The sequence below is a fragment of the Quercus robur genome, chromosome 4, assembly GCF_932294415.1.
Source record: "Quercus robur chromosome 4, dhQueRobu3.1, whole genome shotgun sequence".
Lineage (NCBI taxonomy): Eukaryota > Viridiplantae > Streptophyta > Magnoliopsida > Fagales > Fagaceae > Quercus > Quercus robur.
Genome location: NC_065537.1, coordinates 34923179 through 35067357, shown reverse-complemented (window position 1 = coordinate 35067357; position 144179 = coordinate 34923179). Strand labels below are relative to the sequence as shown.

At 35.6% G+C, this 144179-nt stretch overlaps 7 protein-coding genes across 13 annotated transcripts in view; 1 reads left to right on the top strand and 6 right to left on the bottom strand.

Annotated features, from left to right (window-relative positions):
- LOC126721198 (ubiquitin-conjugating enzyme E2-17 kDa) overlaps positions 1–1610 on the bottom strand; it is a 9054-nt gene extending 7444 nt beyond the window's left edge. The window contains exon 1 of the mRNA XM_050424233.1: positions 1425–1610. Coding sequence (XP_050280190.1) covers positions 1425–1494 — 70 coding nt within the window. The 5' untranslated portion in view covers positions 1495–1610. The remainder of the gene's footprint in view (positions 1–1424) is intronic.
- Positions 1611–32182: 30572 nt separating this feature from the next.
- LOC126721796 (uncharacterized) lies at positions 32183–32731 on the bottom strand. The gene has a single exon (XM_050424855.1). The coding sequence runs from the start codon at positions 32729–32731 to the stop codon at positions 32183–32185; it is 549 nt and encodes a 182-aa protein (XP_050280812.1).
- Positions 32732–59142: 26411 nt separating this feature from the next.
- LOC126721197 (NDR1/HIN1-like protein 6) lies at positions 59143–61538 on the bottom strand. The gene is made up of 2 exons (XM_050424232.1): positions 60580–61538; positions 59143–59567 (listed from the first exon to the last, which is right to left on the bottom strand). Exons 1-2 carry the CDS (start codon positions 61326–61328, stop codon positions 59552–59554), a joined length of 765 nt encoding a protein of 254 aa, XP_050280189.1. The 5' UTR covers positions 61329–61538; the 3' UTR covers positions 59143–59551.
- Positions 61539–67358: 5820 nt separating this feature from the next.
- Positions 67359–70683, top strand: LOC126721795 (uncharacterized). The gene is made up of 3 exons (XM_050424853.1): positions 67359–67385; positions 67443–68264; positions 70630–70683. Exons 1-3 carry the CDS (start codon positions 67359–67361, stop codon positions 70681–70683), a joined length of 903 nt encoding a protein of 300 aa, XP_050280810.1.
- A 2718-nt stretch (positions 70684–73401) lies between these two features.
- On the bottom strand, positions 73402–74619 carry LOC126721794 (uncharacterized). The gene is made up of 2 exons (XM_050424852.1): positions 74222–74619; positions 73402–74104 (listed from the first exon to the last, which is right to left on the bottom strand). Exons 1-2 carry the CDS (start codon positions 74617–74619, stop codon positions 73402–73404), a joined length of 1101 nt encoding a protein of 366 aa, XP_050280809.1.
- Positions 74620–105290: 30671 nt separating this feature from the next.
- LOC126721196 (putative glucose-6-phosphate 1-epimerase) lies at positions 105291–110591 on the bottom strand. The gene is made up of 8 exons (XM_050424231.1): positions 109172–110591; positions 108923–108997; positions 107933–107989; positions 107690–107853; positions 106990–107124; positions 106599–106701; positions 105898–105997; positions 105291–105661 (listed from the first exon to the last, which is right to left on the bottom strand). Exons 1-8 carry the CDS (start codon positions 109280–109282, stop codon positions 105468–105470), a joined length of 939 nt encoding a protein of 312 aa, XP_050280188.1. The 5' UTR covers positions 109283–110591; the 3' UTR covers positions 105291–105467.
- A 19231-nt stretch (positions 110592–129822) lies between these two features.
- LOC126721195 (common plant regulatory factor 1-like) lies at positions 129823–137187 on the bottom strand. Of its 7 annotated transcripts, none has more exons than XM_050424226.1 (13): positions 136893–137187; positions 134907–135047; positions 134632–134685; positions 134405–134500; positions 134193–134273; positions 133709–133750; positions 133309–133469; positions 133118–133166; positions 132926–132974; positions 131091–131332; positions 130830–130907; positions 130587–130712; positions 129823–130473 (listed from the first exon to the last, which is right to left on the bottom strand). In XM_050424226.1, exons 2-13 carry the CDS (start codon positions 134967–134969, stop codon positions 130234–130236), a joined length of 1281 nt encoding a protein of 426 aa, XP_050280183.1. In that variant the 5' UTR covers positions 134970–135047; positions 136893–137187; the 3' UTR covers positions 129823–130233. The 7 variants fall into 7 exon arrangements, with proteins under 7 accessions (XP_050280183.1, XP_050280181.1, XP_050280182.1 ...); XM_050424224.1 differs by having other exon boundaries at positions 136898–137187; XM_050424225.1 differs by having other exon boundaries at positions 134907–135042; positions 136898–137187.
- Between the last annotated feature and the right edge of the window lie 6992 nt (positions 137188–144179).

The window sequence follows — 144179 nt, the reverse complement described above, 5'->3', positions numbered from 1 at the left end:
AGCTTGAACTTACCAGATTTGCATTCATCATACCACAATATGTTTAACCATACCAAATTATCACAATGACATCCACATGGCATGTGGCATGCTAAGACATGACTAGATGAAACACAGTTCACTCAATGGTACTAGACAAAGAGCTCTCAAAACCCATCAGACAATTAACAATAAATACTCTTCCTGTTGTTTATGTAATACCATACGTCTACTCTCTCTCTCTCTTTTTGCTGGCTGGGATAAGAAAATTTTTACAGATGCATAATGCACAACTTCTATCAACAGCTACAGCTTCAAGACAATGGAAAAGCCCCTAGAACCTTTTCTAAACATTTTTATATATCAGCATGCACGTAGGTAGATCATGTCATGGGCCAATCATGATTATGTAGCTTGTTGATTTTTTGGAATTTTCTACATCAAATCCACTTTTAAGAGTATTGAACATGACCAGTCTAGTAAAATAAAGAATAATTATTATCAAAGAAGCCAAAGAGCTACTCCAATGAATAAGGAGAATATTGAGAAACTATATATCAAGCACTAAGAAGCATATTTGATAACAAAGGTGACAATTTTGTTCCAAGTTTGCACAAGGAGTAACAAATTATTCATGCATTTCATTACTTGGCGTAAATGTTACTCAACAAAGTATCATTTCTTCTTAACAACATGCAGTGCAAAGACCACTAAAAATTCGGAAAGGTACTTCAGTTCAATAATCAAACAACAAGTTATAACATCAGATTTTCCAAAAATGCACATCACAGAGATAATTAAGCTGTAAAATCTTTAATAATAGTCTTATAATCAAAGCAAATTATATCTTAATGAAAAATTTCCAATCTAAGAGACAATCTCATATTTGCTATTATATCTGCTGCATTTATTAATCAAAGCCGTTAAATACGCTTAGCCAAACTTGCACAAGTATTCCGCATCCCTTTAATCCTGTAAAATTAATGATTCCCACAACTTGCAACACAAACTCCCAACTTTAAATGTACTTAAAACAATCACAAAGCTCCATCCAATACCAATAGTTTTAACAAAGAAATTATCTATTCACATAGCTCACAGATCAAACGGAATTATGGAAAATCTAAAACATCAACCAATTAAAATTTTTTTTTTATTCTTTTCATCCGTAGCTAAAGCTCAAGTAACTTCACAACCAAGCTCATTCAATCAGATCACGCTTTCATTTTATGTATAAGCTTCCAAAGTACACATAAGACCCACATGCATATCCCTCAAAATTTTCCACCCAAAAAAAAAAAAAAGCATATTTGACTCAAAAAAATGACAACCCAGATCCCAAAAAACTAGAAAGATTGTGGATCGAGCCTCGAAACATGTTTATGACATTAAAAAAAACAAACAAAGAAAGTGAAGAAAAGGGAGTTTGGTGAAGAATATGGTACCAGCACTGCAAGAAGTAGGGGGGTCTTTCTGGAGGTCCTTGAGCTCCTTCAAGATCCGCTTCGAAGCCATTGATGAAGCTCGAAGATAGCCTCCGATCTAAACGAGAGCGAGAGAGCTTTTTTAGAGAGAGAGAGAGAGAGAGCGAGAGAGAAATGAACAAACTTGACGAAACGTATAAAAGATACTAGTAAGAAAAAGATTCAAAGTCCATTTCCTTTTTCACGAGAATCTGGTTCTCGTTTGTTGTGATTGATTTTCGACCGTTGGTTATGATGACTACTTTTTTCTAAATAGATGAACGGTTACGGTTGGATAATCTCTGCCACTGTGGGCGAAAACAAAAGAGGGGAAATAAATAAAGAGTTGTGTCACAGCGTTAGAGTTTTTGTCTTTTATGTTATAGGTTTTGTGGTCAATTTTATACCATTTCTCATATTTATTCAATTTTTTTATTAAGTGCAACCCATATTATTATTAATATTTACCATAAATAAAAACTAGGATAATCTTCGTATAATTAAAAACAATTATAATTATACGCTTACATCATATATGAGTTCACCACTTCAAATAACAATTGTCACAAGACTTACACCATTTTTAGAAATTTATGACTTACAAATGGTGTAACTCTTATATCAATTGTAATTTGAAGCTTGAACTTATATATGTGTGTAAAAGATCTAATGATTTAAAAAAAAAACACACACACACACACACACAAACACACACAATTATCCATATCATCATTAAACACTTACCAAATTAATAGTATCCTCATTTTTTTCTCACATTGATAATTACATTTACAAGTTACAACTATCCTAACTATTACTGGGAGAGAGACAATGTTGAAGGATGATTTTTTGTCATTTGTCATGCTCATGCTCTAGTTGTAAGACTTGGACTCCTTAAGGCCACAATAGAATTATGGGTGAGCAGGATTTGGTTGTACCGTGGAAGATAGATCTGTTTCTCATAACCAACATGTACGCAAATACCAATCCAAAAAGCAAGAAGAAAAAATAAATATATGCATATGAAGGAACTAAGAGACTTAGAGAGAAAATGAGTAATTCAATGGATTTTATTATTTTATTTGTGAAACCTAAAATACAGGTTCCTAGAGCCACAAGGCCTTCAAATCCCAAGTTCCACAAACTTTAATAAACCCTTTAGGGTCCACAAGACTTGAAAGGCTTGGAATCATAGATCAATGTAGTTTTCCAAAATACAAGTTCTAAAAGTACGGATTTTGCCTTCTACAATGCTTCTTTTTCTTAGAGAGACTTTATGAACCATATTAGCTAGCGATGGAACTCAAACATATTCTACTCTAGGAGAAAAAGCCACAAAGCCTATAAATTCCGAACTTCACAGACTTAAGTAAGCCACTGAGACTCTACAAGAATTATGAGATCTGGGACTTTGAGTGGAGCCCTAAGTATTTCTACAAGTTGAGATTTCTATTCATACAATATTTTCTTCCCAAGGTCCTCAACCTAGTCTGGTGTTGCTTGCTTCTTTTTTTCTAATATCATGCAAATCTTAGATGCTAAGTATTTCTCCTCCTCCTCTATTTTGCTTTGATGTTCTTTTTATAGTGGGTATGGTCCGATTCCTCGAGACGAGGATGCCTTTAGTTTGCTAAGTATGGCTTGGTTCATTGGGATGGAGCTGCCTTTAGTTTGTTGGATTAACCATGGCTTTCTGCCACGAATCTGATGGAGTTTTATAGGTCTTCTTTCCTCTTTCTAATCTTATTTTATTTTCCAGGGAACCCACATTTGAAAGTATTTTAATTGCTTTCCCTTTATGGATGATGATTTTCTCAAGTAACCCAAATGTTAGCTGAGGTCCTCTTCTCAAGGCTAGGAAAGGGATACTTTAAAGGCTCTTTCGGCTTGATAATGACTCCACATATTGAAATCCCTTTTTTTTTTTGGAAAATGGCATAGTTGCTCCTTTGAATTAGTCAACTACATGGCATCCCACCATGCTATATGACAATGGAGGTAGCTTTGAAGTTTAGTGAAGTGATTGGATAAGTGTCTTGCCCGAGGGAGTTTAAGGAGATTGATGGTGGAAACTTCCTTCGACTAAAGGTAAGATTAGACTTAACTCTTCCATTGTGCCATGGTTGACTTATTTCTCTTGAGAATGGGAAACAAATTTGTATAAGCTTCAAGTACGAACGATTGCCAAACTTATGCTATTGGTGTGGCTGCCTCATTCATGATGACAAGGATTATGAAATATGGATTGACGGCGAGGGAACTCTAAAACCAAAGGATAGATAGTTTAGCCCTGGTTTATGAGCTCCAGCATTTGTCTCGACAAGAAAGACAGGGTTGACAATGCCGGGCAATTACACTACGACAAGGAAATTTAAAGTTACCACTCCTCCTTCCCCAATGAACCTTGATAATCCAGATAATTCGGGTCAAATGCCAATGAAACTCAAGGAAAAAGTGCAGGACGGTGGTTAGAATAGAGAGACCAGACATGAGGCAGGCCAATCGTCCAATCTCGATATGGTTTGTAACACACAACAATGCGTTACCCACGTGACAGAAGTGCAAACGAAATCAATGCAAGGTAATAATTTTGGAGATTATTCTACCTTCAAGCCAGTCTTCAATACCAATTCCATTACTGACACACTTCAAAAGGAGTTTGAATTGCATTCAACCACAATAAATACTCAATCCGTTGTTTTCACAGATCATCAGGGATTCAATGCACAATTAAAGGAGATTGATATGGAATTGGCTAAATATGACAATTGTAAGGAGGCAGACATTAATCCCAATAATCACAAACCACATGCCACTAAATTAGTTGCAAGCTAAGGCAATTCAAGTGAAGCATGTGACTATCAAAAGACGGCTAGGGTTCCAAAATCCTCTGCCATGCTTCAAGTCTTACCAACTTGAATGTGAAAAGCATGTGCAACAATATCCAATCAACCTCTGGGTCGTGAGCACCTCTCTGGCAGAAAACGTGAAGCCTTAGAGTCAGATATCCCCTTAGAATTTCCTGTCAAACGTCACCAATTTATTCAAGGCAACTGTGATGACTATCTCGAAGTGGTGGAGGTTGTTAAATAGCCCTGCCAATCACAATGAATTGCCTTAGTTGGAACTGCTGTGGATTGGGGTAATTATGGGCAGTTCTTGAACTCATCGACTTGGTGAAAAAACATTCGCCCTCCATTCTCTTCCTTATGGAAACAAAATCAAAGGATCACAATCTAAAAAAACTTTGTTCAAAGCTTCACTTGAGAATGTTTTTATTGAGCCTCAGGTTAACACAGGTGGAGGATTGGCACTTTACTAGAAGGAGGGGATCGATCTCAAAGTACTGGACTCAACACCAACTTACATTGATGCAGTAGTTAACCCAGGAATGGATGATGCTTGGCGATTGACGGGTTTCTACAAAAATCCAACAACGGCCAACTGGGAACATTCTTAGGCGCTACTAAAACACCTCTACCTAAAATTGGATTTGCCATAGCTATGTGTGGGGGATTTCAATGAAATAACAAAAGCAGAAGAGAAAAAGGGGGGGGGGGGGTGCTCTTAGACTGAAATGTTAGATGAGAGAATTCAGAGATGCTTTGGATTTTTGTGGATTCCGAGATTTGGGATTTATTGGCTCACCTTTCACTTGGTGCAACAACCAATTTGATGGAGAGGTGACATGGATTCGACTGGATAGAGGAATGGCAACGCCATCATGGTCACAATTGTTTCCCACGGTCCGTATACATCACCTTCAAGGTACATTATTTGATCATTGTCTATTATGGTTATGTTCTGATGAAAATGTTAGATTTTATAAGAAATCTAGGCCTTTTCATTTTGAGGCGGTGTTACTGAAAGATGAAAGATGTGAGGGGATTATCAAAAGAGCATGGAGTGGCCGAAATTTTGGGGAGCCGGTTGATAGGTTAATTGGCAAGATAGATGTTTGCAGGTCGAGTTTGCAAAAATGGAGCAGGCAATCATTCGGTAATATATGTCATTTGTTAGCCCAAAAAAAGAAGCAACTATCTCAAGCAGAGGCCATGTCAATGGCCAGAGTGAACCATGATCAAATTCGGGCTCTTAAAGGGGAGGTGTATGAACTCATGGTAAGGGAAGATTGCTTGTGGCATCAAAGATCAAAGGTGGATTGGTTGAAGAGTGGGGACATGAATACGAGCTATTTTCACAATCAAGCAACCCAATGCAACAAAAGGAATTTTATTTCAAAATTGATCTTGGATAACAGATCAGTGGTGACGGATGACAAACACATTTGGGGAGGCCTTAGTTGATTACTTCAAAAAAGTCTTCACCTCCACCATGCCTTCAAGAGCATTGACACAAAGATCACTCCAGCCATGAATGCAGATCTGATTCATTGATGCTTCTTTAGCTATACTAAATTTGGGTAATATGCCAGCTAGTCTTAATCACACTTACATCTCACTCATACCAAAAACAAAAACACCAGAAAAAGCCAATGATTTTCGACCAATAAGCCTTTGCAATGTCTTGTACAAAATTGAGTCTAAAACTATAGCCAATTGCCTAAAAAAACTTCTCCCCAAATTGGTGTCAGAATCCCAACGTGCATTCATGTCAGATAGATTAATTTTAGATAACATCCTTGTAGCTTTTGAAACTCTCCCTCACCTAAAAAAAAAAAAAAAAAAAAAAAAAAAGAGAGAGGAAAAGTAGGATACATGGCCATTAAGCTCGATATGAGTAAAGTTTATGATAGAGTGGAATGGATTTTTCTAGAAAAAATTAATGGAAAAATTGGGTTTTGATAGTAGGTGGACTTCACTTATTAGTTCTTGCATTTGATCTGTTTCTTTCTCTATTTTGGTTAATGGTGAACCTCACGATAACTTCACTCCCAACAGGGGTCTCTACCAAGGGGACTTGATATCATCTTATTTGTTTCTATTGTGTGCAGAGGGGTTATATTCACTCATACAACAAGCTGAAATTTAGGGCTCGACCAAAGGAGTCTCTCTTTGTAGTGTAGGCCCAAAAGTTTCACACTTGTTCTTTGTCGATGACAGCTTGTTGTTTTGTCGGGTTAATTCACAAGAGTGTAGCAATATTATGGAGATTTTGAAACAATATGAAGAAGCATCAGAGCAATAAGTAAATCGAGACAAAACCCAACTTTTCTTCTGCCTTAATACTGAGCCATACATGCAGGAGGAAATAAAAAATTTGCTAGGAGTTTCGGCCACTACCAATTTTGAAAAATATCTTGGTCTACCCTCTTTTGTTGGTAGAGGAAAAAAGCAAAGTTTTAGTTACATTAGGGAACGGATTTGGCATAAAATGCAAGGTTGGAAAAAAAGACTATTGTTGCAAGGCGGTAGAGAAGTGTTGATAAAAGTGGTTCTCCAAGCTATGCCCACTTATACCATGGGATGCTTCAAACTCCCAATAAGTTTATGCAAGGACATTGAATCATTAATTCAGAAATTTTGGTGGGGTTATAAGGGGGAAGCACGAAAAATCCATTGGGTGGGATGGAAAGAATTGTGCAAGCCAAAGTGTCAAGGAGGTTTAGGATTCAAGGAGATTGAAAATTTTAATATAGCTATGTTGGGAAAGCAGGGGTGGCGGTTGCTCCACAACAAAGACTCTTTTCTTCAAGGTCTTTAAATCAAAATACTTCCCCAATTGCACTATTTTAGAGGAGGGGGTGAATGTGAAGGGTTCATATGCTTGGCAAAGTATTCTAAAAGCACGTAGGGTGGTGCAGTTGGGTTTGAAATGGAGGATTAGGGATGGAAAATCAGTCATGATCCATGGTGACAAATGGCTACCTGACTTGCATTCAAGTCGTGTGGTGTCGCCTCAGAAAAATTTCCCTAACAATACTTGGGTTTGCACCCTTGTTGATGAGGAAAACAAATTCTGGATGGAAGGCTAGGTGCGAGAGGAATTTTTTCAACAAGAAGTAGAGGCAATCATCAACCTTCCTTTGAGTTTTAATGGCACTGAGGACAAGTTGATCTAGGCTGAAACGAAGAATGGGTATTACACCACCAAGTCAGCATATCGACTCCTCTCAAAGGAGGCAGAGGCTTTAACTCCTGGCACTTCAAACCTAGCAGCACATAAACATTTCTGGGTAGACCTCTGGTCCATGAATGTGCCAAACAAAATTTGCCACTTCATATGGTGAGCTGCCCTTGATTCCCTTCTAACTAAAAAGAATTTGCAGAAACGGAGAACAACGCAAGATTCTACTTGCGATCGTTGTGGTGATGGAATTGAAGACAGTATCCATGCAATTTGGGGGGGCCAAATGATTAAACAAATCTGGTGGGAGCTGGAAAATTACAAACATTTCTTGACAGAAAAATCTGCAAATTTCCGTATTTGTTCCAAGGAATTCTTGCTAAAAAGAAAAGCCAAATTTGGCCGAGTTATTTGCATATATTGGGTGGAGCATTTGGTATAATCTAAATGCAAAGAGGGTAGGGTCATCATCTCTGCCAATGGAGAAAATATACAGTGATGCCATCGAACGCTTGCAAAGGTTTCAATTGGTTCAGGAAGGATCACTGAAGCAAGCTACGATGCCCCATCAAACTCACTGGCTGCCACCATCGCCATCAGTTTACAAAGTTAATTTCAACGGAGCAACCTTCCAGGATACGGTCTTGGCAGGATTGGGAGTGGTAGTTCATGACTCAGACGGTATGGCTATAGCCTATGTTGCACGGACACGGATACGGACACGGACACGACACGGACACGGACACGGACACGAGGATACGGCAATTTTTGAAAAATAAGGACACGACACGGCGGGGACACGGCGGTTAAATAATTAATTAAATTTTATATTTAGGATATTTTTTAATATTTTTAGACATAAAATATGTTTATGTCTAGAATTTAAATTATATAAGAATTATAAATAAGTAAACTAACACCAAAAATAGTACTATAATACACATAAAATATTTAGAGTACAAATCAAAAATTTAAATATGTTACGTTCAAATCCTAATACTAATACTAAAAGTAATAGACAAAATAATAATATAAATTATTTTCTTTTGGACCAATGGCATATCAAAGAAATCATGACTGACATATGGTACTCAATAGTTAAAATTTGAAATTGAATGTTTGAAACTGGCTTTCACGTGGGTTTGGCAGAAGACCCACAAAACAAAGAGGAAATATAAAAAAATATTAGAAAAGTTAAAATGAACGAAAAAGAAAAAGAAAACGTAAATGAAGCAGAAGAAGAAGAAGAAGGCATCTAGGTGAGAGAGCAAAGAAAAAGAAAAAGAAAAAGAAGCAGAAGAAGAAGAAGAAGAAGAAGAAGGAGAGAGGAGGAGCTCGCTGATCGGCCCGATCTAGCTCCGGCAAGCGACGGAGGGCAGCGGCAGCAGCAGCGGGCAGAGGTCAGAGGTCAGACATCTGTGATTTTTCTTTTTTTTTTTTCACTGCTAGCGTGTCGGAGCCGCGTCGGAGCCGTGTCGGCAACCGCGTCGGCGGCGTGTCGGAGAAGTGAGAAAAAAAAAAGAGACACTCGCTGGACACCGGAATCCGGCGAGTCGTACCCGTTCCGGTGTCCGACACGTGTCCGACACCGACACGACGCCAAAAATGGCGTGTCCGTGCAACCTAGGCTATAGCATCTCTATCAGAACGAATTCACCTACCACCCACTGTGGAAGACTTGGAAGCATTGGCGTGTAGGAGGGCCATCTCATTTGCAATTGAAAATGGGCTGTAGGATGTTGTGTTCGAAGGCAATTCAGAGGTTATCTTCAAACGCCTCACTACTAATCAGCCTTGCATGGCAACATTTGGGCACATAATCGAGGAATCTCGCTCCTTATCAGCAAGGTTGAGACAGGCTTCGTTCTCACACACCAAGCGTAAAGGAAACAATGTTGTAGACAAACTCGCTAAGCTAGCGAAACATTTGTATGAACCACAAGTATGGTTAGAGGACATTCACAGCAACGTAATGAACCTCGTAATCCTTGACAGAGATTTTCTGCCTTCTTAATGAAAGTTCTTTACAGATTTCTCCAAAAAAAAAAAAATTGCATTGATGCATAAAGCTTGAAATAAAGTTGCCTCATATTTTTAACTCCTATCAAACAAAGATTAACAAATCATTTAGAAGATATAACAATTGGCTTCGGGAAAATAAATAAATAAAGATAAGATGACCTTGTTCTTTAGTAAATTAATGACTAAGGAAACAAAAAACTTAACCTCGGACTTACTTAAGGTGCCAGAAATTAAGGAGTACGAAAGATATCTTGACTTGCTAGTAGTTGTGGGGAGGAACAAAATATTCAGCTTGAACTATATTAAAGAGAGGGTTTGGAATAAACTATTGGGTGGAAGGAAAAATTACTATCCCAAGGGGGCAAGGAAATCTTATTGAAAGATGTAGTACAAGCAATTCCTACCTTTGCAATGAGTTGTTTCAAGCTACCAATTGGTTTGTGTAATGATATTGAAAAATTAATCCGAAAATTTGGTGATTACAAAGAGGAGATCGACAAAAAATCCATTTGAAAAATTGGGAGACTCTATGTAAACCAAAGGCTCAAGGTGGTTTGGGGTTTCAAGATCTATGCAAATTCAATGATGCAATGTTGGCTAAGCAATTTTGGCAATTGGTGACCAATACGAACTCCCTCTTGTACAAGGTAATATTTTTGATGCCAAGCCAAACTCGGGTTCCTTTGCATGGAGAAGTATCCTTCAAGCAAGAAAAGTCATTTCAATAGGTGCCCGATAGAGGATTGGTGATAGGACTTAAATTTGGATTTTTGATGATAATTGGTTACCTCATGAATGTGATGGTAAGATTAGACCCCCTCCTTCAATTATCCCTAGAGATGCAACTATTTTTGCTCTTATTGATAGTGGCTCGGGCTATTGGAATAGCCAATTAATTGATGAGTCGTTCCTACCTTTTGAAACTCAAAAGATTAAAGTTATACCATTGTGTGCTATTGCCTAGGAAGATCATTTGTTTTGATTGTGGGGTAGAAATGGAACTTATGTTGTCAAGTTGGGCAAACAAAGCTTTAGCTATTGTCTCAAATTTGGATGCTGCAAGATCTTTTTAGACAGGTTTATGGAAGCTGCAAATCCTACTGTCTCATCGACCCTTTCAGTCTGGGCACTCTCCTCAACAAGATCAGGCTTGGGTGAAGGAATTGGAGCCTCAGTAGGAGCTCCCTGTGTAGCAGCAGAAGTAGAGGCCGTGGCCTTAGCCACTATATCCGCCCCATCAAAGAAACCCTTCATAGGTGTGCCCATGGCAGCAAAGACCTCCTCACTCGTGGGGTGATAAACATAAAGGGGCTCGAGGTCAACCTAAAAATAGAAAAGAGGGAAGAAAAGAAAGAAAGAAAACGAATGCTAAGGCAGGAAGAAGAAATAAATAAACATGCAAAAAGAATGAAGTGATGAAAAAAGAAGAGAGAAAGCACATGACAACATGTGGCAATAAGAATGCATGTGGAGAAAAGGAATGTACCTCCAACTTGGGCTTGTCAAGTAAGATGGGGTGGATCGCAGAAGGGTTTTCCTTATGCTTAGATTGCCAAGAAATAAATATTAAAAAAAAAAAAGGAGGGTTAGATGCATAAGTATACATATGGAGTTGGACGTAGGAAGGCCCCATGAATAAGAAAAAAATAAAGAAAAAGTAAGGTTAGAGATAACATACTCTCCTTTCAGTAGTTGCAAATAAAGGTGGTGGAGATATCTTCCTCTTACTATCTCGGGACCTGCTAGAAGAAGGAGCATCTGTGGATGGCCATAGAGTGGAAGGCTTGGGCTTACTTGCAGTAGGGCGCCTGTTGGAAAGAGTACGAGCAGAAGAAGGAGGAGAACCCTCAAGAACTATGTTACCAATGGGAGGAAGACCGCCCTCATAGGGAACGATGTCAGAGCAAGTCTCAAAAGAATCATCCCTTATTCGCAGTTGCAGGAAGGTTCACCACCCTTACCTTTTTCTCCCAACCCATAGGATACTTACTAGCTTCCCTTCTCCTTTGCTTGCCACTCAAATATAGCAAACCGACCCTGCTTTCTAGCATATACCACCACAGACTTGGTGGGAAGCAACAACCGCAGGTTAGCAAAAATGATGGCATGAAAATCATTAGGAGGAATGAGAGAAAACCCATGACTACTTAACAACTCCTGCTCAAATGCAGTCATCACAGTCTGCTAATACCTATGCATCACAGTTGTGTAAAGACCCTCTCTCTGTGAACCTGGAATAGCAACTGTTGTGAAACACCTACTCCAAAACTTAAAAGCACTAGGTCAGAGGAATGGTTGGACATAAGTAGCAGTGTGATGCCCCAATTTGATTGATCTGCTAATACCCATGCATCACAGTTGTGTAAAGACCCTCTCTCTGTGAACCTGGAATAGTGACTGCTATGAAACACCTACTCCAAAACTTAAAAGCACTAGGTCGCAGGAATGGTCGGACAAAAGTAGCAGTGTGTTCCCCCAATTTGATTGATTGTGTGATGTGTGTGGGTGTGTGATAAGTCCCACATCGGGTATTTACTGGGTTGAACTGGGCTTTATTAACAACTACAAGGAACCTTAATTGTGACTAGTCCTTTTGAGGTATAGCGCAGATATGGCTAGCGCTTTTCCTTAGGTCGTTACATATGGTATCAAAGCTGGCCCGGTAACTCCATGTGGGCTTAGAGACACTACCCCACAAAGTGGGCCCTAACGAGGACGTCAGGGATTTAAGTGGGGGGAGATTGTGATGCCCCAATTTGATTGATTGTGTGATGTGTGTGGGTGTGTGATAAGTCCCACATCGGGTATTTACTGGGTTGAACTGGGCTTTATTAACAACTACAAGGAGCCTCAATTGCAACTAGTCCTTTTGAGGTATAGCGCAGATGTGGTTAGCGCTTTTCCTTGGGCCGTTACAAGCAGACTCTAGAATGGCAGAGAAATCATCAAGTATGTCCTGATCCAACCCAAACTACCTCCTCACTCTATTGGTAGAATAGTGCACAAAGCAGATACTCTCATCAGCAAGGTAAGGCAGCCACCTAGCATTAGTGGCTGTCAAGTACGTAATCCCCCTCTCATCAAAGGTAGTCAATGGGGTGGTAGTCCAAGCAGTGTTAGTAAAGGGGACCATAATTAAATCAACGCATGTAAAGTCATTGCCCAAATTCATGTATGCTTTCCAACAAAAGTCAACTCTTTTATCAAAAAACTCTACAGCAGGATGCCCAAGCAGCTTTAACCCAACCTAGCGGTAAGCAGATGGAAAATTAGATAAAAATGATCACAAAAATTAGTAATAACCTTCGGACATGAACAATACTTCTCTTTGGCAAAACAGACAAACTTGCACTTATTAGCCAAGTGCCTAGCACAATGCTCCCATAGCAGATGCTGTAAAATGGTACTGTGGGCAAAAGTAGTAACTATGTGGCAGGAGCCTACCTACTTCTCATCACTTTGCAAAATGTTCAACTGCACATACAAATGACCCAAAAACATAGGGGCCAATGGCAGACTCACCCCAGTGGAAATATTTATGGCTAATCGAAAATAAAGAGGTTTTATAGCATAATGAGGGTGAGAGCCAAAGATGAACTTACAGAGCCAGAATGTAACAAAGGCTGCAAAGCGAACTACATCAGAAGCCTTGGAGAAAGCCCCAACCCAATGCGACAATTTCGCGTTGTCATATATCCCTTTCTTTAAATTGGCCTCCACGGCCTTCTCCTCAAGAGAAATCTCAGTATTATTCGGGTCTACATCGCTGAGAATGGGCAACAGTAGTTGATTCGTCATATCCTCCAAGGTCACGGTGATCTTGTCGCAAGAGAAAGAAGGTATGGGTGGCGCTACACCATTGGTGGACCAAATGACTAAGGTTGAACAAGTCCTTGTAGTTGAACAGGCAACGTGATGAAACAATAGCCTTTAACACCTCGATCTGCTGGAATGCCGCCTTGAAACCCGTATAAGACAACTTTTCATCTACCCACTCCTTCCAACCCAAAGAGGTACCCGACCCAAATTTGAAGAGAATTGGCATGGGGAGCAAAGTTCCTTGGCATATATCAAGATTGGAGATCAAGGAAGCCAAAGGGGCCCAAGACACCTCCATCTTATGGCAGTAAATGGAGAGCCACATGCGGCCCAGCGGTAGAGGCAAGTAGTCACCGGGTACCACTAGGAAATATGAGTGTCCTACCACGAATCGATAAGGGGAGAGCACTCGTTGTTAAGATCGCGACTCCCTTCCTCCTCCTCAGAGAGTTATGATTCGGAGGGGGGAGCCTTTTCCCCCACGGCTTTGGTAGGAGGATCGTCGGCGACAATCTCTTTTCCCTTAAGGCGGGAAGAACCCTCACCTTTCACTGGTGTCATAACAGGTTATTTGATCGAAATAGATTGGTGAGGATGTTTTGAGAAAGAATACACCATAAAGGAAAAGGGAATGAAAAGATGTTCTAAGCGAATGATGGGAAGGGAATAAGTTTAAGTACTAATGACAATAAAGATGACGTGAAAAGATGCAATGGGTCAGCCGTCAAAAGAAGCACCGTATTAATGAAGCAGAAGCTGTGTTTCAGAATAACTGCTAAACTGGGAAATTCGAAGAGACAACATTGTTCACAGTGTGAGAGACCTCGACAAAAGCATCTCTAAAAAAAGAGATTCAGGTATCTTTTAGGGCACCTCTCTTTTTGAGTAAGTGATATGAAGTCACTACTTATTTTTCTTTATACAAAAAAAAGAAAAAAATACTAATTACAAAATACATGACTGAATAGATCCATTCATTGATTGAATAAAATTACATATCTAGAAGAAAATTAAAAAGTTACATAGCTTTGGGTCCTAGTTACAATCTACCAAATATTTACATGGCTTGTTGTCCTAGTTACATTCTACCCAAAATAAAAAAATAAAGACAAGGCTAGATCTACTAAACCAAAAACCTAAATCCGGAGGCTAAGTTACGGAATGGAAATGTGTTAGACACTCATTCTGCCTAGATAGAGTCTGGTCTTTTAGACTTTTGTGACCAATGTACTTTTTATGCATGTCATGAATGATATGTTGAACATGTGAAATAAAAATTAAATCATACAAATTTATTTATGAATGAAGTCTCTTTTTTTGTTTTTGTTTTGTTTTGTTTTTTTTTTTTAATTCAAATCTATTTTGATTGGTAAAAAAAATTGATTTTTTATTTGTCAAAATACTAGATTTGTTTTGTAGTATTTAGAAAAAGTGGTTTTTGGAGATAAAAATTCAGATATATTTTTATTACATAAAATAAAGTCTTTTGGTTTGAAAAAAAGTATTAGATCTGTTTTTTAAGAACTAAAAAAAAAAAAAAAAGGTTTTTGGATTTATAAAAGATCAGACTTGTTTTGAGATAATAAAAAGAATGTTTCTTTGATAACAGAAAAATCAGATCTGGTTTGTATATGTTAAAAAAAAAGATTTTTTAAGAAGAGAGTTTCACTCATAATCTAAATTTATGCAACATGAATTAAAGAAAACAAACACAAAAACAATCATGTTTAATCTTTTTCTTTATTTCAAATCTACTTATATTAAAGAAAAACAATCAGATCTGTATCTAAGAAAGATACAAATCAGTTTTTTAATTGAGAAAAATTCAGATCTGCATCTAATAAAGATGTAGATCCATTTTTATTTTGAGAAAAAGTTAGATCTACATCTTATAAAGATGCATATTTGTTTTTGTATTGAGAAAAAGTCAGATCTACATTTTGTAAAGATGCAAATCTGTTTTGCATTGAGAAAAAAATCAGATCTACATCTTATAAAGATGCAGATCTGTTTTGTATTGAGAAAAAGTCAAATCTACATCTTATAAAGATGCATATCTATTTTTGTATTGAGAAAAAGTCAGATCTACATCTTATAAAGATGCAGAACTGTTTTTATTTTGAGAAAAAGAATTATTCACATGTAGATTATTGACATTTAAGAAAGAGATTATAACAATCACATAAAAAAAAAAAAGCATTCTGTAAACAAAACAATAATTAACAATTCATGTTATGGACATTTGAAAAAGAAAAGAAGATAACATACATCACCACATCATAAGAAAAAGGCTTAAGGAAACAACCTCTTGCATGAGCACTCTTTATTCTTGAGAGGATGTTTTAGAGTTCAAAGAAATTTATGCAATTCTCTTTGAAACCTAAAAACCCTGATTTAAGTAGCAACACTTAGAGAGGGGATAAGAAAATATGGGTGGTTTGAGAGTAAAAAACATATGCCTCTCAGAGCGTAAAAAAAAAGTGCTGAATTATGAGGTTCAGTCTTTATTTATAGAGGCTAGAAGACTCTTAAAAATAGGTACGGACGATTAGGGTTTTAATCTAGACACATCCTTTTGTGAAAAGATTGAAAAGGGCATGCATAATCGTCACCCGAAGGCTGTTGGGCCAAAGCCCACCTTAGGGAATTTCAGCCCTTTTAGAGTGTCGTTCGGCACTCCAAAAGTGTCGAATTGGCCTTATGACTCTGAATGCACTTTCGTATTCGGGTGCTGTTTGGACTCCTCTTCTAGGGTTTATTGGCCAGTCCTTGTACCTAGACACGTTTTCATTCTCCTCCTATCATTTTTCATCTCTTTTTAGGATAATTCAGGGTATTTAAGGACAATTATCTTGTAGATAAATACAAATAAATAAATCTTGATAAAGTTAAGATTATCCAGAGTTTTATTATTATCCAATCATTCCTTTTATTCCCGTGCATACATCCCTATTTTAAACACTTATTATCAACTAATCACAAAATTATTTAATTAATTTTAATTGTTAACCAATCAGAATTAATTTAAATTGATCATGTGCGGTTGATTCTATCTAGATACAATGCATGTTGACCGTGCAAACTTGATTATGCGATATCTTTCGATCCGATAATCCGATTTGATAACCAGAAACATCATTGCAACCGTTAGAATCTCAAGATCATTTTTATGATATGCAATGAATGATTTAATGCATGTAATGCAAAGACAAAATGATGCATATAATGCAAGAACAAATTGATGCATGTAATGCAATTATGATTTTTAGGGTACATGGATTGGTCATTCAAGTCTTTCTCCTTTATCAAATCATGGGTACAAAATTGAGTGTCTACACACAGTAAGAGAAAAAATAAGGCAGGGCCCACAGTTTAAAAAACTCGTTGAAAAAAAAAAAAAGACTTTTTTGTTCACATATGAACCGCAGGAGCAGTTAATATGCTCAGGGGGCTGAATTTTGATGCCCATTTTAGCAAAAGAGCCCAATGACAGAAGAAACCTAACAATATGAAAAAGGGGTGACGAAAGAAAAAGTAGTAAAGTAAAAACCATTGAAACTCGAATGGCAGGAATTGGTCCACAAGCCCATAAAATAACAAAGTGGTTCCAAAGCATGCAAGTGGACCAAGGAAGCCCCAAAGAATGAAGTATTAAGCCCATGGGAATCATAAGAAGTAGAAAGAAAGTAAACACAGGCCGGATGAGCCCCAAGAAAATTATTATCAACTAATCACAAAATTATTTAATTAATTTTTATTGTTAACCAATCAGAATTAATTTAAATTGATCATGTGCGGTTGATTCTATCTAGATACAATGCATGTTGACCGTGCAAACTTGATTATGCGATATCTTTCGATCCGATAATCCGATTTGATAACCAGAAACATCATTGCAACCGTTAGAATCTCAAGATCATTTTTATGATATGCAATGAATGATTTAATGCATGTAATGCAAAGACAAAATGATGCATATAATGCAAGAACAAATTGATGCATGTAATGCAATTATGATTTTTAGGGTACATGGATTGGTCATTCAAGTCTTTCTCCTTTATCAAATCATGGGTACAAAATTGAGTGTCTACACACAGCAAGAGAGAAAATGAGGCAGGGCCCACAGTTTAAAAAACTCGTTGAAAAAAAAAAGACTTTTTTGTTCACATATGAACCGCAGGAGCAGTTAATATGCTCAGGGGGCTGAATTTTGATGCCCATTTTAGCAAAAGAGCCCAATGACAGAAGAAACCTAACAATATGAAAAAGGGGTGACGAAAGAAAAAGTAGTAAAGTAAAAACCATTGAAACTCGAATGGCAGGAATTGGTCCACAAGCCCATAAAATAACAAAGTGGTTCCAAAGCATGCAAGCGGACCAAGGAAGCCCCAAAGAATGAAGTATTAAGCCCATGGGAATCATAAGAAGTAGAAAGAAAGTAAACACAGGCCGGATGAGCCCCAAGAAAGGAATTAGTAAATGGGATTGGTTCAAAGGCCAATAAACCCAAAAGTAAAGGATATTGTAATTGGGTCTGGGAGGCCTGGGAGGCCTAAAAAGATTTAGTAAAAGCCCATGGGAATGTAAGAAGTAGGAAAGAATGAAATGGGCTGAGGATGCCCTAAGGAATGAAATGGGCCGAGGATGCCCAAGGAATAAAATGGGCCAAGGATGCCCCATGGAATGAAACAGGTTGAGATGCCCAAGGAATAAAATGGGCCAAGGAAGCCCAAGATGTTATATGGACTGACCCAATAGGAATATTGGGCAATATGGACTAAAGGAAGGAGTAACACATGAACTGGCATGGCAGGCCAAAGGGGAGCCCAACAAACACAAGTTAAACAATATCATGACAAAAACAATGCAGTGGCATGGCAAGAGTACCAGTTAGCCCACAAACCAGAAGTGAAAGGAGATAGGGGCTGAATTAAAGAAGAAAAAGCCTATACCCAAGCAATACCTAGCCCAAAGAAGAAATGAGATGCAAAGAATGAAGACCCAATGACTCAGCCACGCTACAAAGAGTTAAATGAGCAACAAAACATGCAGTAGGACCAGACAAACCCGCAAGCAACGGCAAACGCGTGAACACTAGACAAGCAATAGACTCATATGGGAGTGGAGCATGCACAAGGCTCAGGCACCACCCACTTGTACCCAGCCAATACAGGGGCGGTGGGCCATGGGTTAGAGCATGCACAAGGCTCAGGCACCACCCACTTGTACCTTAGCCGTGCATAGTAAACAAAAAAAACAAGGAGAAACAAGAGAAAACATAGAAAAACAGAGAAGTATGAAACAAAGAAAACAGAGAAGATAAACAAAGAAAATAAGATAATCGAGAGGAAGCAAAACAGGAGTGTGAGGAATGGAAAGCATGCACCTATAGGCTATCCATTTCTCTCCCTCTCAATAGCCTACTCTCTAGTAAGTTAAGAATATGAGATTAAGCCATTAAGGTCTATTTTTCAAAGTAGGTAATTTCTATGGTAGGATTCACCTGTGAGATTACCCACATTGGAGATTAGTTCCCTTCTTGGACTTAAATCTGTCAAGGAGCCAAGTTTAGCAGACTAACCCCCTTCCTTCTTTTATTACAATTGTTAAAGTGCTAATGATATTTTTTTTCCTTATTACTGATTCATTCCTACAATACTTATATTATCGTATTTTCCTTTTGCAAAAATGTTTAAATATTTTCTTTAGTCGGTAGCAAGTGCTTTAGTTAAAAATATTTTAGCTATCCTGTTGCATTATGTTTCTCCTGCTATAACATTTTTGTGACAATGTTTCCTGCCATGGGCTTGTGACTCCATCAAGATTCCTACTAGGGGTTCTAACTTGCACACAAACTGGCCTAAGGTGAGTTTCAATTAAGCTAGTCCTAACTCTCGTACCCCAGAATCATTTGGCCGTAGTGCGGCAGGAGCAACCCAGCCCAGTACATAAAAAGACCCACCATAATAAGCAAAAAACTGTCTTTCCAAGCTAAGAGGGAAGGGGAAGTGGTTCAAATGTGCTACTGGTTGCAAACTATAGTGAAGAGAGGATAAGGTTGGCATCGGCAATGATGATCATTATTGATGAATTACGTTTTAAATTTTTGGAGTGTCAAGGCTTTCAAAAAGTTATGGAAATAGTTAAGCATAGGTTTCCTATTCCCCATCGCACTACTATTGCAAGAGCTTGTATGAAAATTTATTCTAGTGAGGTGGATATTTTGAGAATGGTTTTTGTTGGGCAATGGGTTTGTGTGATAACAAATACTTGGACATCCATACAAAACTTGAACTACATGGTACTCAACGCACACTTCATTGATATTAATTGGACTTGCCAAAAGAAAATCTTAAACTTTTGCCCTATACTAATCACAAAGGGGACACCATAGGTTGGGCAATTGAGTCATGTTTGTTAAAGTGGGGTATAGACTGGTTGTTTACAATTACCGTGGACAATGCTAGTTCTTATGATTTGGCTATTGATTATGTGAAGAAGAGAAAAAAAAGATAGTATCATATTGGATGGTGAGTTCATGCATATGCATTATTGTGCGCATATCTTGAATTTGATAGTGCAAAATGGGTTGAAGTCCATTCATGAATCAATTGCCAAGATTCATGCGATGCAATATGTGAGAGCCTCCCTCGCAAGGTTTGAGAAGTTTCAAGAATGTGTTGATAAGGAGAAAATTTAAGCAAAATGTTTGTTGTTCTTTGATGTGACAACAAGGGGAATTCGACTTATCTCATGTTAGATTATGCTTTGAAATTTGTGGAAGCATTTGATGGGTTGGAAGAGGAGGAAAAAGCCCATTGGTCCTCCTAACTATCTTGATTAGGAAAATATCAAGACCTTTGTGAAATTTCTTGGTATATTTTATGAGGCTACACTTAGATTTTCTGTGTCATTGTTTGTCACTTCAAATACATACTTCCATGAGCTAATTAGTTGAAAATCAATTGCAGTAGTTGTGTAATGTTGATGGGGATCCTCTTTTGAGGAGTATGGTGGGAGAGATGAAAAAAAAAAAAGAGTATTGAGAAAGTATAGGTAACATCAATTTGGTGCTTTTTGTTGCTTTTGTTCTTGACCCAAGGTATAAATTGAAGTATGTTAAGTTTTGGTTTAGGGAATTGTGAGAGACCTCGAAAAAAAGTGTCCCTCAAAAAAGAGATTTGGGTACCTTTTAGGGCACCTCTCTTTTTGGGTAAGTGGTATGGAGTCGCCACTTTTTTTTTTATACAAAAAATAAGAAAAACTAAATATATACAAATACATGACTGAATTGTTCTCTTCATTGATTGAATAAAAGAAATTGCATATCTTGAAAAACTTTAAAATTACATAGCTTTGGGTCCTAATCAATCTACCAAAATACATGGCTTTTGTCCTAGTTACATTCTACCCCAAAAAAATAAAGACAAGGCTAGATCTACTTAACCAATAACCTAAATCCAAAGACTAGGTTACAAAATAGGAAGGTGTTAAGCACCCATTCCGCCCAGACAGAGTCTGGTCTTCTAGAGTCTGGTCTTCTAGACTCTTGTGACCAATGTACCATCTCATGCATGTCATGAATGATATGTTGAACATGTGACACCAAAAATTAAAATCACGCAAATTTATTTATGAATGAAGCCTTTTGTTTTGTTTTTTGTTTTTGTTTTTTTAATTCAGATCTATTTTTATTGTTAAAAAAAAAATTGATCTTGATTTGTCAAAATACCATATCTATTTTGTATTATGTAGAAAAAGTGGTTTTTGGTGATAAAAATTCAGATATGTTTTTATTACATAAAATAAAGTCTTGTGATTTTACTAAATATCAGATCTATTTTTAAGAACTAAAAAATGTCTTTTTTTTATTTATAAAAGATTAGATTTGTTTTCATGAACTAAAAAAAATGTCTTTTTTTTTTTTTTTTTTTGGGACAGAAAAACCAGATCTGTTTTTTATGTTTTAAAAAGAATGAAAAAGTTTTTTTAAGAAGAGAGGTTCAGTCATAATCTAAATTTATGCAACATGAATTAAAGAAAACAAACACAACCACAATCATGTTTAATCTTTTTCTTTATTCCAAATTTGCATGTATTAAAGAAAAATTCGATCTGTATCTAAGAAAGATACAAATAAGTTTTTAATTGAGAAAGATTCAGATCTGCATCTCATAAAGATGCAGATTCGTTTTTATTTGAGAAAAATTCAGATCTACATCTAAGAAAGATGCAGATCTATGGGAAAAATAAGATCTACACCTAAAAAAGATGTTGATCTATTTTATTTCAAGAAAAATCTAGATCTACACCTAAAAAAGATGTAGACTTGTTTTATTTTAAGAAAAAGAATTGTTCACATGCAAATTATTGACATTCAAGAAAGAGATTATAACAATCACATAAAAAACAATCATGCTTTAAACAAAACAACAATTAACAATTCATGCTATGGATAAAACATTCATCACCATAAAAAGATAGCATAAAAAAGAGAGGGCGATTCAAAGCAACCTCTTGTATGAGCACTCCTTGTTCTTGAGAGGATGTCTTAGGGTTCAAAGAAACTTATTCAGTTATCTTTGAAACCTAAAAACCCTAATTTAAGTAGCAAATTTCAGAGAGGATCAACAAATATTTGCAATTTGAGAGCCTCAAAACATGTGCCTTTTTGAGCATAAAAAAAAAGGTGTTGAATTATGAGATTTAGTGGTCAGAGGGCTCTAAAAAATAGGTATGAAAAATTAGGGTTTGAATCCAGACACATCCTTTTGCGATAAGATTGAAAAGGGTGTGCCTTATCGTCACACGAAGGCCGTTGGGCCAAAGCCCACAAGGATAAAATTTGGCCTTTTTAGAGTGCCATTCGGCACTCCAAAAGTGCCGAATTTCCCTTTGGACTTCAAACACTTTTTCATGTTCGGGTGCCATTTGGACTCCTCTTTTAGGGTTTTTTGGTTGGTCCTTGTACCTAGACGTGTTTTCATCCTCCGTTTATGATTTTTCATCTCTTTTCTGGATAATTTAGACTATTAAAGAACAATTATCTTGTAAATAAATACCCTAAAATAAATCTTGATAAAGTTCAGATTATTCACAATTTTATTGTTATCCAATCATTCCTTTTATTCTTATGCATGCAATCCTATTTTAAACACTAATTATCGACCAATCACAAAATTATTTAATTAATTTTAATGGTTTCACCAATCAAAATTAATTTAAACTAATCATGTGTGGTTGACCTTACCTAGACACAATGCATGTTGATCGTGCAAACTTGATCATGCAATATCTTTCGATCCGATGGTCCGATTTGGAAACCGAAAATATCATTGCGATCGTTAGAATCTCAAGATCATTTTTATGATATGTAATGAATGAACGAATGCATGTAATGCAAAGACAAGTTGATAGATGTAATGCAAGAACCAATTGATGCATGTAATGCAATTTGTGGTACATGAATGGTCATTCAAGTCATTCTCCTTGATTAAATTATGGGTGCAAAATTGAGTGTCTACAGAATGCCCTTCATTAACAGAGCTTGAAAAGTGAATGTCAATGTAAAACAAAGACACTGATTTTAGCGACCATAATTTAATTGAGGTTGAATTTTCAAAAATTACCTAGCCCTCGAACCTAAAATCTTGGAACATAGAACTAGCCTTATCTTTTGACAAAAAACAATGAAAATACTAGACTTAGCTAGTAGTTGATGATTCTAAAAATAATTCTTGACAAGTGGGGTGACTAAAAGACTTTTCTATCATGATCTTGAAAATGAAGTTGTCTAGGATGACGATCAGAGGTTCTCTTCTACTTTGATCTGGAATGGAATGATGATTAAAGGTCCTCTTCTACTTCGATCTGGAATAAGATGGAGATCAAAGGTCCTCTTCTACTTTGATCTGGAATCGGATGACAATCAAATGTTCTTTTCTACTTTAATCTGGAATGGGATGGCGATCAAAGGTCCTGTTCTACTTATATTTGAAATTTAGTGTTGATCAAAGGTCCTCTTCTACTTTGATAATCTGGAATTATTGAAATGTCGATCGAAGGTCCTCCACTACTTTGATCTGGAATTGTAATGTTGATCAAAGATCGTCCTCTACTTCGATCTGGAATAGGATGACGATCAAAGGTCCTCTTCTCCTTTGATAATCTGGAATGGGAATGGCGATCAAAGGTCCTTTTCTACTTCGATCTGAATTGTTGAAATGATGATCAAAGGTCCTTTTCTACTTTGATTTGGAATTGTTGGAATAACGATCAAAGGTCTTCTTCTACTTTGATCTAGAATGGAAATAACGATCAAAGGTCTTCTTCTACTTTGATGTCGATTAAAGGTCCTCTTCTACTTTGATCTGGAATGGGATAGCGATCAAAGGTCCTCTTCTACTTCGATCTAAAATTTAATGACAATTAGAAGTCCTCTTCTACTTTAATAATCTGGAATTATTGAAATGTCGATCGAAGGTCCTCCTCTATTTCGATCTGTAATTGTAATGTTAATCAAAGGTCCTCCTCTACTTCGATTTGGAATAGGATGACGATCAAAGGTCCTCTTTTACTTTGATAATCTGGAATGGCAATGACGATTAAAGGTCCTCCTCTACTTCGATCTAGAATTGTTGGAATGATGATCAAAGGTCCTCTTCTACTTTGATTTAGAATTGCTGAAATGACAATCAAAGGTCTTCTTCTACTTTGATCTGGAATGTGAATAACGATAAAAGGTCTTCTTTTACTCTGATTTGGAATTATTGAAATGTCGATCAAAGGTCCTCCTCTACTTTGATTTGGATAGTTGGAATATTGATCAAAGGTCTTCTTCTACTTCAATTTGGAGTTGTAATGTCGATCAAAGGTCTTCTTCTATTTCGATCTAGAATTGAAATGTCAATCAAAGGTCTTCTTCTACAAAAATCTAGAGTTGTAATGTCGATCAAAAGTCTTCTTTTACTTCGATATGGAATTGCTGCCTGCAAAAAGTCAAGATTCAGAATTAGACTTTAATTGATAGGTGCTTAGTGGTCCCACTGTTTTTGAGATGTGTGATTTTTATATGCTCACTCTTGATTTAAATTTTATCAAGAAAAGTTTAATTGACAAAAGTTTTTTCTTTTGAAAAACATTTAATTTTTGAAACTTGGAAGTTTTGAAATCCTTATTTCAAATTCTAAGACTTTGGAACCAAGAAATTTTCATTTGAAATCTGTAATTTAAAATCTGAAATTTTGATTCTTAGAATTTTGAACATTAAGGCTCGGAATTTTGATCCTAAAATTTGAAATTTGATTTTTTGAAAACTGAAGATTTGAGTTTAAAATTTAGGCATTGAGAATGTGAAATTGAAAGCTTGGGAATGAAAATTTTTGAATTGAAAATTTGGATTTTGAAAGATACTTGCAAACTTTGAAAAATGATTTTTTTTTGGGTTGACTAAGTCAACTCAATCAAACTCAGCTTTTGTTGAGTTTAAGTGTGTGGGGGTTGAAATTTTGGCCCCCCACTTCTTTGTCTCTTCTCTTTTTCTTTTTTTTTTGCTTCATCTTCCATCAACTTCTCTTCCTACATTGGCACTATTCACCTTCTTCTTCCCCTTAATTTTTCTTCTTCATTTCACCATTTCTTCTCACAAAAAACACTTTTCTAAACTTCTTAACTCTCCCTCATCTATCTCCATCAATATTTCTTTAGATTTTTGTGTTTTAAGCATTTTCATCCCACACCCATTTTGGTGAAACCATTTTCTTTGCATCAAAATGGCTTCTTCCTCCAAGGGATCTTCTTTTCTAGCATCTCATGGTAAGAAACATGATCCAACATTTGAGTGGCATGATGATGATGGACTTCTTCAAGACCCTAGGACCCATGCTCCATATTGTCATGTAGATACCAAGGTGAGTTTTTCTTTGGTTTCTTTGCTTGGAAAAATATTGTTACATGTTTCATTGAAAGTTTTATGGTGAGATATTGTCATTTGGTTATCTTGAAATTTTGGGGGCATTGTGTAATTAATCATGTTTTGGAAATAGTCGCTTTAGGGCATTCTTGAAGTGTTTTTTTTATTTATTTTTTATTTTTTTAATTTTTATTTATTTATGGTAATGTGGAAATTTGGACAATGTTGGTGGCTCTTGGAATTTTGACGATGTAGGTAGATTGTGATGTTGTTGGATAAATTTTGGTTTGGATTTTGGGAGTATTGGCTTTGTGAAAAATTTGGGTTAGGCTTATATGACTATGTTCATGGTGTATGTGGGAAAAGTTTATAGGTGTATGTTAACTTTGTTTTATGGACATGGAAAAACTTTGTGGGTATGGGCAAATTTTGTGGGTATGAAATTTTGGCTTACGGAAAAATTTTGTTGGGTATGTGATGTTGGTTCTTGGAAAATTTGTATGGTTATGATTTTGGCTATGTGAAAATTTCTTTGTGCATGAACTTATGGGAGTTTTTTTGATGGCATGGTTATGGGAAAATTTTGGCAGTTGTGTATGGACATGCCAAAAATTTTGGTTGTGGTAAAATTTTGGTAGTGGTGACATTTTGATGGGGCATTGATTTTTTGTTGTTGGACATTGACTTTTTTAGGTGCATGGGAATTTTTGGACATGTGGGTCTTGGTTATGGGAATTGAAAAGCTGACCTTTTATGTTGCAAAGTCTCAAGAGTCGAGGCAGTCTCCAAATGTTGAAAAGTGCCTAGGCACCATTGTCTCCTAGCATCAAAAATATCATCAATGAAGCAAGTTTCAATACCTTCTTCGAAACTTTGTTAAACCATGAGACACATGAGTACAAAGAGCTTCAGTTACTTCTTGCCTTGGCAGAGCGCTTCTAGGACACTACCCATACCTTCCATTTTCCAGGCATTAGGGAGGTAATGTTGACACCTTATGACTTTTCTGTTATCATTGGTCTAAGGTTGGGTGGTAAGATAATTCTTGTCAATGATTCCTTTACTTCCACTAAGCTCAAGAAACTTTTAGGTGTAGTTCCTTCTAAAATGAGGAGTAACAATATTCCTTTGTCTTGGCTATATGAGAGTATTCCCTAATGTGAGATTGTGGCAAAGGGTGCTCGCATGTTCATGGTTCTTTTTATTGGGACCTTTCTGTGTTTGGATTTAGGTAGTATTGTGAATTTGCGCTACTTGGGGAGCTTAAGAAAAATTGAACGAATTCGAAATTATGACTGGGGCGGCATGGCCTATGCTACTCTAATACATTTCATGACCCAACTCTCTAGGCGAAGCCTTTCAAGCTTGGGTGGGGCTTCATTTGTTTAGCAGGTGATGTTTGATATTTATTTTGGCTATGTGTTGGTGATGAAAATTATTTTGGTTATGTATGGGTCACTTTGGCTATGTGGTAATAGTATTGTGATTTTTTCAGGTCTGGATGTATGAGTATTTTGGAGTTGGTCTTGAAATTCGAGAGGAAGTTGCTGAAATTTTTCCTAGATTTCTTCGTTGGTTGCCCAAACATCGTTTGTCTATACCCTCCAGGCGTTCTTTGGAGATTTGGCGCTTGGTGATTGACAATCTGACAATTGATGATGTGAGTTCTTTCTTCCTTCTCCTTTTTAAATCCTTGGCACTTGGTTATGATTTAGTCACTTCTTTTTCTGAGTTCCTTTTTATGATTTTTCTGATGAACTTAAATCCTTGGTTTGGATGTAAGGGGTATGTTGAGTGTGAGCGGGCTCTAGAACTGAATGGCTGTTAAGTATTGTTTGAATGTGGGCATGGAAAGTACTGGTATCTTAGTGATCGGGTGTTGTGCCATGTGTATCCTCTTGCCACAATTCCAACTCCTCCTTGTTGCATTGTTTGGTTGGCTGACCTTCTGGCTGATGAAGAGATTGCTTAGGCCCGTGATGGCTATATTGTTGCAGGAGCAGAAGGAAATTATTTTGAATTTGTCTAGGATCATCTGCAGGGTTGCTTGGTTGGCAAAACGGTATTTTCCTTCCCTTCTAAAGTCAAACTTTTGTTTTGCAAATTCCTTTTCCATGTTTCTGCTTGGTAATAACACTTACATGTTGGATTTTCAGCCTCTATCTTCTGAAGGAGACGAAGAGGAAGAGGAAGAGGAAAAAATTCCTTCTTCTCACCATGCTGGTAGCTCTTTTAGATCTTTCACAAAGACATATCCTTATTTTCCAGCATGGCAGTATGATGTGATAAAAACTGATGGAATGTATAGTTCCATGCCTTTAACTAGGCCAAAGCACGTACCAAATGTTCCTTAGCCTGATCCGGTATGTTCTTGAATGTTCAGTTCTTTGTCCTTACTTCTTCTTAACTGGATGGGTGGCTCTTTTGTGCTTTAGGTTGATGTAGATCTAGTGGAAGAAAGCATGTGGATGATTGGAGGCTTGTAGTCATTGGCTCTCACTCAGTCCTCCCAATATGTGCTCAATGATTCGAACTAGGTATGCCACATTGCTTTCTGAGTATCTCTTGCTTTGAATTACACTTGATGGTGAGATTAACACCTGATTTTGCTGACTTTTCAGGCACATCAAATGGAAATTGCTGATGCTGCCAGAGGAACTTTAGAGGAAAGGATTAGAAGCCTTGAACTTGAAAATCGTCAGTACGATCCTTGCTTTTTCGCAAGTCATGAAGAAAATACTAAAGGTGGCTCCTTTAGAGGTGGATCAAGGAGATTCTCATGCAGGCCAACTTGCAGTCCTACTGATGCATGATTTGTATTTTTATTTTTCCCGCAAAACAAAAGGAAGTGTTCCTTAGACAATCTTGTAGATTGTCTATTATTTCCCATGTTTAGTTCTTTGTCCTTGGCATCACCTTGGATCATGTAGAAACTTTAACTAAGACAAGTTTAGAATTCACCTGGTGAGATCTTGTAGTACTAATTTAAACTTATCTTGCTTAGCTCTATTGGAGTCTGCACTTACTTGAATGAGGTGGAGCTGAATGTCCCTAGTTTACAATGAATGCATGATTTTTTTGGAAATCTTGGTTATGATGATTTTTTTTTTTTTTTGAAAAGATGATGATGATCTTTTTTTTCTTTTTTTTTGAAAATGAATGAGGTGTGGGCAAATGCCCCTAGTTTGGAACATAAATCCATGAGTCTTGAAAAATACTTGATTTCATAAATTTTGAAAGTAATGATGTTGGTGATGATTTTTGAAAAAAAGTGAGTTAGACACGTCAGATTGTCCTAGTTTGATTAAAAAAAAAATCGTTTTGAGTGTCAAACAGTCTTAAAAAATTACATGAGAACGTAAAATTGCATGGAATTGCGTGAGTGTAGGACTAAGGGGCTACGTGCCACTTGGCAAATAAAGAGTGCCATTCAGCACTTTTGGATTGCCGTTTGGCACTTTTGGAGTGTCGAATAGCTCTTCGCCACACCGTGATGCTTACGCCATGGTGGGCTGACTCCTCACGCTTTTTCAATGTGCGTTTCGCATTTTTGTGTTTTTTGAAAATTTTTTACTTCATTTGTGATCATGAAACACTCTCCTAGTCAGCTACAAACTCTATGAAACCTATTTCAAACCTGATTAGGACTTGATGTAGCTTATATAAATGAATTCTCCTACGACAAATATTTGCATAGAGGTTAGTAAAACACAATAATCACAAGCAAACATCATCCATGGCTAGCAATCATAACTTTTCTCATTCAACAATTCATGATATTAACAGATGGGTTCATAGCTTTGATTTCAATACTAAAACCAATTTTACAGCCTACAAATTATAAGGAATCAAGGCTCTGAGGAATGTAAAGATCAAGTGGGACTTCCTCCGTGCTATTGTGAAATTCTGGGATCCCGAAGATCATGTGTTTCGGTTTAACATTGCTGAACTCTATCCAATAATTGAAGAATTTTCCGCTATTCTGGGCTATGATCCAAGCAAAAAATCTGTAGTGGTTTCCTATGATCCCAGGCATAAGGAATCTTTGTCTGATGCTCTCGGTCTTCCTACTTCCATTACTAATAGTATGATGGAAGGTCATATGGTGAATCTTTGTGCCATTATCTTTCGGCTGATTGACAAATGCACCTATGGAGTGATTGACAACATGCAGAAAAATTTCAATTTGGCTTTATGCTTTGTGGGAGAACTTTTGCTTTGCTTTGGAAGACACGACTTTGTGGATGCTTGAGTTATAAGTGTTGTGAATCAAATTAAGGATGGTGATAACCCTGTTTCTTTTATCTTGGCATAAACTCTTCTAGGACTGGATGCTGTATTTCATGGTGGAGAAACTCAAAACTTCTTAGGGAGTCCTTTAACTTTGTAGATATGGCTGATGGAGCGACTGGACATGATTGCCAAGCCTACAACAAGTAATTATGGGCCTAACAGTTTTCTTAGCAGGACTGTAATCAAGATTGAATGCCAAACTGAGAGTGATTGGGTGAAATTCTCAGACAAGAAATTCAGTATCTGAATTCAATGGGACTGTTATTAGTGGAAGTGCCCACCCCCTTTATTGAGGCCTCCAAGATCGGACCACATCTTCCTTGTTGGGTTACAGAGGGTAACTTTCTACAAGGGAGACAGACTCTTGAGACAATTCAAATATGAGCAAGGAATGCTTGGTGGCAAAAGAAGAAGACCTTTCTCTCCTGTGGACACAAATCCTACTTCTGTACAGAACATGCTATTGGGTTTAGAGATGGTTGGTCGAGTGGACCAATCTTTTGTTAAGGTTCACTTTCACAAGATGACTACATAATACTTTAACTGGTTGATAGACAAGATTGTTGACAAGGAAGTTGAAAGGATTGCTATGAGAGAACAATTTCTCAGAGACAATCGGGAAAGACCTGATGAAGACAACTATGAATTCAAAAGAAGGGACAGGAACGATGAAGTACCTATCATAAAAGAAATTAATGACCAACAGAAAAAGAAAAGATTGAAGTCAAAGTGACCTTATTTTTTTGGCTTTGAACATGTTTATTTAAAAGTTGATGTAAAAATTCTTATGTTTAGGAATTATTTAGGATTTGCAAGTTAAGGATCCTATTTAAAGTGTAGGCTTTTGGGGTTCTGGAATTTTTATGGTGTGGTTTAGGGTTTGGGCTTTTGGATTTTGTGTAATAACATGGTTTAATGGGATGGTTGAATTTTTGGTAATTTGGTTAATGGGCAAATGGTGGATTTAGGGAAATTGTGACCGAACCAATGCATGGTTGCCTATGTACCCCCTTGATAGAAGGATCAGGTCATCATGCAGTTCATTTATGATGATGGGTTTTTTTCTTTTTGCCTAGGTCGCCCTTTCACTCTTTTTTTTTTAGTCAAACCTAGGAAGGGAAATAACATAATTTACAACCACCTCAAATGTGGTGCTTTCAGACTACCATCTCAGATGTGGTATTTCTTCAATTGATCCATGTTGGTTGGTTCAGTGAAAGGGTTTGCATCTAAGTCCATCAGCCTTACTACTCCCCCAAAGTATATCTATTTGAAAATGTATTGGCCTGTCCAATTTCACTTGAACTTCCTATTTGCATCTTAAACTGGGGCTCAGATTTCCTTCAACACTAAATCCCCCAACTTTAAATCTCTGGTTCTCACCTTTTTGTCAAAAGCTTTCCTAAGCGTCCTCTGATAACCTTGAATATGATACAAGGCCTTGAGTCTTTTCTCATTTAGCATGCACAATTGATCATATCTGCTTTTTAACCAATCTTCTTTAGAGATTTCACTCTTCAGTACTGTCCTTAGTGAATAAACACCTATCTCAATAGGAAGGACTGCTTCCATCCCATACACCAATGAATAAGGCGTGGCTTCTCTAGAAGATCGAATTGATGTTCTATACCCCCAGAGTGCATAGGGCAACTGTAGGTGCCAGTCCTTATAGTTCTTTGTGCTCTTTTTTGAGATTCGCCCTATGTTTTTATTAGTAGCCTCAACTGCTCCTTTGGTTTAAGGGTGGTAAGGTGAAGATTTGTGGAGTCGAATATTGAACTGTCGTAGTAGCTTCTCTGTTTCTCCTTTAAAGTGCAACCCATTGTTTGAGATAATTTCATGCGGTACCCCATATCCGTAGATGATATTGGTCTGAATGAATTGAGCAACTTTCTTTGAATTTAGGACTTTGTATGAAGCAACTTCTACCCATTTAGTAAAGTAGTTAATGGCTACAAGTATGAATTCATGGCCGTTGGATGCTGTTGGGTGAATCTTCCCACTAATGTCTATTCCTCATGTAGAGAATGGCTAGGGTGATGTCATGTTTTGTAATGGCATGGGCGGTATATGTTTTAGATCTCCATGGACTTGGCATTGATGGCATTTTCGAACATGAGCCACACAGTCAGCTTCCATAGTAGTCCAGTAGTAACCCTATCTCATTATCTTCCTTGACAACATGTTGCATTCATATGTAGCCCATAACTTAACTGATGAACCTCTTTGATTATTTGCTATGCTTCCTTAGCGGTTACGCAAAGGAGATGAATTTCATCATATGATCTTCTGTAAAGCTTTTCTTCACAAATGATGTAATTAGTGGACAACCTTCGGATGGTTAACTAATCATTCTTGTCTGCAGACTTCGGGTAGGTCCCATCCTTGAGATATTATAGGATGTTTGAATACCATTCACCTTCCTTGTTATTTTATCTTCTTCTATTGTCATGTAGTAGGCTGGTTCTTTATTTCGTTCCAACACTATCGATCTAGCTTCATCTTCTTTTGGCCCATCCATCATGGATGCCATGGTTACTAAAGCATCTACGATTTGATTCTGCATCCTTGGCACACACTGATATTGGATCTTGCTGAATTTTGATGCCCACTTCTGAAGACATTCATGATAAGGCATTAGCTTTTCTTCTTTGATCTTTCATTTATTCTATACCTGAGAGATTATTAATGTTGAGTCGCTGTACACCTCCAACTCTTTTACTCCAAGGCCTAGGGCTGCTTGTAGACCTATGATGCAAGCTTCATATTCTGTGGCATTGTTGGTGGCAGGAAAGTTAAGTCTGCCAGAAAATGGAATGTGTGTCCCTTTTGGAGAAATTAAGAGAACTCCAATTCCACTTCTGTTTTGATTTATTGCTCCATCAAAATACATCTTCCATGATTCTACTTCAGCTTTTTCTGGTGAACAATGGGCTAAGTGACCGGCAATTGCTTTCCCCTTCACAAATTTTTGAGTCACATACTTAATATCAAATTCTGACAGAAGCAAAACCCATTTAGTAGTCTTTCCATCTTGCACAAGTTTTTCCATTAGGTACTTCAAAGGATCCATTCTTGCAATCAACCAAACCTTGTAAGCAAGCATGTTTTGTTTGAATTTATGGGTTGCCCATATGAGTGCTATACATGTCTTTTCTAATGGTGAATAATTCTCTTCATAAGGAAACATCTTCTTGCTGATGTAGTAAAATCGCATTCTCTTTTCTAGTCTCCTCTAAGTATTGAGCAAGTAAAGCCCCCATTGCTGTATCTATAGTGGTGAGATACAACAACAATGGTTTTTCAGGAATTGGTGGGACAAGGATAAGTGGTTTCATTAGATAACTCTTGATCTTCTCGAAGGCTTCTTGGCATTGTTCATTCCACATTGTACGGACTTCTTTCTTAAGTAGTCGAAAGATTGGTTCACACGTCATAGTGAGTTGGGCTATGAACCTGCTAATGTATTGTATCCTCCCTAGAAATCCTCAAATCTCCTTTTCAGTCCTTAGAGGCTTCATCTCTACAATTGCCTTGATTTTGTTAGGTTCAACTTCTATTCCCCTTTGGCTTACCATAAACCCTAACATTTTTTCAGATGTGACTTTGAAAGTACACTTCTTTCGATTCAACCGCAACTTGTAGAATCAGATTCTTTCAAAGAACTTCCTCAAAGCTCGTATGTGCCCTTCACGGTCTTTGGACTTCACTATCATGTCATCAACATAAACCTCTACTTCTTTGTGGATCAAATCATGCAACAAAGTGGTGGCTGCTGGTTAGTAAGTAGCACCAACATTTTTAACGCCAAAGGACATGATCCTGTAGCAATATGTCCCCCATGGAGTGATAAAAGAGGTTTTTTTCCATATCTTCTGGAGCCATTTTAATTTGATTGTATCCTGAAAATCCATCCATAAATGAGAGCAGCGTATGCCCTATTGTGTGGTCAACTAGGACTTCAAAGTGAGGCAATGGAAAGTCATCTTTCAAGCTGGCCTTATTCAAATCTCGAAAATCTACACACATTCGGACCTTCCCATCTTTCTTTGGTACCGAAACCACATTAGCTAACCACTCTGGATAGTTGACCACTCTTAGGAATCCTGCATTGTACTGTTTCTCTACTTCTTCCTTGATCTTGAGAGTCCACTCTAGCTTCATTCTTCTTAACTTCTACTTGACTGGCTTCATGGTTGGATCCATTGGAATGCAATATTGTACTATAGCTGTATCAATCCCAAGCATGTCTTCATATGACCAAGCAAAGACCTCCTTGAACTTGGTCAACAGTGCCACTAATGCATCTTTCTCTGAGGTGGTTAGGGTATTGCCCACTTGGATCATTTTGGGCTCATCATCAGTTCCCAGGTTAATGGGTTGGGTTTCTTCTTTTATAAGTTCTAGGTATCCACATTTTAAGTCCTTATTATTAAGAGTTTCTTTACCAATTTTAAAAATAAAAACATTCAAAGCCAATAAATAAGTAGAATCAAAAATCATATTAAAAGGGAAAGAGTTTTTAATAGACTCAACTGGAAAACTATCACAAACAGACTCAACAGGAATAGAAACATTAGCAAAAATAGACTTAATAGGATCATAAACAATGTTCTTGGCAGGAGTGACTAGCTCGGCGGTCTTGATCTTCTTGGCAAAAGTGATTGACTTAACAGTCTTGATCTTCCTCACAAAGTCCTCCATGGGGTGGGTGGCTCCCTCCCATGCCCAGTTCTTTAACTCGGTCACACAATGGTAGATGGCTCCTAGTAAGCTCCTTCTCCACATAACATTAGTATTGTGGGATCTACATCCACATCATCTGTAATTTCTTCTTCAACCTCTATGTCTGTGGGCTTGTCGGTCATAAAAGCATCCAGGCGCTCTATGCTATCCATCCATTCATCAAATAAATTGTGTTTGTCTTTGTTACCCAAGTTAGTGGACTGAGGGAGATGTTCTGACTTACTGTCTTCTATTTTCTCCTTATTATGTTTAGCATTCTCAAGCATCATGATTCTAAGACTGTGGACCATTAGTTTTTGGTTTAGAGCAGCCAACCTGGCTTCTATGTCATCCTCCTTTTCAGTATGTAGGGTTTGTGTATTTGGTTCTGAATCATAATATGACCCCAATTCTGAAACTTCTCTTCCATGCTTATCATACATAGGGCCAGACCTTGAATTGACATTAGTGATATCACTCCAATTTGAAAGATGCCAATAAGGATATTCATCATGATACAATTGATTGGCTTGTGCATTCTCCTCTCTTGCATCCTCTATCACATTTATTAGCCTGTACTGGTTACTATCAGTGTCGCTCCACCTGTTGGCTTTGACATCATCTTTTATGTCTTCATCATAATAGTCCACATCACTGTCATATTCCTCATAGAATAGGTCCACATCTTCATCTTCTTTATCACTAGGGAGTTCACCCCAATCATCTCCACTGTATGGGCTATCATAACTTCTACTACTGTTGTCATCACTATTGGTGCTGTTGTCGTCATCATCATATCCACCATCACTGCTACTGTTGTCACTGCTACTGTTGTCACTACTACTATCACTCTTGTCTTCACTTCATCTTCATCATCACTAAGGGCTGTTCCTCCTTCCTCATCTCCATCACTGGCTCTTAGTTCATATAAGCTCTTCAATGTATGCTGGCAGGCCTCCCAATATTCTTCTTCTTCTATATTGCAAATAGGATCTCTAAGGAGTGTAGCAATGGCATCAGGATCCATGTGATCAACCCAATCAGAAGGAACCCAGGTTGTATCTTCCTTCTTCAATTCTGGAACCTCATTGTTGCAATCAAGTAGTATCTCAAAACCGGTCACCATTGTCTTTGTCACAGGATCAAATCTCGGTTCCGGGAATCCCCAATATCATTGACTTTCTCCAGCTTTTACAAACTTCCCATTCAATGTAGAAGTGTAGGGCTTTAGAGGTTCTAGAGGACAAGGGAGTCCTTTTGCGTTGGCTTTGGCTCGAGCCATCCTTTTTATTTCCATCTCTAGCAAATCATCATCAGTGGGCTTATAGCCTAGCCCAAAAGGTGGTGTGGCAGTAGAAATCGCCAAGTCTTGAACAATTGGTTTCTTAATAGCTCTCCCCAAATTCATCCCAAGAAGGTAGTTCATTCTCCTCATCATTGCTACCACATTGTTGTTACCATAAGGAGCAAAGTCCATTGGGATCTTCTCAACTTCTTCTTCTCTCTTTTTAAAACCAGGTTTCTCAATCTTAAAACCATCCAAAGTCAATGGCTCTTTCTCAGCATCAATACCATAAACAGGTTTAGGCATAGTCAAAGTATCCCCATAGATGATCATAATAACCCCTTCATGTGGAAACCGAACCTTTTAATTTAGGGTCGTACGGCCTCTGTGCCATGGATCCATGGTTGCCCAAGGAGCATATTGAAGCATTGGTCCTATGGTAAGCTCTAATGTTATGGTTCCCAAGATTTCTCTTCTATTGTTGTCATATGCCCTCACATGTTGATCAATAGGCACAAAGTCTTCAACGTTCAGGCCAAGGTAGCTTGCAGTCTTCAAAGGACACACGTTCAAGGCACTTCTATCATCTACCAAAACCATCGGTATTCTCTTCCCCATGTCATCTACAGTGATACGCAACGGATCATTATGGTGCTTCCCTTTCTTGGTTAGATCCTTGTCAGAATATGAAGTAATGAGTTCTCTATTGATAGACCCAATTGCAGCATTCAGATCTTGGGAGGTTATGGTTATAGGGACTTGGATTTGGTTGAGCAGGTCTACTAGGTTTTGTCGGTGTTTGTATGAGGCCATGAGTAAACCCCATAAGGATATGTTGGCTTATGTCTTCTGTAGTTGCTTAAGGACTTCATCTTCTTCGGTAGGTGTTTGTTGGGTGGATCTCTTTAGAGCTTCCATTAGGTTGTCGGTCTCTAAATTTGGGGGTTTGAAGTGTCTCCCCCCTTATGATGTGGGCAATTTTGGTTGGATCATTGGGACCAGTGTTTTCGGGTTTTAAGTGTCTCCTCCCATTAATTCTTCCCATGTAATCATGAAGCACTCAGGTAGGTCATAGATCAAGTTGGATTGGTCTTCCTTATTCTCTTCTTCGGTCATCAAGCAATTAATCCTTGAACCTTTCCCAAAATTGTGATTGGGCAAGGGATTGTTAAAGATGCTAGGCCTTGTAGGTGGCACAATCACTTTGTTGTCTATTAAGTCTTGAATTGCATGACAAAGGGTAAAAAAAACAGTTAGTCTCATGACAAAGAACTTGGTGGTAGGCACATCTTTTATTCACATCAAACCTTGAAGGTAAGGGGTACGGAATTGGTCTTGGGTCTAAGGGCTTCAGTAAACCTTTTACTTTTAGCTTATCAAACACTTGGCTCATGGGCATATACAACTCATGAAATTCTCTCTTGGGTCTAGGTCCTTGTGGTACTTGCATAGGTGCAATGGGCGCAATCAATTGATAAGGATTATTTTATGAATGTTGAAAATTTTTGCAACTTTAGAATTAGACCCTAAATTCTTTCTAAACCTTGTAAGATCATCAATTTTTATGGTGCCATTGTTTATAGCATCCTCAATTTGGGTTCTAGCAGCAATTAAAGCTTTAAAATTGGGAAAATATTGTGCAAACAAGTATTTATGGTATACAGGCAATAAATTCTTTACAACCATGGCTAACTATTCTTCCTTACTCGGCCTACTCATCATCTGTGCGGCCTTGGCTCTCCACTTGGTAATGAAAGTAGAGAAGGATTCTTTTAGCTCTTGCTTGGCAGTCTCAAGGTCTCTCTTTGTGATATCTACTTCCATATTGTACTTGTATTGCTTGTGGAACTCTCGGCATATATCCTCCCAACTTCTTGCTCTTGCATCATCCAAGTTGAGGAACCACCTAAGAGCAGCTCCGGTTAGTGTGTTTTGAAACATCTGAGCAAGTACTTCCTCGGTCGCACCTAAGGGCTGCATAGCCCTCATATACATCTTTGGATGGGACTTTGGCAACCGGTCCCATCAAACTTGTCTAGGGTTGTCTTGAACTTGGGTGGCAACCTCACATTAGGGAATAGGGAGAAAGAATCGTAGTCCATAAGTTCCTCCATCTTATGGGCTCTTCTAATCATCTCCTCCATTTTATTCATCCTCTCATTGATCTTCTTCTCATTCTCTAGGGCTGGTGGATCATGATCAGTCTTGTCCTCCTCTTGATTACCCTTCGAATTCTAAAATTGTTGCATCATACGGTTCATGTCTTCCCTTAGCTGAATCTGACTAGCTACCATGGTGTTGAGTAGCTCTTGGGTGTTCATGGTTTCCTCTGTGTTTGAGTGTTCTCCCTCTTCTGCCATATTGCTAGGAGCTTTAAACTTCTTGTGGCTTGAACTGTCTTGGAGGTCAAAGATGGGGTTGTGATGTTGCAGCAGTGGAGTCTCTTCTATACTTGAAGGCTTTAGTATTGTGATGGGAGTGACAGGCTTGGAGCTGGAGCTACTATCTTAAGTGTTGGGCTTAGGTTCTCTTTACAGCCTTCCTTCAGATCTCGGCCAGATTCTCCCCTAATGATAGGCTTGGTCGGGTTAATCAAAACTAAGATCCCATCTACATCCATCAATCAATCAAAACAAACACACACAACATGCAATGCAATTTTAATCGGGACCGACGTAAGGGTAGGTTCTAAGTCATTATGTTGTAGGGTGGGTTTGTTGTTTCATTGTTTCCCATAGCTAGGACGTTACACCTCCCAACTTGTAATGTAATGAACACTGCGTTAGTTCAAACAACATGGTTTGTCCATTACAGTCAACAGGAAATGATCTAGACTTTAGGCTATGAGTTGGTGAGTTCGCCACTGGGTACCCGAATCTAATGAAGACCGGTGATCCATGGTTACTACCACCACAAAATTGTTGAAAAGGGGTGCATACATTGTTGTTTGAATGGCACACACACTGACAGTTAGGGAAAGCTTTTAACAAATAAGACAAACAACAAATTCCATGCACCAAAATATCATTCAACATCCCATCAAACATAAATAAACAAACAACAACTATATCATTCAAGACCATGCAAAACAAAGGTACATATTTGGTCACTTAAGTCTAATACGAAACTTATGTATTTATTTTTTTATTTTTTTATACAAAAAATAAGAAAAACTAAATATATACAAATATATGACTGAATTGTTCTCTTCATTGATTGAATAAAAGAAATTACATATCTTGAAAGACTTTAAAATTACATAGCCTTAGGTCCTAGTTACAATCTACCAAAATACATGGCTTTTGTCCTAGTTACATTCTACCAAAATAAATAAATAAATAAATAAAGACAAGGCTAGATCTACTTAACCAATGACCTAAATTTGGAGACTAGGTTACAGAATAGAAAGGTGTTAGACACTTATTCTGCCCAGACAGAGTCTGGTCTTCTAGACTATTGTGACCAATGTACCATCTCATGCATGTCATGAATGATATGTTGAACATGTGACACCAAAAATTAAATCACACAAATTTATTTATGAATGAAGTCTCTTCTTTTGTTTTTAATTCAGATCTGTTTTTATTGTTAAAAAAAATGATTTTGATTTGTGAAAATGCCAGATTTGTTTTGTAATATGTAGAAAAAGTGGTTTTTGGAGATAAAAATTCAGATATGTTTTTATTACATAAAATAAAGTCTTTTGATTTTAATAAACATCCGATCTGTTTTTAAGAACTTAAATGTCTTTTTTTGATTTATAAAAGATCAGATCTGTTTTTATGAACTAAAAAAAAAATTTGACAGAAAAACCAGATCTGTTTTTTATGTTTTAAAAAGAATGAAAAAGATTTTTTAAGAAGAGCATTTCACTCATAATCTAAATTTATGCAACATGAATTAAAGCAAACAAACACAAACACAATCATGTTTAATCTTTTTCTTTATTTTAAATTTGCATGTATTAAAGAAAAATCTGATTTGTATCTAAGAAAGATACAAATAAGTTTTTAATTGAGAAAGATTCAAATCTGCATCTCATAAAGACGTAGATCCGTTTTTATTTGAGAAAAATTTAGATCTACATCTAATAAAGATGTAGATTTGTTTTATTTCAAGAAAAATCCAGATCTACACCTAATAAAGATGTAGATCTGTTTTATTTTAAGAAAAAGAATTGTTCACATGTAGATTAATGATATTCAAGAAAGAGATTATAACAATCACAAAAAAAAAAAAAAAAACAATCATGCTTTAAACAAAACAACAATTAACAATTCATGCTATGGATAAAACATTCATCACCATAAAAAGATAGCATAAAAAAGATAGGGCGATTGAAAACAACTTCTTGCATGAGCACTCCTTGTTCTTGAGAGGATGTTTTAGAGTTCAAAGAAACTTATTTAGTTATCTTTGAGACCTAAAAACCCTAATTTAAGCAGTAAATCTCAGAGAGGATTAACAAATATCAGCAATTTGAGAGCCTCAAAACGTGTGCCTCTCTAAGTGTAAAAAAAAAAAGTGTTGAATTATGAGATTCAGTCTCTTTTTATAGTGGTCAGAGGGCTCTAAAAATAGGTATGAACGATTAGGGTTTGAATCTAGACGCATCCTTTTGCGATAAGATCAAAAAGGGTGTGCCTTATTGTCACCCGAAGGCCATTGGGCCAAAGCCCACTAGGATAAAATTTGGCCCTTTTAGATTGCCATTCGACACTCCAAAAGTGCCGAATTGCCCTTTGGACTCCAAACACTCTTTTATGTTCGGGTGCTGTTTAAACTAATCATGTGTGGTTGACCTTACCTAGACACAATGCATGTTGACCACGCAAATTTGATCATGCGATATCTTTTGATCCAATGGTTCGATTTGGAAACCAGAAAACACCGTTGCAACCGTTAGAATCTCAAGATCATTTTTATGATATATAATTAATGAACTAATGCAAAGACAAGTTGATGCATGTAATGCAAGAACTAATTGATGCATGTGATGCAATTTGTGGTACATGTATGGTCATTCAAGTCATTCTCCTTGATTAAACTATGGGTGCAAAATTAAGTGTCTACAAGAATAGTATGGAAAGGACAAGGGGGATGCGATGAGCTCTAGAGTTTGGGATGTGTTGAAGAGGTTGTATATGGAGAAAGTGGGTTAAAATGGAGACTCGAGTTCTAGTGGTAGTGGTAGTAGTGCTTCATTATCTAAAGACTCCGGGCAAAGTGTTGGTAATGCTTCTAATCGCTATAAAAGCTATAATACTAGGTTTAACCAACACTTGACAGATGAGAATAGTGTGGAATGCAAATCTGAGTTGGATATGTATTCGTTGGAATCAATGTTATGAATACTGTTTCGGACCCTGTTTCGATTTGCTTAGTGGTACGGAATATTTCGGTGCTAGCCTATTTCGACGTATCGTGTTAGGGTGTTTCGGGTCCTCCTAACTATCTTGATTGGGAAAATGTCAAGACCTTTGTGAAATATCTTGGCATATTTTATGAGGCTACACTTAGATTTTTTGGGTCCTTGTTTGTCACTTTCAATACATACTTCCATAAGGTAATTAACATGGAAAATCAATTGCAGCAATTGGGTAGTGTTGATGGGGATCCTCTTTTGAGGAGTACGGCAGGAGATATGAAAAAAAAATGATAAGTATTGAGAAAGTATAGATAATATCAATTTGGTGCTTTTTGTTGTTGTTCTTCTTCTTAACCCAATGTATAAATTGAAGTATATTAGGTTTTGGTTCAGGGAATGGTATGGAAAGGACAAGGGGGATGCAATGAGCTCTAGAGTTTGTGATGTGTTGAAGAGGTTGTATATGGAGAGAGTGGGTCAAAATGGAGCCTCAAGTTCTAGTGGTAGTGGTAGTAGTGCTTCATTGTCTAGGGACTTCAGGCCAAGTGTTGGTAATGCTTTTGATTGCTTTAAAGGCTATAATACTAGGTTTAAGCAACACTTGGCAGATGAGGACAGTGTGGAATGCAAATCTAAGTTGGATATGTATTTGTTGGAATCAATGTTATGAATACCGTTTCAAACCCCGTTTCGGTTTGCCTAGTGGAACAGAATATTTTGGTACTAGCCTATTTCGGCGTATCATTTTAGGGTGTTTTATGTTTCTAAAAAAATTTGAAATAATATATATATACACACACACAGAGGGAGAGACCAAGGATTTTAAGCTAGCGGGGGCCAGAGTATTAAAAAAAAAAAAAAAAAAAAACTCCAAATAGGTGTCCATATAGTATTAAAAAATTATAAATACACAAAATTGTTGTTTCTAAATACATTAAGATGCAATCGTTTATCAACAAAGACAAAAACAAAATAGTGGGCTTTTAGCATTCATAGTAGTTTTGTTAGAGCATTCATAGTGGTTTTGTTAACAATTTTAGCTTTTAGCACCTCAAAAAGCTACTTTATCTATTTTATCACTTCACTTTACAATACAACTAATATCAAATGTTTTATTTTTTTTATTACTATATTTAAAATAATATAAACAACTCATTAAAATAATAAAGGAAGAGAGAGAATTTGAGTTTTTTAATTGAAGGAAGAGACAATAAAATATTTTATTTTATTTTTAACAACTTGCTACAGTCAACTGGTATTTATACCAATTTACCGTAGTTACAAAGATTTTAGCTTTAACTTCTTCAATAACACATGATCTTTTGATTCTTTGATGGTAAATTTTTTTTTTTTTTTTTGGCTAAAATACAATCACCATTGTGAATGTCTTTATTGTTTTTGTTAAGTTTTTGGGTTGGATAGTTGCTATTTGGGTGAGGCTAGCTAAGCTTATTGAGGAGAAATGTAGTCTAAGGTTTTTGTAAGAGGGCCTAACTACAAAATAAAATATATAATAACTATTAAAAAAAAACAATGGACCCAAGGGGCCCGGGCCCCTTTGGGCCCCCACCTGGGTCCGTCCCTATATATATATATATTCTTATACAATATAAAATTATCAATCCAAAGCGTTAAATCTCAAATAATACAAATTATATATTTTTTTTATCCATCAAATTATTCTACAAAAGTGATTGTACTGTAATGAATAAATAATTTGATGGATAAAAAAAATATATAATTTGTATTATTTGAGATTTACCTCTTTAGATTGACCAGAATTGGCTGGAATTAGACCCAAGGTGGAACAGGTTGTATTACCGTTCTAGATTGCGCCCTGGTATGAGATATTTCGGCCGTTTTGGCCAGAATTGAACATATTTAATAACATTGGTTGGAATCTTCTAAGGATCCTGATGTGGAAGATTTTGACATTTTGATGTGGTGGAAAATGAATTCTTCTAGATATCGAGTCCTTTCCCAAATTGCCCGTGATGTGTTGGCTATTCCTATTTCTATAGTTGCATCCAAGCTTGCTTTTAGTATTGGGGGGCGTATTTGGATTTGTTTCGTAGTTCACTATGTCCTAATATAGTTGAAGCCCTTATTTGAACCCAGAATTGGTTGAAGGATGAGAAGAAAAAAAGACTAATAAAGCTTTGGGAGTGCATGGATAATGTGGAAGATATGGAGGGTTTTGAGATTGACACCGGTAAAAAAATATATATGTTCATTTTGTTTATTGTATGAATCAATTGTTTATTTATTTGCTTGATGCTTAAGAATTATTTTGTTTTGAATGAGATTGTAAAAATTGCATCAGTTTGCCCAGTGCCTATAGAGGAGGGTCCAAGCACCGTTGTGTTGGATGATAATGTGTGATGTGTTGCTTTTTGCTTCAAGTTAGTTAGTAGTTAGTATTATGTAAGTGTACTTGCTATTATCATTCGTTTGTGCTAATTATAAATATTTTATTGTTTATAAATGTTTTATTGTTATTAACTCGTGTTTATTTTGTTTAATATTTTGTAAGAGTACTAGAATGATGCATAGTGTATAGACTTACTAGACAAATGGACTTACTGAAATTAGCATTCTTTTGCCTATTTGCTAATTATATTTGTACATGTTATTGGTAGTAGACTTTTCACTAATGGTAGTTACTAGTTAGTCATGGGTGGGATGATATTGGAATACAAGCAATTAGCATTCTTTTGCTTAAATGCTAATTTAATTTGTATATTTTATTTTGGCATTTGTGGACAACGAAAAATAGTTCTGTAATACGTTATTAATGGTGCGTTTGGGTACCACTTATTTTGCTGAAAACAATTAAAAAATATTTTTCGACTACTGTTCATTAATGAAATCACTATGTGATTGCCTAATTGCAGTGTTCATGTCCCATGAACAATGCAAGAGACGCTGGATTTAAAAAAAAAAAACCGCAAGAAAAAAAATGCAATCCAAACGCCTTCTAAGTGGATACATTAACGCTTATTGTTATTGACACTGGCACACACAGTGACACTAATGATATTATATGCTACATGATAGTGTTTTGGGAGTTGAACTCTTGTTGAGGCAATTTCAAAACTTTTTTACATGGTGAATGAAATGATGAAATTTGGACAAATTGTTTATGTGTGAACAAGTTTGACAATTTTATGATGAAATTTGGATAGATTTTTAATGTGTGAACATATTTTTTATGAAGGATATGTGTGAATAGATTTTTAAGGATGATATTTGGAAAGATTTTTTTGGACAAGTTTTAAAATAATAATAATAATAATAATAATAATAATATACTATTATTATTTTTATTATTTTTTTGGTGGGAGGGTAGAAACTACACCTGGACAGTTTTATTTTTTTATGTGTGAATAGGTTGATGTATTGAATAGGTTGATGTGTGCACTGTGAATAGGTATTTGTGAAAAATCTAAGTGGAAATTTTTCTTGATGTGTGAACAAGTTTGTGTGAATAGTTTGTCAAGTGAACATTTTGATTGAAATCTTAAAAGTGTTGTGTATTGGGCTTGAAAGCCCCATTATTTATTTATTTTTCTTTTTTTTTTTTAATGAAAAAAACAAACAGATTTTTTTTAATGTTTCTGTAGGGTCACGTTTTTCAGCCCAAACCCAAAATGTATGGGATCTTGGACTAGTGAGTCCGGTACAATAAATTTATAGAGAGTGGGTCAAAGAGCTAGGCTTTAGTGCATGGATAATAGTTAATATGATGTTCATCACAATCAAGCAGAGATGAGCTGAATTTATCGAAGAAGGTTGGTCCTCGGCACAATCCGAGGAGCTTTTTTCTAGTACCTCTGGAGAGGTAGTCATCCCCCCATCCAGATTGCCTCCTTCCCCCCATTTTATACTAGCTTCCCTCCTCCCCCCAACGTCCACATGTAGATTTAGATTCATAATGCTGATACTTGTCCTATTAGCCCCTCTCCAAAGTCATTGAGAGTGGTTGTAAAAGCTGAAAAGCATAGCTCTATTAGGTACAGAGCACTTAATGCAATAATGGCAGCTTTCCCTTAGATATTTCCATTTCTTCCGTTGTCCTTTTCTATCTTAGTACTTGTCCTATTCCATGGAATGACTTGGAGTGTCACTCTCAGTAGTAGGCCGTTCCCTCTGTCCTTGGCCACACCTGGCCGAGGAGGGGTTCTTCCCATGGCCGAGGAGAGGTTCTACCTTGGACTGGGCTCTTGACCCAATGTATATATTGGTATGGGCTCCCTGGTCTGTTACCCCCACAGTTTCAAACTAACCAAAACGATTAAATGATTGCAAAAAACCGCATCGCTATAGGTTAGAAAACCAACTCTAAGCTGTATGTATGGGTTCTAATTATGAGAAAACCGATCTCTATTGATTCGGTGATTAATTTGGGAAAAAACCAAGCTGACCAAATCGCGCACACCCCTAGCCTGTCGACGCCTCCACCCTCCACACCGCCAACCTCCCTTCTTCCTTTTCCCATCCGCGTCCTCCCTCTTCCCCTGTGCCCATCTCCACCCCTCCCTTTTGGGTACCCCTTTCCCCACCACCATGGCCGTGGCCACTTGCCCATCTGCGTCCTACCTCTTCCCTTGTGCCCCTCTCTAGCTCTCATTTCTATTTTGTAGTTATTTTTGTGTATATATTTGTAGTTAGATTTCTGGTTTCTTAGTTTTGATTTTGGTTAAAGTTTGATTTTGGTTGAAGTGCATAAGACCCAAGGTAAAAATCTAACTTTTCTCTCAATATCTTCTATTAAATGCTTTGGGTTTGTTATTTTATGATATTTATGGTATATACTTAGTGGGCTTGGTGAGTAACGGAAGGTTAGAGGGTTATGAGGTTTTGGGTAGCAAGTGTTTTGTTTAAATCCGAAAATTTCAGTTCCTTTTTTTAGGGGGGGGGGGGGGTTGCTTTGATGGGATGATTTTTTTTTTATTTATTTACTAATGGGTATTTGAGGGTTGCTTTCCTAGAGCAACCATATGGATTTTGTTGTTGCATGAGTTGATTTTAAAGTGTTCCCTTTGCATTTGATGGACTTTGAAATATGTGAATGTGGGCATGTGCCTGTTGCATGCCAAGTGTTTGGTGAATTGTCTATATGAGTTATCGGATTGATTTTCTTGACTTGTGTTGTGATGTTTGTTATATGAGGTTATGAGTTGCAATCCTAGTTGTTAATATGTGCCAACGCATGTACCTTTAAGTTTAACCAAGTATTAAATCTTTTGGCATATTATTAAAATTATAGTAATTTTCTTTTGGGACTCTAAATCTACCCTTAACAGATTTGAGTTAGCTACACTATGTGATTTTTAATAAATTATAGAAAAATATTTTGAGCTGAATTTTCAGTGGTATATATTAGACATATAAGGGCCTCTCGCTATTTAATTTCAAGCTATTTGGGTAAATTTAAGTGGACCAAACGAATTTTATAAAAAGGGCTGACCTGCTGCAAATTTAATTTGGGGTTTTCTCTATTTTGTTGATTATGTGCGTATTTGTTTCACATTGAGTTAAAAAATGGAATAGGTTGCTGTGTGGGGTTTTATTGGTTGTTGTGGTTTTATGAAACCATTTCCTTTAAAATTGGATTGTTTGAAAGTATATAAAACGAATGACATTAGAGAGGTAAGCCAAGTATTCCTTTATGTGGTTTATATAAACACGTCCAATGAAATACATAATCTCAAGTCTAGCTAATTGTTCATGTACATGTCCTATGACAACATATCTTATACAATTAATGGGCTCAAAAATGCTTAACCAAATGTTCATATACTTGTTCTTATGGAGACATTTTCTTAAATGCATAGGCTTAAAGAGACTCGGATCAATTCCCCTTCATCCATTGCTATAATCACAGGGGATCTAGTTCTAAACTTCTCAACACAATTGATTCTTGAGTTCAAAGGTATATTCTCAGTCCGGAAATTTGTTTACACAAATGTTCTTGATGTTTTCTTTATCTTAATTTTCAGGTTTTTTTACTAAGTAACTTAATAAGAAGAGAGGATTACATAAAAAATGTTTCATACTTCATCAGCGAAGTATCCGTTATTTCTTCTAAAATTACATTCCAAAGTTTTAATTATTACTATACTGATATATGGGCTTAAAGTGCTTGAATCTATCAAAATAAATGAAATCCTTAGAAATTCCTTCTATTTGAATAAAGAATGCCTACTATGAGGCATACAAATTTTATGCCACAATGGTAAAGATGTTTAAATTTTGATTCTTAAAAGACATGAATGTCCTTTTATGTGGATTAACTTGCATGCAGTACAAGTTCTATGTTGATGGACAATGGGGATATGATGAGTCTGAACATCATGTGACTAGTGATTATGGAATTGTGAGCACGCTACATCTGTCTACGAATGACATGGATGTTGATAATGATGCATTTTCGGCATGTGGTGAGTTAGATATACCATATGTTTGAAATCATGATTACCATGATACTTTGGCTCTTCTTATTGTCTTTTGTTTTATTGTGATTTTGATGTAAGTCAAAAGTCTTAGCGATATCTATATGACTCTGTGGGCTTGACTTAAGGAGTTTTTTGAACTTTCGTGTTCTTAACACCCAGCCAAGCTTTGCTCATTTGAAACCTATGAGTCTATGCAAGTTTTTATTTGGTATCTACTTCTTTTTTATTAAATTACATTAGAATTTCATGTGTTGTATATATTTTCTAAGTGTATTAATAAATTCCATATAAATTAAAATCATCTTTTCCAGGCTAAGCATTCTTTGCTTGTGGTGAGTTTGGATTTCTTTTGAAGAGCTGTGTGTTTGGCTTGAGCATAGTAAGTACTTTCTACTTTAATACTTGTAGAATTCTATAATGAGATGTTCCTAACTGTTTTATGGTGGGTTGTTGAATTTGAGCAACTGGGTGGCTTGCATGGTGATATAAGGTGTTTTACATTGATATTGGAAGTGTTGATTGTTTTGTGTATTTTTGGATAATTATTGTTAATGATGTGATCATAATTATTTCCTCCTAGGGACTTCTATTTCTTGATTCATGGAAATTATTGAATGAAATATATTAGTGTTTTGGTAAATTTAAATTCCTCTATGAAATCCTTTGGATTTTGTTGTTTTATGATGATTATGTGGTAAATTCTTGATGGGTTTTGGTGAATAATGGAAGATTAGATGGTTAGGAAGATTCAAGTAGTAATGGTTTGTTAAAATTTGAAAATTTCAATTTATTGGGGGATTTTTCCTTTGATAAAAGGATTTGATTGTCTAATTTACTAACGAGTATTTGAGGGTTGGTTTCCTAGAGCAACTATATCAGTCTTGCTGTCTCATGTATTGAGATAAATTTATTTTAAGGTTTTCATTTGCATTTGAGATAGTTTTGACTTATGTGAAAGTGATTATGCTTGTTGCATGCCAAGTGTTTGGTAAATTACCTCTATGAATTATGAGATTAGATTAATTGACTTTTGGCTGTGATAATTGTTATATAAGGTTATGGGTTGCATTACTAGTTGTTAATATATACTAACACATGTAGCTTTAAGGTTTATCTATACACTATCTTATATTGAGTATTCTTTTGTTTCTAAAGCACTTAAACAACTATAGCTAGAGGTATGTTTATTTTCTTTTGTAACTCTAAATTTATTCTTACATTTGGTATCAGAGTCATCTTTCATGTGATGTTGTTATTAGAATATGTATTTAACATATTCAATTGGTAATGGATTAGTCTTATTGTGTTATTTAGTAAGGTTGTTATTAAATATTTAGGATGGTGATGATGCGAGTGATCATTCTCCTTCTGTGCAAAATCAATCATCAGAGGAATCTCATTAGGAAATAGCCGCTTGTGGTAGTTTTTTTCCCCCCTCAATTTGAGGACTGTTTAATTCATCTTGTTGCACTATCTATATTAAATAGTTTGCAACTTTGATATGACATTCTACACATTTGGAATTTCTTGTATTTGGCATAACAATTAATATAGCTAGAAATTTTATTATTGTATTATATTAATTTGATAGTTTGAAAATGTTTGATTATTGTAAGGTCTATATTGCATGTGTAAACTAGATCTAGTCTAGCAATTAATATTGACTTTTGTTTAGCTAGCAATAGATCATTAAAGCAAAATAAGGGGAAATATATGTGCTTGGAAAAAAAAGACCTATAGTGGCAGTTTAGAAACCACTAGTAGAGGTTGTATTGGAAAATTATAAAAATTCCTATAGTTGCGGTTTTGAAACCACAGGCATAGGCCACTCCTATTACAGTGGTTTAAGTTTCGAAAAAAGCGCAAGTATAGGGTTCCAAAATCGTCGTTGAATGTTATATGAGAAAAATGTAAAAAGTCCTATAGTGGCAGTTTAAAACTGCTGTTATAGGTTCACCTACTACAGCAATTTTCACTTTCATCGATATAGGGTTCCAAACTACTAATATCGGATATCCCAACAATTCTAAAAAAGCACCGATATAGGGTTACAAAACCACTGGGTCCTATTCTAAAACCATCGGTGTAGGTCACCTGGGCTATTGTCACACTTATTGCGCAGCATCGGGAAAAAAAGCACCAGATAGTCCCATAAGACCTATACTCGTGGTTTTTAGGCCTATAGCCGTGTTTTAAAAACGCGGCTATGGCCCAAGTTCTTTGTAGTGACTTCCTCAAGAATTATTTTGGTGGGTGCGACAACTTGCAATCTGGTTATGGTCATTTGATCAAAGATATTTTTTCTTATGTGAACTTTTTATAGAGTTATTATTTGTCTTATGATTATCGGTAAGGTAATGCAGTAATACATGTCTTAGTGAACAAAACTTTCTTCACCTTTATTTCCTTCCAACTTGTTTCCACTTATTACGATTGATTTACCATGCAGTTGAATAAAATCCATGCTAATCATTTTTTCAAAAAAAAAAAAAAAAAAAAAGAGAAGAAGGAGAAGAAAAGTTAAGATAAACATGACCTTGTGGGTTCTAGTTAGCTCAATTGGTAGAGTTTTTGATGGTTGAATAAGAGACCTGGGGTTCAATCCCTGCTTATACCAAAAATCGATTGGTGACTTGGTCTAATAATAAAGACCTATCAATAGAAGCGGACGCCATAGGTTGAAACTCTTTCTCTCTCTCTCTCTCTCAAAAAAAAAAAGAAAAAAAAAAGAAAGAAAGATAAACATGACTTTTGTTTCCTAAATCATATTCTATATAATAAAAGTTAGGCTTAGAAGTCGTGGTTATGCCAAGTGGCTTTACCAAATTACAGATTTTTTTTTTTTTTTTTTTACATTTTTAGATTTTAATATTTTTCTTCTTCTATTATTTCTAAGTTGATAAAAATCTTAATTTGATTACAATCCAAATTCTTCATCTAATTCTTATTTTTTACGTGTAGTGTATTATAATCCAAATTCTTCATCTAATCCATCTAATCTTTTTTTTTTTTTTTAGTGTAGTGTATTGTAAAAAATAAAAAAAATAATAAAAAAATCATTGGGAGGATATACATACAGGAAGAATTGATAATAAATTTATTATCTACTTTTTTTTTTCAAAATATTTTTCTTTAATTCATTTTTTTGGATAAATATAAAATTTTTGGATAACAAAAAAAAAACAAAAAAAAAAAAAAAAAAAACTAATAATGTTAACAACTTGATTTTTATATCAAGTTTTTCATAACTTAAATTTATTGTTTTAAATAGAAACAACTTCTTATCAATTTTTTTTTTTTTTGAAGCTTACCGTGGTTGAAATTTTGTTTGTTGGATAAATATAGGAATGATTATGGATAATAGTTTTATTATACCATGGCTCTCATCTTTAGATTTTCAGGTCACTATAAATAATAAGGACAGATTCATGATTTTTCTTATTAATATTTTGAACGTCCAAGTATCTATCATCGCTTCAAAAAGTGTTAGGACATAAGTCAACATTTTATGTAATTGGCTAATTTTTTGACAAAACACACTTTACTTGTAATTAGGTAGATCTAGGATGTGTTTAATGCTTCAAGAAACAAGGTTTCAAGTTCAAGTGTTAAAGCCATACAAGTTTGTCCAAGAATCAAGTAATGAAGTGCAGGATTTTAAAACTCGACAGCTAGTATCTATCGAGGTTTAAAAGCTGCTGAAACCCGAGGCTGGACAGTTAGCTTGATAGATGACTATTTATCGAGATTTATGAAGTTTAGATTTTCAGTTCTGATTTTCATCCAATCCGTCAATGTATATTTGGGTTTTCTTTTCTCACAACCCTAAACATATATAAGGATTATTTTAAGAGCCGTAAAAGGTGACACAAGTTGCACAAGAGCACAATTCCGTAGTGTGAAGAAGAGTGTGACCGGAAACCTAGTTTGCCCTAGTTCTTAAAGAAGCTGCTATGTTTGCACACCATAGGGGTTTGTGACCAAGCAACTTCATAATCTTCATCATGTGATAAACTGAAGAACTTTGCACCCAATATCTTTCTCAAGTTGGTGATCAAGCCGTGTACTTGAATCTGTGCAATTGGTTAGTCATGTACTTGGAGCCGTGCATTGAAAAGGAGAGATTGTCACTACAGAACAAGTCCAATTGGGTATTGGGGTAAGGGTTCAACTGTAGGTTGGTATAAAGTATTGAGATTCCTTTACTTGTAACCGCTTGTTTTGGTAATAGTGGATTCTCGAGAGTGGTGACCTTAAAATCACCCAAGGGGGTTTTTGCTGTGTAGGTTTTCCCCATTCCTAAACAAATCGCCGTGTCAATTTATTTTCCGCTGCATGCTTTAGTTAATTGGTGATTTTTTTGTGCTACCACATACAATTGCATGTTAATTTGATTAATTAATCAATTAATTCATCACAAGGGGTTAATACATTTTTGGCCTGTCAAGTGGTATCAAAGTAAACACTCTGATTAGGGTTAATCTTTGCTGTGTGATCTATTAACCCCTGTTTGTTATGGATAGAGGACAGTCTCTTATTATACCTCCTTTATTTGATGACATTAACTATGCATACTGGAAAGTATGCATGAGAGCTTTCTTGCAATCTTTAAATGAGAAAGTGTGGCAAGCTAGGGAGATAGGCTGGACCAAGCTTATGGAAGCACTGGCTGATTGGGATGATGCTAAGATCAAGGCGGCAAACTTCAACAGTAGGGCATTGAATGCTCTATTTAGTGCAGTCATAAATGAGGAATTCAAGAAAATATCCTCTATTGAAACTGCTAAGGAAGTATGGACCATTCTACAGACAACCTGTGAGGGAACCAAGGCTGTCAAGAATTCATAGCTTTAAAGGCTCACTACAAGCTTTAAAGAGATCAAGATGAAGGAGGATGAGTCGTTTGATGAGTTCTATGCCAAGCTAAAGGACATAGTAAACTCAGCATTTAATCTTGGGGAAACTATTCCTGAACCTAAGATTGTGAGAAAGTTGTTCAGATCTCTGTCTAAAAAATTCCATACCAAGATCACCGCAATTGAGGAATCAAAGGACATTAACAAAATACCTTTGACTGAGTTGGTTGGAAATCTGCAAACTTATGAGTTGGGTTTGATGAGGATAGGGAAATCAAGCAAGAGCAAGAGCATGTGATATTGATGAGTCTTCTAATGATGAAGATTCTAAGATAAAGTCCTACATCACCAAGTAATTCAAGAGGTTCATGAAGAATGCCAATGCAAAGGGCTTCGATAAGGATCGAAGATAGTCGAATTCTTCTCAGTCTAAAAGCCAAGACAAAGGGAAGAAAGATGCTAGGGATGGCGGTCAGTACACTGTTCCCTCAGGACCAAAGTGCTTTGGGTGTTAAGGTTTCGGTCATATGAAACAAGAGTGCCCTACATCTCTCAAGACCATTAGGAAGAGTAAGGCACTTGCTGCTACGTTGAGTGACACTGAGCCTGAGGATGATTCTGATAATAAGGATGATGGAATCCTAAATGCCTTCATTGCTACCGTAAATTCTACTGAGCGGATTGTTGAAGATGTGGATGAAAAAGAGGAATTGGTGGAGTTTAAGTTTAAAAAGATGGATGAACAAGATGACATCCATACAGCCTATGCAAAGTTATACAAGGTCTCAAAAAAGCATGAGAAGCTGTATAGGTTGGCCACCAAGAAGCTTAGTGATGTGGAGCTTGAGCGGGAAGAAATATCTACAAAGTTTGATGAAGCAAATCAAACTATTGGAGCACTGAGATTTTAGAACAATTTATTGGCTGAGAAGACCAAGAAGCTTGAGGCAGAACTGTTCCAAGTCAGAGCTCAGCTGGAAAGGACTTGAAGCGATAAGCTCAATGAGATGCTTAGTCTTCAGAAATCTGCTTCCAATCAAACCGATTTAGGGTATGATTTATTTTCTCCTAGTATTGCTTCTACTAGTGCTACTGTTTTTTATTCTCTTGCTAATAATATTGAAACTGAGAACAATGATGTTAAAAATGAATTAGCTATGAGAACATAGATAAGGGTAAATCTATCTTAGGAACACCTCCTAAACTTGATAAGAAAAATATTAAAAACCCTAGGGCTAAGAAGGGAAACTCTCAAAAGCCTAAGCAGAAATTTTTGTCATCATTGTGGAGCAACTGGACATACTCAACCTAATTGCTACAAGTGGCTAGCCACTTAAAAGAGCAATAGCATGATCGCGTCGGGAGATTAGAATCAGTTTCCATCCTCTTTTGCTCCTCTTGGAGATCTTCTCAAAACCCTTATGTTCCTTCTTGAATGTTTTTAACTCTTCCCCCTTATCGCCGGATCAAGGGTTCGCTAAATGGAAAGGTTCTTCTAAAATGTGGAAGGAAAAGGGCTTTAAGTGATTTCATCGCTTATTCTCTCTCTCCCCTTTGTATTTTTGTTTTTCATTACTTATGTGTTTTGCTTTATTATTTTGAGTCAATCTAGTTTTATGCATTGCCTTATTTAACTTGTTTTTGTTTGTTTTCTTTTCAGTTTTGGTTTTTTTTTTTTTTTTTTTTTTTTTTTTTTTTTTTTCATATAAAAATAAAAAAAATCATAAAAATACAAAAACAATGTGTTTGTGTACATTGATACTTGTGTACCTTGGATGGCCATTGAAACAAAATTTTCTAAACTTTGTATCTCTTGTAATTTAGATGAGCATTTTTATGCACAACTAAGCAAGTGAGCTTAGTGGTTCGTGTTTGTGATGAGTAAGATTAAGTGATATCTTGTACTTAACACTCATATTTCTCTTTTTTATGGGAAGGATTAGAAAATCCTAAGAAAAAAGCATAAATAACCATCTCACCACTTTTGCCCGCCAATCATGAAATGACATCTATATGCTTTGGCATAGTAAAAGTGCAATGTCAAAAGCTTAACATTATTGGGTATTTCTTTTCTCTCTCTTATATGCCCATGTATGATATGCTTATTAAAAGAAAAATATGCAAAGAAAATAAAAGCAAAAAGAATAAATATGTTTTATATATGATTGCAAGCGTGTATTCTAGGAGATGTGGGAGTTATAAGATGTACCTCGAAGGTGATAGTCCCCATCAAACAGTTATGATTGTGTGTGAGTTAAAGTGATTTTCTCATATCTCAAATCGTCATAACATGTAGATACTTATACAATCTTACGATATTTTTCATACACAACACGCGATATTCTTTGCTACTCTTGATACATGTGCATGTACAATGTAATTTGGCCATCACAAGGAATACATATGTTAATGTATGTTTACTAAACTGTCTTAACTTGTTTTTGAAATATAAAATTGGTTAGACTTGTTTAGTGTGTGTGTGTGTGTGTATGTTTTGGGATCTAAATGCTTATCAATTTGATTGTTGAGAGGTGATTTTGAGAGCTTAAAATGTTGTTTGGATCCTTGATTGAGTTGCATATTTGATTGCATTCATGTCTTTGTTTTTCTCTTCTTGAAAAACTGTTTTTCAAGAAATCTCGACAGCTTCTTGACACCTCTCAACACCTGACTTATCTATCGAGCTCTTTAACTTCTTTTTATCGCAATCTCGACAGCTTCTCTATAGCTCGTCGATCCATCAAGAAAGTTTCTGTCTCCTCAATAGCTCCTTGATCCATCGAGCTTCTTTTTGCTGTGGACCTTTGGACACCTGCTCGATAGTTGAATCTGTCGACCCTTTAAAGCTTGACACCTCTCTATCTGTCAAGATTTACTGAGCTTCTATATATAGGGTCAACGCGATTCAAATCTTATTTCTCTTGATATCTCTTGACTGCTATTGCCTCTTCGCCTCCTAAAACCTCTCTCTCTCTCTCACTCCAAACTTCATCCTCAAGGATTTTTTGGCCTAGATCAAGTTTTTCTTCACTTAGTAAGGGTCCTAATCCTTCTTTTTCATGCATTTCATGCATTTGACCTAACTTTTTGGGATTTTTTTTGAAAATTTTAGGGGTTTTCAAAATTGATGAAGTTATTGTGAAATTTTTGGAATGGGTTTTGTATTTTTGATCTTAAAACATCATGCATTGCATCTCATTTGCATTATAACAATGTTTCATGCATTCTTAGATGTGTGTTTACTTTGTTGCAAACATGTGTGCTAGTAGGATTGGATTAGGCTGAGCCCATGATGTTTTTACTATTACATATCACATGCTCATGCATTTTTTATGCATACGTACTTTACATTATTTATATTCTTATATATTGAATTGTATTGGGACTTTTCTGATTGTCTCTTTCTCCCTCTCTCTCTCTCTAGTTTAAGTTAGTTGCATCATGGCACCTAAACATAAATCTACTCTGTCCCAGAACCCTCTTTGTTTCGAGGCATCCACTTCTTCTGTGTCCAAAGACAAGCTCATATCCTCTTTTTGTAAGTGTCCCTCTGATTAGGGTGATCATCAGTTCACTTCTTGTACGGCCTTTGCTAAAGGCCCTAGGTTTCTTAACATGGTTATGACTTTTGTTTTGCATCCTCTTTCTCACTATAACTCTATTATCGAGCCCTGTGCTCGATTTTTGCTTTTTTCTTTTAGAGCATCTTACTATAGATTTTCCCTCTCATTTCATTCTTTCAATCATAGATGTATATAGGGATACGGCAACCCGTGATAAGCTCATTTTCCCTTCGACTATCACGAGGATTCTACGCCATTTTTCTGTTCCCTTTCTCGTTTCTCACCACTTCCATGTTATGTGTGCCATTGATGCCACTTCCGTTAAACGGAACGAGGCGTAGATACGTTCGAGGCAGTCCAGGTCAGTAGCTCCTCCCACTCTTTCAGCTCCATCCACCTCTGCAGGGAAAAAGCTGCCAACATCATAATACAAAACCCTGTATCTGACAAGCCCATACTCTAAACCATGCCCTTTAACTTTCCCAACGACCCCAAATCACTCTAGGTATGGGTTGACAGGACAAGTCTGCACCCTAAAAGGTAAAACTTACACGTGGACTCTAAAGGAGGAAACGAACACGAGTATAAAAGGGAAAACCCCCCAGAAGAAAAAGGGGCCCTGCTGAAAGGGAGAAAAGGACGGATACAAGGCTCCTCGGACGCCGTCCAAGGACTTGAGTCCTACAACCCGTACTAATGGAGGGCTTAGCTAGTCAAGCCAAGCCCACCCATATAAGAGCTTCCATAGAAGCCACGATAAAACCGTCCACCTGTGCCCAAGGTCATGCCTTTCAAGCCCACTCTCTCTACAAATCATATTGTTGGGGCCCTTTGCATACGAACCCAACGTCATTCATGGGTCATTACAAATTGTGTCCCCACAATTATATTTTCAATTAATATCTTATTCACAGTAAAGAAAATAAATTTGTAAATATTAAAGTGAAGTGTAAGTATGTACTGTGTAGTCCAAAATTTATAGAAGAAAGAGAGGAAAAAAAAAACTTATTATATGTTATTTTATTAGGTTAAATTAAGTAAAATAATAATTTTGTGTTTAAAATAAGTCTAATAACTTGTTAGATTCAAATAAAAGTACAAATTTTAACAAAAAAATCTTATTTTAAAGCATTTGTCTATGTATCATATGATACATATGATTTTACAGTACAATACGATTTATACGATACACACATTGTATCATATGATTTATAAGCACTTACGATACGCCAATACAATACAGAACTTCTTATATACGATACGATACTAACAACTATGGTCCTCTGTCTTCTTGTTTGTATTCCTTTTTAGTCTTCACATTCCTCCACGTGTCGCATATAGAAGTTATGTTGACCTGACTTTTAAATCTTTTTTTTTTTTTAAATACTAAGTATTTTTAACACACACATGAGGAGAGATGAAAAGGTTTTAAAGAAACTAATAGTAGTTTAAACAATACCAACCTAATTAATATTAGGGTTTAAACGTTTAGTAATGCTAAAAAAATTACAAATTTAATGTAACTCTTACAAATTGATGTGTCAAATTTTAAATACTATACAAAAAAAAAAATTAAAATTTTATTTAATCTTGTTGATGTAATACCATCACATTTATTGTTATGTTAATTTATAATTTTTTTATAGTAAAATTAGTAACAGTTTTACCATTGTTCAATAAGGTTTAGAGCCTTGGTTAAGAAACAAAAATTGGTGGGTCCTGTTGTTTTGTTTTGTAGCCTATTTTCATAACAATAATGTTTTTAGAGATTTAGGGTTCTAGTTAACTCAATTAGTAAAATTTTTAATGATTGAATAAAATATATAAGATTTAATCCACACTTATACCAAAAATCGATTGATGTATTGATTTGATAATAAAGAGTTATCATTAAGAGCAGATGTCATAAGTTGAAATTCTGTTTAAAAAACAATTTTTAGAAAAAAATTCTTGTGCAAAACAGTTTTAAGAATGGTGTTTTTTTTTTTTTTTTTTTGGTTTTCTAGCTATTGTTCATATTATAATAATATATATTTTTATTAAATCTCTCTCTCTCTCTCTCTCTCTCTCTCTCTCTATGAGGGTGAGATTGGATTTGGGTGTTCAATTGACGTGGGATTAGGACGTTAGGTTGCAACAAGGTTGTGTGGGTTTTGAACTGAATCTAATTGTGGGATTGGCATGGTTGCAATTTGTTATTATTATTATTTTTTAAAGAGAAAAAAAAAAAAAAAAAGTACCAAACAGTCTTTTACGATGAGAAAACAATTTAGATACCGTTTTAGAATAATTTCTTAGAAAACAAGTTTTGAAAGCACAATCCAAATAGACCTTTAGAACTTCCTACCCAAAATTGTGTTGAGTATTTATTTATTTTTTTTTAAGAAATAAAAGTTGTGTTTATGCCTATTTCCTAATTCAATTCATTGTAGTGGATTCCAATTAACTCAACTTGTAAAGGTTTTTATGGTTGAATAAGAAATATGAAGTTTAATCCCCGCCTACATAAAAAACCAATTAATACCTTAGTCTGATGATAAAAATATCATCAATTATAGGTTAAAACTCTCTCAAAAAAAGTATTTAAAAAAAAAAGTCCATGAATTAGTAGATTTTATTTTTACACACCACTAGTACTTTCTACAAAATTAGGTGATAAGCTATGGAGCTGTCATGAGTCATAAAGTGAAGATTTTTCCTAATGACACTATTTTATTCCTCCGATACTTTGTTTATTGGTAAGATTTAGATCTCAAAGATCTACCCAACCTCACAGCCCCATTCTTTTATCACCTCAGAGCCCAAAAGGATGATCCGATTCATAAAACGACAATAATAACATGGACAATCTCATACCATCCAATTAAGTCAAGTTAGAGATACTTACACTAGTGTAGGAGTTGAGCACTCGAATCTTTCATTGAAATCAAAACCCTTGCACAATAACAACACCAACCCCCCCCCCCCCACCCCCCCCAACCAAAAAAAAAAAAAAAAAAAAAAAAAAAAAAAAAAAACCTGTGAGGAGAGCATTGTTTTCATAAAAATTCTTCCACCTATATTCATGTCGAACAAAACAGATTATTATATTATATCCCTCTCTGGCTATCCTTCCTTTGCGAGGCAGCCACTCTATTCGTGTAACCCACAAGTTGTCTTTTTCCCATTTTAGCTTTTCCAAAAGGGATTATACGTTACACCTTAATTATTCTCCAAAAAAAGAAAGAAGATTATGAAAAAATAATAATAATAACAAATTAAAACGATATTACAGCTTATTAATTTCACTTTCATATATAATTTTGATTTATTTGTTTTCTTAAAAAGAAATGGCAGCCTGGCAATCCATCAAGAATCCAAGACACCAACTTCCTACCTCACAACTGGCCACACCGAATCTCAATTTATTTATCAAAAAACAAAATGAAGAACAAGATCTATGTAGATGATGTGCCAATCTACCATCCAAAATTAAACAAACAAATAAATACAATTCCATAAATAATTCAACTGATGTGCATCCCATTATACATAAGAAGAATCCAAAGCATAGACATGGACACTAGTCAGACTGTTATAGATGCCCTCCAATCCTTTTTTTTTTTTTTTTTTTTTTAATTATTTACCAAGTAAAGAATATTGCATGTGATTATTTTAGTATATAAACGATAAAACTAGTAAGAATCCTGAGTATAGGTACAAATGTATGCCAGAAAAAAATTGCCTCGTAAAAATGACAATCACTCTTCCACCATTACTCATCTTCAAGCATGGCAACCCCATTAATGTATGTTTATCCTGCATCAAAACAAAAATCTCAATCATAATCTTCAAATATCAACCAATCAATACTCAAGATATATACAAATCACCCACCATAACAGTGACTCATAATCAAAATTCATTAATGTAAATAAAACGCTGTCATAGACAGAATACCATGTTGCTATCAACAGGAGGTGGTTTTTACTATAAGGAGGGTCCCCCTTCCTTATGGAAAGTAATTCAAAGACCCAAATGAGAAATAAATCCAGTTGAGCTCCAGTCCACAACTTATATTTTATATGGAGCATCATAAGCATTATTTTATGATGTAGTGTTGACAGGTATTATAAATTAACATATTAGTTTTGAGAAACTCCAAATACAATTAAACTAATAAGACATTTTTGTGTGTTATAGATAATTCAATGTGTAAATTTTCTTATATATTGTTGAATAGATACCTAGATTTGAATATTATTTACACTAAAAGGAACTAATTGATCTTTTGGCCTATAAAAAAAAGAAAAAAAGCAATCATCATTGAATGAAATGCCAGTTGTATGTCTATGCGCATTCAATAGAGAACAAATTTGGCACAACTATAAACTACATACATTTTCATTTCACTCTAATTAGACAACATATTCATCTCCAAATTTTCCAGATCTTTGTAATTCAGTTGATACATCTTAATGTCTCAAACAAAGATATTCAAAACTTAAATCTGCCCTCATTGAATAATCAAATTATCAAAAAAAATCTCCTAATTGAAAAACCTATAATCCCTTAATAGCATTTTACTCATTATAATTCAAAGTATAATAAATTCAGATAATCAAACTACATTAGGAAGTAAAACAATTAAAAAAAAAAAAAAAACCAGTAAATCACATAAGATTATATGAAAATGATATATATCATAAATCCCAAGTGCATGATTACTAAGCTTGAGGAGAAATTTCAGAATTATAATTGTCAAGTACTTGTACCATTGCCATATAGATTTGAAAGAAAATTAAAAACGAAAAAAGAAAAAGAAACATACCATTTGAGCGTATTGATGGTACACTTGGGAATTTTACCATCTTCAAGACCCTTCAAGCTCACACCACCACACAACACCTTCACACCAAGTGGCCCTATTTTCAGACCACGCACAATGTATCCCAACCCAGTCCGAGCCTCCACGCTCACCACCAACCCTTTGCTTTTAAAGCTTGCCTTAAGCTTAGCTCCCTCCCCATCATCCACCAGCTGGTTCTTCACATTAGTCTCCACCTTCAGGCTCGTCGTATTTCTCTTCCTCTGAGTGAACCCGGCCACCTTCCCCGATCCCAATTCAGTTGGGTCCGCCTTGGCCCCGACCTTCACGTTTACGTTAACATGAATATCTTTATAAAACAGTGACAGCTTGCCGTTCGGGTTTTTGGCTTCAACCCTAATCAACGTTTGTGCGTCTAAATAAGTGCCGTCCGGTTTGACAGTCACGTTGAAACGTGGGATCCGAAAGGATTGGAGGCGGAAAACGGGGGTTTTCGGCAAGAACCAAAGGTAGAAAATGGCGGAGGCGACGCCGACGATGACGATCAGGATTAGGATTAGGCAACAGAAAAAGCAACAGCATGATCGACAACAGCCCCTGCTACGCCTGCTGCTGCGTCGTTTCTTGGGGTGGTAGGACTGTGGAAGGAGCGGTGTTCGCATAACTGGCTTCGGAGCCGATTGAGTCGGGAAGTTCTGGTCTCGGAATCCCGGAGGTTTTTGCAGCACTGGCTTCAATGGTGGTTCGGCCATTTCCGAAAGGAATGTGATTTTTTTGTATTTGAAGGAAATGGAGGAGGAATGAATGAATGAATATTATTGAAGCTTCACATAAAGAAATAATTAAAAAAATATAAAAGCAGATCTAGAGAGAGAGAGAGAGGAAATGAGATGAAGAGGAAGTTTTCTTATATACAATGAGAGAGAGTTTTGGAGAGGAGAAAGGAAAGGAAGGGAAAGAGAAGGGTAAGTTGTTGCGAAAGGCCTTTTTGAAGGGTAGGAATTTTGATGAGAGAGAGAGAGAAAGAGAGTTTTGCTGACATGGCGGGAATGGATTTGTTTCACTTTCCACAGTGAGGAGGATAGGAGTAGGACAAGGTGTTTTTTTGTTGCTAATAGGCGGTTCTCGTTACTTCTCTTGTTTCTTTTTCTGCTCTTTTTTCGTTTCTTTGTTACATCTTTGGAATTTTATCCTTGTCTCATTGTTTAGTTTTACGCAACTCATCATTTTTTTAACTTTTTAACTAAAATTGTAACTTAAAGTATTGCCAAATATCCTATTTTAGTTTGTTTTTGGTAATGTATTATGAAATTATAACGTATCATAACTATATGATTAAATTCAAATATTCAGAGACAAAAACCTTATAGCTCAATTGGCATATCTTGGTGTTTCTAATGAAGAAACATCTATGATTCAAATTTTCTCACCCTCAACTATCAATGTATTAAAAAAAAAAAAAATCAAATATTCAATTTATTGTTACCTAGAGTTACTCATAAATGACATGAATGTTGTGCTAAATGTCACTTTTGATCTTGAAAGTTGAAACCTATAAATGAGGCCCATAAAAGCCATATGCCCATTAAAATTTAGCATTCATGTCAACATTTAGCACAACATATATTATTAAGCTTTTTTTTTTTTTTTTTAATAATGTTAAATATATTTCAATTTAAGAGCAATCACACCACCATGCACCCTTGGCACGATGATCACTCCACAATTATTAAGTGTTTGTGGGGTGTGGGGGATAAGAGTTAGGGTTCAAATTTCCAGGAGGGAGCTTTACACACATATATATTTATTAGATTAGACTAGAGTAAAATTTTTATCTTGTATAAAAAAAATTTAAAAAAAAAATTAAGAGCAATCTCTCTCTCTCTCTCTCTCTCTCTCTCTCTCTCTCTCTCTCTCTCTCTCTCTCTCTCTCTCTCTCTCTCTCTCTCTCTCTCTCTCTCTCTCTCTCTCTCTCTTACACACATACACATATATAAAACTAAGAGAAAATTCAATTATATTTTCAATATGGAGTCTAATTTTTCACGTCCAATTTTTTATAAAATTTTGTGCTAAGTGAGTTAATTCTATGCAAAATACAAGAAGTCCAACATAAAATTTCACAAAAAATTTAATAAGGATCTCAAATATTGATTGTTCATATCTTATTTGAATGATATAAATATGAAATAAATTTTTTGCATAACAATAATAAATAAATAAAATTAGGTTGAAAAGCTATATATATATGAGGCTTTTTTTTTTTTTTTTTTGGTCTAGTGTCATAATTTTCATTTAAAAAAAAATTGGATAAGTTTGTTTTGAAAACATGGATTAGTAAAAGAGTATTCTATTTTGTAGGCATTGTAAGTGGAGTTAGAGATATATTTTTATCAGGTTTTTCTCAAGTTATTTTCCCTATTAGACCTAAGGTTTAGGGGTACTTCTAAATCACATAAAAGTCTAATTCAAAGAAAGGAATTCTCCTATAGATAGATAGTGTGTGTGTATATATATATATATATATATTTATATATTTATATATAATATAACCATCAAGAATGGACCTTTTTTTTACTGGTCACATCAAGAATTAATAGTTAGAATAAAAATAATCATAAGTAGTATTAAACTTAGTTAAATAGTTTAAGGCAGAAATACATTTTTGGTCCCTATATTTCAGGCCCATTCCCATTTTGGTTCCTACTATAACCATCATGAATGAACATTTTTTTACTGGTCACATCAAGAATTAATAGTTAGAATAAAAATGATCATAAGTAGTATTAAACTTAGGTAAATATTTTAAGGCGGAAATACATTTTTGGTCCCTACATTTTAGGCCCATTCCCATTTTGGTTCCTATTTTTCTGTTTTATCACTTTTAGTCTCTAAAATGAAAAATGTGTTCCATTTTGGTCCCTACTGTCATCTCACTAACAAATATTGCTTACGTGGCATATAGAGTACTCTGTTAGCATACTAAATGTTGACGTAGTAATTAAAATAATATTTTAAAATTTTTATTTGAAATTTAAAATATGCCAAATGAACATTTTAATTTTAAAAGAAAAGCCACATCATATAAAATAATTAAAAAACATTTCTAAACTTTAAAAAAAAATAATAATTTTTTTTTTGTTTGTTTGTTTGGAAGAACACAAAGAACTTAGAACATGATTGTTCTTCTCAGTCAATCATGTTCTTTATTTTCTTACCCAACTAACATGTTTGGTTGCCTAGATAATTAAAAAAAAATCAAGTTTTTTTTTCTTGCAATTTCTTAGCAGCCAAACCCATAAAATCACTCAAATTTTCCAAACACAAAGACATGCCCACAATCACACAAACATAATTTTGGCCCCAAACACAAAACTCAACCCATATTTTTAACAATTACACAAAGATAAAACTCAAAGACATTCAACAATTACGCAAAGACAAAACTCAAACCCAAATTTTTGTCCCCCAAACACAAAACTCAACCCAGATTTTCTTATACTTTCTAAGAAATCAAACTCAAAACTTAAATACCAAATCGATGAACAAAACCCCAGATCCGAACCACAAACAGCCACAGATTTAGAGAGAGAGAGAGAGAGAGAGAGAGATTTTTGGCCATGGGTTTAGAGAGAGAGAGAGTTAAGTTTATAGCCATGAATTTAGAGAGGGTGAAAGAGAGCTCACCTTCATCCACCTTCAGTCAGCCCATGCACCTTTAGCCGAAACCCACCTTCAATCATCTCCACCTTCACCTTAAGCTTGGAGAATTTTGTAGAGAGAGATAGCTTGGAGAGAGAGCTTGAGATTTTTGTAGAGAGAGAGAGAGAGAGAGCTTGGAGATTTCTGTTTGAGTTTTTACATTATAGAGAGTGTAGGTGCACAATTTGGAGCCCAAACCCCTATTTTGTAAGTCTTGGTCCAAAGAGCCCAACACAATGAATTTTTTGTAGAGTATAGATCAAAGAACTAGGTTTTAATAAGTTAAACGGGATATTGCATGGAATAAAGTAACACATGAACAAGAACAAAAGCCATTATATTGAAAAATCACACAATCTGATAGGGCTAAAAACTTAATTTGTGTATACAGATCAATGCAGTGGGGTTCCTTTGCATGCTACAGTACACTCTCTTCTTTTTTCCCTTTTTCTTCCCCTTTTCTTATGGGAGCTTCTACACATTATATAGGCCTTTTTTTATCATCTGGGCTTTACACTTGCCGATCATCCAAACCTCCACTTGAGCATCTGTCCCATCAGACACCTCTTTCAGTTCTTTGTGAGTTGCGGTAGTCAAGGTAGCACTGTTCAGGGGTCTTCTCCACATTGATGCGGCCAAGAAAGTAGCTGTAGTGCATTCAATGTGGTGGTGGCAGTTTTTGCTTAGATATTTTGTGTTTCCTTCCTTTTCACATATTTAGGGGATTGGCTTTAGTGGCTTGGATGCCCTTTTGCTCCGGATTTTCAGTGTCCGAGGAAAAATTCCTCCTCGGACCTATTTTCTTTGTTTCTAGTGATATGTTTAACATGGATTGCTTAAGCCACGTTAACTCCTCGGATGGGCTGGTGTCCTCGGACGGGTCCAAGGCCTAACCTGTTACTTTGGGCCATAGTCCCCACAATAGCCCCTCAAAACTTCGGTTTTTATCTCCTTCCGAGGAGAAAAATGGGGTTTTGACTTTTCAAGAGATAAGATCAATTAGTTTCCGGTTCGCACGTGTGGGGGCAATTGCTTCTGACGCGTTATGATTTACGAGGCGCGGCTTATTACTCCAGGTGGCTTTATGTCTCCCTCATCTAATGGTGAAGCACAGATCTAACGGTTGACATTCTTCCTAGAATTTTGAGCGGGAATGGCCTTCCCTTCTCTCTCTTGCTACATAAGGTCTTGAAGAAGCTCTTTTTGCTTTTCTTTTATACTAATGCTCCAATTTGCCAGAGAATTTCAACGCCCAATCCTTCATTAACGTTCCAGGCTTTCAAATTTCCGTGATTACTTCAGTGAGAAACTTTTCCTTGAGGAAATCTCTAAGAGTTTCAAAGATTGTCGTAAGGATACTCGTAAGTTCTACTTCCTCTTTTTAACCTCAATTTTCACCTCGGCCTTCCTTCTCGACCCACCGGTTTGACTAGATGGGTAGATTCAAGTATCTAGTAGATACTCCAGCCGCCATGGAGGCCTTTAGGGCAAAATATCGCATCCCACTGGGGGTGTTTTGGAGTATTGTCCTCCGGAAGGAGTGCTGACTGATAGGGAAGTGGGTCAAGTCGTCATTCCCATGATCGCTTTTATAGAAGGAGGAATGGCGCTTCCCATGCGTAGGATTACCCGGGACTACTTGTTTAACCATAGGTTGACACCGCATCAGTGCGCTCCCAACATGTTTAGGGTCTTAGGCAGCATAGATGTCCTGAACGAGCGGATGGGTCTAGGCCTTACATGGCATGACGTAGTTCACATGTACGAATGCCACCATCTTGACAAGGTGGGATACTATCTTAAATCTCGGTCTGAGATCGTTAGGCTAATCTCCTGTCTTCCTAAATCCAATAAGGGTATGAAAGATGACTTCCTTATTGCCTCAGGAGAGTGAAGCGACGGTCTTCATTGTCCAACTTGGGCAGGAGATCTAGGTGCGGTGCCTTTAGGATCAATCCCCTGGGAAGGGGGGTTCAGCCCTTTAGTTTTATTTTCTTTTGATCGAAGATTCAAAATTTTTGTAACCTAACTAAAATTTCCTTCTTGGCTATTTTGCAGATAGATCACACGTCGCTCCTCGACTCAGCCACGTAAACGTTCAGGCTTTGAACTACCTTTTGAGGTCAGAGATCTACGTCAACGAGGACGGACAATTACGAGCGGCTCATCTGATTTTTGGTTATGAACCCTTGTCCCGCGCTTTCCAAGACATCGGCCAATCCATAAGAGCCGGTAGTCCAAGGTTGGCTAGGATCAACGTGTCAAAGCCAAGGTCTGTAGCTCGAAACAATCTTAGGCCAGTTGTTTTGCCTGCTGTTTAGAATCCTCAGCCAGCTGCACAACCACTTCCCCAAGACAGTCCCGAAGCTGCAGCACCTGTTGAAGAAAATACTGAATCATCTCGTCTTTCTCTTGAGGAGGAGATAGACGAGTTTTATTTCAAAGAGGATATTCCAAAAACTCCACTGATCTAGCTCTCGGATATTGAGGAAGAGCAGGACAGAAACTCCGTGATCGACGCTCCTTTTATTATCGCCTGCTCGGACGACTCTTCAGACAAGGAGGTGGACAATATGGCCTCCAACAAAGGAAAAAGTTTACGAGAGTTAATGGCTGCTCGAGGCAAGGGTCAATCATCGAAGGCGCCAGCCAAGTCTCAGACTTCTTCCCTCCCTCCTATTGCTACGCAAGTCCCTGCCGACCTCGGCCTGAAAGCTAATCCCGACCTAAAGAAGAAAAGGTCGGTTGAGTCCCTTGAGGAAGGCAAGGTGGGTCCTCGGCAGGGAGGCAAACAACAAAAAACTACTCGGGAGCACAGGGACAGAAGGGCTCCATTTGTGGAGAGTCGAGAAGAAATGGAGCGGGCAGAGGTGCGAGTGACCCAGTGCACTTGGAGCCCTCGACTCGAAGTGGACGGAGCATCCATTCCTTACAATGCCTCCGTCCTAGAATATAATCGGGGTCGAGCGGGCTATATTGCGGAAGCCCTGGAGCAGCCCGTTCTCCTCCCAAGGGATATGGAGGCTTACAAGTGATTTTCACAGCCTAAACTCTTCTTATCCTTGAAGAGAGATCTTGCGATGGTAAGGCAATTCCTCCTCTCATCGGTAAGATTATTGGGTCATGTCTTATTCTAACTTGTCATTTTTTCACTCCTTGGGCAGATCACTCAACAAGTATTTGTGGCCGAGGAGTGGTGTCGCGACAACCGTAAGTTAGCTGAAGCTGAAGCCCTCTCTCGTGCCGAGGTGGAGAAGGATTTGGGAGCCCTCAAGCAGGAGCACTGTGAGCTATCTGAAAAGCTCAAGGAGGCTGAGTCAAGCGGTAAGAGTGCTGAGGCTGGCTTAAAGACTACTGAAAGGCAAGCCGAAGATCAATGCCAAAAACTGTACGTGACTGAGACCAACCTTGCTACTGAAAAGCAAGCTGTATTGGATCTCAAGGCTGCGTTGCAGAAAGCTCAAGAAGAGGCCCGGCTTGCTAAGGAAGCAGCTCAGTTAGCCAAGGAAGCAGTTGAGGCCGAGAAAAAGGCTGCCTACCAGCTAGGGGCGGAGGAGATTGAGGCAAGACTCTCTGAGGAGCTGCCGGAGGTATGCAGGGATTACTGTAGTATTTCATGGGCTCAGGCCCTTAATGCAGCAGGGATCCCTGCAGACTCTGCCTTGAGACTGTCTCAGAACGTTTTCTTCCCTCCTAAGATCCAGGAGTTCCCTGCCGATGCCACCGAAGTTTTCGAGCAGCCCACGGCTATTCCTGATGCCATCCCCCTTACTGAGATTACCAGGGGCTCTGGTCAGCTCACCGTCCGGGCTGTGGATGTGGAGGAAGAGAAGGGTAAAGGTAAGGGTAAGGGAAAGAAAAACTCCTCCAAGGCCAAGGATCTTACTAAGGATGCAATCAGTGAGGCTGAGGATCTTGGAGCAGGTCCCCAAGTCAAGGACGTCCCTCCTCCTCAGCCAGAGCAGAAAGAAGATCCTCCTGCTGAGGCTTATCTCCTAGGGCTCTTTTTATTATTGCTATATAGAAGGAAATTTTTTTTTTATTTACTTTGGATGGAAGTTGTATTGTATTTTGTTCTTTTGCCAAGATCTCTCATTGTATTATTTTTGGTTTATCAATACAAACGCTCTTTTTTTTTTTTTTTTTTTTTGTCTTATGATTGATGCTGATGGAATTTTATTACATTGTTCCGAGTTAACGTAACTGTTTCTTTAATTGATGTTTGCAATAGCCATATCAATATAGACAAATGAGAAGAAATAGAACGGTGCAATGAATTTTGAACAATAAATGTTATTATGTCAGGCTGAACATACCTTAGAACTGCATAGGAACCCTGAGTTATCAATTTCTCCCAAGTCTATGGTTGGAATAAGTTATTAATTTCCCCAAAGTCTGTGGTCCGAGGAGCCATACAGGACTTAGGTTCTGTTTAAAACTTAAATAGACGCCATAAGTTGTTAATTTCCCCTAAGTCTGTGGTCTGAAGAGTCATACAGGACTTAGGTTCTGTTTAAAACTTGAATAGATGCCATAAGTTGTTAATTTCTCCTAAGTCTGTGGTCCGAGGAGCCATGCAGGACTTAGGTTCTGTTTAAAACTTGAATAGATGCCATAAGTTGTTAATTTCCCCTAAGTCTGTGGTCCGAAGAGCCATGCAGGACTTAGGTTCTGTTTAAAACTTGAATAGATACCATAAGTTGTTAATTTCCCCTAAGTCTGTGATCCGAAGAGCCATGCAGGACTTAGATTCTGTTTAAAACTTGAATAGATGCCATAAGTTGTTAATTTCCCCTAAGTCTATGGTCCGAAGAGTCATGCAGGACTTAGGTTCTGTTTAAAACTTGAATAGATGCCCTAAGTTGTTAATTTCCCCTAAGTCTGTGGTCTAAGGAGCCATGTAGGACTTAGGTTCTGTTTAAAACTTGAATAGATGCCATAAGTTGTTAATTTCCCCTAAGTCTGTGGTCTGAGGAGCCATGCAGGACTTAGGTTCTGTTTAAAACTTGAATAGATGCCATAAGTTGTTAATTTCCCCTAAGTCTGTCGTCCGAGGAGCCATGCAGGACTTAGGTTCTATTTAAAACTTGAATAGAAGCCATAAGTTGTTAATTTCCCCTAAATCTGTGGTCCAAAGAGCCATGTAGGACTTAGGTTCTATTTAAAACTTGCATAGATGCCATAAGTTGTTAATTTCCCCTAAGTTTGTGGTCCGAGGAGCCATGCAGGACTTAGGTTCTGTTTAAAACTTGAATAGATGTCATAAGTTGTTAATTTCCTCTAAGTCTATGGTCCGAGGAGCCATGCAGGACTTAGGTTCTGTTTAAAACTTGCATAGATGCCATAAGTTGTTAATTTCCCTTAAGTCTATGATCCGAGGAGTCATAAAGGACTTAGGTTCTGTTTAAAACTTGAATAGATGCCATAAGTTGTTAATTTCCCCTAAGTCTGTGGTCCGAGGAACCATGCAGGACTTAGGTTCTGTTTAAAACTTGAATAGATGCCATAAGTTGTAAATTTTCCCCTAAGTCTGTGGTTCGAGGAACCATGCAGGACTTAGGTTCTGTTTAAAACTTGAATGGATGCCATAAGTTGTTAATTTCCCCTAAGTTTGTGTTCCGAGGAGCCATGCAGGACTTAGGTTCTGTTTAAAACTTGAATAGTTGCCATAAGTTGTTAATTTCCCCTAAGTCTGTGGTCTGAGGAGCCATGCAGGACTTAAGTTCGGTTTAAAACTTGCATAGATAGAAGTGAATTGACAAATGTGCGATGATCATGGGATACAATACAGGCATAACTGTTTTCATTAGTAATAATATCTTTTCAAATTACTTACATTCCATGGGCGAGGTACAGTTTTCTTGTCTAGATCTTCCAGATAATAAGCACCTATTCCTACCACTGAGGTGATGTGATATGATCTTTCCCAGTTGGGTCCCAGCTTACCCCAAGAAGGGTTCTTGGCACTGCCAAAAATTTTTCTCATCACGAGGTCACATGGCCCTAGTGGCCTTAGCTTCACATTAGTATTGTACCCTCGCTTTAACTTTTGATGGTAATAGGCCAATTAGATCATTGCCTTTTCTCTTTTCTCCTCGGCTAAATCTAGGCTTCTCCCTAGTAACTCGTCGTTATTTCTTAGGGAGAAAGTACTAGATTTCAACGTTTGGAAGCTAGTTTCCAGGGGGAGCACAGCTTCGGCTCCATAAGTCATGGAAAATGGAGTTTCTCCTGTTGACCGTCGCGGCGTGGTTCGGTAGGTCCATAAGACGTGTGGTAGTTCTTCCACCCACCTTCCCTTTGCATCATCTAGTCTTCTTTTCAACCCGTTCACTATGACCTTATTCACAGCTTCGGCTTGCCCGTTTCCCTGGGGATAGGATGGAGTGGAATATCGGTTTGTGATTCCAAAGTCGCAATAGTATTTTCTGAAGGTTTTACTATCAAATTGAAGGTCGTTGTCTGAGATAAGGGTACGAGGAGTTCCGAAGCGCGTAATGATGTTTTTCCAAATGAACTTCTTGGCATCCATGTCCCTAATGTTGGCTAAAGGCTCAGCTTCTACCCACTTGGTGAAATAATCAGTGTCGACTATTAAGTATCGCTTGTTCCCCACTGCTTTTGGGAAAGGGCCGACAATATTCAGACCCCACTGAACGAACGACTAAGGACTGGAGAAGGGGTTAAGGACTCCTCCCGGCTGGTGGATATTTAGGGCGAATCTCTGGCATTGATCGCACTTTTGTGCATATTCTTGGGCGTCTCTCTGCATGTTCAGTCACCAGTACCCTTGGGTGAGTGCTTTGTGTGCTAGCAACCTTCCTCCTGTGTGGCTCCCACATACTCCCTCATGCAGTTCTTCAAGCAATGATTCTGATGCCTCTAGGTGTATGCATAGTAAGTATGGCCCAAAGTAGGAGCGCTTGTACAGCTTGTGATCCTCTGACAACCAAAACCGAGGAGCATTCCTTCGTATCTTCTCGGCCTCCAATTTTTCTTCAGGTAATACATCATCTTTGAGGAAGTTTACTCTGCGATCCATCCAACTCGGATTCTTTCTGACTTGACAAATCCGAACTGTATCCGTTTTGATGGTACCTGTTTTGCACAAATCCTCAACAAGAATCATTCGTGGTAGATCCTGTGCAGAAGACGTGGCAAGAGTGGCCAGTGAATCCGCATGTGTATTCCCGCTCCTAGAGACATGCGTCAAATTAAAAAATTCAAAGTCTGATTGTAGGCGTTTGACTTGATCAAGATATTCCTGCATTCTCGTATTTCTAGCCTTCAACTCGCCTTTCACCTAGCCTACGACCAATCTGAAGTTTGAGAATGCTTCTATTGCCTTTCTGCCCATTTTTTGCACCATGATCATTCCTTGTAGCAAAGCCTCATACTCGGCTTCATTATTTGTGGCCGAGAACCCAAGTCTTAATGACTTTTCAATGATAATATTTTCGGGCGATATTAGAACTAGCCCTACCCCAGATCCTTTTTGGTTTGCCGCGCCATCCACATAGACTTTCCATCGCGAGGCTCCTTGTGCATAGATTATGCCAACCGATTTTCCATACATGTTTTCCTCCTCAACTGCTGCTTCCACAACGGGCTCAGCAAATTCAGTGACTAGATCCGTGAGGACTTGGCCCTTGACAGAGGTCCTAGGCATGTATTTAATATCGAAAGCCCCTAGAAGCGTACTCCACATGGCGATTCTTCCTGTGTAATCAGCGCTTCGTAGCACCGATTGGAGAGGGAGTTGATTCAGGACAATGACCGTGTGTGCCTGAAAGTAGTGGGGAAGTTTTCATGTGGCATGCACTACTGCAACAATTGCCTTTTCCAGTGGTAAGTAGCGCACTTCAGCTTCATGCAAAGATTTACTTACGTAATATACGGGTTGATGTATCCCATTGTCAACCCGTATCAATACTAAGCTTACAGCATGAGAGGCCACTGCTATGTATGCGAACAGAATCTCGTCGGCCTCAGGGCTAAACATGATGGGTGGTCGTGACAGGTATTCTTTAAATTGCTGGAAGGCTAGAACACAGTCCTCGGATCATTCAAATCCTTTCCACTTATTCATCAAGAGATAGAAAGGTCGGCATCGGTCCGCAGATCGAGAGATGAATCGATTCAATGCTGCGATCATTCTAGTGAGTTTCTGTACTTCTCTTGGATTCCGAGGAGCTTGTAGGCTATTAATCGCTTTGATTTGGTCCGAGCTTACCTCTATTCCTCTGTGAGTTACCATATAGCCCAGAAATTTCCCAGACCCGACCCCAAATGAACACTTAGAAGCATTGAGGTGCAGTTTGTGCTCCCTTAAGATGCCGAAAATGACTTCAAGGTCTTTCACGTGCTCGGACACCACTTTACTTTTTATTACCATATCGTCTATGTAGACTTCAATAACCTTGCCTAGTTGTGGTTCAAACATTCTGGTCATCATCCTTTGGTAGGTTGACCCTGCATTCTTTAAACCGAAAGGCATCACCTTATAGTGGTAATTTCCGACGGGTGTCATGAACGCCGTTTTCTCCTGATCTTCTAGAGCTAGTGGTATCTGATGATAACCCTGGAAGGCATCCAGGAAGCTCATTCGGGGGTGGCCTACAGTCGCATCTACCAATCGGTCTATTCGAGGCAACGGGAACGAGTCCTTCGGGCACGCCTTGTTTAAGTCTGTGAAGTCTATGCAGACTTGCCATTTCCTTGTCTTCTTTTTTACCACCACCGTATTTGCCAACCATTCGAGGTAAAAGACCTCTTTGATAGCCCCTGCCTTTTTCAGCTTCATCACTTCATCCCTAACAGAGTCGACATGTTCTTTCGACGGGCACCAAGGTGGCTGCTTTTTTTGGAATAAAGGATGGGTTAACGTTCAGGTAATGACAAATGAGACTAGGGTCAACCCCCGGGGCATCATAGGCGTCCCATGCAAACACATCAACGTTCTTCCTCAAAAACCCTACCAGTTTCCTCTTTTTCTTGAAGAGGTAATTCTGAGCCGACTTGGAAGAATCTTTCTGGATTATTGTCAACGGCAACCCTTTCTAAACTTTCACATTTTATCTCCTTGGCTAGTTCGCTGACTTGTGCTGCCGAGGTGGTTGATTGCTATAAGCTCTTCACAGGAGCTGAGGACTCGGCATTGGACCAACATGAGATGGCAGCCACCATGCATTGCCTAGCCATGGCCTGATCTCCACGAAATTCTTCCACTTGGCCCCCTGACGGGTATTTTACCTTCTGGTGAAGCGTAGAAGACACGACTCCCAGGGTATGGAGCCAAGGTCTGGCTACTATGGCCGTGTAGGGTGAATAGGCATCGACCATAATAAAATCCACCTCCACCACCTCTAATCCGGTCTGTATGGGTAATCTGATTTGCCCTTTTGGTATGACAGCCTTTCCTTCGAAACTTATAAGAGGAGAGTCATAAGCATTTAAGTCCTCAGGTCTTAAGTTCAGCCCCTTGTACAGATCAGGGTACATTACTTCCACTGCACTGCCCGGATCTACTATTACCCTCTTCATGTCGAAACCTCCAATCCTCAACGTAACCACTAAAGCATCGTCGTGAGGTTGGATAGTTCCCCCCTTATCCTCGTCCAAGAACCCCAATATTAATGAGTTTCCCTTTTTAGATCTTTTGGACTCCCTCTCACCATCCTCGGCGGGGAGCCGAGCCACGGACAGCACCCCAGAAGGAAAAGAGCCAGTTCTTCCTGGGGCAGTGAGGATGACGTGTATCGTCCCCGTGGGAGGTCTTAAAGATACATCTTTCCGATGCTCTTGTACTGCTTGGCCCAAATGACCGCTAGAGGGGTGTAAAAGGTGACGTAACTTTCCTTCTCGGACCAACTGATCCAGGTGATTCCATAGATTCCTGCAATCCTCGGTGGTATGCCCGTGGTCTTGATGATAATGATAATACAGGTTCTGGTTGCGCTTCGAGGGGTCTCCGGCCATTTTACTCAGCCATTTGAAGAAAGGCTCATTTTTTACTCTCTTCAGAACTTGTTGCATCGGCTCTCTGAATATGGCATTAACCATTTGCATGTTGGTTTGTCCAGCCTGTCTCGAAAAATCCCTCCTCGGCTGGTTACTGTTATATTGTTCTGACCTGTAATCATTTCCTTTAGGGGGGATGATCTTCTCCTTTCCTCTCCCTTGTAGCTGGTCCTCTTCCACCCTTTTATATTTGTCAATCCTGTCCATCAGTTGGCAAACGCTGGTGACGGGTTTACCAATTAAAGATTTCCTTAAACCGTGCTCAGTGGGGAGACCACTTTTGAACGTGCTGATGGCGACGTCATTGTCATTTTCGTCCATCTCGTTATATATCTCCCAATATCTGTTCAAATATGCCTTTAAGGTTTCCCCCTCATGCATAGACAGAGATAATAACGAACTTAGGGGTCGTGGGACTCTGCTGTTTGTAATAAAGCGAGAGCAAAAAGCTTAAGTGAGCTGCTTATAGGAATCTATGGAGTTCGTCTTCAAGCTGTTGAACCATCTCATCGCCACTGGTCCTAGGCTGGACGGAAAAACTTTGCACATCAGAGCCTCATTCTGGGAATGGATAGCCATTCTCTGGTTAAACTGGCTCACATGCTCCACGGGGTCTGCTCGGCCGTTATAGATGGCAAATGTAGGTTGATTGAAACGCCGAGGCAATTTAGCCCCCTCTATCTTGTGCGCGAAGGGTGATTTTGAGACCTGATCCAGTGCCTTGTTCATGGCATCATTACCCAAACCCTTACCAGATGGGCTCTTACATCTCCGTTCAGGGTGCAACTCCTTCTCATAAGAAAAGGTTTCACTTGTGGGAGTTCTTGACCTCCGCCTGTAACTGGCATCCTCCTCCTCGTTAGAGAATGTATCTGAGCTGGAACGGGAATGCCTTCGCTGTGCACGGTGCAACTTCCTTTTTAGGTCGTCTATCTTTCGCTGCATGGCCTGATAGTTGTTTCGCCTTTAGGATATGCGACTACCTACTTGAGAGTGGCTTTGGCTCGTCTGAGTAGTATGTACGCTTCCCTCTTGGTTTCTTCCATTGCCTAGATTTAGCCTTGGGTCAGGAGGATTATTTTGCCGCTGAGGCCCAATAAGTTCTGTCTGCTGTGGGGACTATGGCCCAAAGTAACAGGTTGGGCCTTGGACCCATCCGAGGACACCAACCCATCCGAGGAGTTAACGTGGCTTAAGCAATCCATGTTAAACATATCACTGGAAACAAAGAAAACAGGTCCGAGGAGGAATTATTCCTCGGACACTGAAAATCCGGAGCGAAAGGGCATCCAAGCCACTAAAGCCTATCCCCTAAATATGTGAAAAGGAAGGAAACACAAAATATCTAAGCAAAAGCTGCCACCATCACATTGAATGCACTACAGCTACTTTCCTGGCCGCATTAATGTGGAGAAGACCCCTGAACAGTGCTACCTTGGCTACCGTAACTCACAAAAAACTGAAAGAGGTGTCTGATGGGACAGATGCTCAAGTGGAGGTTTGGATGATCGACAAGTGTAAAGCCCAGATGATAAGAAAAGGCCTATATAATGTGTAGAAGCCCCCATAAGAAAAGGGGAAGAAAAAGGGAAAAAAGAAGAGAGTGTACTGTAGCATGCAAAGGAACCCCACTGCATTGATCTGTATACGCAAATTAAGTTTTTAGCCCTATCAGATCGTGTGATTTTTCAATATAATGGCTTTTGTTCTTGTTCATGTGTTACTTTATTCCATGCAATACCCCGTTTAACTTATTAAAACCTAGTTCTTTGATCCATACTCTACAAAAAATTCATTGTATTGGGCTCTTTGGACCAAGACTTACAAAATAGGGGTTTGGGCTCCAAATTGTGCACCTACAGAGAGAGATTTAACTTTTATGTTGTGTTTGGTTGCCAAGAAAGTTTTAAAACAGAGAGAGATTTAACTTTTATGTTGTGTTTGGCTGCCAAGAAAGTTTTAAAAAAATTGAGAATGTTACTTCAAAAATTCTCAATCTTTAAAATTCAATAAGTTTTTTTTTTGGTTTTATTTTTTCAATTTAAATTAAAATTGATAAATTAGAAAAAAAAAATTTCAATTTTTTAAATTAAAATGCTAAAGCAGCATATTTTAAATACCAATTTTTTAAAAAATATTACTTTAATAGTCATATTAGCATTTAGTATGTCAACCGTGCACTCCATCTGCCACGTAAGTAATTTCCGTTAGTGAGATTATAGTAGGGACCAAAATGGGATGCATTTTTGATTTTAGGGACTAAAAGCAATAAAATAGAAAAGTATGGACCAAAATGGAAATGGCCCCAAAATGTAGAAACCAAAAATGTATTTCCGCCAAATTTTAATATGCATCCAATTACATTTTTTTTTTTAATAATTTGATTAATTATGTATATTTTTTATGATAAAAAAATTGTATTTATTTTTAAATGTTTCTATGCGTATGTTAGTAATGGATATAATAAATTGAATTCATGATTATTAAAACATGTTTAGAAATTAAAATGGGTATATTGCAAAGTACACTCCTGAAGTTTGGAGTTGCTTAAATTTTACACCCTGAAATTTGATTCTGGTAGCAAAACCTCACCATCCATTAGTTTAAGGTGTTAAGTGACATGGCTAACATGTTTTATTTTTGCCAGCCATTCAAAGCGCCCCCATTAAAGAAAGGAATAAGAACTGCTGCCAACTCTCCAAACGGCAATGTTTCGCCCAAACTATAAACACAAAACACAGGATCTGCAAACATGACACCATTTCATAGCCATGAACGGCCTATTCCCAAAATCAAAAAACCCCATAGGATATGCAGTACAGTGGCTTTCTCCATAGCTTGTCTAAGGGTGCTTCCCAGTTCATGTGGTAATATTTCCCCCACCTCTAGCCTTTTCCCCATCCCAACCATACCTGCCTCTTATCATGAACCTAGAACAACCTGATCTCACCATAATAGCAAACCCACCTACAGGGCCAACCCTAGACATTTTGGGGCCTTAGGCTAGAACTAAAATGATGCTTTTTTTTTTATTATATCTATGTATTAATTAAATTAATATTTATTTAATATTTTTATATTATAATATATTTCATTTAAAATGTATTTTTCTTGCCTTTTGAGATGCAAATTGACTAATTAAATTTTTGTATTCAAGTTCTTCTAATATCTCATTTTTAATCGATAGTATAGTCAATCTACTTAATATTTCTTGAGACATTGTCAATCTTAGATATGACTTTATTAATTTTAATTTTGAAAAACTTCTTTCTGTAGAAGCAACTATAACAGGTATTATTAGTAAAATTTTATAAGTAATGCATGTATTTGGAAATGAATCTAACCTTTTTATATAATTTAGTATGTCAATTGGAGTATATGATTTTATTTGTAAAATTTATTTTAAACCTTTTAACTTTGAAAATAAATCTAAACCATCAATATCATAATAATCATCATGTTTGAGAAAAGATTCAAGTTTAAGACAGTATTTTTGCAAACGATCATCATCTAGTTGAGAGAGAGAGGCGGAAAGCAAGAGTGTGAGAGAGAAAAGGTATGAGTAAATTTTACGAATTTGAGATTTTTGATTTGTTTTGATTTGAGATTGATTTGTGGGTAATTTTTTAGACCGGATTTGCATTTTATCCAGTAGATTTTTTATTCTTCTGGAGGTTAATGATGATATTTTTGGGATAATTGATTTTGTTTAGATCAAAGAATGTTTTGGGGTACCAATGTTTACAAGGATGTTCCAGTTTTTTATTCTTTAGTCACAAGGATATATCGATCAGATTTTTGGAAATTTCATTTGAAACTATATTTTTTATTTTTTTTACCCCTTCTTTTTCAAAATTTTGGGGGCCCCCTTCCACTTGGGGGCCTTAGGCAATGGCCTAATTGGCCTAGTGGAAAGGCCGGCCCTGCCCACCTATCTCAAACCACTACACTAGCGGACCCATTTCTCTATCAACCAAACCCAATATAACTCGTGAGCTCTCTTCCTTTGGCCTTATTGGAAGAAATATAGATAGCAAAGCCATCAACAAGAACAAGGTTAGAGCTATTCTCTCCAAGGCTTGGACAACCCAATATAGCTGGGGTTTTGATTTTGGGAATAGGCCATTCAATGGTTGTGAAAAGGTGTAGTGTTTGCAAATCCTATGTTTTGTGTTTATAGTTTAGGCAAAAAAGTGTCATAGGAATACCTTGGAATTTTTGTTTTGATTTGGGCAAAACATTGCTGTTTAGAGAGTTGGCAGTAATGCATTTTCCTTCCTTTGAAATGGTGTCGTTTTGAATGGATAATGTGGCAAAAATAAAACACATTAGCACGCTTACGTGTCACTTAACGCCTTAAACTAACGGAGGGTGGGGTTTTGGTAATGGAACCAAACTTTAGGGTGTAAAATCAAATGGATTTTTTTGAAAATAACACCATTTTGCTAACAATTTCGTTAGTTAGCAATGTTTCCAAACTATTTAGGAAACTAACATCTCGAGTCAGTTCATTGTAGTAACTCGAGTTTCACATGGATAATTTTCCACCTCAGCTTTGCCAACCCATGGAACTTGAGTTTCTAAAACTTGAGTTGCTACTGTAAGGTTGAATTTTATCAACCATCTTGTTGGCTTTATTCTGTACCAAATTTGCTTGTATTTTAGCAATTAGTAACCCTGTATTTAGGTGAGAATCATGTAAAGGTAGTGTGTGAGAGAGTGTGAAGAAATGCTCAAGATTATGCAAAGAATTAGGGACTCGTGACTGGATCTCGCGGGTAACTCGCAGCTTGCAAGCCGCCAAAAGTTGCACACGTGCCAAATATGCAAAGAAACTGAATCGTCATACCAACTGTAGCACTACAGGACAAAAAGTCCAGTCTGGCTGTTCAGTTACCTCACGGCTCAAACAAGCCACGAGGCCAAGCTACCAGCCAACTCTATTTTGGAAAAACTAACTCTTCGCATTCCAAACACATACAAGTATAAATACCCCTTATATCCCCGAATTGTAGAGAGCTTCTAGAGAGAATATTGAGAGAAAAACCCTAGAGAAAAACAAGATTGACTCATCCTCAATCTTCACATAGAGACTCTTCAAATTCCTCTATTCTCACCCTCTCCATTGTTACATCCTTGAGAGGTACATTACCAAAACCTTTTCTCACTATACCCACATCTGTGAGAAGGCCATTTGATACTTGGGAAGCAGTTAGGAAGGGACCAATTTCATATTGGTTGATGCTATGGGCTATAGTAGAATCCGGTAAGCTAAAGAAGAAATAGGTTCGACATAACCTCGTTGGAGTAGGAGCTTGGAGGGCTCAGGTACATTGGGTAGATTAGGCTTGGAAGGTCTTCTGCTGTTCATGTATCCCAACTTGATTCTTTAGTGGATTATTTACCGCTTGGAAGGCAATGAAGAAGGTTTTAGGCCGAGGGCTTTAGTTTCCTCTTCGATAACACATCGTTGTATTTTCCTTGTGTTTGCATCTCTCTTCCCTTAATCTTTGCCATTTAATTTCTGCTGTGGATGTGATTTTATTTGGTTTAGATTGTTTATCAATTCTGTTATATGCTTATGTTCATATTCCGCATATTAATTGTTTGATAATAAGCTTGAATTGATTATTTGGAAATTGGGGGTTTAAACGTTCCTAGTGTTTTATACACTTATTGAATATTCAATTGGTATCAGAGTGGGTACACTTGTTATGGTTTAAATACCTAAGCGTAATCCTTGACCCCTAGTGTTTATTTGCCATGGATAGTGCTTTGTATGCCTCTATGCATGTTTTGGATGTTGATGATTGTAACATGCCACGTGTTTGTGAAAATGCCTCTATGAGTGATACTCCTCATGATTGTGATGTTATGTTACATGAATCTTTGGGTGTTGTTGATATTCCAAATGACAAACTCTTGAAGAAAAAGGCTTAAGAAGTTTCAAAAGAATTTGAGCAAGTTATTTTGTGAAAATGATGATTTGATTGCTAAACTTAATGAATCCAACAAATTGGTTGAGAAATATAAGAAACTTGCTAAAAATTCTCTTGAAAAACTAAAAGAGTTTGAATGTTTGAATATGGACTTGGATGCTAAACTTGTTTTGTCTAGCAAACTTGTTAATGAGCTAACATGTGAAAATGAATTTCTTAAGATGCATGCCAAGTGTTTGATTGCTAAACCTATTGCTAAAAAGGATGATAATATATGTTGCAATCATGTTGTGGTACCCGATTTCGTGCCTATTGTGAGTTCTACCTCAAAGGACAAATCGGTGTACATTCCTCCACATAAAAGAAATCAAAAGGTGGAAAGAAAGACTGTTAAGTCAAAGCCTCCGTTTAGGTCTAAGTTTGTTCCAATTTGCCACCATTGTGGTGTGATTGGTCATATAAGACCTCAATGTCATAAGTTGAAGAAGGAACAAAACCTTGTTGCTAGATCCCTTCTCAAAAAGCCTAGTGGACCTAAACATATTGTTTGTTACCATTGTGGTGCCTTTGGTCATCTAAGACCTCAATGCTCCAAATTTCATGTTTTTAAAAGAATCAAAAGAAAAGAGAAACTTGAGCTTCTTGGAAGCTATGCTAAAAAGGGTAAACCGGATTTGAATGAAAATAGCATGTTGTTAAAGAAAGTGTTTAATGCTCTTAACTCCTTGTCTATGTGCATCTCCGATTCTCATTCTTCCAACCCTCGTCTCACTTCTCATAAGACACTCATTCCAAACAATCATTGTGCTTGGATGAGGAAGGGTTCCTATGGTTGAGTTTTTGCTCTTTTGGTCCTTGATCTAATTCTTACGATCTTTGTAGAACCCTTTATGCATTAGATGCTTCATTGTCATGCATTTGTGCATCATGCATATCTTTATATGCATTGTTTTGATTGTTTTTGCATTTGATCTTATTTTTTTGTTTTAGTTTTGTGTGAGTAAAAATCCAAAACCACATAAAAAGTGAAAAATTCAAAAACTTTGATCGTATATGTTTGAGCACATATCACATGTGAGTTTTGCCTTGTACCTTTGTACAAATGGCCTTATGCATTTACGAGCTTAGCTTGTTCTTTATGCACTTATTTCTTTGTGGGAAAAATCTTGAAATCTATGTGTGATTGTTGTAAATCGATCCTTCAAGTTTGTCATGAATGATTGGTCAATAGTCTTGATGGTTTTGATACTTGCATAGACTTGTGCCTATATATCTTCCCACACATTTTATTGTTTTTGCTTAAGGAGCTCAAAAAATGTAAATCTCAAAATGAAAAGAGATAATGAGCTGCAAAAGCTGTCGCACATACTAGTATTTTACTAGGAAAAAGGGAAAGCGACTTGTATTGAAAATGTATGATGCCCAAAAGCCAAAAGTTTGTTCATCAAATTGAAATATCAAAAAATTCAGACATCAATCTCAAAATGAGATGTATTGATTCAAAATTATTAAATGTTATGAATTGTAAAGAAGTCAAATGAAAAGTTTCAAAGATATGTAATCATTTTCTTGTGGGAGGTCATATATGTTTGTACGGTACCGAGCTTCCAAAGCCCATACTGGCCTTGGGCCCAGACCCATCTAGGCCCCGGGCCCAAGCCCATACCGGCCTTGGGCGCAGGCCCAGCAGAAAGTTCCAGTTACCTTATGCCCTTCTTGAAACTGCCTTAGAATAAAAACAAGTTTTGGGTGTTAAGTTCCCAGAGTTGACCGGTAAATCTTTCCCGGTAGAGCGCATGAGTCATATCCGAGAAGGTCATGATATGCACGGGAACGTGAGTTGCCGAACATAATCGGTGAAAATGGAACCAAGTTCCAAGATCATAAATGCTGCACCGCCCTTTCACCTAAACAACCACTTTAACCAGATAATACTGGACCTTCAGTAGCACTAACGGTGACTGTAATCATGATCACCCCACTAACCTTTGCTATAAATAGAAGAAAGTTGGGAGAAGAAGGGGTTCAGAAAAATTGAGAGAAAACGGTCAAGGAGAGGGTACTAACTGGGTGTTACTTTGAGTCTCTCTGCCGAGAACGACCCATTGTAGGAAATACTTAAGCCCACTACAAATAAATTGTGAGCCCAAGTGACCTAAGGTCCAGCAGCCTTGCATTTGGTTCTTACAATGTTCATTTCTATAATTGAGATAGACCATTTGACTTAGTACTAGTTGTGTATAACTTGATTAAATTGATCATTGAAGCTTCACTCTAGACTAAGGACTATTCCATATTTGATACACACACACACAACACACATGCCTAATGTTCAATGAATGCCTTATTCATTTGTTCGATTGTACTTGTTTAAATGTGATGTATGTGTGCTCAACCATATATGGATTAATCCAAAAAGATTTTTGATCATTTTATATGTTTTTGGAAGTGATTTTTATCACTCTTTGTGTTCATATTTAGTGTTTACTTTGTTTTTCATTGTTTAAACATGTCCTGTGTTGAAAAACAAGTGTCAGAATTTTTGACTACTCATTCTAGCTACTTGTGCGAGTAGCGAGCAAGTTGCGAGTTTTGGCTACTCGTTTTGGCAACTTGCAAGTTGCGAGTCCAAGCCGCAAGTTTACACAGAATGGTTTTGCGAAAGGCCCAGAAATAGCTTTTTAAAGAGCTTTTTTATGGGAAACTTGTTTTAAACCTCTCTCAAACCCCTCTTTCAATCTTTTTACATCAAAACCCAATCAATTTGAATGATTTTTCATTCCATTAACATCTCTAAGGTATTTTTAAACTCTTTTCATTGATTTGGATCCTTAAATTATATTTTGGAGAGTTTTGTGCTCTTGGTTGGGATTTTCATCATAGGGGTTGGGAAAACTTAATTTTTGTCAAATTCTTGTATGGGATTGGTTTCTTTTGATGATTTGCTTTAGATGTTGGCCCCTTATGGCAAAAAAAACATGTATTAAGGATGGATTTCATGATGTTCATGCATTGTTTTACATTATTGTTCATAGTGTGCACGCTGAGATGTTTGATAAAATGTCTCTTAGGCATTTTCTCGCTTGTTTGGACTCCGATGAGTACCAAACTTTGGGGTTTCTCATGTTTCCTCATTAGGAACATGTTTGGTTCATTGGTTGTGTATTTAACACACATTGCCCCACAAGTGCTTTTTCCATGCATTGGTCATGCATTGCACATAGCCACCTCTTGCACACATCTTTGCTACCATTGTCATGCATTGGTCTACACCTTGCTTCTTCATCCTAGAATATCATGTTTACCTTATGCTTTGTAGCATTTTACTTTGTCTTAGGTTTGAGCTTCGTTTTCTCATTCATCTCGCACCCTTCATGCATCATTATCATTGTTCATACCTTCATCTTTTGCCCTCTTTTCTCCTTGACCCTTTGTCTATTCTTGACAAAAAGGGAGAGATTATACTTTGAGAGTATACCGAAGTGTTTTTGTCATTTTTATATATTTCTGTATGACTCTTGTGCACATCCTTAAAGGGAAAAATTCTATTGCTCAAACACATTTGTAGGGGGAGAGATATTCCATAGGGGAGATGCATATACCAAGGAGGAGAAGACATTAAGTTAATAAGAAAACTTTGTTTTGTTTTTTTCTCTTTATGTTTGTTTTCTTGTATTGCATCGTGTTTGTGTATTGGACATGCATACTTCCTTATGCTATTGTGCTTCATTGAATGCATGTTCGGATGATCAATTGATTTGCTATGTGATCATTGTAGTCATTCCTATATGACTGTTTCGATGTATGATCAAGTTACTCACATGTTTCACATCATGTTTACATGATCGCAATTTACTTGTTACATTATACTTGTCCTTTTATTACTTGCTTTACCTTGAAGGTCTAATGTGTTTTGTGCAAGTGTTTCAAGTTACAGGTATACATGTTCCAAGTTCATCACAGCTCCTATGACTCATCAAAGGGGGAGTATTGATGTTGAAGAGCAGGAGCTGTCTATGTTTAATATTTTGCTTATTATTATCATATGTCTTAGTTTATATTTAGTATTTTGTTTTGTACCTTTGCTTTTGTAGCTTTTGTTTTGTACCCATGTTGCTTTTGTAAGCTTTTAAGGTTTGTTTCCATGTGTTTGTAGGATTTTATAGTTTGTACCATGCTTATGCAGCCTCTATGCTCTGTAGCCTAGTACTTTTAGCTAAATGTTATGCATTTTCTTTAAGTACTCTCACTCTTGTGCCCTAGTAGAATCTTGTTCCTAGATGCATATACTTCATGTATTGTGCATTGGTTGAGTGTTGGACATGCAAGTAATTTGCATTGAGCTTATTAGCTTGTATGTCCGGATGTTCATTCCAAATGTAAATGAGCATTGTGGTCACTATTTTATAGTGACTGCTTGTATGGTCAAGTCATGGTTTATTACTTAATTCCATTTTGCTTGATAGCATTGTGCTTACCTCATATGCATTACAAGTTTTTCTACATACAATGATCATATTGTATTATTGTGTTTCAAGAGATACTTGTTCATATGATTCAAGAGCTACACAGATTCTAGAGTTAGGTGTGAATGAGTTTTGTTCAACTGTTCCCAACTCACATGTTAAGTCTAGAGTTTGTTTTAGGGTTTTGTCACGGAATAACCAAAGGGGGAGATTGTAAGGTTGAATTTTATCAACCATCTTGTTGGCTTTATTCCGTGCCAAATTTGCTTATATTTTAGCAATTAGTAACCCTATATTTAGGTGGAAATCATGTAAGGGTAGTGTGTGAGAGAGTGTGAAGAAATGCTCAAGATTGTGCAAAGAATCAGGGACTCGCGACTAGATCTTACGGGTAGCTCGCGGCTTGCAAGCCGCCAGAAGTTGCACACGTGCCAAGCATGCAAAGAAGCTGAACCGTTATGCCAGCTGTAGCACTATAGGACAAAAAGTCCAGTCTGGCCGTTCAGTTACCTCGCGATTGGAACTCGCAGCTCAGACAAGTCGTGAGGCCAAGTTGCCAGCCAGCTCTGTTTTGGAAAAATTGACTCTTCGCCTTCCAAACACATACAAGTATAAATACCCCTTATACACACAAATTGTAGAGAGCTTCCAGAGAGAATATTGAGAGAGAAACCCTAGAGAAAAACAAGATTGACTCATCCCCAATCTTCACATAGAGACTCTTTAAATTCCTCTACTTTCACCCTCTCCATTGTTACATCCTTAAGAGGTACATTACCAAAACCTTTTCTCACCATACCCACATGTGTGAGAAGGCCATTTGGTGCTTGGAAAACAGTTAGGAAGGAACCAATTTCATATTGGTTGATGCTATGGCCTATAGCAGAATCCAGTAAACTAAAGAAGAAATAGGTTCGGCTTAATCTCGTTGGAGTAGGAGCTTGGAAGGCTTAGATACACTGAGTAAATTAGGTTTGGAGGGTCTTCTGCTATTCATGTATCCCAACTTGATTCTTTACTGGATTATTTACCGTTTAGAGGGCGGCGGAGAGGTTTTACGCCGAGGGCTTCGATTTCCTCTTCGATAACACATCGCTGTGTTGTCCTTGTGTTTGCATCTCTCTTCCCTTAATCTTTTCCATTTAATTTCTGTTGTGGAAGTGATTTTATTTGGTTTAGATTGTTTATCAATTCTGTTATATGCTTATGTTCATATTCCGCACATTAATTGTTTGATAATAAGCTTGAATTGATTATTTGGAAATTGAGGATCTAAACGTTCATAGTGTTTTATACACTTATTAAACATTCAACTACGTTGCTAACTAACGAAATTGTTAGCATTTTGGCGTTAAATTGCAAAAAAATCCAAATCAAATTTCTTAAACTTCAAGATGTAAAATCCAAGCAACCCAAAACTTCAACGGTGTACATTGCAATTTATCAAATTAAAATACAAACCAAGAATAAGAATATTTATTAATATACTATTAGAGCGTGGTTACTCTCTTAATTCCTCTTGTTCCTTCAAAATTTTATAACACCCCCAAAAAAACACACGTGAACACACAAAAGAGAAGGGTTTTGAAAGGCAACGAGTGTCTTTTAAGCTTAGGGTTTTAGATTTCAGAACTTGAATACCTTCGATTCCCAATTCCAGTTGCCGTTGTAGGTATGTATTTCGAAACATTATTCCATTTCTTTCTTTTTGCTTATTTTCTTTAAGAGTTCTTATAATTTCAGCAATGGTTCTTGCTTGTTTGCAATTACAATTTCCAAGTTGTTAATTGGTTGTGGTAAATCTTTTCGTTGAATAACCACTTTCCGCTTATATCAAAAATCAAAAATCAATTGATATATTAGTCTGTTGATGGAGAGCAATCATCATGGAGCAGATGAATTAAATTTTATTGTATCTATTAAAAAATAAAAAATTCATGAGTCACCCATAGCCGGAAATGGCATACTTGATTGATATCTCTGTTTTTAGGTTATGGGCTTACCACCTTGATTTTTAGTGTGGAAAATCAATATACATATATATATATATATATATATATATATATAATAAAAGTTAGGCTTAGAAGCTGTGGTTGCACCAAGTGGTCTCACCATATTGTAGAAATTTTTTTAGATTTTTAGATTTAAATATATATATTTATATATATAATTTTTCTTCTCCTATAATTTCTAAGTTATAAAAAAAAGTCTAATACATCTTAAATTGCAACAATGTATACTATACTAAAAACAAAAGGTTTAATGCATTTTAAAATGCAGCAACATAGACATAGTGTAATCTAATTCTTCTTATTTTTTAATTACTACACTAAAAAAAAAAAAAAAAAAAAAAAAAAAAAAAAAAAAAGATCTAATTCATGTTGCAGAATTTTTTTTTTTTTAGATTTAAATTGATAAGACACGTAAAAAAAAAAAAAAAAACTTTGGAAACATGGATAAAATAAGTAATTTACTTAGAAGCCGTGGTTGCGCCAAGTGACTTCACCAAATTACATAAATTTTTAAATTTAAAAAAAAAAAAATATATATATATATATATAATTGTTATGCCAAGTGGCTACACCAAATTGCAGTAAGTTTTTAGATTAAAAAAAAAAATTAATCTTATCAACTTCTTTGGATAAAGTAACAATAAGTGTTCTAATGAGCTTCTTCTTCATTTTTTTTTTTCTTTTTCTTTTTTTAAATTTTATAAAGTAACAATTTTACTCTTAGCTTACGTTAGTATTTTTTTTTTTTTGGGATAAACATTTATCCTACATCATCTATTTCCTAACAATAAAGTAACAAATTTAAAAGTATTATTTTTTCTTCTCAAAAAAATTTTTTTTTTGGGGATAAAGTAACAAAAAAATAGCTAATATGTATTAACTTTAATGTAAACTAAAAAAAAAAAATTCTAATAAGAATCTAATAACATTAACTATTTTTTTGGGATAAAGTAAAAAAAAAAAAAAAACTAATATGTTTTAATCTTATCAACTTCTTTGGATAAAAATAACAATAAGTGTTCTAACGAGCTTCTTATTTTTTAATTACTACACTAAAAAAAAGGTATAATTCATATTGCAGAATTTTTTTAGATTTAAAATGATAAGACTCGTAAAAAAAATATATAACTTTGGAAACATGGATAAGAGTATCTCCAGTAGATTCTCCAAATTTTTGTACTGTTTAAAGAATGAACAGTAACTTTTACCTTTTAACTACCTACTTTTTCAAATACGCTTTTCAACAGATTCTTTATCCATTCTCTATCTCATTTAAATATTAATTTTTCGTTTTTTTTTTAATATTTCTTTATTCTTCCTTTATTCAGTATATTTTTCAAATATCCAACTGCTATTTTTTTTTTTTAAATTTCATAACATTTTCAAATTTTGTAGCAGAAAGAGAACAAGAGGAGAGTTTTTTTCTTTTTTTTCTTTTCTTTCAGTTGTTTGATTTTGTTGGTTGACTTCAATGATCTCACAGTGTTGGAATTTGAGAAGACAACAAGAAGAATCCAAGAAAAAAAATATAAAGGTAGAGCCTCCATTCACTTGTTCTGTGAGAAGCAACGGAGAGAGAGTATGAGAGAAAAAAGGAATCCAGAAGAAAGAGAAAGAATTGATATAATAGTAGTTGGTATAATTTTTTAATCAAAAAAAATCTAATTGCTAATGTATAGTAGCCCATCAAACTTGATGAGTTACTATTCATAAGCAAAAAATAAATTGTGATTTAGAGATTCCATTGGAGACCATTTTTTTGGTTTCATTCTCTATTATAGAGATTATTTTGTTTTTACCTAAGCTATTGGAGATGCTCTAAGATAACCAATTTACTTAGATTAGGATCTTGTAACCATTAGTATTTTATTTAAAATTAAAAATAAAAATTATAGATAAAAAATAATTTTACAAAAAAATACACGCTATTTTTTTTTTGGATAGAAACATTTTTTAACAATATATATATATATATATATAATTGATTAGAATTTCACATAGGATAGGTGTCTCTTTAATTCCAAACCATCTAATAATTTCTCTTATAATTTAACTTCAATATAATTTGAAATTCTATGTCTAATAGAACTCTCCCAAGTCCTAACTTCCAAGGTTTTTTGGATAAACATGCATTTAAGTGATGAATTTTACTTTTTTTTTAAAACATTAATTGTGATAAATTTTTTTAATACATATCTTTTTCTTAATAATTCTATTTATTTTATAATTCCTAAATTGATTAAAAATCTAATATCTTCACAATTGAAAATTCTCTATATATATAACTTTTTTTTTTTTTTTTGTATTCTTATATATTTATATGCACAACTTCTTCATTTAAGTGTTCTTTCTTTCTTTTTTTCCTTTTTACTTTTTGGAGATAGAAACATTACTTATTGTTCTAATCAATTTTTTCTCTCCCCATTATTAATAATAAGTTTGTGTCTCTCTTTTTGTTTGCAGTAGAAAGCAGGTATGTTTCTATTCTTTTTTCTTTTTTTTTTGTAATGGTTTTGCTTATGAGTCATAAATGCAATTTAAAATCCATAAAATCAATTATATAAACCTCTATAAATATTATTTGAGCTTGTTTTGTTTGTAGTAAAATGTTTTATCAAAGCCACCATCCACACTATTATAGGTATGTTTCTTTTCTTTGTTTTTGTTTTTTTGAGTCATAAAATCAATTTTAAATCCATGTAATTCATTATATAAGCCTATATAAATAATTCTTTTCTTTATTTTTGTTTTATGTTTATGAGTCATAAAATTTTGGGGCCCCCCTTCCACTTGGGGGCCTTAGGCAATGGCCTAATTGGCCTAGTGGAAAGGCCGACCCTACCCACCTATCTCAAACCACTACACCAGCAGACCCATTTCTCTATCAACCAAACCGAATATAGCTCGTGAGCTCTCTTCCTTTGGCCTTATTGGAAGAAATATAGTTAGCAAAGCCGTCAACAAGAACAAGGTTAGAGCTATTCTCTCCAAGGCTTGGACAACCCAATATTGCTGGGGTTTTGATTTTGGGAATAGGCCGTTCAATGGTTGTGAAAAGGTGTAGTGTTTGTAGATCCTATGTTTTGTGTTTATAGTTTAGGCAAACAAGTGTCGTAGGAATACCTTGGAATTTTTGTTTTGATTTGGGCAAAACGTTGCCGTTTAGAGAGTTGGCAGTAGTGCATTTTCCTTCTTTTGAAATGGTGTCATTTTGAATGGCTAAATGTGGCAAAAATAAAACACATCAGCATGCTTACGTGTCACTTAACACCTTAAACTAACGGAGGGTGGGGTTTTGGTAATGGAACCAAACTTTAGGGTGTAAAATCAAATGGATTTTTTTGAAAATAATACTATTTTGCCTCTCAAGGATTTGACAATGGAGAGGAAGAGAGTTGAGGAATTTGAAGAGACTCTAAGGTAGAGATTGTGGGTGAAGCAATCTGGTTTTTCTTTAGGGTTTCTCTCTCAAAATTCTCTCTGGAAGCTCTCTTTCAATCGTGGGTTAAAGGGGTATTTATACTGGAGTGGGAGAGGAATGTGAAACGTCAGGTTTTACAAAACAGGGGTGGCTCGCGGCTTGATCTCGCAGCTTGACCAAGTCGCGAGATCCAGTCGCGAGTTAACCGTATGGCCAGTTGTCCTGTTTTGTCCTATAGTGCTCCAGCTAGCATGACTGTTCATCTTCCAGCATGCTTGGCACGTGTGCAGCTTCTGACGGCTTGCAGCCGCGAGTCCACCCGCGAGTCTCTGTTTTCTTGCACATTCTTGAGCAAACTTCACTCTATCTCACTCACTACCCTTACAACAAACCCACCTAAATACAGGGTTACTAAATGCTGAATTACAAGCAAATTTGGCATGGAATAAAGCCAATTAGATGGTTGAATAAATTCAACCTTACAATCTCCCCCTTTGGCTATTCCGTGACAAAACCCTAAAACAGACTCTAGACTTAACATGTGAGTTGGGAACAATTGAACAAAACTCACTCACACCTAACTCTAGAAGCTGTGAAGCACTTGAATCATATGAACATAATACTCCTGAAACACAACAATACACCATGATCATTGTAAGCAGAAAATTATAAATGCATATGAAACAGGCAAATATGAAATCAAGCAAAGATGGAGTTAATAAACAAACCATGGCTTGATCAACCAAGTGAACATCACAAGGTAGTGATCACAGTGCTCATTCACACTTGGAATGAACACAATGACATACAAGTTAACAAGCACAAGGCAAGACACTTGTATGCTCAACACTCAACCAATGCATAACACACAAGGCATATGCATCTAGGAACAATCCTACAAGGGCACAAGAGTGACAGTACATAAACCAAAATGCAGAACATTTAGATTAAAGTATTGATTTCAACATAGCATAAAGGCTGCACTAAGCAAGGTACATACCATAAAGCCTACAAAACTATGCATAAAACATTAACCCTAAAAGCTTACAGAAGCACATGGGTACAAACACATTATATTGAATAAAAACTTAAACAATATAAACTAAAAGTGCTTAAAATTTCTCCCCTTCAAAGTGATGAGAAGCTGTGATGCACTTGGAACATATATACTTGTAACCTGAAACATTTGCACAAAACACATTAGACCCTCAAGGTAAAGCAAGTAATAAAAGGACAAGTATAATGTAACAAGTAAATTGCAATCAAGTAAACATGATGTGAAACATGTGAGCAACTTGATTAAACACCAAAACAGTCATATAGAAATGACTACAATGATCACATAGCAAAGCAATTGATCATCTGAACATGCATTCAAAGAAGCACAATAGCATAAGGAAGTATGCATGTCCAAAACAAAAACATGATGCGAAGAGAATCACAAAACATAACTCAAAGCACCATAAAGCCTGTGCTTGTTCAAAACAAAGTTTTCTTATTATCTCAATGTCTTCTCCCCCTTGGTATATGCATCTCCCCTATGGAATATCTCTCCCCCTACAAATGTGCATGAGAAATAGAATTTCTCCCCCTAAGGATGTGCACAAGAGTCATAATGAAATGACAAAACACTCCGACATACTCACTAGAGTATACTCTCCCCCTTTTTGTCAGGAATAGACAAAGGGTCAAGGAGAAATGAGGGTAAGAGAAGAAGGTAAGAACAAAGAGAATGATGCTGGAGGGAAAAATGAAAAATTTTTGAAAACAACTTTGAAAATAACCCTCAATATGCAAAACATGCGATTTTCGCGACTGAGTGAGTCGCCACAAAGTCGCCAGTTCAAGCCGCCAAAACACTCAAAGACAAAAGATTGAAAATTTTTCTAAGTGTTTTTCGCGACTGGAAGGTCTACCCGCAAGAGAGTCGCGAGCTGAGCCGCCAAAATCTCTGAGTAACCCTCGCGACTGGACCTTCCACTCGTGAACAAGTTGCCAAAAATGACCCGCGAAGACACAACTGAGTCTCGCGACTTGACTTACCCGCGACAGAGTCGCCAAAACAGGGCAAAACTGGGTTTCTTGAAAATTTTCAGATTTTTTAACAAAATACTTTCCAAAAACACCTAAAACACTCAAAAATCTTTTTGCGCTTGAATTAACAAAGATTGAGCATGTGAAAACACATTTCATCAAGTACAATCACACAAATGAATATGGCATTTATTGAACATAAACTTGTGTGTTATGTGTGGATATCAACAATGAGATAGTCCTTAGTCTAATGTGAAGCTTCAATGATCAATTCAACCAAGGCATACACAATTAGCACTAGATCAAGTGATCCATCTCAATTATAGAAATATGTATATATGACCTCCCACAAAACTTGATAACATATCTTGGAGCTTTACATTTGACTCCATAACATTTGATCATTTTAATCTCTTGAGACAATCACCTCTCATTGTGAGAGTGATATTCGATATTTCACTTTAATGAACAAGCCTTTGGCTTTTTGAATAAACATTCTCTTTAATATAAGGTCGCTTACCCTTTTTCCTAGTCGAATACTAGAATGTGCGACAGGCTTTTGCAGCTCAATATCTCTTTTCATTTGGAGATTTACATTTGGTGAGCTCTTCTTAGCAAAAACAAAAATAAAGAGTGGGAAGATATATAGACACAAGTCTATGCAAGTTTCAAGATCAACATAACCATTCACTAATCATTCATGACAAGTTTGAAGATCTATTTACAACAATCACATAGATTTCAAGATTTCTCCCACAGTGATATGAGTGCAAAGAAACAAGAAATGCTCGAAAATGCACAAAGCCATTAGCACAAAGGTACAAGGCAAAACAAGTTTTGAGACAAAACTCAACAACGTCGATCAAACTTTTTGATTTTTTCACTTTTTATGTGGTTTTGGATATTTTACTCACACAAAACTGAAATATAAAAGTAAGATAAAAAACAAAACAATGCATACAAATAAATGCAAGATGCACAAAATGCATGAAGATATGACATTTAATGCATGAAGGGTCCTACAAAGATCGAAAGAATTAGATCAAGGACCAAAAGAGCAAAAGCTCAACCATAGGAACCCTTCCTCATCCAAACGGAATGATTGTTTGGAATGAGTGTCTCATGAGAAATGAGACGAGGGTTGGAAGAATGAGAACCGGAGATGCACATAGTCAAGGAGTTAAGAGCATTAAACATTTTCTTTAACAACATGCTATTTTCACTTAAAACCGGTTTACTCTTTTTAGCACAACTTCCAAAAAGCTCAAGTTTTTCTTTTCTTTTGATTCTTTTAAAAGCATGAAACTTAGAGCATTGAGGTCTTACATGACCAAAGGCACCACAATGGTGACACACAATGTGTTTAGCTCTACTAGGCTTTTTGGGAAGAGATCTAGCAACAAAGGTTTGTTCTCTTTTTAACTTGGGGCATTGGGGTCTTATGTGACCAATCACACCACAATGGTGGCAAGTTGGAACAAACTTAGATCCATCCAAAGCCTTAGGTTGAGACCTAAATAGAGGCTTTGACTTAACAGCCTTTCTCTCCACCTTTTGATTTCTTTTATGTGGAGGAATGTACACTGATTTGTCCTTTAAGGTAGAACACACACTAGGCACAAAATCGGGTACCACAACATGATTGCAACAAATATTATCATCCATTTTATCAATGGGTTCAGCAATCAAACACTTGGCATGCATCTTAAGAGATTCATTTTCACATTTAAGATCATCAACAAGTTTGTTAGACAAAACAAGTTTAGCATCCAAGTCCATATTCAAACATTCAAACTCTTTCAGCTTTTCAAGAGAAATTTCAGCAAGTTTTTTATATTTCTCAACCAATTTGTTGGATTCATTGAGCTTAGCAATCAAATCATCCTTTTCAAAAAATAACTTGCTCAAATTCTTTTGAAACTTCTTAGCATTTTTCTTCAAGAGTTTGTCAACAACACCCATGGATTCAAATAACATGTCATCACACTTATGAGGATTAACACTCATAGAGGCATTTTCACAAACATGTGGCATGTTACATTCATCACCAACCAAATCATGCAAAGAGGCATACAAAGCACAATCCATGGCAAATAAACACAAGGGGTCAAGGATCACACTTAGGTATTTAAACCACAACAAGTGTACCCGCTCTGATACCAATTGAAAGTTCAAAAACGTGTACAAAACACCTTTGAACGTTTAGACCCCCAAAATACAACTTAACCAATTCAAGCAAAATGTCAAACAACTAGTGTGCGGAAACTTAACACATGCTATAATATGAAATTGGTTAAAAACTATCTAAGCCATAACAAAATAAAATCCACAGCAGATAATAATAAGGCAAAGATAGAGAGGAAGGAAGATGCAAACACAAAGACAACACGCGATGTGTTATCGAAGAGGAAACCGAAGTCCTCGGCGAAAAACCTCTCCGCCGCCCTCCAAGCGGTAATCAATCCACTAGAAAATACAGTTGGGATACAAGGACAGCAATAGACCCTCCAAGCCTAATCTACCCAGTGCACCTAAGCCCTCCAAGCTTCTTGCTCCAACGAGGTTGCGCCGAACCTTTTTCTTTTCTAGCTTCCCGGATTCCGCTATTATACCATAGTATCAACCAATGAAGATTGGTTCCTTCCTAACTGCTTCCCAGAAATCCAAACAACTGTCTCACAGAGATGATAATGGTGAGAACCAGGTTTGGTATAATGCCTCTCAAGGATTTGACAATGGAGAGGAAGAGAGTTGAGGAATTTGAAGAGACTCTAAGGTAGAGATTGTGGGTGAAGCAATCTGGTTTTTCTTTAGGGTTTCTCTCTCAAAATTCTCTCTAGAAGCTCTCTTTCAATCGTGGGTTAAAGGGGTATTTATACTGGAGTGGGAGAGGAATGTGAAACGTCAGGTTTTACAAAACAGGGGTGGCTCGCGGCTTGATCTCGCGGCTTGATCTCGCGGCTTGACCAAGTCGCGAGATCCAGTCGCGAGTTAACCGTATGGCCAGTTGTCCTGTTTTGTCCTGTAGTGCTCCAGCTAGCATGACTGTTCATCTTCCAGCATGCTTGGCACGTGTGCAGCTTCTGGCGGCTTGCAGCCGCGAGTCCACCCGCAAGTCTCAGCCGCAAGTCTCTGTTTTCTTGCACACTCTTGAGCAAACTTCACTCTATCTCACTCACTACCCTTACAACAAACCCACCTAAATACAGGGTTACTAAATGCTGAATTACAAGCAAATTTGGCACGGAATAAAGCCAATTAGATGGTTGAATAAATTCAACCTTACAAAGTCTCTTTTCGTTGAATAACCACTTCCTACTTACATCAAATATAAAAAATCAATTGATATATTAGTATGATGATGGAGAGCAATCATCGTGGAGCGGATGAATTAAATTTTATTGTATCTATTAAAAAATATAAATTCCTGAGTCACCCATCATCATAAATGGCATACTTGATTGATATCTCTGTTTTTAGGGAGAAAATGGGCTTTTGCCCCTTTTTTTTTTTTTTTTTTTTTTTTTTAAATCCAGCATTTTGCCCCATTTCCCAAACTAACTAGGGAAATGTCCCTATTTTGAAACTCGATTTTCTAAAAATTGAGTTTTAGTTTAAAACTCGATTTTTGGACAATCGACTTATATAACAAACTATAAATAAATAAATAAATAAAATTTTTGGAGCCCTATAGTGGCGTTTTAAGGAGCCCTATAGTGACGTTTTAAGACCCTATAGTGGCGTTGTGGAACTTGAGCTCTATGAACTCGAGTTCCATGCAAGTTTTTATTTTATTATTATTTTTAAAAAAAAGTTTGATCATCCCATACCTATAGTGATGTTTTAAGGACCCTGTAGTAGCGTTTTGAAACTCGATTTTTGGACAATCGAATTATAACAGGGGCATTTCCCTAATTAGTTTAAGAAATGGGGCAAAATGCTAGATTTATTTTAAAAAAAGGGCAGAGGCCAGTTTTCTCCCTGTTTTTAGGCTATGTGCTAGGCTTTTACTGCCTTGATTTTTAGTGTGGAAAACCAATATATATATATATATATATATATCATATCATATCATATTATATATAATAAAAGTTAGGCTTAAAAGCCGTGGTTGCACCAAGTGGCCTCACCATATTATAGAAATTTTTTAAAATTTTTAGATTTAAATATATACAATTTTTCTTCTCTTATAATTTCTAAGTTATAAAAAAAAAGTCTAATGCATCTTAAATTGCAGCAACATATACTATACTAAAAAAAAAGGTTTATGCATCTTAAAATGCAGAAACATAGACATAGTGTAATCTAATCCTTCTTATTTTTTTAATTACTACACTAAAAAAAAAAGAGCTTTAATTCATATTGCAGAATTTTTTTTATTTATTTTTTTTAGATTTAAAATGATAAGACACGTGAAAAAGAATATATATATATATATATATATATATATATAACTTTGGAAACATGGATAAGATAAGTAATTTACGTAGAAGTCGTGGTTGCGCCAAATGGCTTTATCAAATTGCAAAAATTTTAAAAGGTTTTTTAATATATATATATATATATATATATATATAATTGATGTGCCAAGTGGCTACACCAAATTGCAATAAGTTTTTAGATTAAAAAAATAATAATAATCTTATCAACTTCTTTGGATAAAGTAACAATAAGTGTTCTAATGAGCTTCTTCTTCATTTTTTTTTTCTTTTTTTTTAAAATTTTATAAAGTAACAATTTTACTCTTAGCTTACGTTAGTTTTTTTTTTTTTTTTTTTTTTTGGATAAACATTTATCCTACATCATCTATTTCCTAATAATAAAGTAACAAATTTAAAAGTATTATTTTTTCTTCTCAATTTTTTTTTTTAGGGATAAAGTAACAAAAAAATAGCTAATAAAGTAACGCTTTGTTTGTTTCAATGGAAAACATTGTGTAAAAATAGTTTTCTGTATTTTCCAGTGTTTGGTAGCATTAGAATAAATGAATTAAAAGAAAATTATTTTTAGTCAACATAAAAAGTATGGCTTATTTTAAGAGATTATTTTCCATTAATTTTTTTTGGAAAACAACTCTATCTCATAGCAAGCTAAATAAGGGAAGTTATAAGATTGTTTTTCAACTCATTTAAGGTTACTACCAAACATAAGAAAATAAGATAGTTTTATGAAAAATGTTTTTGGAAAATTACTCATTTTCTAGAAAACATCATTGCTGAAACAAACAGAGTGATGTAAACTAAAAAAAAAAAAATCTAATTACAATCTAATAACATTAACTATTTTTTTGGGATAAAGTTAAAAAAAAAAAAAAAAAAAAAAAAAAAAAAAAAAAAACACCTAATATGTTTTAATCTTATCAACTTCTTTGGATAAAAGTAACAATAAGTGTTCTAATGAGCTTCTTATTTTTTAATTACTACACTAAAAAAAAAGGTATAATTCATATTGTAGAATTTCTTTTTTTTTTAGCTTTAAAATGATCAAACTTGTAAAAAAAATATAACTTTGGAAACATGGATAAGATAACCAATTTACTTAAATTAGGATAGTGTAACCACTAGTATTTTATTTAAAATTTATAATTATAGATAAAAAATAATTTTACAAAAAAATACACGCTATTTTTTTTTTTTTTTTTTTTTGGATAGAAACATTTTTTAACAATATATATATATATATATAGTTGATTAGAATTTCACATAGGATAGGTGTCTCTTTCATTTCAAACCATCTAATAATTTCCCTTATAATAATTTAACTTCAATATAATTTGAAATTCTATGTCTAGTAGAACTCTCGCAAGTACTAACTTCCAAGTTTTTTGGATAAACATGCATTTTAAGTGGTGAATTTTACTTTTTTTAAAACATTAATTGTGATAAATTTTTTTAATACATATCTTTTTCTTAATAATTCTATTTCTCTTATAATTCCTAAATTGATTAAAAATCTAACATCTTCACAATTGAAAATTCTCTCTCTATGTATATATACGTTTTTTGTTTTGTTTTTTTTTTTTTTTTTTTTGTATTCTTATATATTTATATGCACAACTTCTTAATTTACGAGTTCTTTCTTTCTTTCTTTAATTTTTTATTTATTTTTTTTTTAGACAAGATAAAATTTCTATTCTAGCCTAATCTAAGTGTATATGTGTGTGAAGCTCCCTCCTAGAGACTTGAACCCCAGCCCTTACCCCCCACACCTCACAAGCATTTATACTTGTAGAGTAACCACCGCACCAAGGATGCGCGGTGGTGCCACCATCCACATTGTAGGGATAAGGGCCCAAAACCATATGTTGGGCCTTGGGCTTTGTCCAAGGACATTAATAGGTCCGAGGAGGAGTAAATAGTTGTTTGATGTTCCCAGTTAAAGTCTCATAAGTAGGGAACGAATGAAAGATAGTCTGAGGAGGAAATTTACATGTACATTGTTGCTTTTCCTGGTTCCTTGGTAAATTTACATGCCTTTTATTTTTCCTGGCTCCTTGGTACATCTACATTGTTGCTTTTCCAAATGAATTCTTATTTTGTCATGCGAACAGATTTGAACCATGTGGAAGATAGTGCTGGAGGTCCTGATCTCACTGTAGGGTTTCTACCAAAGTTCGACAAATTTACTCTTCTGCAGGTTACATCTGAAAATCTGCTTTTATTTATTTTTCTCAGTACCTCTTACAGGTTTAAAACTTCATGATGTTTGATATAATGGCTCATTCAGTGCTTTTGTGCTTTTGAATATTTCTAAACTTGGACTTCAAAATAGCTATGAGCCTCACATATAAAGAAATTGAAACTCTCTCTCTCCACTTTCACTTTTTTGCTTGCACTTCAATCACTATTGACCTATTGCTGAACTGCTTTTGGGCAAGGTTCATGCAAGATGCTTCTCCTGTGCCCGTTTGGTTCCACATTTTGAGCTCAAAAAGCGCTTTTTGAAAAAAGCCAGTCCTAAATTTGCATTTGGTTAAGCCCAAAACGCAACTTTTTGATAAAAGTTGCGTTTTGGGCATAGAGCAAAAACGCGCACAAACGCGAAAATTTTTATGGACCTCTGAGGGTCCATAAATGAAAACGTGCAGTGCGCATTTTGGATGGGTTACCGTTGCTACGGTAGAATTACGGAAATACCCATTCAATTAGAACATCAACTCTTTCGGAAACAGTAGATTAAGAACCAAAAAAAAAAAAAAAAAAATTAGAACAACTCTTTCGGAAACAGCAGATCAAGAACAGAAAAAAAGAAAAGAAAATTTAGAACAACTCTTTCGGAAACAGCAGATCAAGAACAAAAAAAAAAATTAGAGCAACAACTCTTTTGGATCAACAGCAGATCAACAACAACAACAAGAAAATTAGAACAACAGCAGATCAAGACCCTCTAGCGGATCAAAAAGACAGATGAAAAAAAAAAGGGGGGGGAGAGATTTACCGACCATCCAATCTTCCTGATCATCCAATCTTTCCGATCATCCAAGAACAAGAAAAAAAAATAGAAAAAGAAGAAGGAGAGCTGGTTCCTTCGTTCGTTTTGAAGTGCTGAGAGAACAAAAAAAAAATAGAAGAAGGAGGAGAGCGACTGTTCTGGCCTGAAGTGCTAAGAGGAAAAAAAAAAAAAAAAAAAAGAAGAAGAAGGAGAGTGATTGTTCTGGACTGAAGTGCTAAGAGGAAAAAAAAAATAGAAGAAAGAGCTGTGGAATGAATGTTCTAGATAGTGCTGGTGTGGTAGGAATAAAAGAGGAACGAAGGAAAAAACAAAAGAAGGAAAAAACAAAAGAAAAGAGTGTGGGTACGTGGGTGGAGGAGAAAAAAAGAGGGGGAAAAAAAAAAAAAAAAGGGAAGGGGAGCCCACATGTGTGTGTGGAGAGAAAAAAAAAGAGAGAGAAAAAAAATTATATAACAATATTTTTACAATAAATTTTAAGGTAGGTTATTATTAGCTAATATTGGTGAGAAAAAAATAATTTTTTTAGAAAGAGAGAAAAATAATTTTAATAGTATGTTAAAATTAAAATTAGTATCAATTTTTATCACAATATTTTCACAATACTTTTATAATAAATCTTAAGTGATAGGTTATTATTAGCTAATATTGGTGAGAAAAAAATAATTTTTTTAGAAAGAGAAAAATTGATTTAAGTATGATGAAGTAATTGATTTAAGTATGAAACAAACTCACATAAAAAATTAAAAAAAAAAAAGTATGAAATAAATTCCATTATATATATACATTGTCATTTTTGGTAATTTATCCCTCAAACTGCCACTTTTATAAGTGCTAGTCAAACACTCAGCTTTTTCATTATGCACTTTTTAACAGTTTTTACCAAACATTCAGTTTTTTAAAACTCTACTTTTTCATTATGCACTTTTAACAAAACTCCACTTTTTCATTATGCACTTTTACAAAAAGCTAAACCAAACTCACCCATAATATACCTTGATTGATTACACTGATCCATGTACTCAACCTTGAGTATTTGGGATTAGGATTTTGATTACTTGCATTATTGATATGTTTGATACAACTTTTGCAGTGTTTTTGAAGTGTAAATTTATTTCCCCTTGAAGTTTGGGTGATGTTTTGCAACTTTTTGCGGTGCATTAGGCTCAGTGGTTCAATTTATACCAATCATTTTGTGCATCTCAATTACTTTGCCATTAAGGGTTTTCCTTGATTGATTTAATAGCATTGCCCAAGAAAGGTAAAGGTTTTTTTTTTTTTTTTTTTTTTTTTTTTTTGTGGAGCACTCATGTGTTGTGTTCTAGCAGATGGATTCTAAGTTACCCATTGAAATTTTTGAAAATGTCATGCAACTTGCAATAGAAGGATGCAAAGCAGTTGCCAATTACGTTCGGGAAGTAAGTACATTTTTTTTTTTTGTAGCCATCGATAATGCTGGCATTCACACTGTTTGTGATTTAGTTAGAATATATTGAGTGACCTCTGTGCTTGATCAATACTCAATGACATCTCCTATCAAAAAAAAAAAAAAATGCTCAATGACATCTATATAGAGATACTTGCTTCAATAGTTCTTTTATCAGTCATGATGGATTTATTGGAATTTTTTATTGGTTTTGTTGGTGGATAATGCTGGAGAATACCAAACAACTAGAATATCATCGGGGCATATAGTTTATTAACATGATAAGATACTCAAATTCCTTGATTTTCAACGGAAGATATTTAATTATGTCTTGCAGTTCTTTAATTCCTACCTGCAAGTATCTCCTTTTTAACATTCTTCCTTGGAAGCTTCAGCTTGGCTTGATATCATTTGGGAGTTCACTGCACTTGTTTCAACTTTTAATTAATCCCTGCTTGTGGGGATTTTGGCAAAAGCATTTTTGCCCTTTTTTTTGCTGCAGCTCTTGGATATATATATATATATATATATATATATTTTTAGGGGGGGGGGGGGGGGTGATACCTTGAGCTTGTTCTAGTTATCCCTTGCTAGTATTTAAACCATAAATTGAATTTGTATCATATAGAATTTTGATCAAAATTGTGAACTCGTTGAGATTGAAACTTTTTGGTGCATGTATCGCAGTTTATTCTGTTTCATTCTCTTCCCTTAATGAATGGTTTTTTTTTTTTTTTAATAGTTGTTTAGCATTTCTCTATCTCTGAATGATAGTAGGACTTGAACTGACTTAAACAAAATCTCTTGTAGCCAGTTGGTCCATATCTTGGATGAAAGAACTAGTGTACACATGATGACATGAATCACCCATTATGAATAAGCATTTCATTTTGCTAGAGTTTTTGTTTCAAATTATGCAAAAGTGTGTAAATATAAGAGTTATATGGAGTCTACAAATAAATTTTAATTTGCATATCAAGGTCTGCTTGGTTTATGAGAATTTTAAATCGAGTTGTAGGTTCTTGAGGGCTTAATCCATAAGAATTCAAATGCCTAAGAGTCAAAATTTATGTCATTACCAATTGGCTATTACTTTAACACCTTTTTTGTTTAATTTAAATAAATAGATATAAATTAAAATCATAAGTGCAAATTTGATCATTTAAAATATTTTAATATAATGTAATTAGTACTTCTCCCATTCAATTTTCCCAATTTGGGGCACTTTAAAGTGAGGGGATTTAATGTAGGGAAAGTGATGAGCTACGATATGATTTAGAATTATATGAAAAATGAGTTGCTTATAACACACTACTAGGTACTTATTAGGCAGAATTCTAATTAGTTCAACTGGTAAAATCTACTACTACACAATCAGTTTAAACACAAATGAATGCTCAAACACCACATGACTTTGATGCTATTGCAACTTATACTACTGCACAATCAATTTGCATCAAGATGCATAATCAGTTTAAACACAAATGAATGCTCCAATGTAGCCACATTTGCGTCAAGATTGGAGAGGTATCCCTTCAAACCTTCTCTCCTCTCACTTTAGAAACATCCAATCAATGTCATTTAAATCTCTTTCATCCCTTCCCTCTCCTCCTCCTCCTCCTCCTCCTCCATCCAAAACCATTGTTAATGACTTGACATTTTGCATTACTTTTAAATTTGAACATTGATTAACAATTTTATTTTCTAAATTTAAATCTAGGGAAAGTTACATTTTAGCTCTTAAATTTGAAGGTGTAACAAATCAAATCATGTAATTTAAAAAGTGAGATAAATTATGGATAAGTATCTAAGATTTTTTTTAATACAAAAAAGTATCTAACAAATTAAACCTCATAACTACACCTCTTCTTTATAAAATTGACGAAATAAACTTCCTCTTCTTCAAGTTCCAAACACGAACTAGGAATCTAGGATCACAAAGTGAAAAGAAACATATCAAATCTTGTAATTGCTTAGAAAAATGTGCTCATAAATATATAAATGTAGTTTCAAGATTTCAAAACTTAATTTTAGAATCTGTCAAAAAGAATTGATGATCCAAAAATCAAAGGAGAATATCTAACGAAATTAAGATAATCAATTGTTGATTATGAAAGAACTCCTCATACTCTATCACATGATATTAAAAAAAATAAAATAAAATAAAATGAAATCACTATGCAAGATTTACAAAAGAAATAAACCAAGTAACGAAAATAAAAAGACCTAGAGAATCAACAGACATGGACAAATGATTTTTTTTTTTTTTTTTTTTTTTTTTTTTGTGCTGAAAATGGACATATAAATTCAAAGAGTACAATTAATGATGTCGGATGTTTTCCTCAAAAAAAAAAAAATGATGTGGGATGTAAATGAACAAACTTTTGAGAAATACCAATAAGATACTCCTACTAACTCTGAAATATTCTCAAAAAAAAAAAAAAAAAAAAAAAAAAAAAACTCTGAAATATTCAAACAACAATATATTTTTTAGACAAAAAAATTAAGAAGATCAACAAGATGAACTCCAAAATACAATTGACATTCAATTATTCACAGAAATCAGTAAAAATATCATGTCAATATTATATAGTCATAAACAAAAAATATCGAATCAACACAGTAGCACTAATAGACACTGGCACAAATCTTAATTGTAGGCGAGAAGGATTAATTTCCACAAAATATTTTGCAAAAAACAAAAGAACAAAAACGACGTTCAAAATTAAACATACAATACAAACTTTCAAACGCTCTCATTTATAACCAAAGGAATATGATGTACTTTCATATTAGTCAAGCACTTTTTGGTTGCTAACAAATGAATTAAGTCTTTTTTATTAGAATTATTTTTTGGCACAATTTTGAATGGTTTACTTGCATAGATTTATGTTGTTTGAACTTTGAATATAAATATGCATGGCAAACCAAAGGAGTTTGGAGAGAAATCCTTCAAACTCCTCATATATCTTTTTATTAAATAGAAATTTTGAAAATATAACTCTTAGATTGCATGTTATTTATGTTCTTAATACACATATCAAATTTCTTTCAAATTAGATGTTATTTACTATTTTGATCAATAAACTTATTTTTCATACATAATTTTAGGGGAAAAAAAAAAAACCTGAAATGTAAAAATTTGATTAATGACATAGCTAGATCTTTGATTTTCTTCAAATTTTATGGAGAATATAATAAGAACATGCAATTCAGCAATTAAATTTTCAAAATTCACATTCAATAAAATTAATATAAGAGGAGTTTAACGGGTTTCTCTTTGACCAAAAAAAAAAAAAATATATATATATATATATATTTATATATAAAGGGAGGAAACATTCATTAAAATAAATAACATTAGTTCCTAAAATTGTAATAACAATCAGAGTGGCGCAGCGGAAGCGTGGTGGGCCCATAACCCACAGGTCCCAAGATCGAAACCTGGCTCTGATAAAGAGTTGCTTCCCAATGTTTTTTTAAAAAATACTATAAAAGAGAAAAAGGAATAGGATGAAAATTATAAAAATAAAAAAAAATTATATAAAAAAAAAAAAAAAAAACCCTTTTTTGACAATTTGGTATAGAATTAAAGTATTAAACCAAGAATTTTAAATTACCATTAAAAGAGAAAGGAATAAGATGGTGATATTATAGAAGGAATAATTGGTACCCACTTTCCTGGGGCAGCCATTCAATTAAAAATGCGGCTTTCCCCAGCTTCCCAATGTTTTTTTAAAAAATACTATAAAAGAGAAAAAGGAATAGGATGATGATTTTAAAAAAAAAAAACCTTTTTTGACAATTTGGTATAGAATTAAACCAAGAATTTTAAATTACCATTAAAAGAGAAAGGAATAAGATAGTGATATTATAGAAGGAATAATTGGTACCCACTTTCCTGGGGCAGCCATTCAATTAAAAATGCGGCTTTCCCCACAATCCTCTATCCTCTATAGTCTGAGGTATTACAAAGTACTAAGTACATCTTAAGTATCATTGCACAATTTCTACAACTTGAGAGATATTATTTTGGGTCCGTTTGGATTGAGCTTATTTTTGCTGAAACTGAAAACACTGTAGCAAAATAATTTTTAAATATGTGAATAGTATCGTGAGACCCATTTTTAATGAAAAAGTTACTAAAAAGTGGAATTTGTGGGTCCGTAAACCGTGCACAAATGCACTGTTCACAGTTGACTTAGTCGAATAGTGCGGCTAAAAAAAAAAAAAAAAAAAAAAAACTGGAAAACGCAGCAAGGCATTCAGCCACTTTCAGTGCAATCCAAACGCCCTCTTTATCAAAAAAGAGTAGAGAGCTATTACATAAGATTTAACTATGGTTTCCTATAAGGACAGAAAAAGAACAAAAGAACCACATTGTGCTCTTGAAATTTTGTATCATTCCTCAAAGGACCTCTCCTAAAGATTGAGGTGCTCGCTGCAGAAACTCGAAGGCTCAACTGAGAGCTGCAATCGCCCAGTCCATTCCTCGCCTGGCTTCAAAGTGATAGGTTTCTCAATTGCTGCTCCATCAACACAAAGCATCTGTTTGTACTCCTCATCACCCAAATCTACCATTGATTTTGATTTCTTATCCCATGGATTCCAGACCACTGTAATAAGGAAAAGAACACAGTCAGACCAAACATCTTAATGATGACCATTTATATGTTGATGCACATGAACCAATGGATATAAACCCATGATTATGATTTATGAATACATCTTAGTTGGTCCACTCATTATAAAACTTTGATTATGATCATAATTTATGCCTAGAAAAACTTTCAGAATTCTTCTTTCTTTATTGGTTGTGGTGCTGTACTTCCTCAAATGTATGGCAACTTACCAGCATCTGGTAGCCCTTCCTTTCTTATAACATATGTCCGCTTTTTTTCATGATCAAGGACTGCAATCACATTAGGAGAACTAAGATAAACTCGATCCATCTGCAAGGAAAATATAGGAAAACAAGAAATCTTCAATCCAAAGCGCTTGTTTTGCACCCAAAATAACAGTAATGAATTGATAATTATTTATTTTTATATAAGTAATGAATAATTATAAAACACCATGCTTTGCTTCTATGTTATACTTGTGAAACAACTACAATTGAAAAGGCTTGATTTAAGCAATCTAAAATTTGAGAATAAGACTAACTGCAAATTTTAGGCCATGGAAATTACAATTTCAACCATGTTTCTCCCTGTATCAGTCTTGAAAATTGAATTTCTCTCAGTCATCAATTTCTAACTCTCTCACAATTGAAACCTTAAGTTCTGACTCAAAGTTTAAGGGAAAAACAGACACACTCACTCACAAACACATTTTGGGTCAGACAAGATAAGTACTGCTTCAGGGCAATTGAAACTTGGAGCAAAACTTCATCAAAAGAAATTCAACATTCTGATATGATCTAATAACATTTTTTTCATTCAACCTGTTTTAGAAATTTCACACCATTCTCTAAATCTAGATTCTCCCAACTAATATATAACTTCTAATGTGTCAGATGACTCGGATCACAAAATAAAACTAAAGAAAATTTACCTCAGATTCAAAAGTTATGGCATCTCCTTGTTCCGTAAAACGTTCTCTTTGGCAAAGATTGTCTAGGTAATCAAGAGTCTCCAAACCTTCTATTCTTACTTCACTGTGGACATCATGTACATTATAAGTGCAAACTAACACATCCAGAAAAACACATTCATAATTAAAGAAGCAGAAAAACCATAACTTGTATGGCTTTACTAGAAGATAGGTACAATTTGGAAGTGCAAAGGTATTTTCACTATTCTCTAATATTTACAAGAAATATAAAGAATGGAGAAGTTGCTTTTCATTTTCCTTTTTTTTCCAAATAAATATGATTCTGCTTTGTAATATTTTTTACATGTGATTTTTGTTTTTCTTTTAAAGTTCAAAAAGTAATAATCCATACCTTATGTCAGAAACTGACAAGTATGTGTGATAGGCAAATGAGAAAGTAAAAGGCTTGCCATTGATGTTCCTAACTCGTGATATCAGTATCAGATCTCCATCTGTTGTAAGAGAGACCCTAAGACGAAACTCAAAGCTGGAAAGGAAGAAAAAAGTAAAATTATGTTAGCAACATATCATCCCTTGAAACGCAGATAAAGAAATAGGTCAATATAGGCTGTAGTGTTCTGCAGTGCAAAGGATTCACTGCAAGTTTGTGAAGCTATTACCTCACTCAGGAAAGCCAAACCAATCCATAGATGACTAAGGTTCTAAGTTACCGTCTAATTAGTTAGCATTACATTTTGATTTCAAGACATTTGAACTTTTGAAATTTCTGTACACAGTTCCAATATTTTAACAACAATAAGAAAACTAAATTCAAGACTCTGTGTTACCTCTTAATTTTTGCTAATATTTTGTCTATTATTTCTTTTTCAGGCTAACCAGTAGTGCCACTCGATTCAAAAATCAATAAAACTGTAGTCATGCAGACCATAAAAGACTTCATATTTCATCCACTAAATATTCCATTGACAACAAAATTGATGGTGCAAACTTAAGCATTGGAAATATAGGAGTTAGTTCAAGACTGAGTGCAAAATATCATATTTCAATGCTACATCCTGTAATTTCAGTTATAACAGCAGCCAAACTCATACCTGTGGGGCCAGCCCTTTTGGTCTTCTTCGGATGGTTTAAGGAGTAAGTCAATGAAGGATTTCCCATGGGAATCATTTGGGTGCAAAGGTGGAGGATTATCATCAACTGTCCAAATCTTGTTCCTTGCAAATCCATGCTGTTCTAGTGATCCGCAGTTTCCAAACTTAAAAGGCATTAAAATAAGATGCATCAGTGAAAAAAAATTTCAAATATATGAATGCAAACAAGAATGACTAAAGTACCTGTGGGAAACAAATGGGTATTCCTCCCCGCATTGCTTTCGGGGGCTTGAAAATGGCCTACATTTTTATAAAAAAAAGGTAGTGAATCATCTTTGTATCTCTACCAGGTAGAATTAGATGCAATAGTTGTTGCTAATTTAGCCACTAAGTGGCAGACACCTGACTGATAGGCCAACTCTTAGTTTACTAGTTTACAAATTAAATTTTATTTTTTCAAAAATTTGGTAAAGGCATGTCTGTCCTGTCCACGACATCTCTGTGAAGCAACAAACTCAATTGAATTTCCACACTAAAAATGCAGCTAACCTTTATAACTTTATATTTCATCAACAATCACCAAAATGAATTATCCTGCTTTCAGATTGGTAATACCAACAAATTGCTTGGTCAGCCAAGCTTTAAATTTTGATATATCACAATCATATAGGTCCTAGGTAAGCACCATCCAAACATCAACAATGGGCATTTCACGATAGTTGGCAAAATAGTGTCATTTGACAATGCAAATGTTGAAATATATAAATTTAACCATTCTCTTACATTTAAAATTTTTGTGTAAATGGTTGTTTAAGCTTTTGGACTCTAAAGAACAATAAAAGTCATCTATTTCAACTAGAACTTCCATCAAATAAAGGCTATGATGCATGAAACTTCCTCGTCTACATACTGCTCAATTGGTTGCATAAATTACCCAAATAAGTAGCCTCATTTATTGTGTGCAATCAAAGTAATCTTCAGCAACTCAAAAATGTTACAACTCAGTACCAAATTAGCACATTATACAATTTTAAATGGAAGGGACGAAGGGTGGTGGAACTATCAATTCAATTGAAAGGCTAGGATTCTAGGAATCCTCTTCTAATCTTCTCTTCGCCAGACTACTTTGACTAATACCTAACATGACTTCCTTTTTAGATCCAAGGGTCAGACAAGACAGAGCAAAAAATTAACATAGGAAAACCATAAAACGATTGAATTAGACATCCACACCTTACTACTAGTGAATAGGAGTTCTTCTCCATGCTCATTCCTCCAAGAAGTTACCTGTCCTCCATGTAAGCTAACCTATATCACCAAAAGAGAAATCATCAAATCTCTAAGCCATTAATTACCCACAATCAAACAGAAACTATATATGCTACACAGTATGCATTTTCCTATTAAGTATTGGTTTATTAAGAGTACATTGAATTTTTTGCTTCAATTGAACCAACACAAGGATGAAGGGAGAGTTCTCACCCGTGCTGAAGCGCCTTGTGGGTTCCGAAGCAAGAACTGATTAATCCCATTCCAGTCCTTTGTGATTTCAGTTGCTGCCCTATAATCCCATACTGCTGCCGAATGCCACATCTTGAAACACAGCCAAAATTGCAAAATTTTTCCCTCTCCTACTATAATTTGAACACTCCTCTGGACTTCTAAGCTAAAATTGAAACTCTCCAAACACAAAGAACACTAAGACTAATGAATGAAAAGAAGCACAAAGTTCACTATAAGAGTTGAATTATATGTGATAAAACTTTGGTCTTGTGACTTGAAGCAAAACCCAATTCCCAATGTAACTTTCCTAATCTTTCATTGCCTCCATCCCTCAGATCTAATAAAACAACTCACACCCCAAAATGCTAATATCTAAGAAAATGCCACTGAAACTCTATAATTCAAATACAGAAACTCCAAAAGTGGACCATTTGGCAACTGAATAGAAAAACCGTCCAACACCTAAATTTCACAAAGAAATTCCCAGAAGCTTGCCATATTTAATCAAAACAAAGACAATCAAACTTACTCCTAAAGTCAGAAACCAAATTTTATGAATATCTTTTTATCCTAAAATTCAAACTTTGCTACTGAAACAAAACCCAATTCCAATTTCAAAAACCCATCAGATAAAAAAACTAAAGAAAATATCAAAGCTATCAAGAAGTATAACTGTAATTACCTCAGTACCAAACAAGACCAAGTTCTAAGAAAACCCAACAGATTTCAAAACCCAGAAAAGTTCAGGAATTTCAGAAGTAAAAAACCTCTACAGAACTACCCCATTTGAATTAAAATGTTCAAAATTGTTTCTTTGGGAGGTAAAATGTTCAAAAATGATATTAAACTAGTGCCCATTGAACAACTTCAAAAAACAAAAACAAAAAAAAAAAAAAACGAACTTTATGCACGGCCAAGTTATTTCAAATGTTCAAGCAACAACTTTTCCCCGAAATATTTTTAAAATTTTTGTATTTAAAAAATGAAACTAGAATTCAAAGGAACCAAAAAAAAAACAAAAATAAATAAAGGGTTCTTACTATTGAAGCATGAGAAGCAAGAATTAAAAATAAAAAATAAAAAAAAAGGCCAAAAAATAATCATATAATATGACAAGGAGAAAAAAAATGGCATGGTCTTGGTTTTTTTTTTTCGTTGTTGTTACAGTTGCATTGATCTAGGACGTGGAGATACGAGAAGTACCTGAAAGGAAAGCTGTACAAACGGTCAATATTTTGAAATAAGGAATTTCAGATTTTTTTTTTTTTGGGTGTGGATTTTAAGATTAAGACAGCTACTATTTTTAATGTAAATCTTGTCTTTCTATTGGATATTAGTATCACCAACTTGACAGTGTTGATGACATCAAAAAAAACAAAAAAAAAATTGACAATGTAGACTAAGGAAAGGAATAAAAAAAAGTGAGGGTGACCATTAAAGAAACAAAACTAGAAAGAGGATTGCTTTGCTTGCACCGTTGCACAGTGAGTTCATGAAAAGCTAAGGATATCCAAATAGCCATCCAAAGGTTTTTTTTTAACCATTGAAAGATAGGAAAATTTTTAGGTAATTTCATAGTACAAAAAAAATGGTGTTTTTTTCTCTTATATTTACGGTAGATTTTACCATAAATTTAATAAATAAATCCCACCATGAATGTGAGAGAAAAAAGCATCATTTTCTGTACTTCACAAATACCTAAAAGTGAGATTGAAAGATACAGAAAAACTTTTGATTTTGTGATGCACGTGCATCATAGTCGCATAATTTTTTTTTTTTTTTAAAGAATCACATAATTGGATGAGTTCAAACTCCAAAGAGATTAGGACGGGTTTACAGCTTACGTGGGTTCATGTCCAATTAATTAAAATATTATTGCTTTCAAAAAAAAAATTAAAATATTATTAACTATTTAAATTTAGATTTACTAATAATGGTGTATGAATAATGACAGAAACAAATTTTGAATTGGAACTTGTCAAGGCATCTACATTTGAATAGACGTTTGAATCAAACTATGCATGTTTATTCCATATATATAGATTGGAGAAAAATACACAAAACCACTTATAGTATTATTTTATGTAGAAATACAACTTAGATATATACACTAGTCATCACATAAGCAACTTATTGTTTATTTATATTAATGTATTTTTAAATTAATTTATATGGATATTTAATGATTTATATATAAAACAATACAACTACTGATTAAGTATTATATTCAAAATTTCAAAGAATTATGAGTTATATGGAAGAAACATATTAGCTTTTTGTGTAATAATTAATAATTCTCTCTCTCTCTTTAAAGTTATTGTACTCCATCTTATTGATTTATTATTATTATTTAATTCATCTTATGGATTTATTTCAGCGCACTCCATCTCCGTCTTATGGAAAGCGTATCCATCATGTATACAAGAAGGCATAAGTCACATTCGCAATTGTATAGATCTACAACATGACGTTCTTTACAAGTCAAATACCATACCACATTTAAAGATATATGAACACAGACACTAAAAGTTACTTAGCAACTAACATAGATGTTAAAAGTTATTAAGATTGAAAAAAAAAAAAGTATAAAGCAAAGAAAAAAAAAAAAAGAAGAAGTATAAAGTTATTATAATTCGTGTTGGTGCATTTTCATAAAAATAAATAAATATATTCATAATTTTTTTGTTACAAAATTTATTATGGAATATTATACTCCATTAATTTATATTGTTGTTACAAAATATTTATATCCCATTAATCCCATTATCTTTTTAATTTATTTATCAATATATTGCGATAAAATTCTAGCTATAGTTCTTATGTATGCTAGTTCTAAAAAAGAATTTTGATATCAAGAGTCATATAGCTCAATTGACACTTTCTAGTATTTTCAACAAAGACATTCGAGATTTAAATCCCTTCCAACCCTAATTATCGATGTTTAAAAAAAAATAAATAAATAAAGAGGAGGAATCTTGCCACTCTTGAGATGGGTACACCAATAAAGCCCTGTGAATGTACATGCGAATATGTAAAAATGATAAACAAAAAATACACATTAGGATACTTTAATGTATATTATTTTGTGGGTAAATGAAGGTGGCAAGATTCAAAATTTTGGTCATTCATGTTTCAGTCTGGCTTAAATGAAAATGAAAATTTGAAACAAAAATGGCCAATATGAAAATGCAATCAAACATGACGGACCAAAATAAAAATTTTGAAACATAAAAGTCAAAATTAAAAAATTAAAAAAAAAAAAAAAAAAAACCCAAATTTTAAGGGTACTTTAATCTTTATTTAATGGAATTTTGTAATGAACCCACCGCACTAGTTGAGACATATGTAGAATATTCTCCCATGGTGGCACAAAACTCTTTTAAGGAAAACAAGATATTAATGCCTCAACAACAAGTCATATAACAATGATATCTAGTTCTTACTAATCTTATTATGGGTTCCAGTTAGCTCAACTGGTAAAGTCTCTGATGGTTAAATAAGAGATCTAAGGTTTAATTCCCGCCTACATAAAAAACTAATTGGTGTTTTGGTTCTATCATCAAGAGCGGACCATAGGTTGAAACTCTCTAAAAAAAATAATAATAAATAAAAAAATAAATAAAAATCTTACTAATCTTACTATCATAAATTATTTACACATCACATGCACATCATTTATCTTATGAAAATATTAAATTAATATTTGAAAATGCGTTTAATTTGTTGTGAGCTTGTTATATTATTTTATTATTTTTAAAATATAGAACCAACATATTTTCATTTGTAAGTGAAAGGAAGCGGATTTGTATTTTAAATAGACTTGTTCCACATAGAAAGTTTACAATACTTTTGGCGAATTTATATACCATAACAAAAATACCAGCAAATAAATTATGGAGAGTCTATGACTATGAACTTGTGGGAGTTATTTTATAATACTAAAAAATAACTAATTTTTAAAAAGAATAAACATGATTTTTAGAAAACATTTTATAGGAAATTGAAAGTAATGTAAAAAAAAGTTAACTATTTTTTCATTTTTTTAAATTTTTTTAAAAATTATGATAATATATGCTATAAGGGTATATATATTAGTAAAACCCTTTTTAGAAAGGTTCCCAATGAAATGTAGATTGAAGAGTCATCAATTATGGAAACTCTACACATGATTTATAAATTAGAGGGTTTTTTTTGGTAAGAAATAATATTTGTTCCCTGCTCAGAATAATTTTACAGATAGCACTTAAATTTACATTCAATATAAGAATATAAAGGTTGATGGGTGAATAATAACTTTAATGATGGTCAAAGAACATAAAAAAACTTTTGCTTGGAAAAGATGTGCAAGACATAAAGCAATGGTTAAGGTTATTGAAACAGGGGACAAAAGCCGCGAGTCTTTTCAAAGTCATTTTGGCACTCTGCCTATGGCTTAGGGTCTGACATCATGTGCCCAGCCTTGTGACTTTTTGGCCCATCCGGTTGCCAGATTCCCTACACGTGCATTTTTTATTTTTCATTAGCTCAAGCAATGATCATAGCAGCTGAGGGTCCGTTTGGATTGAATTTATTGTTACTGAAATTGAAAACTGAAAATACTATAATAAAATAATTTTTAAATGTGTAAATAATATCATGGGATCCGTAAACAGTACATGAATAATATTTTTTATCCCCTGAACAGTAAAATCATTTGATTTTACTGTTCATGCACAGGAAAAAAAAAAAAAAAAAAAAGGCTTGAAAATGCAACGTCACTTTCAGCCACTTTAAGCCCAATTCAAACGCTCACTTAGGCTCAAATAAAATAACATGAAACCTAAAATATAACCAATAAAGTTCAAAAATCACTTATATGTTATGAATTTGTTATGCAAAATAGATTTTGCTTTAGTTTATGTGCAAATATACAAATCACTTAAGCTTATACAAAACAATTTTTTTTTTTTTTAAATTCTTTGTGTTTCTCCAAGCGTTGAGGAAAAGAATGAATGATTATTATTATGTGTGAAGTAAAATAAATAATTAAAAAATAAAAAAGTTGTTATTTTATTAGAATAAAGTACATAATTGATAATCAGATGTCAGTATTTTGAAAAATAGTTAATTAAAAAAATGAAAAATTAGGGTTTGAAATCATGTTGCCAACCTTGGACTTTGTGGACCATTAGTTGGCAGATTCGCTACACTTGCACTTTCAATTTTTCATTAGCTCAAGCAATGTCAAGGACACCAATTTTTTTAATGACATTTTTCACAATTTGTTAAATAATAATTTATGGTTGGAGTAACCACCAAGGGTGACCGTCATTATTGAGCTTACACCCAAGTAGTTTGGGGAGTGGACGTCCCATATTCAAATCCTTCACAACGATTCCCTTTCTTGTAGGCCTAGACCTAATATGTAGGACACAATTATGGTAATGTCCAAGTAGGAAGATACAAAGAGAAGGAGAGAGTGATTGAGAAATTTTTTTTTTTTTTTTTTTTCATTTTTTGAGGACCAAAATTTCACAAGAAAGCTCATTCCATGAAAAGTAAGAAAAGACCATGGGTCTTAACAAAAGAATACCCAATTCATGAAGTTAAGAAGGACCATGAAGGCCCAAAGTCCCAAAAAAAAAAAAAAGGAAAAAAGAAAGGAATAATAATAATAATAATAATAAAGAAAAAAGAAGAGAATCTTGGTCAGGCTAGAGGAAGGATCCCGGTCAGGCCAGAAGATATGCAGCAAGAAGAAGGATCCCAATCATACCAGAGGATATGCAGCAAGATGTATATTCATATTTCCAACAAAAGCCATTAAAAAATCCAGCAAAACTAGGTATTGTCTTTGTAACTCATGGTCCAAGCCCGTGGAATCCCGAGTGAATAGTGAGGGAGAAATGGTTTGGTTGGTAGGGGAGTGATTTTTGGTGAAAGGAGGATCCCGAAGGTTTCCCTTGGTTCATATATTTGCTTGGAATGCATGAACCAATGGAAAACTCAGTTCCCCCATGTGCATGACACCTCCCCATAATTTCCTCTCAATTGTCATTTTCAACAAAATTGTCACAGTACACTAAGTAACCCACCCACTGTTTTGACTTTCCAAGAAGGAATCTTTCACTTATAGCTAAAGCCAAATGTCCCTTTTGAATTATAATTGCCTAAATAAGCTAAATCTCTGCCCAATGCACCTTTTCAAGTTCCAGAGGACATGGTTTTACCCAACAGACCTAGGACGTCCTCGCCTGGGGTACCAAACAGGAACATATGTGTTTCACATGTTAGGAACATATGTCACTATTTTATGTAATTGGCTAATCCTTTGACAAAATACACTTTACTTGTATTTGGGTAGATTTAGGATGTGTTTAATACTTCAAGGAACAAGAGTTCAAGTCTAGTATTGAAATCATGCAAATCTATCCAAGAAACAAGTGAAGAAGTGCTGATTTTTTAAAGCTCAATATCTACTCGACACCTCTCAACAACTAGGCTATCTATCAAGCTCTTCAGCTTCTTTTTATAGCAATCTTGATACCTCTCGTTAGCTAGGTCGATCAATTGAGCAACTTTCTGTCCCCTCGATAGCTCGCAACAGATAGGCTCGATAGTTTCTCGACACCTTTCAATTGATCAAGAATTACGAAATTTAGATTTTCAGATCTGATTTTTGTCTCATGCTTATGTATTTGTGTAGGGTTTTTTTTCTCACAACCCTAGACATATATAAAGCTTATTTTAGAGGCCGTCACATAAGAGAATACAAGGAGAACATATGCAAAAGGTGACCGATGCCTTATTCTCTCTGAAAGAAGCTACTGCATCTTTACGCCTTAGGGTTTTGTAACCAAGTGCTTCTTGATCTTCATTGTTGATGAAGTGAAGAAATTTACAGCCAACAGTCTTCTTCAAGTTGGTGTATTAGTCACATACTAGGAGCCGTGCATCATTGATTAATCACATACTTGGATCCATGCAAAAAGGTTGGCGTTCATATATTGAAGAGTTCAGAGATTCTAAAGCAGTATAAGATTTCTGCTGTAAGTTCATCTACGGGGATTGTAGAGTCTAGGGACAAAAGTTTTGTACTAAATCTGAAATTTATCTTTACTATAATGGATTGCTTTTGAGGAAGGTTTCCTCCCAGGTTTTTTACTGTGAAATTAGTTTGTTTCATTGGTTTTCCTAGGTCATCATATCTTGTCTTATTTACTTTTCCGTTGTGCGTGATATTGACATGATATTAATGTTTGTTTGTTTTAATAAGTTTTATTCATAATAAATCTAATTAATAACTTAGATTTAAAACTTGTTAATTCTATCAACCGGGGTCTAAATTTCCCAAGATAAGGCATAGCATCAAGGGGGGGGGGGAGAAAAATGGAGATTTAGAGAGATAGTTCAGAGGTTCAAAAGATATATTCTTAGAGTTTTAATATCCCAGCAAGGAAGAGAAAGAAAGAAACAAAATAAGAGAGCCAAGGTGAAGGAATTTGTCCCATATCCTTGAGATCATTCAAAATATCACTTAGCCTCCAAAGAAACATATGCCAAAACATGCACACATCAGATATCACTCTCTCTCACAAAAATCCTCCTCACCTAACTATTTTGGAAGGCAATGCCCAAGCAAAACTACTTGGACTTGAGTTCCAAATCCCACAAGTCTTGTGCAAAAGCACTAAGTCTGTGAGAATTGGGGTCAAGATCCTCGTGGCTAAATCATTCTCATGAAATTCATTTACATATATGTATATGTATTAAAATGTATATCATCATCTAAGAAACTAACAATTATTTGAAGATATGTGTATTGTATAGTTGTTCTTGTGCAAGACCTATAGAGGTAAAGGAAAAGGACAAAACTCCATTGCATAATAAGCATGGAGAAAGATTGTATAGTTCAGAGAATCAGCATTCTGGAATTACAGGCCCAGTACGTCCGAGGTAGCACGACAGTACGCCCGGGATATCAAGTGAAGGAACTCTTTTAAATGTTTACACAATAAAAGATAAGTCTTAAATATTCTATTTCAATCTCTTTCTCATTGTGAATATTATGAATAATTATAATGGTATTTTATTGCTTAGGAGGAATCGCATTTTTGCCTTGAGGAGCTTTATGTGACTTGCACACAACTTGGTTCGTAATCAGCCCCCATTTAGCTGCGGTGAACCAATCCCAATCCACCAAACAACAATTAAAGGGCCCAAGATCCTTGTTTCTAATTGGGCCTGGGTACTGTCCAAAAAAGGACCCACACACATTTAGACATTGATGTGGAATTTTTTAATGTCAATTAAAATTTATTATTATTACTTTAGTAATCACGTAAGCTTTTAAGTGTGCCACGTAGGCCTTTTTCGTAAGTGAGTTGACTTTATAGAGTAAATTGATTGCTTTGAAAAAGTGCAGACCAAATTACAAATGAGAGGCCAATGGTAATTTTGCCTATACTCAAACTAATTAGCAAAGCGTGCAATGCACATAAAAATTTAAAATGTATAATTTTATATTAAAAAAGTTATTTTCTCTCTCTTTTGTTTTTTATATAAATATGAAATTTGATAATTATGATAGTTATTAATAGATAGTTATTATGATTATGTTTGTATATGAAATATTAAATATGAAATTTGATCATCATTATTGTTATTAATAGGTATTTATTATTATTTTTTAGAATCAAAATAGGTATTTATTATGATTGTGTTTTTATTTGAAACTGTCAAATATGTAAGTATGGTTATTAATAGATTTTTATTATAGTTGTATTTTTTTTTTTTTTTGGATGTGATATTATAGTTGTATATGTATAAGGAAGTATGGAACTATTTATTCTAATATTTTTTAAAATATACAGGAAAAACATTTTAATAGATATATAAAATTGTAAAACCTCAAAAGCTTACGTGGTAAAATACTATGAGATGGACCAAAAGTTAGATGTCTTCAATTCCTTAATTTTATATTATAGATATTATTGATTGAGATGGACCTGGTTACATACACCATTCACTTTTGAAGTCAAGCAGTAGTGTCTTTTCTTTTCATTTTTTTTTTTTTTTTTTTTTTTTTTTTTTTTTTTTTTTTTTTTAAAGGAGAGTTTGGGCTTGAATTATTGTTAGGCAACTGGCAAAGTCCAATAAAGAGTTAAAAGCTTAAATTTTATTGCTATGACAATGAAAACCTCACATTTTCATTATTGGGCCAAATTAAACCTCACCCCTTTCTCCATTAGTATGATTTTCTTTATAAATATTTTTTTTTTTACAAAACAAAATAAAGAAAAAACTTCTTCAAGCTTGTCTTGATGCTTGATATTATTTTTTCCTTATCTATAAACTTCATTATCCTTGAGCAACCGGTACCATAAAAGTGCTTCTTCAAAATAATAACCAGTCAAAGAAATCTATTTCTTATTTAGTTTCGGGTGAATGAGTTCAACATATCACTTAGGTCTTGACTAGTTTGGAGATATATATATATATATATATATATATAGTACGTTTAGATACAGCTTATTTTGCTGAAAACTGAAAACAATAAAAAAAATTTTCCGGTTACTGTTCACTTTTTAAATTACTATTTATTTGCCTTAATGCACTATTCATGTCTTATGAACAGTGCAAGAGGTGCTAGTCAAAAAAAAAAAAAAAAAAAAAAAAAAAAAAAGAAAAATGCAAAACGTGGACGTGGACGTGGGATCCAAATGTTCACATAATTGTGCCAATTGAATTATTAGCCCAAAATAAGAGGAGTAATCATCTCTCTCTAGCAATCAACCAAATAAAAACTCAATAATATACTCTATATCATATAATTTTATATCAAATGTCTATTTAAGTTTTATTTTTTTTAAATTTTGGTACCAAGTGACTATTATAATACTAACAAAAAAACTGAAATGGGATATGCAAGACCAATTGGGAGCACTGATAGTTGCAGGGCTGAACTTTGGGCTTTAAGAGATGGATTGGTGATGGCAAAGGAAATGAGGCTCAACAGCCTTGTCATTGAACTTGATGCGCTGAGTGTTGTGCTTCTCATGACAAATAACAGTGCCAATTTGCTAATGGAACCTTTATTGACTGATTGCAGGAACACCTGTTAAGGGAAATATCCAATAAACAAATTGTTCATGCCTATCGTGAAGCTAATCAATGCACTGATGCATTGGCAAAATTGGGAGCAACTTCCTTGTCTTCCTTTATTGTGTTTTTGTGTCCACCGCCTGTGGTGGATAATATTTTAGCTTTTGATAAAGCAAATATTTGTTGTAACAGACTTGTTAATTCCTAAGTTTAATGCAATTTCCTTGGTTTACAAAAAAAACAAAAAAAAAAAAAAAAAACTGAAATGACCATCTCACTTATTTAAATATTTTTAACAGCACAAATTCCAATTTTCCACATCCATATCATTGCTCTTTTATATCTACATTATATGTCTTTAATACGGGTGGTAAAGGTCAAATTATATGATACAATTTCTTTGATAATAGTCAAGTGTTAACAGTATGAACTAATGTAATAAATAGGTCATATTAAAACCTTTTTGGATCTCCTCTTTTCTAAAAGAACTAAAATATATAACATCAGAATGTGCAATATTGTCTAACTATGCAAAACCGATTCTGACAAAATAATTATAAATAAATAAATTGCAAAATCGTTGACAAACTCTGAAAAATAGTTGCAATGAAACTACAAACTAAAATTTAAAAGGAAAAGAAAAAAAGATTGCTATATTGAATGAGAAAAATATCAAATGATGCATGTAACGTAAAAAAGTTGAAAAAGTCTTGTTCTATATCATTTAAACAAAAGATATGTTTATTTTTATATTATTTTTTACAAACAAAAGAAATTAACTCAATATTAGCCAAAAGGATAGAAAGATCCTATAATTTGGTGGAAGGGGAAGAAGAGAACAAGAATAAAAAGCATTACCTTTTCAAATGCATCATTCGATTATTAATTGTTTATAGCATTCAAAATTTTTTACATATGTTATGGAGTTGTTTTTTTATTCAAGATTCTGTTTAAAAATTGAAGTGGGAGTGACTTCATTATTAATGTTAATAATCATAGTTATATATATAGAGAGATTAAATTTTATAAGGATGGGGTGTAAAGATACTCAGTGTTGTTGAGTTATCCCACATCGATAAGGTGTGATATTGAGAAAGGGTTTATCACTTGCTCTGCGAAACTAACTGCTGCATGCAGTTTTGGTGTTGACGTGTGAGTGTATTCCCTTATCTCATCCCTCTTCCCTGATATGTGTGTGTGTGTGTGTGTGTGTGTGTGTGTGTGTGTTTCTCAAATAAAAAAAAGATACTCAGTATTGTTGAATTATCCCACATCGGTAAGGTGTGATATTGAGAAAGGGTTTATCACTTGCTCCGCGACACTAACTACCACATGCAGTTTTGGTGTTGATATGTGAGTGTATTCTCTTATCTCATCCCCCTTCCCCTATATATGTGTGTGTGTGTGTGTGTGTGTATGTGTGTTTCTCAAATAAAAAAAGATACTCAATGTTGTCGAGTTATCCCACATCGGTAAGGTGTGATATTGAGAAAGGGTTTATCACTTGCTCCGCAACACTAACTGCCGCATGCAGTTTTGGTGTTAGCGTGTGAGTGTGAGTGTATTCTCTTATCTCATCCTCCTTCCCCTATATGTGTGTGTGTGTGTTTCTCAAAAAAATTAAAAAAAAAGAAAAAAAAGAAAAAGAAAAAAAAAAAGGATGGGGTGTAAAACTCATGTTTTACACCATCCAATAAGTGATTGCCATGTCAGCATTTTACTTAAAATTCAATACATCCTACCACACCTAATAACATCTCAATAAATTCCCAATTTGGTTAGATTTATATATGGGTATTAGAATTGATTTAGTGTGATTGTATTTATTCTTAAATATGTGATAAGATGATGTGGCATGTTGGGATTGAAGAGGTAAAACATGAGTTTTACACCACGTCCTTATAGAATTTAATCTCATATATATATATATATATATATATTAGTTAAAGAATAGAATCCAAATTAGTTTTTAACTGTAGTGCGGGGGATGGATCCGAGCTTGCCCCGAAGACCTTGGCCCGTAAAGAATGCCCCGAGAAATCCCACCCGCGGAATGGGCCCCACCCAGGGACCAACTGGGAGGCACGGGCCTCCCATTGGAAGAGGTCCATTTGGGCCTGTTACCGAGGTGATCTGTGATGTCATCTACCTAGGGAACACGCGTCCTAAACCAAAGTGCTACCTTTGCTTAGCCGAGGGCCCTCTTGTTATTTGCTTTACCGAGGATCAAGTCAAGAAAAACGCAAAACCCAATGCAACAGTCACATTTGCATATAAGGCCATCCTCACCTAATGTCTGTCACATTAAATGCTGAATGATTGACCTGAATAGTAAGGACACCCCTAGAAGCCTACCTTCATGATCAAAAGTGGTAGGGAAGGGTGTTGATGGGACAAGTATCTCCCAAAAGTCTAGCTAAAGGGGAAGACAGCTGGAGGAGGAGGTGGGCTACAAAAGGAGAGGAAGAGCAACAGGGAAGGGGATTCAGAAAAATTGAGAGAAGAAAAAGGGAGAGAAAGAGAGAAAAGTCCCTATTAGTGTTCATCCCTCTAAATCCTTGTACCCCCCTTGGGACCATCCTTCCCACATATATAAAGTTGTGATTCAGTCATTTATGTCTTTAATCATCTGTGTAATTCTCCCGTTGTGGATTTCCTCCTCTCATACTCAATAAATTAATTGTGTAGATCAAGAACATCCAATTTTTCTTTTGCTGAGGTGTTTTTGACCCCCAAATGTAATTTAATTTTGTGCCAAATGTCATTTTGATACACACACACACACACAAAAATTTGGTTGCCAAGCATAATAATACGCGGCATAAAAGCTGAAATGATCATTTCACTCACCTAGACAAGATCATTTCATCATCACTATTGTTGAATGTTTTCGTGTGTAAGCACGGTAAACTAGTTTGTTTAGATTGTAAGAGTCTTCAACACACTCAAAATCTTAATCACTTGCAAGTTAATTTATCACAATCTTGACTACTTACAAGTTTATTAAAACCAATTTGACCATTGGGACATCTTGATTCACTTTAATAGTGTGAATCTTCAACTTAATCACAACATGCTACCAATAAATTATTTGAGGCAAGTATTTGGTATGAAGAACATATTCTTATGTATCGTTGCGAGAAACTAAAAGAGTGTTAAGGGTACTTTTTTTTTTACACCTAATTTTATTTGGGTACCACCTATTTATTTTCAAACACCACTAATAAGTTATTGGGTTTTCCCAAATATTTTTTGCTCTATTATTATGTTAATCGCAAATGTTTCATATCTCATTATCTAAATTGGGTTATAATATAAAATATCACAAAAAAAAAGCCCGAAAACTCATATTTTATCCAATTTTATTATCATATTCTATTTAAAGCCCAAGAATACTTATGCTTGGCAATATTTGAGAAGCCCATGATTCAAGTCCGTGGCAAAACAATTTTATCAATGGAATTCAAATCCATGATCAAAGCCCATGATTTAAACCCATGGCAATTTATTTATCCAAAGCCCAATTTTCATTGGCAACATCAAAACCCAATTCTTATTGGCAATATCAAAAGTCCAACTTACGTTGGCACTATTTAAAGCCCAATTTTCATTGGCAACATCAAAGCCCAATTCTCATTGGCAATATCAAAAGCCCAACTTATGTTGGCACTATTAAAAACCCATGCTAACTACTTGACACTATTCTATCAAAAGCCCAAGGTTATTAATACTTGGCAAAATACTATATCATAATTATTTCACTTAAAATTCCGATAATGAACAATACTTTAAATTCTTAAACATATTATTATAATATTAGAAGCTCATGGAATTTATGAATGATCTATTCTCAAAACCCATGGCAATCATCTTATAAAAGCCCATGGAAAGTTATGATTGTTAGACCCATGACATATTTATTTCATGTTATAAACCCATGAAATACATGGACATCATTTGCATCGCGACATCCATAATATACACCTTCGACACTCATGGTAAACATTCAAACCACAAGATCATCATTTAAGTTATGATGCGATTATTAGAAACCATGAACATTATTGCAACATGGAATTTATCAAAGTAAATATTATTTACAAAAGTATTTTGAAACTTGTCCTATTGTTTCAAACATTATAACTAATTGCCCAAAGGCCCATTGCAAGTATTTATGAAAAATCCTAAAACATTTACTAATAAAAGTCCATGAGAAATGAAAGCCCATGGCAACATGTGCACACAACCCAGCCCATGTGAGCAAGCCCAAGCAAAAAACACCAGTAGGAGGCAAAGGAGAGTGGGCAAATAGCCATTGTTCATTCTTAACCAAAAAAAAACAACTAGGTACTCATACAAGGGAACCAAGCCTTTGAGAATGGACTAAGGGTTGTTCCATCAGTTTTCTACCTGACGTGAACAGTACCCAAGAGCTGTCATATCAGCTGAAGTCAAAAGGATGAAGGGACTCCATCATCTTCCTCAAGACTGCACCTCCAGCAAAAGGGGAGCTGAAACCAAACTTCAACAAATTGATGCTATAAATGTTAAAAACATTCAAGACGTGATTCATGTGCCAAGCCCATGAATCCTAAAGGGGAAAAATTGGGAACATGTGGTTTGGAGGGCATAAAGGGATCTCCAGCGGAACCCCCTGAAGTAGACTAAAACTTGACACCTAGCTTAGGGGTGTTAAATCTTACTTCTTAGGGGTCCAAATCTCAGTTGCAGCATTATGATTCGCTCTTGATACATACCTCAATCACAATAATTAAGCTCAGCCCCAAATCCTGGTATTTAATGCAAAAACACTCTAAAATCCCATCATTACCCAAAGAAGCAAGGCAGCCCCTAAAATGAATTTTCCTACTTCTGATAAAAAAAGCCTGACCTTGATTCAGCACCTCTGAGTAGTCATACATTTTTGGATTCTTGTCAATAAATGCTTCCTTATGCTCCATTATAAAAACACAAGCAACTAATCAGAAAGACAACCTAGCTACCCTCCTCTGAGACTTTGGATTCATTGACCATTTTTGCTGGTGGTTCAGCTCTCCTTAAGCCCACCACTCATCATCTTTAGCCTACACTCATCTAATCCCAGATATTCTTCTCACCCCTCTACACAACCACAGCTCAAAAATGTCCTCCAACTAGACACAAACAGCCCATTACTCACAAAAAGCTTCAATCTCAATATTAATTTTATCCCACTCACTCAAAACAGTCCACATTCACCTCGTTCATGCCTTATAAACACATACAAACCAAAATCTTAGCTTAATACTTCATGCACTGAGTTGGAGATCTTTCTCTCCCTTCATTCCATCCTTTTTTTTCCTCTTTTATTTGTAACTATGGAGCCTTTAATCCTTGTTTAGTATTATTATGATGAAGGTCATAATGTTCTGGAAACTATCTCTTCTCATGGATTCTTTAATTTTTACTTTTTATTTTACGGTTGAAGGATATAATGTATATGTAACAATTGAACTTTTCCCTCACATTGATGTAATGATGGCTGAAAGTATAATAAACTCCCCTGACTGAGACATGTAAGGACCCCTAGGAGTTAACACATTTCTAAACTTATTTAATCATTGACCATTGGACTGTTTAAATCCGTTTTTTTTTGGACTAAGTGTAATTTTACCCTTACCACTGGAGGACTGATTTGAACTATAATGCTGTAAAAGGACTAATAATATAACAAACTAACAACACTAACGTGTTTATAATGCTTTATTGTTGTCTTCTTGTTAGGGTATAGCCTCTATCTCTTGCTTGGGCATACTTACACCACACCGATAGCCTTTGGGCTTTATTTCAAGGGCCCATCGTTGAGTTTTGGCTTGGCTACCCCATATTCTATTTAGGAACATCAAAATTTTCCCCTCAACAAAGAGTCATGCTACTTCTACAGTATTTTCACAATAAAGCCTAGTGATAAGTTATTATTGGTTCTAATCTAGACTCACGATTGACATTGTTTTTTTACCCTATGTTGGTACCTTTTTTTCCCACACATCTTAGCCCAATAAGAGAAGTCCAAAAACCCAACAGAATGCAAAGCCCAAAGGCCCAGCAAGAAGATTAAGAGTAAGAAGAATTAGTGGGCCGAGCCTAAAAGCCTAGAACAAAAGGAAATGAAAGCCTAAACTTATGTTTGGCTTGGGAGAGAAATACAAGGAAAGTAACCTGTAACAGAATACCTTAAGATGGGGTAATAAGTGGGACTCAAGGATGGCTACCATCACTTGAGTAGGAAATGAAAGTAAGAAGGATGACTACTATAAAGGGCATCTTTCAAGAAGAGTAAACATGGGATGAGCATGACCCAAATACCATGAGAAGAAGACAAAGCCCGAAATAGGTCTTTTACAGGATGACATGAGCAAGGTAGAGAACATTAGGGCCTAAGGCCTTTTTAATCTAATAAAGAACAACGTGCCCATGAAGGACCAACTTTGTTTGTATAAAGGGATAACAACCAAACCCTTGTCTTGGGGTGAAGACACGGTGAAAGAAAGGAAGAGAGAAGCAAGGAATGCATGATGAAGGGATGGAGCCAAAATACCAAGACGGACAAGCAAGGTAAGACTTGGGCTTTGCTCTCTTGTGTCCTAGCCATGAAATAGAAGTAGGGCCCACAACTAGCAAGGCTTAAAGAGAATGGTTTGGTGGAGGGGGAAAGACCTTAGTTTTGGCATCATGTCGAGACCTTTTTTGGGAGATGCTCTACTAAGAAAACATCTTCACCATAAATGGAAGAGGCTGACAAGGGTCATGTGAGGCATGTTTGAGATTGTAGTGAAACAACATTAATGAATCCTTATAGGCCTGTCCATGGGTTGGTCCGGGTAAGGTTTGTGCCTAACCTGGAACCGACCTGACCAAATCGGATGGCCAGAATTTCAACCCATTGCCGACCAGAGTGGCTGATTTGATCAAGCGGATCTGACCTTCAACGGATGGCAATCGGTTCGATCGGAGTTGGAGATCTCAAAATCGACCAAAACCCAGCGAGTTAACGGCGAAATTGGCAAAATTTCGGTGATATTTTCATCGGATTATCGTTGGATTTGGCAAAATCTCACTAGATCCAATGAGATCTCGCCAAATCTAGTGAGATCTTGACAAATCTAGTGGAGATTCCATGGATCTAGCTGAGATCTCACCGGAAATGGCTAAGATCTTGCTGAATCTAAAAAATTTCGCTAGAAATTGCGCTATATCTTGGTTTGGTCAGGTTTCTTCGGGTTTTGGGGAGAAAACCCGCCAACCAACCCACCGTTTTCAGATTCTGGAGGCGGAGACTTGCTGCCGACCGTCACCGGTGTCAAGTCAACCAGTTCTCAAGCTAGATCGGACGGGTTTTCTGGGTGAGTCGGGCCTCGGTTGCTGTTGGACACCCCTAAATCCTTATTTCATTTTGGGGATGGAATGGGTAAATGGCTCTATAGCAAACTGATATTTACATAAGAATGAGAGAATTGTCTGTCGTAAGGTCAAAATCAAGGCACCTTAGTGGGATGCCCAGTACTCAAAGTTGGTAGTAGCTAGTGGGTAGTGCAATAGGGAGTTGAGTGTCCATAACAGACAAAAGAGTGAGTATGAATGAGGGCAAAGAAGTAAAAAAATACTCATCCTAGTTTGGGACAAAATTGGCCTTTGCCCTTTTCGGGCAAAATAAATAGCATTCTACCCCATTTCCCAAACTAATTAGGGAAATGCCCCTCTTTTGAAAATTGAGTTTAAAAAAAAAAAAAAAATTTCTGGAGCCCTATAGTGGCGTTTTAAGGAGCCTATAGTGACGTTTTAATGACCTATAGTGGCGTTTTGTAACTTGATTTCCATGAATTCGAGTTACATGCAATTTTTTTACCTATAACTCGATTTCATGGAGCTTGAGTTAAAAAACGCCACTATAGGTCCTTAAAAATGTCATTATAGGTCTTTAAAAACGTCACTATAGGACTTAACTCGATTTTGAGAAAGTCGATTTTCAAAAGAGGGACATTTCCCTAATTAGTTTGGGAAAAGAGGTAGAATGCTATTTATTTTGCTTGAAAAGGGCAAAAGTCAATTTTGTCCTCCTAGTTTGAATATAAAAAGACGAGCAATACCCATGAATAAGCAACACAAAAACTAAGGTGAACTTAAGAGGAAATTGATAGAGAAATGGGAGAGGAAAAAAAAAAGTAGAGAGTGACATCGAGAGACAAAAGACTTATTAGAGTATTTATGGAAAGAATATAGAGAGTTAACATGCATCATTGAGGCATCTTTCCCTTCCTCATAAAAGGCCATACCTTCTGCAGGCCTTCCAATCATTAGAATGACTACCTTGACTCATGTTCCAAACTCCACAATTTTATTGTCCTCTGTTGGTAGTAAGGTTGTATGAGTTGGGGCTGAGACCTCCTTAGTCCGTTTTCAATAGCATGCATTCTTTTTACTTGTATCTGTTTATATGTGCTAGTATATTTATTTTGCCTTTTTGAACATATAGACGGACAATATTTGAGCTCACAATTATTGGGTTTCCTATATATTGTTGTTTTGTGTCTTAGTGAGCGTTTGATTTCAGCTGAAACCAACGTTCACGTTTTCATTTCATGTTTCCGTCCCTTTTTTTTTTTTTTTTTTTTTTTTCAGTTTTTTTTCAGCGCATGAACAGTGAATTTATTGTGCAGAGACAAAAATCACTGTTCATGTACTGTAACAGTACTGTTCACGCATTAAAAATATTAAAAATGGGTCTCACGGTACTTTTCACACATTTAAAAATCATTTTGCTACAGTGTTTTCAGTTTTCAGTTTTAGCAATAATAAGTTCAATCCAAACGGACCCTTAGAGTGTGTTGTATGTTCACAAACTAGTTCACAAGACCCATCCTGCAAAAAGAACCGGGCCCAACTCCCTTAAACTTGAAAAGTCTCTTAGCCCAAATTTGCAAACAGCACAAAAAAGACACCTACACCTAGCAATAACAACTTGCCAACTTTAATTTGTTGTGAAATTATTATAAAAATGTTGTGGACTTTTAACAATGAACACCTCATACATGGTAGACTATAAATAGCTACCTACCTCTTTTACATGAACCTACTACTTTTTCTCCACTACTCATAGTCTATCATGTGAACGATTGTAGCAAAAATTGTAATTTTTAATGTGGTCCTAGTATTTTTATTCTAACAACTTTTAGATGTGAATTATCCATTATACGACTTTGATATTAACTCTTATTAGTGGACACCTCACAAAATATACAGGATCACTTCAAAAAAAAAAAATATATATATATATATATACAGGATCACAGCAAAAGATACAAGCAGTTGCTTTTCTTGGAGGGAAGCCAACCTCTACAAGCAGTTGCATTTCTTGGAGGGAAACCAACCTTTAAAAGTGAAATTTCACTTACAACTATGTTTGTTTTGTCATAACTTGTCTTCTGAAAAATTGGTCATTTTTCAAAAAGTATTTTCTAGAAAACCATTTTATTTTCCTATGTTTGGTATTAACCTTAAAAATGAACTATTTTGTGTGTGTGTGTGTTTGGTATACACAAAAAATCACTAACATTTCTTTTACAATTCAAAACATGTATTTTTTTTTTTTTTTTTTTTTTTTTTTATGAACGTGAAATATGTATAACATGTATATAGTGTAAACCAACTACATAATCAATATAAAACAGCATATAGCCAAGAATCTTGTAGTTCAATTGATTGATATCTCCTAGTGTTTCTAATAGAAACATCCTTATTCAATCCCCTTCCTTCCTATTGTAACTTGAATTATCATATATATATATATATATATATATAAGTATATATATATATAATAGTAGAATAGCACATAAACATTACAAAAAATTAGGAAAAGTTTGTGTAATTTTTTATTATTATATGTATAGTAGCCAAAGGTAATCCAGGTATGCAAAAAAAAAAAAAAAAAAAAATGAAAAAAAAAAAGAAGTTGGTGTCCTCCATCTAATGTAGCACCATGAGGTTGAAATAGTTTTTTTTACGCAATAACCATATGAGATGGCACTTCCTCGATAATTGTAGAAACCATCTAGACTGCTTGATAGCCTTGTTGAATGATTTGCTGAAACTGTTACTAAATAAGGCATTGAGGAGTTTTGCAATAATGGAACACAATGATAGTTGATTTGGAAACTTTATTAAAAAGTAGACACCATCTATATAGAGAGAGAGAGATTTCCAAAGAAAAAAAAAATTGATTTTTCATCAAAACAAACGGAGAAAATAAATTTTTTCATCGAAACAAACAATACATTTGATCAATATCTACATTTTTTCAGCCTGCTTTATAGCTTTCTAAGATAAACACAATGAAATTCCAATTGAAAGTAAAATCATCTTTATCTTTTTTTTTTTAATCCTTTTTTTTTTCTTTTTTCTTTTTTCTTTTTTTGAGAAGGAAAAATCATCTTTATCTAGTATAACAGGATAAGATTTATTCAAAATTAAACTAACAATTTATCCTACCCATATTTATTTATACATGAAAATGCAATAAGTCATCGTACGTAAAATAGAGAACATAACATCCGATTGTTCTGATTCATATAACACACAGGGTCCAAATCACTAGTTCATACTTCATAAAACTCCACAAACAGATACGTATTGTAGGCCTTCCCTAACTCATATCTCTAAATCTCTTCAATGTACATTACCTTTCAGCGGCTGTCCACGCACTCTGGATACTTAATAAAATTATATTAGTTCTGAGTCTTCTGACACGAAAACGCTAACTTACAAGTAAAAATTAGAGTCTGCATTTTCACAAATACCAATCCTATTCAGTTGTTTGTTTCATTCTTCTGCTTACTGTTAGCAGTAATTCTGGGCTTGTAATATTGCCAAAACCACCACATGACTAAAAAAACTGTGGTAATGCTGTTTCCATGATGATCAGATCATCCAGCTGCCACGGCATCAGCCCTGGGACTTGCATCTAAGAGTTGATGCAGCTTGGCACCAGAGTTTGAGTTCTTATCATACATGTCACTCTTTTCCTCAATGCTTTTACCAATGGAACCCGAATTATTAACTCTTGACAGAAGGTTTTCTGTACTAACAGGTAGGGTTCTCTTGCCATCAATGCTGTTCAAAATAATCTCTTCTCTCTGTCCTAGTTGTGCTTTTTTCAGTTTCTCCTGTATATGAAAACCAACACATAAGTAGGAGCAAGAGTAACAAGATCAAAAGAAGTTGAAAACTAATTGATTTCAGATGCAACAAGGAATTTAGTGATGGCATACGGATTTACCATTAATGTAGCATTCTCTAGCCTTAGTTTCTCTGAGTTATCAGTCAATTGTTCTATTTCAGACTTTATTGCGTCATTCTCAGCAGTCAACGATTCAACTTTAAGTGCAAGTTCTTCAGTTTCAGCCTGTACGGAGGGTTGCAAAGCATTAGCCCAACCTTGATTAATGCAAAACAATTGTTCAGACCAACAACACAAGAGTAACCAGGCTTTCTTAAGTATTAAAAACACAGATTTCTATACCTGCTTCCTCAGCCTGGACCTCCTAGCAGATTCTCGATTAGACTGTTTCCTCCTCTCTCGTTTCAGCTCCCTTTCATTCTGATCAATATAAAACAAACCATCATCAGGATTACAACTAGACCAGCAAAGGCTTTAGACAATGAATTCGTAGACTTTGAACAGTAGAATTATTCAAACTTTTGACAAAATGAAGCATATCCCAGATGAATCTGGGAGGGGAAGGAATCTGAAGAACTAAAGAGCATAATTTGCAGACTATACCTGTGGCCACCCTTCAGAAGGCAGTGCTGTACAAGATTGAGGGACACTAGGAGTTGTTGTTTTGGGGTTTGTGTTAGGAGTGTTCCTGAACTCCAATGTTGTGGTCATGCCAGGGGAAACAACATTTCCAACCAGATTTACAGCAACGCTAGCAGGTGTGACAGTTGCACCCAAGACCTTATTTGTAGCTGTACTGGCCTCCTTGGAAGTAACTGGACTGGCCTGTGTCTCTGTCTTGCCTCCTTGAATAAACAGAAAAATCAAAACATGAATTCAACTCAATAGTTGAGCTTCTTCTTTACCATGGACAATTTGTCTACAAGCAATCGTTTTCATTACAATGGATCACTACCTATATCATTTCTCTATTTCATTGATATTTTCATAAAATAGTATTAAATGGAAGGGTAAAACTTAGATACAGTTTTTTAGGTGCAGTACACTAACTTCAACAATTAAATACAAACACATATCTAAATTCAATTTAATTGTCCTTAGAAGAGACAATACTTTTGTATTTCATTAGTCAATGCAACCATGTCTTTGAATTTAAATAGAGAACCTAATAAACCACACCTAAAGAACTGTACCTAAGTTTTTCCCCAAGTGGAAATATCTTTTTCAAATAGTATTAAAACTACCAATTATTCTATGTATGAAGCAAGAACAATTTAGGTATCCACCATTCAGATAGACCAATCAGATATGAAACAAACTAGAACCTAAACGCAACATGAAAACTTTTGACATTGTAAAGAGGAATTTCTCAAAATGATATTTATCATCATTCCAAATCATTCTGGCATGAAAACCCCATACAGGAGTGGCCAGGCCTAATCTTTTGAACATTGAAAAATGATTACATGATAATCCCGTTAACAAGAAGGAAACAGACAGGTCAGCTAATACTAAATGCAGAACTAACTGATACATCTTTAATTGGTTCTCTTGACAATATTTTTCCTAAAATCACCACCAACATTCAGTGCTCTTCCTCAATCAAGTTAATAAGCACCCCATGTGATTACCATCCACCATTTAGAGAGGACAATCAGATATGAAAGAAACTAGGGCCTAAATACAATATGAAACCATAACAAAATGCAAAGAGGAATTTCTCAAAATGATCACTTGTCATCATTCCAGACCATTCTTGCATTAGAACCCCATAAGTGAGTGGTCAGGCCTAATCTTTTGAACATTGAAAGGGATTACATGATATTCCCATTCACCATAAGGAAAGAGACTGGTTAGCTAATACTAACAGCAAGATTGTACACCATAAATGGAGAACTAATTTACACCTCCGTAATTGGTTCCCTTGATAATATTTCCTAAAATCGCCACCAACATTCATTGCTCTTCCCCAATTAAGTTTATAAGCTCCCCAACTCTTAGTCCCTCCCTAGCCCTGTCACTGCCAACTTCTTTTGCATGCAATAATCAAAACCAACATGTCATTGCATGCTTAGTTGCTTACTACTAGGTATCATTAAGAGAAGCAGGTTCTCAACAAAACCGAGAAGGCACAATGCAATTCCAATGCCATATAAGAGGCCAATCCAGTAATCCAATTAATTGATACACTAGCTACCAATGGCCTTGTAGCTTAATGGTACTCCGTCCTAGGGATATGGTCTAGTGGGTGCTGGATTTTTGGGAATAAGAGATTCTTCTAATGCTTAAAAAGGAAAGGGGGAATGTGACTCTGAAAAAAAAAAAAAAGATACATTGGGCCATGCCATGTGTATGGTGAGGGGATCCTACACTATTGAATACCGGGCCAACTCTATTGTTCATCAAGATTTAATACTTGGTGAAGAACAGAGTCATACCAGTGGTTGGTGTTTCCTCACGGCTTCTTTTCCTTCTGGTTTGATTTGCCTGAACATAAGACGGGGGCAGATTTCAATTAAATTTGCAATTTTGTGCATAATATGCATGTATATGTAAGCATCAAATCAACAGAAAGAAAGTGCAAAGGTGTAGCAAGAAAATTTCTTATAAGCCAAGCATGAAGTCCTCACCTTAGCAGTATTCCCATCACTTCCATCACTGGAACCTTCAGTCTCCACACTGTTCATTTGGCCAAAGATAAGTTAGCCTAACCACAAGAAGTCTACTAGGAAGAATTTCATGCAAGAGCACATTTACATGGGAGTACAAAAGAACATAAGAAGTTAGCAAATTGGATAGACAAGCAAAAGGCTCAACAAACCTCTGTGACAGCCTATGTTCAGCCCCACCCTCAAGGCTCTCAGCAGCACCATTGCCTATTGACATTGCTAGCCCATCAAACTCTTTCAACTTCTTCATTAAACCCCGATCTGTATTTCCTGATTTTGTGGGTGTTTCAATGCTCATAGGAGTTACAGCCTGCTTCATTGCACCATAATTGAACCCAAAATTAATTAAGGGGCACCTAACACAGACAATTTTTTTTTTTTTTTTTTTTTTTTTGTCTTTCCTAACTGATATATTTCTAACTCTGCATTGCTTTTTTTTTTTTTTTTTTTTGGGTTTTTATAGCTAAAGGATTCTGTATTGCTTCATTTAAAGTGAAAGCAATAGAATTGCAAAAATTCAAAAGAAAATCATAGCTGCAATGCTTCACTTACAGCAGGCGACAATGGAACCCCTTGACCATGTGAATGTGACCCCTAGTTTACAAAAAACAATCCATAAGTACATAAGAAAGTTTTTATCACATCTGTGTAATAATTTTTAGTTCTATTGGGCAGTAAGAAAGAGGAAGGGGCATTTGGAACTGTTTGATTGAGAGCTACAACTACCAATAAGAAATGGAAACTGTGCTCAATTTAAGTCACCTAGACAGGGCAGTCAGCACCAACACCAAATATAAGGAATTATTTTGATTATACTAACTACTAAGATAACCCAGAGTAGATAGCTACTCAGCTAGGTCATATTTTCAAATAAATGTTTCATGTAGGAAGCCACCAAAGACAGCCATAACAGTCTACAAAACTCAAGTCTTGGACACTGAAAAGGTGCAAATATAAAGAGAGTCCATTATAATTATTATATAATAGAATCAAAGCAAAAAAATAAAAATAAAAATAATTAAGAACGTAGACTTACAAGAGTAACTGCAGGATGTGCATAAACCCCTCCATGTGGGTAGATTGCCGCATAAGGTGCCCCATAAGGTGGCATCATTGGCTGTAAGAATTAATAAATTAAAAAACCATCCTAGAATGATGTTTATAAATTTTTTCCTCAACACAAACAACTGCTAGAATATTTATTGCAAATCATATAGAAACTTCTGCTGCCTTGATACTGGTCTATACCTGTGGTGTACCCCACATATATGGGTGAGGAGCATGACCTGAAGCCATGGTGGAGTTATAATATGGTGGAATAGCAACTCTGGGACCATAATATGCCTGAATATAGAATGGATTAGTTTTAAGTACAATCAACATTTCTTTAAAGAAATTATAAAGCGAACCTCCTATTATGCTATAACAATTTTTCTGCAATACAGGAGATTGAGTGCAGGCATAAAGTAGATAACCTGCATGGCTGCCCAATCAGGATAGACATGAATATTAGTCTGACTAGTCTGATCCTGTCAAGTACAAAGGATTGACGATTACTCATGCGCAAACTTTTAAAAGTTAAATTCAAAGAATATAAAGATTAGATGTATCTACATATGCACCTAGCCTGATTTTCTTTCCTCTATCAAGAAAATTGAGACATAAATTTTAAAAAATAGCTGTAAACAGTGGTTCGGCATCTCAAACATTCCAGTTTCAACTACATAAATGTTGTCACTTCTCAGCTTACCAGTCTTGCAGGTGAAGATTGTTTTTCAGACTTGGTAGGCTTCCCCTCTTCGTTGTTTCCCATATACAAAGACTTAATAAATCTTGAACCGACCTATGTAACAAAATCCTTCACGTTTCTCTGATAACTGACTCAGCTGCACTAATGGAAAACATGTCATTCTGTGATTCAGATGAAATATTTCCAAAGCACCCAATGTAGAATCTAAACAACATTAGGCTCATAATATTATATACATCAAATATTTTAATCTAAAATATTCCTACTAAACTTTGCTTGATACAACAGAATTATGTCTCATTAACATAATAATATTTCCATTGAAAATTAGAAGAACTGCAATAAACTAATGCAACAGAATTATGACCTTATGCTACTCCTCTCAATTGAGAGTAAAAATAACTAGCCAGAAGCAACATCATGAATTAAGAGGATACTACCGATAGTTATAGACTGATTACTTAGAGGCTACAACACTGTATTAGTTAGCCAAAGCAAGCGTCATGTGAAATGAGACCAGATCTGAAATTTGATCATTGCAAGAGAGATGGCCTCTACATGACTTCAAATTTTAGCATAAATTTCAGTAAATCAAATTTTTTTTTTCCTGAACTTTCTTCATACCAACATGCTGTTTGAGGCATAAATTGAATAGAATTGGTCTCATCAGCATATTAAACTCTACTTTTCACCTAAAGTTTAAGAAAGCATGCTATTATTTGGAAGCCATTCACCAGCCAAAGCATTTTAAATTGAAACCCACTTTCAAAAAGAATTATGATAAACTCAGACTGACATTTAAAAAAAAAAAAAAAAAAATTCTAAATAACAACACCACCCAAAGTTTCGACAAGTCATGTCAGTACCACTACAGGAAATTGGGACATATATAAGAAATCTCTGCTATATAGTGAACCCCTGCAGCAGATGGTAAACCCAATTTGAAATTTGCATATGTTGCCAAATTATAGATGGAAAATTTATAGCTTTAGATGTGACTTTTCATCAATCAAAAAACCTTGTTGCATGAATTACACATCATCTTTAATTGTAATTGAACAAAAAATCGTTATGCCCACAACCACAAATTAATTTCACCTGCAACTAGAAATCTCAATGATCATCATTCACCACCCCCCCCCCCAAAAAAAAAAAAAAAAAAAAATCAAATGCCAATAAAAAAGGGAAAAAATGTTCATGGAGGAGGGCCATTCTCGTCTTTTACACCACCGTACCGGATAACGAGAAAGGGATTGATGCAAGCAGTGGAATATAGTCAAATTCCTCCGAGAGGATAATAAGGAAGGCTAAATGACCATAATACCCTCATAAGCAAATTTGACAACAAAAAATGTGAGAAATATAGTTACGAAACTTCATTAATTCATTTCAATTTCAATTTCAAATTTAGGAAAAAAAAAAAAAAAAACTTTAATTTTCTACGTAAAAAACTTTGACAGGCTTTTGAGTTGTGATCGTAAAAAACTTCGTCTTCTAATCACAGTTTTTTCTTTCTTTCTTTTTTTTTTTAATTTTTTTAAAATTTATATTTTCTCTCTCTACAACAGAGATTGCATGAGAAGGAAAAATATGCATTCGAAGGAAATTCAAAACTGAAACCATTCAAGTTCAAGCAAGCAAATTATCACACATGAAATACGGAAATCCAAAGTTTTCAGTAGGGAAACAAACAAATAGACGAGTAATAGAGATCCATACAAGTTTCTAACTCTAACCGCTGTTTGGTTACTGAGAAAATGGACTACGAGAAAACATAAAAGGAAAAATTCGAGTTTCTACGAAAATCTCAACGCAACTAAAAAATAGATAATTCAATATTTCCAAGTCACCAGGGGTTCCTTTCTTTTTTTTTCTCTCTCATACACTGTAAAAACCACAAAAAAGTTGGCTTTTTAAAATTTTTCTAGTCCATTTTCTCAGCAACCAAACAAATCCTAAATTTAAAGAATTGATAACTAAACAAACCTTACAGGCTCACACTCTCAAATCTCAAATCTCCGGCACGTCACCCACCTCCGAAAACCAAGTAATTCTGAATGGCAAAGACGTGAATACAAGGAAAGGTATTGTGTAAAGAATTGAATTAGTTTCTCTCACACTCTCTGCATTTTCTCTCTGAAAGGAAAGGAAAGAAGAGAAAAGGAGTTTGAGAATTTCTTTCTACAGAGAGAGGAAAGAAATGGCGTTGAAGAATGAAGAAGAAAGAGGGAGCGCCAAGGCGAGTCCACGTCAGCAACACGTGTCGTATAAATGTGGGGGAGGTGTATACGTAGACCAGACCGTATATTTATTGAGATACGGGGGAGATGAAAGAGAAAATGGGGTTGGTGAGCTGGACAGGTCGAGAATCGCGCTGGCCATTTATAAATATATATTCCAACGTCACCTCGTCCGTACACGTGTTGAGATGTGACTCGAACTACGCGTCCTTATGTGTTGGGGTTCCAACCTATCACACCCGTCATGTGGCTTACGTGGTCTGTTCTTGTTTTCTTTTAAATATTTTTTTGTGAAATTTAAAATTAATTAGATTGAAAGGGCCCTTTGGAATCCACGGCAGGCCAGTTATTGAGCATCATCAATCCACACGTCGATTAACTAACTACAACAGGACATCCTTGAAATTTTCTTTAAAAAAAAAAAAAAAAATACACCAATTAGGGGTGCGTAAAAAACCGATGAACCGAAAAAACCGACCGAACCGAGTTCAATTTTTCAATTCGATTTCGGTTTGAATTTTTTGAAATCGAAATATTTCGGTTTTGGTTTTGATGTTGGATTTTTCACCGTAAAACCGACCGAACCAACCTATATGTATATTTATTTATGTAAGTTTAAAACATATCAGAGTAAGTAGCTTAGTGGAAAATCGCACACGTGTCAACCACTTGTTCACTAGTTCGAGCCTTCGCCTCTCCATTTTTTGAGTTTTTAAAAAAAAAATTTAAACCCTAGCATTTTATATATAACTTATTACCTTAGCCACCCCTTATAACTTATAACCCTAGTTGCCCCTCAGCCAATTTTCTCTCCCTTTCACAAACACACACCCCTCAATCCCTCACCCAATTTTCTCTCCCTCTCACAAACACATACCCGACATCTTTTTCTTTTTTTGATATCCATATACATCTTGTTTTTCCGATTTCTTCCAGTACCGATTCAGTCTCTTCGTGTCTTGCTATGGTATGTCTTCTTCTTGATTTTGTTTCTCTCATCCCAAATCACCCATGCTTGTACCGATTCAGTCTCTTCGATTCTTGCCAAGGAAGCTTGGATGATTCTTGAGACTACCTATGAGGGTACCAAGAAAGTCAAGGACACAAAGTTTCAAATGCTTGCCACTCGATTTGAAGAGCTCAAGATGGGTGACGATGAGTCTTTTGATTCATTCTATGGGAAGCTCAATGAAATCATAATTGCCAAGCTTAATCTCGAAGAGAAGATTGAGGATGTTAAGGTGGTGAGAAAGATTTTGAGGTCCTTACCGGAGAGCTTCTGTGCAAAGGTCACAGCTATAGAAGAAAGTAAAGATTTGGATGAGATCAAGATCCAAGAACTCATTGGATCTCTCCAAACATATGAGCTTGGACTGCCTTCCCATAAGTCGAGCAAATCACTTACTCTTAAAACCATCAACAAGAGAATGGATGATTCCTCCGAAGAAGATGATGTGGAAGTAGCATTCCTTGCAAAGAACTTCCAGAAATTTCTAAAGATAAAAAATAGTGGGAAGCCGTTTAGCAAAGGAAAGTTTTCACCCCCCCAAAGGTGATAGGAAGGAGTTCAAGAAGAAAAATGGGAAGGATTCTCAATTCCCTCAAGGAATCGTGTGCTATGAATGCAACGGTCATGGACATCTCAAGAAGAAGTGTCCCAACTATTTGAGAGGGAAGGGTAAAGTGTTTGCCACTACCCTTAGTGATTCTGAAAGCTCAAATTTAGACACAGAAGGAGAATGTGATAGTGAAGGAAATTACAAGGCCTTCATGGCAATTACCCCCGTTGATTCTAAGGATGAGTTGAGCAATTTGGTTAATGAACTTGGTGATCTTTCCGAGGATGAGGAAGTTAAAGAATCGAAAGATGAAGACGTATGCCAAAATAAAGGGGAGAACAACCTTCAAGAAGCATATGATTCTCTGCTGGAAGATTATGGCAAATACACCAAAGTTGCGAACCTTGCTGTGAAAAAGATGAAAAAAGTTGAAGAAGAACTTAGGTGTATACTTGTGCAACTTAAGGAAGTGAAGTGTAAAGTAGAATGACTCAAGGGAGAACTGGTTGAAGCTTATTCAAAGATCAAGTTTCTTGAACTTGAAATTATCCAAGCTAATATCAAGGTTGAGCGCATCTCCACCAAGAAACTTGACAATGTGCTGTCCTCACAAAAATTGTCACATGATAAGATCGGTTTGGGCTATACCGGAGAAGGAAGCTCAAGTAGCAAACCCAAGAAGGAAGTAAGGTTCGTATCAGCCAAGAATGAAGAGAAACTCAAAGAAGTGAAGCCTGAGATTGAGACCCCTGTTGCAGTAAAAAGAACCATTGGTACAAAACCAAAGGAAAAAGGGAAGTCATTACCCAAAAATCAAAGGGGGCCTCAAGTGAAACACATGTGTCATCATTGTGGCATACAAGGGCACACAAAGCCGAATTGTTTCAAGCTCCATGCACTCAAGAAGGCTAACTTTATGCCGGGCCAAGGAAGTTCAAAGAGAAGACCAAAGGGAGCACAAGCTAAGGGAGATAGTGAGAGACATCTCATTGGAGACGTTATGGAAATGTTGAAGAACATATCACTATGCCTTGCTAGCTTCACTCCAAGGTTTGAAAGTTATGTTGGTCGTACCCCTCCATCTAAGGCTCTCACCCAAAACACTCATAAAGTGTGGGGTGAAGAAGGGTACTTATGCATGATCACTTCCTATGTCCATGCATTAATTCTTCCGATGTTTTGGGGTCATAGGTTCTTGCATCATGACATACATAATCCTCTTGTGTCATTGCTTTCAATTTATAGTATGTTTCTTTTACAAGTTTTGTTTTGTACTTGTTGTTTGTTTGTTGATCTTACTTTACATGTTTTGTTTTTGAGTGTGCTGAAAAATTCAAAAACCCATAAAAATTGAAAAATCTCTAAAAAGTTTGATTGCTTGTATTGTGCATATCACATGAGAGTTGGCCTAGTACCTTCGTACTAATGGCGTAGTGCATTTATGAGCTTAGCTTGTTATGTATGCACATCTATTTTTGTGGGAAAAATCTTGAAATCTATGTGTGACTATTGTAAATCGATCTTCAAGCTTGTCATGAATGATTGGTCAATAGTTTTATTGGTTTTGATACATGCATAGACTTGTGCCTATATATCTTCCCACACTTTTTTATGTTTTTAATTAAAGAGCTCAACAAATGTAAGTCTCAAAATGAAGAAAGATAATGAGCTGCAAAAGCCGTCGCACATACTAATATTTGACTAGGAAAAAGGGAAAGCAATTTGTATTGAAATGTATGGTGCTCAAAAAGCCAAAGGCTTATTCTCAATGTTGAAATATCAAAAATTTCAAGCATCGATCTCAAAATGAGATGTATTCTTCAAAAATGATTAAATGTTATGATTTGTAAAGAAGCCAAATGAAAAGCTTCAAAGATGTGTAATCATTTTATTGTGGGAGGTCACAAATGTTCATTTCTATAATTGAGATAGACCACTTGACTTAATACCGGTTGTGTATGACTTGATTGAATTGATCATTAAAGCTTCATTCTGAACTAAGGACTATTCCACATTTGATACTCACTCACAACACGCAAGACTTTAGTTCAATTAATGCTTATTTCGTTTGTGTAATTGTACATGATCAAATGTGATGTGTATGCTCAATTGCTTGCCGATCAAACCCAAAAAGATTTTTTAAGTATTTTTATGTTTTTGAAAGTGATTTTCTACTTTCGTGTTTTTAAGTTTTTGTTTAAATTGCATTTTCAATGTTCTTCATCAAAAACTTCTTCAGAGGAATTTTTGAGAGAAGCTCGCAATTAGGCACTTCCCACGAAAATGAATTAAGGCAAAATAGTGAAAACACAAAATTCAAATAGAGACTTTCGCGATTGTCTTGCGACTGTTTCACGACTAAAGGCTTCTCGCGAAAAGCTTTGTGCTTCGATGCATTTTTTGCAAGTAACTTCGTGAGTATGTAACTCGCAAAAAACGCATGTTTTTAGTTTTATAGGGCAGATGTGATAGTTTTTCAAACATTCACTATTCCCTTCATTTTGCCTCCCTCAAGCCTAAACCAACCCAAAACTGATTTTCACTCTAAACCCTAACAAGTTGCAAGTGTAATCACTTCAAAATCAATTTTAAGGTATGTTTTTAACATCTTTTCTCTTTATTTCCTTAGATTATGCAAAAAAATTCTAGGTTTTTACTTGAATTTGGGGTTTTTCAAAAAAGGGTTGGGAACTATAATTTTTGCGAAATTTTTTTCAATTTCTTGATTGGGCTCAGTCCCATTTGTCTTGTTTGTGTCTGTGTTGGCCCCTTGTGGCAATTTTAACTTGTATTTAGGCCGATTTTCACATGTTCATGCATTGCTAACATGTTAAGTAAAGTGTTGCATATCATGTGTTTGATAAAATGCTCAAGTGGCATTTTTGAGTTGTTTTGGACTCCAATGAGTTCCAAATTTTGGGATTTACCTTGCTTGAACTTGTTTATCATGTTTTAATCATAGGTTGTGTGTTTTACACACTTTGACCCAAATGTGCCTATCCATGCCTTGCCATGCATCTCCTAGGCACACCTCATGCACACTACATGCACACTTGATGCACACACATGCACAGTTGTCATTTGTAATGCATTTTAATGATATTTACATGTTTTACCACTTAAAGCATGTTCATTTGACACTTTGTGTTCTGTTTTAAGTGTTGTGCTTCTATTTTGGACAAACTTGACACTAATCAAGTTTGTGTGTTTTTACACTTCTTTTCTTTGTTGTGTGTTTACTTGTGCAGATGTCTCCCACCAAGCACTTTGCTTCCAAGAAGTCCACCAAACGTCCATGCACGGACTTCAACAACTTCAGATCTGTTGAGACAAATATGGCATATAATGATTGATGGTGTCACAAATCATCCAAGTCCATAACTCGTCCATATGTCTCGTCCAACGAAAGAAGCTATGATAGGCGAAGTGAACGTTCCAAGCGTTCTGGCTAACCTCGTCCGTCTATGGACGGACAATACCTCATGGAATCCTACACATCATTTAAGCAGGGCAAGCCTTCCAAGATGGTCTCGTCCATCTTTTACTAAAGATGGACGAGTTCATCGTGGAAGTCTCGTCCATCTTTTACTAAGGATGGACGAGTTCACCGGCCTGTCCAACCCAGGTAACTTCCATAGCGGTTATGAAAGTTACCCCCAATTCTCCGGACTCCTCAGCATTGGGAACGGTTACTAAACAGATAACCGTTCCATGCATACTATATAAGGCTTCTTCGATGAAGGGTAAGGGTATTCAGACAATTTTACTTTGAGAAAATACTTCTTCCTTACAGTGAGTTCAAAAGTAACTAACTTCATCATCGAAGGACTTTTGGCCGGTCCCCACCGGTCCCCTCTGATTCAGTGTTCTTTGTGTTACAGGATATAGCCCAAAGATCATCGCTCGAGTCTTGTCAACCCACTGATATCCAAGGAATCATCAGTTGGCGTCGTCTGTGGGGAGGAAATTGTTTCACAGTTTACTTCTCCGTGACAAAGGGTTGATGGTTCGGACTAGATCGAGGGCTACTAGCCCAGGCCATCAGGGAAGCAGCAACCCGCATCGCGATCGCCAGTCTGCACCGGTCATGCAGGCGTCATCTGCCCAACATGCGCAATCTATGGCGGACGCTATGGCGGAGTTGACTCGCCAAAACCAAGAATTACGAATGGAGATTAATATGAAGAGGCAAACACATGAAGAACGTGAAGGAGGACAAACACAGAGTCATGGCGGTAGAGAGAATACCGAAATTGGAAGTTAGTTTAGAGGCACCACTTCACGAACGGTACCACACTTGAAGGAAGAAATGGACCAAATGAAGAGAGTTATGGAGGAAATGAAAGAGAATATGAGAAGGGCGAATCCGATAGAAGATTTGGTTCACAGAACTGATTCTCCCTTTACGGCTTCCATCAACGGTCACTCCCTACCATCAAAGTTCAAGTTGCCTTCTCTGGATTCATATGATGGAACACGTGACCCGTTTGATCACATAGCCACTTTCAAGACCACGATGCATCTTCAAGGGGTGCCTGATGAGATAATGTGTATAGCCTTCCCTACCACCCTTAAGGGTCCCACGCGACTTTGGTTCAGCAAAATACCCCCAAATTCGGTGAGTTATTTTGAAGAGTTGAGCAAGTTGTTTGTTAACAATTTCATTGGGGGACAAAGACACAAGTGTTACTCGTCCAGTCTGTTGACAATAGAGCAGGGAGAGAACGAGAGCCTTCGGTCATTCATCACCCGTTTTAATAGAGAAGCCCTTAGTGTGGATGAAGCAGATGATAAGCTCCTACTGGCGGCCTTCCATAATGGGGTGAATTCGGATCTGTTTATACACAAACTCTATGAGAAAGAGCCCCAGTCCATGGCCGAACTCGTCCATTCGGCTCAGAATTTTATGAATGCAGAAGACGCGATCATTGCTAAGAAGAGGAAGAGGTTTGAAAGAATGGACGCAAATCCCAGTCGCCATCACGAGCAAGGCACTCGTCCAAAGAAGGGACGGACGGAGGAAAGGAGAGACCGAGAAAGTAAGAAGCCAGGCCCTTCAGTACGGAACCAGCAATATACCCCTCTAAACGCTCCACTTGAGCAAGTCCTTATGCAAATCAAGGACGATCCTTCCCTGAAATGGCCGGAGAAAATGAAGGGGGATCCTAACAAGCGCAATAGGAACAAGTATTGTCGCTTCTATAGGGATCATGGTCATGATACAGACGAGTGTTTCGATTTAAAGCAACAAATTGAAAATCTTATAAGGCAAGGGAAGTTGAGGGGTTTCCTAGGACGAGACCAGAGGGACGAGAAACAGAAAGGGAAGATGGAAGAATCATCACGACCACCACTCAGGGAGATAAGAGTCATTATTGGGGGAAGTTTAACTGGCCAGTCGTCCAAGTCCAAGAAAGCATACTTGAAGGTAGTGCAGAGCGTCCAACTTTCTGGACGATCACCGAGAGCAAGGT

Excerpts from the sequence above, each read along its gene's own strand:
- LOC126721796 (XM_050424855.1), bottom strand. The coding sequence starts at position 32,731 with ATGCGATTTTACTACATCAGCAAGAAGATGTTTCCTTATGAAGAGAAT.
- LOC126721197 (XM_050424232.1), bottom strand. The coding sequence starts at position 61,328 with ATGGCCGAACCACCATTGAAGCCAGTGCTGCAAAAACCTCCGGGATTC.
- LOC126721795 (XM_050424853.1), top strand. The coding sequence starts at position 67,359 with ATGGTAAGGCAATTCCTCCTCTCATCG. Across the intron at positions 67,386-67,442 it reads GGCAATTCCTCCTCTCATCG|ATCACTCAACAAGTATTTGT; the intron begins GTAAGATTATTG and ends CTCCTTGGGCAG. Across the intron at positions 68,265-70,629 it reads AAGAAGATCCTCCTGCTGAG|CTTCGGCTTGCCCGTTTCCC; the intron begins GCTTATCTCCTA and ends CCTTATTCACAG.
- LOC126721794 (XM_050424852.1), bottom strand. The coding sequence starts at position 74,619 with ATGGACGAAAATGACAATGACGTCGCCATCAGCACGTTCAAAAGTGGT. Across the intron at positions 74,105-74,221 it reads TCGAAGCGCAACCAGAACCT|CGGTCATTTGGGCCAAGCAG; the intron begins GTATTATCATTA and ends ACACCCCTCTAG.
- LOC126721196 (XM_050424231.1), bottom strand. The coding sequence starts at position 109,282 with ATGTGGCATTCGGCAGCAGTATGGGATTATAGGGCAGCAACTGAAATC. Across the intron at positions 107,854-107,932 it reads TACCCATTTGTTTCCCACAG|TTTGGAAACTGCGGATCACT; the intron begins GTACTTTAGTCA and ends ATGCCTTTTAAG. Across the intron at positions 105,662-105,897 it reads GGAAGGGCTACCAGATGCTG|TGGTCTGGAATCCATGGGAT; the intron begins GTAAGTTGCCAT and ends TCCTTATTACAG.
- LOC126721195 (XM_050424226.1), bottom strand. The coding sequence starts at position 134,969 with ATGGGAAACAACGAAGAGGGGAAGCCTACCAAGTCTGAAAAACAATCT. Across the intron at positions 133,470-133,708 it reads GGGTTCCATTGTCGCCTGCT|CAGGCTGTAACTCCTATGAG; the intron begins GTAAGTGAAGCA and ends GGTGCAATGAAG. Across the intron at positions 131,333-132,925 it reads TGAGGAAACACCAACCACTG|GAGGCAAGACAGAGACACAG; the intron begins GTATGACTCTGT and ends TGTTTATTCAAG.